The sequence below is a fragment of the Camelus bactrianus genome, chromosome 12 (genome assembly GCF_048773025.1).
Source record: "Camelus bactrianus isolate YW-2024 breed Bactrian camel chromosome 12, ASM4877302v1, whole genome shotgun sequence".
In the NCBI taxonomy this organism is placed as follows: Eukaryota; Metazoa; Chordata; class Mammalia; order Artiodactyla; family Camelidae; genus Camelus; species Camelus bactrianus.
The window spans coordinates 59346231-59467808 of NC_133550.1; the positions used below are offsets into that span (position 1 = coordinate 59346231).

The 121578-nt window shown below is 48.5% G+C and overlaps 2 protein-coding genes across 8 annotated transcripts; both read left to right on the top strand.

Moving 5' to 3' along the window:
• Nucleotides 1–28171: 28171 nt before the first annotated feature.
• Nucleotides 28172–56190, top strand: HMGXB4 (HMG-box containing 4). 4 transcript variants are annotated; one of them, XM_045509834.2, is made up of 13 exons: nucleotides 28221–28261; nucleotides 32811–32909; nucleotides 33254–33358; nucleotides 33552–33700; nucleotides 34060–34138; nucleotides 34246–34360; nucleotides 34919–35874; nucleotides 46358–46439; nucleotides 47363–47427; nucleotides 48258–48363; nucleotides 49283–49452; nucleotides 53488–53610; nucleotides 54082–56190. In XM_045509834.2, the coding sequence occupies exons 7-13, from the start codon at nucleotides 34987–34989 to the stop codon at nucleotides 54124–54126; spliced, it is 1479 nt and encodes a 492-aa protein (XP_045365790.1). In that variant the 5' UTR covers nucleotides 28221–28261; nucleotides 32811–32909; nucleotides 33254–33358; nucleotides 33552–33700; nucleotides 34060–34138; nucleotides 34246–34360; nucleotides 34919–34986; the 3' UTR covers nucleotides 54127–56190. The 4 variants fall into 4 exon arrangements, with proteins under 4 accessions (XP_010944397.1, XP_010944407.1, XP_010944416.1 ...); XM_010946095.3 differs by lacking the exons at nucleotides 33254–33358; nucleotides 34246–34360 and having other exon boundaries at nucleotides 28172–28261; XM_010946105.3 differs by lacking the exons at nucleotides 32811–32909; nucleotides 33254–33358 and having other exon boundaries at nucleotides 28173–28261.
• Nucleotides 56191–59157: 2967 nt separating this feature from the next.
• Nucleotides 59158–98538, top strand: TOM1 (target of myb1 membrane trafficking protein). 4 transcript variants are annotated; one of them, XM_010946062.3, is made up of 16 exons: nucleotides 59158–59332; nucleotides 76537–76621; nucleotides 79894–79972; nucleotides 81021–81170; nucleotides 81454–81588; nucleotides 81699–81845; nucleotides 84266–84382; nucleotides 86626–86759; nucleotides 87828–87861; nucleotides 88229–88322; nucleotides 89046–89166; nucleotides 92664–92739; nucleotides 95024–95077; nucleotides 96452–96511; nucleotides 97488–97527; nucleotides 97608–98538. In XM_010946062.3, the coding sequence occupies exons 1-16, from the start codon at nucleotides 59281–59283 to the stop codon at nucleotides 97760–97762; spliced, it is 1533 nt and encodes a 510-aa protein (XP_010944364.2). In that variant the 5' UTR covers nucleotides 59158–59280; the 3' UTR covers nucleotides 97763–98538. The 4 variants fall into 4 exon arrangements, with proteins under 4 accessions (XP_010944364.2, XP_010944378.2, XP_074231553.1 ...); XM_010946069.3 differs by lacking the exon at nucleotides 95024–95077 and having other exon boundaries at nucleotides 59161–59332; XM_010946076.3 differs by lacking the exons at nucleotides 95024–95077; nucleotides 96452–96511 and having other exon boundaries at nucleotides 59159–59332.
• The last annotated feature ends 23040 nt before the right edge of the window (nucleotides 98539–121578 follow it).

A 121578-nucleotide genomic window follows, 5' to 3' on the forward strand; every position in this document is an offset into this window, starting at 1 on the left:
TTAACCTGAGAGGCCACTGAAGCCATAATTTCAGCTTTTGTCAATTCAGGGGGAATCAGTGGAAGGGCAGCCTAATCTAAGATATTTTCCTTCCAAGACTGGTGGGGGAAGAGGTGAAGGGCAGGGCGGTAGGCAGAAGGGTGACTGTCGATTATATTCGAGATTATCTTTGAAATAAGTTATAAAGTGTCATATGGAAAACGGTCCTTTAAATGGAGCCCAGTGCTCCTTCCCGTGGCGGGTTTTTCTCCCCTCCATCTGTGAGAAGTGTTCTCGCCCTGCTGTCTCTCCTCCTCGCACTTCTGAGCAGCGTGCAGGCACATTTTGGAGGAGCCAAGAATTAAATCAAAATTACATTTCTCTCACTGTCTCTTGGACAAGTGAAACGGTTCACTTTCATTGGCTCCTAGAGGCTCAGGGGGCCAAGGCAGGGTTAATAATAATAATACTGTGTATTCATAGACTGCTGTGCGGCATCCTGCAGTAGCCCGTATCATTAACTGGTAACTGAGCTCTCAGCCCTAAGACATGGGCTGGAATGAAGCCCCAGAGGCTATTAAGAACCAAAATATGTATCTAAAAATGGCTAGATCCAAAGGTTAGTGCTGTGTAAGAGCAGCCAGCATTTCCTCAGCCCCCACCCTCCAGGCAAGCCCTTCCTCCTGTCTGAAGATCTCAGTGCCTTCACCCCTAAAATGGGCTTGACAAGGGGAAAGATAGTTAGGGATGCTTTCTGCTGCTGGTAACAGGACATCTGGCTAACACAAACAAACAAGGGGCTGCCAGAATCTATTCGTTAGCTCAATGATGTCAGGGCAGTGTCTCTGCGAGTCTCTTGTCCTTTCCCTCATGGTTATAAAACGGCTGCTACAGCTCCAGGCATGGTGCCCATATTCCAGGCAGGATGAAAGGCAGAGGAGAATAAAGACAACTCTACCTATCCCTTTTACCAGTAAAGCAAAAGCTTTCTCAGAAGCCCCACCTTGCCCTCAGCAAATTTCCACTTATATCTCATTGGCTAAAATAGGATCACATTAAAACACCTAGCTAGTCAGTACTAGTCAGTACTGTCGACTGGCTAAGCGAGGGAGAAAATGTTAGGAGTGAGTTCTGGCTTAGCTGGCTAGCAGTGGGGAGTAGTGGAAAGAGCACTGACTCAGGAGTGCTCTTCTACCATCTGGGTCTGTGGTCTCAGTTTCCTTGCCTGTAAAATGGGAAGCATTGAACCAGATGATCTAGAGCCCTGACACTGAGTCAGTTTATGACTTCTACAGAAGCACCTGAGGCTGACACACAAAGAGGCAACAGACTATAATCCCCTGCTCCTTACTCTAAGCTGGAATAAAGGAATTACAGCCATGGCGTAATCAGAGGGACTGGAGGGTCAGGGCTCCTGTGTTCCCTTTCCTTGTTCATGCTGCCAACTTCCTAAGGGTTTGAGTGTGCCCAGTATAGAGTCTTCCAATCAAAAGTCATGTAACCTGGGGGGAGGGTATAGCTCAGTGATAGAGCGCATGCCCAGCATGCATGAGGTCCTGGGTTCAATCCCCAGTACCTCCATTATAAACAAACAAACAAACAAACAAACAAACAAACCTAACTACCCACCCTCAAAAGAAAGTCATGTAACCTGAAATAATAGCAATAATAATAACGTCAAACATTGAATGAAACTTCACTATGCACTGGACACTATGCTAAGAGCTTCACCTGCATTATCTTATCAAATTCTATCAATCCCATAATGCAGATGTTATTGATATACCCATTCAATAGATGAGTAAACTGAGGCTCCAAGTCACATCCTTGCCTAACATCACACAGCTATGGAGTGGAGGAATTGGGGTTCAGACCCAGGGAGTTGCACCGAGAGCCCAGGTTCTTAACACAACCTAACATTTATCTTCCACCCATCTATTATCCTGTTTATCCTTGTTCCTATGGCAACCCTATGGGGGATGAATTGTCCGCATCTTCTACAAATAAGAAAAGTGAGTCTCTGAGACGTTACATGATGGACCTAGAGTGACCAGCTGTTCCCAACATTAAGTGCTGGAGGTCAAATAGGACCAGAGCATCAGCCCTGAGCCACATTCTCGCCACGATGCCATGCTGTGTGGGAGTGTGTCCCGTCCAGAGGCTCAGGAGGCTCCTTGCCTTTGGATCTGTCCTATGTAAGCCCTGCCAGAAAGCCAATTAACGCTGACTCTGCTTGGCCAGGAATTTGCAAACTCCTGCTAATTCTGGAATTTGCATTATTGGTAATAGCCCAGGGAGGCGCATCCTTAGCGGGTTCGCTCCCCTGGGGGAAACCAAGGGCATTGGAAGAGCTGTGTTGTGACCCGAGGATGACTAACACCACAGCTTAACCTCCACCTCGGCCTGCCTTTCCTGGGGCTCAGGGTGGGTGGTGATGGGGTATGGGGAGGGAGACTTCGAGCCCCACAGCCCTCTACTCTGACTCTCAGCTCCTACAGGAGCAGATGGCAAATCAGATGCCTTCCCAGAAGACAAAACCCCAGCACGCTGGTCTGAGGGATTCTGGAGTCCTGACACTTTGGGCCACAATTTACAACTATGCCAAACACAGTGGCCCTGTCAGCCTCCCCTTAAATCCCATAGCAGACCCACATCCCAGCCATATTCAGCTCCGAGGCGGAGGGGTTGGGGGCACGTCTTGTGAGGGTGCAGTATCATGGGGATGCCTTCAGGAGTCAAGAGGAAGCTCAGGAGCCCTGCTGCTCCATGTCAACACCTCCACCTTCTTCAGTTCACACATCCCCTTTACTACGGCAAGAGGGGACCCCAGAACAAGGTGGGATCCTGGTAGGACTCCTACCTCCCTCTCCTTGGCCCAATACTCACCACCTCAAGATTGCCAACTGCCTAGAGACCCCCACAGGGCCATTCGCATCATGGCCTTTATCTCCACTTGCATCCGTCCTCGAGCAGCCCAGGACCCCAGGGGCACCCTCATCCTCTGGACGCACCCTCATTCGGTTCCACAAGAGAGGCGCCACTACCCCAAGAGCCCCCTCCCCTGCTTTTTTTTCCCACAGCCTTCATCCCCATCTGAAATTCTCTCTGTTTCATTTACTGATTTGTCCATCTTCTGCCTCCTACATCGTGAAGGTAAGCTCCGCGCGGGCAGGGGTATCACCGCCTTAGCCCCCGTATCTTGAAGGGTCCTGATACACGGTCAGACCCCAACAGATAGTGTCAAGCAAATGAGTAAGGGTGAACAAGCACAGGAAGGGATGCCTAACGAAAAGGAGCTCACAGAAGCGTGTTTTACATCACAAGAACTGAGGGCCAAATCGCTTGCGGGTGGGGTAAATCGGCAGCTTTATGACATAAGGGACCCAGCTGGTTTCTCTGTGGTTCTGCTGGCTTTTCCATCATGCTTACAAAACAGCTGCCCCAGCTCAGAGCATCACATCTTCATGCAACAACGTCCGAAGTCAGGAAGGAGCAAGTGTCCACCCTCTGCCCCTTTTTAAGGATGAAGGACAATGTCCCCCAGCAGCCTCACTGGGCAATTTGCATCACCTGACTATGCCTCAACCTATCACTAGCCAGGAGAACAGGATGCCTGTTTACAGTTTGCACCAATCAGCATTCAGTGCCCTCTCCCAGCTGGCGAGGAGCCCATGGAGAACCTGGGCACTCCTTACCTGAACGAAGCCTGAATGCTGTAAGAAGAAAGGAGGTGGGATGGAAATGACTATCGTGAAGGCTGTGCTCGGCGTCTGCCATGGATGCTTCAAATTTTAAATGTAATTTTCCTCCTTAATTATGATTTGCGCACGGGCAGCACACTTCATCGTCCCCCAGTGCTTTACTGCCTCTCAGTCTGCTTTACCCCTCACAAAGCCCTCAGGATGCAGGCATGGCAGATGGTGTTGGCAGTTTACAGAGTAGAAAACCGACAGGTAAAGAAACTAACATCTCCAAGTTGTGGCAAAACCAGAACTGAGTGCCACGGGAGTCTGACACCCAAGTCAAGAAGGCTCTTTCCATGGTGTCACGGTGTCTTCCGGACGAGGGTTACATTATATGGAAAGCTCCTTTCTTTGGGAGAACCTCCAATCAATCAATCAATCAATCAATCAATGTCTCTCTCTCTTCCATATATGTATATGCATATGTGTAATATCATTACTTTCATTCCATGTAGCCCCTGTAAAACCGAGTGTTTTATAGACCCAGTGTTACATATGACTCAGGAATATGTTCCAAACCAATAATCTCTACACTATGGATATTTTTTCTTTTGAAAAGCAACTTAAATCCTTACTTTAAGCGTCTCACAAAACTTCTAAAGAGGGAAAGTCTATTTGTAATGCAACAAATATCTCACAACTCCCCTTTCCTCAACTCGCTCAGTAACTCCCATGGATCTTCCCCCAAAATGCTCTCCTCTCTTTTTCCAAACTGCCCCAAACTCTTTTCCCAGTCTCAGTCCATTTTGACTCTTACTTTCTTCCATCTTCTCACACCTCTCAGACGTTATTCTCCTGGCTTCGAACTGTATCTCTCTGCACTTCCTTCTGTTTCCAACATTAATCATCCCAGCCAGCCTGAGTGTTTCTGCCCTGACCCACTACCTCAGCCCTGCACAAGGGCCCAGGAATCAGCCTGACAAAGACAGAACCCCCTCGGCAGCCCGGGGAGGGAGGAGGATGTGCCGGCTCACCTGGTACTATTCCCTGCTCCCCTCTCCACTGTCCCAGTCACAGGTCAGAAGTTCAAAGAGCTTCTGACACCAGTACCACCTCTAGGAGCACCTGGGGAAGAAAGACATGGTGAACAAGAAAACAATCTTCCCCCGTATTCATGGTGCCTTTTCATGACCTAAAAAGCAGTTTCCCTTTAGACTGGCTCATCCAATCCCTACAGCAAGCCTTCAAGGTGACTGTTACGCTCATCCCCATTTTCCAGATGAGGAAATTAAGAATCAGAGAAATAGAGTAGTTTGCCAAAGGACAGAGCCAGAAGGAGATCTAGAAGGTTGTGGCACAGGGCTATTGCATGAATGAATGTGGGCTTGGATGCACGGATAGATGGATGAGTGGATGGTAAGTGAATGGCTCCAAGGCTCACATGTGTTTCACCACATCCCATTGACCCCAAGACAAATGCTGCTTCTGGAAACTTCTACAAAGATCTCTCCTCCGAATTTCCTTCTCACATCACTGCTATCCTTGCTGAGATGGCAGAACTGGACTGGAATTCCAGAAGCCATTCTAATGGGGCCCTAGATTCATTCAGTAGCCCCACAACCGGGTCCCACCCGGGCCCCGATCCCTAAAGCCCCCCTCTCCCCATGACAAAGGCCATTTAGCAACCCTGTTCTTGCTGTGGGTCAGACACAGAGTGAGGACTGAGCCTCAGCAAGATGGATTTAAGCACTTGCCACTCAAAGTGGAGTCCCCAGAGCAGCAGCATCGCCTGGAGATGATTAGAAGTGCAGAATCCCAGGCCCCACCCTAGATGGACTGAATCCAACTCTGCATTTTAACAAAATGCCAAGGGGACTCACAGGGGAGGCAGCAGTCCCAGGCCTTCTTTTAGGATACGGCTCCATGCTCTGGGCCTGACGGTTCCCTTGTGGCTCACCTCTGCAAGTACAGCTTTGCCTTGTTTCCAAGAGGGATTCCTACCTATATTCCACTTATGATAACTATATTCTTGCATTGGTCCCTGCAAATGAATGCTTTGCCTGCCAGGCAGGGGTTGAGGGGGTGGGTGGAGTGGTGCCTGCTTACCAGCCCAGGTCTCTGGGGCTCAGAGGCCCAGTCTAAAATCTTGCCATCTTATTAGAAGGGAAAGCATGTTCCTGTATGTCAGTAGATCATGGATAGACATGGAATTTAGAATTAGAAAGACCTGGGTTTGAATCCTGAATCCACTTTTAAGTTGGAATAAATCACAAACTCTTAGAGTCCTACCTGTGAAATGAAAGCAGACACCTCTATTGCAGGATTTTTATAAGGATTTCATGGATCACAAAAGAAAAAGCCACTAGCCCAAGATAGGTGCTCAATAAATGATAGTTCTGCTTTCCTGACCCTTCTGCAGATGGCTGTGTTAAACCTACAGGCAAACCTCCGTGGTCTGACACTGTGAATCACTAATTACTCCCCTAAATTTGCTAGGATGCTGTAGGCTACAGGTAATAGAAGGCCCAACCGAAAGTGACCAAGCTGATAAAGAATTCATTATCTCACATAACAAGAAATACAGAGAAGTCCAAGACTGGTAAATTCAGTGGTTCAACACCACCTTCAAGGACCCAAGTGCTTGCTTGCTTTCTGCTTTGCAATTTTCATCATGCCTTACAGGCCCAAGAAGGCTGCAACACTTCCAGGCATCACACATCATATCCAGCAAAAAAGAAGTATCATGTAATTTTTTTCAGCTTTTCTGAACAACAAGCAACAGGCTTCCATTCAGTTCCCTGGGCCAAGATTGGCTCATACACCTATGTCTGAACTATTCACCAATTTGACCAATCATGATCTCCTCACTGGAATAATGCAGTTCCTCTGAACAGGGAAATAAGGTAGGGGAAGCTATTGGCTCATTGATCAACAGTATCTGCTATAGACCTGCTTCCCGGTGTGGGCCTTCCTCCTACTGCCTGGTGCAGTGAAACACCACCCAAGCTGATGGCCACACTCCCAAAATCCCCATTCTGCCCATAGCTCTGGTTCTCAAGTGCCCCTGCTCCTGGGAATCTCTTGGAGAATTATTTTTTAAATCCTGATGCCCGGGTCTCCATCCCAGAGATTCTGATATTAATTGATCCAGGGTGAGGCCTGAGCCTGGTGATTATTTAAATCTCCTAAGACAAGCTAATGTCTTGAAAACCACTTGTTTATTTCAGTGGTTCTCAACCATTAAGATGCATAAGAATCATCCCCAGGGTTTCTGATTGAGCAGGGCTGGCATGGAGCCGGAAGGTTTGCATTTCTAAAAGTTCCCAAGGGATGCCAAGGGGGCTGATCCAGGGACCACACTTAGAACTCCTGGTCAGGATTAGTGTTTTTTGAACTTCATTGTGCATAGAAATCACTGGGAGAACCTGTTAAAAGGTAGATGCAGCTCCAGTAGGTCTGGAACAGGGCCCGGAGTCTGCATGTCCAACAAGAGCCCAGGTGATGCAGCCCAAACTACATAGCAGGGTCTAGAACAGGGATCAGCAAACTAGAATCCGTGGGCCAGACTCAGCTAACCGCCTGTTTTTGTAAATAAAGTTTTATTAGAACACCACCTTACTTGTTTAGTTACACACTGGCTATGGCTGTTTCTGCAGCAGCAGCAGAGTGGAGCGGTTGCAAGAGAGACCACATGGCTTGCAAAGCTGAAAAAATTTACTATCTGGTCTTTTACCAGAAAAGTTTGCGGACCCCTGGGTCTAGAATGATGGCTGGTTCTCAAACTTGGCTGTACATTGGAATCCACTGAAAAGTTTCAAAAGCTACCAAATCCTATTTCTGGAGATTTTAATGTAACTACGGTTCAGCCTGGGCCTCCAGGTTTTTACAAACTTCCCAAATGATTCTATCGTGCATTTGAGAAAGGCAGGTCTGCCAGACATCCTCCCAGCCCTGCAGCTGTGCCCTCACCCTCTGACATCCTTCACTTTAGCTGGACTCTACTCCGGGAGAACCAAGCTTCTGCTTTTATCAGCTGCCTTAGTTCAACAAGACAGCCAGCTGGGTCCTGAGCGGGGCCCCTCCCCAGGGGAGAATTTTAGAGGAGGTTCTGCTCCTTCAGATAGATCAGGTTTTGCACACTCATTTGCAATAAATAAACAGACAGTCCCACCCCTTCCTAGCTAAACTTCATTAAATTTACAGAAAAGTCTATCTTTGCCCCCAGCCCACTGAGAGAGTTGCCATTGTCAGAACTGAGTCACAACACAAAGACACACATCAGATGTGCTCCTGAAAACATGTGAATTGTCCTTCCTCGAAATAAGGAAAAGAAAGAGAATTATTGGTAACAGGAAGTGAGTTTTCAGGTTTTCATTTCCAAACTCAGTGTATATATGCCCTTGGCAACGGGCTCCAATTAACTCCCCAGGAGTCTGCTGTTCATAACACTTGCATAGTCCTTTAGAAAACCCCAGATTTAGAAGAAGAACTGTTTAAAAAAAAAAATCAAATGGGCACTGCTGACAAGGCAAAAAATAAAAACAACCCTGCTATGTCAGTCTACATTTGCTCAAACTCATAAAATATACAACATAGTGTTCACTATGGGCTTTGGGTGATTATGATGTATCAGCTTAGGTCCATCAATTGTCAGAAATTGTGGTGGAGGGAGGTTGATCACGGGGGAGGCTATGCATGTGTGGAGATGGGGTAAATGGGGAATCTCTGTACCTTCCCTCAGCTTTGCTGGGATCCTGAAACTGCTCTAGTAAGTCAATAAACAGTCCTGCCACTTCTCAACACAATCTGGAGCTGGAGGGCTTTGAGAGGTCATGGAGTGGGGGGCTTTTTTTTTTTTTTTTTGAGAGTTCCTTTGCCCCTCATCACAGTTGCCTTCTGGAAGATGTTTCCACCCCATCCAACCATAAGAGCCTCAGCCTTGGTGCTCCTGGCCACAGGTGACCAGCTCCAGAGGAAGCCCTGACCAGGCCAGTAGTAGGACTCCACCACCCTGGCCTCAGGGGACTGGCCTGGAGCTTGGCTTCTGACTCACACTGAGCCAGTCTGACCCCTTCCCTGGGGTACCTCAATCCCTCTCTGGTGGTGAAGGTGAGTGAGGAGAGTCACAATCCTATTTCCCAGCCTGGGGACAAAACCAGCTGGGAAGAATCAAGCCAACATCCAAGTAAGACCAAGATGGGGTGCGGAAGGAGCTTCTGCACCATTCCTCGGGAGGAGGGTACAGCTCAGTGGTAGAGCGCATGCTCAGCATGCACGAGGTCTTGGGTTCAATCCTCAGTACCTCCACTAAATAAATAAATACATAAATATATAAATAAATAAACCAAATCACCTCCCCCCCAAAAAAAGAGTTTAAAAAAAAGACCCCATTTCTGAAGTGGGTAAGGGTTTAGCTCAGTGGTAGAGCACATGCTTAGCAGTACCTCCATCTAAAAAATAAAAAATAAAATTAATAAATAAACCTAATTACTTACCCCACTCTTTCAAAAAAAGAAAGAAAAGAAAAAGCCCATTCCTACCATTCCTACTGTCCCCAAAGCACAACTATTCTCCTCCTCTCCACCGCCCCAGTCATCTGAGCCAAAACATCCCCTGCTTTGCTCAAACTAGGTTTAATTTGGTTTTGGTGACATGAAGCTGGCTACTGTAAGAAAAACGCTGCAAGGCAACACTTGTCTGAGAGGCGCTGCTGTGAACCCAGCTTCCTCAGCTGGACCCAAGGTGCAGCACCTCTTAGGTGGGGCTTGGAAGAAAAAAAATCAGGAATGTGAGGTTTTCTGCTTTGACACTGCAGGAAGAAAGGACGTGTAGAAGTTGTGTTTCTGCAGCACATTAGCTCCAAACCTCAGGGTCTTAAAACAAGCACTCTTCACACACAAGGTGTGATGGTGTCATACTACTGAGATGGACTGAGTCTTCGTTCCACTTCTTCACTCATTCTCTGTAATAGAAATGCACGCCCTTTGCCACGTGATTCACCAGTGCCTCCCACAAGCGTATATTTCCCCGACTCCACTGATGATGTTGATGACTTGTGGCCAATGAAATGTGAGCAGACTGAAGTGGGTGGAGACTGTAAATGTACCTGCATGGTTTGGCTTGGCTTCTTGTGCTCTGTCATTGTCCTGAGAAGAGGATGCCCTGGGTGGATGCTGGTTTCAGAATAGAGATGTGTGGAGCAGACCTGAACCTGGAGCCAAGCCCAACCCAGCCCAGAAGAAACCAGCAGAACCACAGCTGACCCACAGGACCATGACAGAGAAGCCAATGATCATTGCTGAATGCCAGTGATTTGGGGTTGTATGTTACTCAGCATTATTCTAGCAGGCACCTACCTGACTGATAGAGAAAGTACCTGATGTACTCACTATACAGTAGGCACTGTTAATCCTCGCAATAACCCTATGAAATAGATACCATCACCCCCCTTTTACAGCTAAGGCAACTGAAGCTCATAGACATTATTTCCTGACTTAACATCACAGATAATAAAAAAAAAAAAAACAGATTTTGATACCAACTGACTCATTACATTGTGATGCACAGTCCTCTTACAATGCATGTGCATTTTTTTCCATTTGAGTTAGAAAAAACATGTTAAAGGTCCCAGCCCTGAATCGCTGGATGCCTGTTATCCTCAGTTCCACTCCGAATCAGTACAGTGGTGGCTGCAGATATCAGTCAGAGGGAGAGAAAGTTCCTTCTAGCCCCTGCCAGGCTGAGGGAAGAGGCCTGATGTGCAGGTTCAATGTGTGGAAAAGGTCATACGAATCCCCTATTGGCGTGCAGTATTGCTCCAGCAGATAAGTGCTATTCCTGCCTAAGTGCTATTCCTCCCTCCTCCCTTGCTAATAAAACATCGGTTTCATTCGGTTTACCTCCTTGCCCAGCTCAGGAGGTAAACCATGACTGATTGGTCCAAATTAGTCGTGCAGCCTTATTTCCCTTTGCCAGGTACTAGGTCCAAGAATGGGCATTCAACCCAGTTCCAGGAAATAAGATGCTCAGGGAAGTCAACCAGATGCTTCTGGGAAAGCTCTTTCTCTCTGGTTAGGGAGACACCCTCTCCCTGACTATTTGGTCACAGCAGTGAGCATGGGATACTCGGAGCTGAGGCAACCATATCGCTATCACGATAAAAGACATTCCCCAACACACAAGAGTACTTAACAGAGAAGAAAGATAGGAAGATCTGGGTCCCTGATGACACCACTCAGTTGTTGAAAGCCTTGTAACTACCTAATTTCCTGTTAGGCAAACCATTAATCTCCTTATGCTTTAAGTCACTGGTAGTTGGGTTTCAATCAGTAGCAGCCAAACACATCTGTATTAGTTATCTATTGGCCACTTAGAACTTGGCCACTTAGAACAACAGGCATGACTATATACAACAGCCAAGACACGGAAACAACCTAACTGTCCATCAAAAGATGACTGGATAAAAAAGTTGTGGTATGTTTACACAATGGAATACTACTCAGCCATAAAAAAGAATAAAATAATGCCATTTGCAGCAACATGGATGAACCTAGAGATCACCGTTCTAGGTGAAGTAAACCAGAAAGAGAAAGAAAAATATCATATGATATCATTCACATGTGGAATCTAAGAAAAAGAGAAAAAGAGGACACTAATGAACTCACCTACAAAACAGAAACAGACTCGCAGACGTAGTAAACAATCTTATGGTTACCAGGGGAAAGGGGGTGGGAAGGGATAGATTTGGGAGTTTTGAGATTTGCAAATGTTAGCCACTATATATAAAAACAGATTTTTTAAAAAATTTCTTCTGTATAGCACAGGTATTCAGTATTGTACCATAGCCTTTAATGAAAAAGAATATGAAAATGAATATATGTATGTATATGCATGATTGGGACATTGTGCTGTGCACCAGAAACTGACACATTGTAACTGACTGTACTTTAATTAAAAATAAATAAATAAAAAAAATAAAACAACACGCATGAATTATCTCAGTTTCTAGAAGCCAGGGATCTGGGCACAACATTGTTGGGTCTTATGCTTCAGAGACCCTTAAGAGGCTGCAGACGAGGTGTCTGCTGGGCCTGGAGTCTCCTCTGAAAGGACTCTGGTTGTGACAGGACTTGGCTCCCTGCTGGCTGTGGGCTGGGAGCCACCCTCAGTTCCCTGCCACGTGGACCTCTCCAGAGGGCAGCTCACAACACAGCAGCCGGCCTCGTCAAAGCCAGCAAGAGAGAAAGTGCTGCGAGTCCAGCGGAAGTCAGCATCTTCCATAATCTAGTCACAGATGTCTGCAGCTTCACCATATTCAAGCAAGTCCTGATCCACTCACCTGGATCCTGAGTCAGACAACCCAACTGCTACAAAATACTTTTAAGGCCTTTGGGAAATTTTTAATGTAAACTATACATTAGATGATATGAAGAAAATAGTGTTCATTTTATTAGCTGTGCTAATAGCACTGTGATTCTTTATAAGAAAATGGCCATAATATTTTTGGTATATTGCATTAAATATAAAACTAGCAATATATAATAATAAACAATATAAACTATAATATAATATTTAAAATATAAATATAAATAATTTATATTATTTATATTGCTTTTATAAGCAATAACTATAAAAATTCTGTTCATTTTATTAGGTGTGCTAATAGCATTGTGATTCTACATAAGAAAATCACCATAATATTTTTGGTGTATTGCATTAAATAAAATATGTCATCAAAAAAAAAAGAAAATGGCCATTTTTTAGGAGTACATAACAAGGTATGATGGGATGAAATGCTATAGTGTCTTGGGTTTACTTTCAAGTATTTCAACTGGGAAAAATGAAAAAAAATGGATAGAGCAAATGTAGTAAAAACACTAATTATTGGTGAATATACTCACTGTACTGAATTCATTATATGCACTGATAGTCACTGTACTATATCTCAACTTTTGCATATGTTCAAGTTTTTTATAACTGTTTTTAAAAATCTGGCTACCCTTTTATGACCTCCGTGAAACTCCACGTTAAACACAGAAGACTGAGAGAAATTGTGCTGCGAACACAAGAAAAGACAATGACCGGATTGTCCTCGAAGCTCTGTTCCTGCCTCCCTCTCCGTCCTGCTGTCTTCCTACACATACGCTCTAACCCTGCCATCCCAAAACACACCTAGTTCCCCAAACAGACCATGCTCCTTCATGCCACCCCCTCTAAAAGATTCTGCATTTTCTATGCCTTTACCCAGTGGTTTCTTCCAACACCTTCCTCAACACCATCTATTCATCTGGTCTACCTCCACATGTCAGCTCAAGTGTCAGGTCATCAGTGAGGACTTCCCTGACCCCACCAGCTATGTAGAATGGACCCTCCCTCTCCGTAGTGCCCGTTGTGCCTTGTGCAATGATTATTACCGTATGTATCACAGTGTATTGGAATTATGTATCTTCATGTCTGATTTCCCCACCAGGCTGACAGCTTCTTGAGAAAAAAAGATTTCTCATACATCTCCATACCCAGTGATTAACACAGGGTTTGGCACATGGTTAAGTGTTAAATAAATGTTTGTTGAATAAATAAATGAATAATTGAATGAATGAATAAATGAATGAAAAGATCTATACACCTGATTTCAATCCACTGATCAGATAGAGATGAGATCTGGAAGAGCTTCAGTTTACCAAGTGATTTCCGCAACCCAGCCATGCCCCACCTTGCCATCTGAGTCTCCCTTGGTCTAAATATGAGATCATTGCAAAGGCAAATATTCCAGGACACTAGGACAAAGCACCAAGTGCCATTCCTTTATAGGGCTCACAAATAAGCACCAAAACCCATTCTTTAAGAGGAGCTGCAGAAATTGTCTCAGAATTGACTTGGAAAGGATGGCTTTGTTGGCAGCTACCATTCTGTACAGATAGCACTCAAAATAAGAGGGCTATGTCATAGGAAGGTGGATTTGGGCTCAATATTAAGGAAAGTTCCCCATTTTCTGAAGAAGTTCCCCATTTATTCAAAAGTCTACAATTATGTACCAAGCACCTACTGTTCCAGGTGCTGCATTACTACAAGGAACAGCATGGAAACGTAACTACCCTTGGAGATGATATTCTGGATAAGCCAAGGTGAAGTCTGGGTGATTCCAAGAATACTGAAGAATAGATCCTTTCAGTCTAGACCCCCAGACATTGGACCAGGTAATCTCTAAAATTCCTTCCAGATATAGGATCTGTTCTTCTTGTCCTGGCTCTTTCCCAGTTACCAATTTCATGAAGGACTAGTGGCTTCTAGGGTTCTTCTAGGGAGATTAGAGAAGAAACCAGATGTCAGCTATCAAAGAATGTAAACTTAATTATATCTCAACTAAGAGATGGAGGGAGAGAGGAGCAATGAAGAAGAGAAAGAAGGAAGAACCTTGGGGACAAGAACCCAGACAAGCAGTCTGAGCAACAGATCTGTAGGGCAAGGGCGGAAAAGGGACAGAAATTAAGGCCACTGGTGTCACGCAGGTGAGAGATGATAGGTAGGGTAGTGAATGAACACAGACCTGGAAAAAGCTGGGGGAAAAATATAAACTTAAGAAAGTAAGAACCATGTGCCTCTGGTCTACCACTATATTCAGAACTTGACACATAAGAGAGACTCAATACAAAACTGAATAAATAAATGAATAATGAAAGTGGGTGGGAGGGGATAAAAACAAGAGAGCCATTATAGCTGGGGGGATTGGGGTGAGAGGAGCACTATGTATCTGAGAGATATGAAGAGTACAAGAAATAAGAATAAAGGAGTTTAAGACGTTTTGCTGTGCCCTTTCACGTCAATTCGCTTTGTCACTTTCTCGAGAGGACTGCAATAAGAAATTAAATTGCCTGTTCAATTACTTTTGGATTCTGGTCTGACCATTCTTTGCCTGAGATTCCTGTTGAGAATAGACAAAAAGTGGCCTACAATTTAGATGAGTTATGATGTTTTCAACATCGTAGGAGACCATAACATTAGCCAATTGGCAATGATATCTTTGAGATGCCAGTCTTATGCAAAATGATAATTCCACAGAATTGGCTCGACATACTGCAACCTTAAAAGTCATTCCTGAGGTTCACTGGTCTACAACGACTTGCTGTCTGGTCCTGTTAGATTGTCCAAGTTTCCTTTTTGTGTTCTATTCATGCCACTGTTAAGGCAGGATGTACTGGATTAGGGAAGGACCGATGGGAAGATCTGTTGTGTGGTTTTGATTGGCAGTGACATGTACAGCATCTTGTGATACCAAAGGCCCCAATAGCTCACGCAGCCTGCGTTGTCCAGAGCAGCTGGAGTGGACGTCTTGGGTGGGTTTGCAACAGAAGTTAAGTGTGCTGCACACACCTGGCCTCTGATTTCTCCAGGGGGTCAGTGGGCCACTGGGTTGGGCGACCTCTCCACTAGTGGGCACCAAAAATACTCCTGCCCTTCCATCGTCCTCTTGCTGCTGAGATCCAAGTCCTGCTCCGTCATTCCACTAAGTGACCAGAACCTTTAACATTTTCTGTCACTTCAACACAAAATAGTACCTGAATTAATTCATACAAAAGTCCCAAGAGTTAGCCATAATTGACCTAATTGTGTAGATCCCACTAGAAAAGAGAGAAACATGATTCTTAGATCCCATTTTCCAACAACTCTGTTTTGGACTGTGTTCTCCAAAATATTTTTGTTGAAGTCCTAACACAAAATGTGACTGTATTTGGAGATGGGTACTTTAAGGAGGTCATTAAGGTTAAATTAGGTCATAAGGGTGGGGCCCTGACCCAATAGGACTGGCATCATAAGAAGAGGAAGAGACACCAAAGATTCTCTCTCTCTCTCTCTCTCAGCACCTGCACAGAGAAAAAGTCATGTGGGGATACAGCAAGAAGGCGGCCATCTGCAAGCCAGGAAGAGAGCCCTCATGAAGAAACCAAGTCAGCCGGAAGCTTGATCATTGACTTCTAGCTTCCAGACCCATGAAAAAATAGATGTCTGTTGTTCAGGCCACCAGCCTGTGGTCCATCGTTCTGGTAGCCAGAGCAAACTGACACCAGCACCTTCCTAATGTGACCCTCTGGATCTTTGCCCATCCCACCTGTCTGCACTTAGGACCCTTTCTTGGCTTAGGTGCACCAGCACCACTTAAATCTCTGAACAAGCATCACCGTCTCCATCAAAACATCCCTGACTCTCCTTACCTTGGCCCTGTACAGACATCAGTAATCATGACAGCAAAAACAGACATTTATTGAGCACTGACTGTATGTAACCAGGCACTCTGCTGTGCATGTGTCATTTAAACCTCCCGGCCACTCTTAGATAGGCACTATTTCCATCCACACTTTACAGGTGAGGAAACCAAGGTTGCCATAAGCACCTTGCCCAAAGAAGAAGCAGGGTCCAGATTCGAACCCTGGCTGGCAGTCTGACTCCAGAACCTGCAACCTTGCCCAATCTCATGGCACTGGAACACTTGATCACCTGACCTGACTGTCACTTAAATTCCCTCCTCCAACCATCTCCAGATTGTGAGTGCTGCAGGGGCTGGGTCCTTGTCAGACCCGTCTCTGCATCTCCGTGTCTCCAATGCCTAGCCCAACGCCTGGTGCATCTTGGACCTCACAAGGGCTTGAGGAGCAAATGAACAAATGATCGAACAAATGAATGAATGAATGCTTCAAACTCACACTGGTAGCCACCTGTCACAGTGATCAGAAAATCTGCAGTCCCTTTGACTGTGGTTATTAACAAAGAATCTCAGTGTGGGCTAATGAAAGTGACAGCATGTGCTGTCTGTCCACACAGCCTCCCTCTGTCTCCACGTTCTGTTCACGTCTTGGTGAACAGATAACTCACGCTGAGATTTACTTAAAAGGCATTTAACTCGACTCACACGTCTGCCTACCAAGCCTATTACTTGCAGTAATCTATTCCATGCATCACCATTTTGATTTCCAGCGCGGAGAGACGGTGCTGGGTTGGTAGGATTTTTTTTTCTCCCTTTCGCCAGTTGAGTTACTGTCTGCTTTTGTGGAATAAATTGCTATAAATTGAGTTACCCGCACTCTAAAATGGGGAAATATATTCTCGATGCTATATGGGCAGCTGACAACATTATGGAAATACACAAAGTGTGTGTCCAAGTTTATGCGAATGGTGATGAGTTGTGACGGATGTTGGGAGAAGGCCAGGGGTGTGTGGGGGATGGCGGTGGCCTCGGGCAGAGACAACAGTCTTCCTCCCACTGCAGCTGGGTTCAGCCTCTAGCAAGGGAGTTTTAGAGATGGAACGCCAGGAAGATGAGAGTTATGAGGATAAACAAGGGGGCAGATCACTGGAAAAAACCAACTTGGGAAATAAGATAAAACCAGCCTAGTAGGGACACTGCTGGCGCCCCACCCATACTCCCTTACATGGCTCTTACCTGTCCTGTGTACACATCTTGTAGCTTCTAGGTGCTTGCAAACTCTCTTCGGAAGCCTGCCCTTGGGCTACTGGAGTGGCTTTGCAACTCTGCAGCCCCCTGAAGGCAGCTCCTGGCCAACAATTGCCTGGTGTGACAGTATGAAAGACCAGCGACCTTGCTCTGGGTGAGGAAGTGCTCTGAGGTCTAATATCCCCTCCAGAGCTTCCCATGGAATCAGACTGATGAAGGGGCTTCACCCAAAGTCGCACTTTTGCTTGGCTTCTTTCCTTTGCCTGCCCTCCTTCCTCGACCTGCTTACAGGTTTCTCCTGGGAGCATCTCCTTAATGAACCATGTGGACACAAAAGTTTGTCTCAGAGTCTGCCTCTGGGAAAGGACACAGGGTTTGTAGTCAGGAGACCTCTACCAGTTGTGAGGGTCTGTGGGAGTGGATGGTGGGGAATCCGGAAGCTGATGGGCAGCAGTGCCCAGGGGAACAGAATGGGAGCTGAGGGCAGCAGGGGAAATCTCCAGAAAATCCATCTGGTCAGCTCCATCCACCAGGCCAAAGTTCAGGAAGGCAGATGATGACACTTGGAAGCAGATAAGAACTTTCCTGACTCCTTTTTCTCCTTCCCTCCACATCCCCCTAAACCGATGCTCCACAATCCAAAGGGGCCAAAAATAGCAACTCTCAGTAGAAAAAAGAGAAGGACCAACGGCCTCCCATTGCCAGAGCCCTGTCCGCACTTGGCCCCAGCTGGATGGAGGAGGGAGGCATCTTACCTTGAAAACACACTGAAATGCTGACTAATGGGTTGGACTGTACATTCCAATTTCTAAACCAAGGTCCTATTTCCTACCTTAAAGCTACCACAGGGGTTTCTCTTGCCTCTGCTGACCAGCGGAGCCATGCAGACCCCCCAGAGATTCCCCCCAGGACCAAGAATGGGATAGCTCTTCTCAAGCCAGGATTAGAGGGACAGGGGGAGACAGTAATAGAATAGCTTTTAGAATCATATCTCACAGGTCCTGAATGTTCAACACATCAGTACACATCTAATAGACATTCGCCATTGGTATTATTGTTACCGTTTGTACTGTAATTGAGTTGCTGGATATAATGGTTTCTCACGCCCCTAAGACAGACATGTCCATAGGAACACTCTGGCGAGAATGGAGGCAGAAAGACCAGTTCAGAGGCAGCTGCAGGGAGAGATGATGCCGCTGATGACGAGATTGGCTAACCAAAGCCATTTGTGTTCCCCTTACCCCTGCCTACCTCTATTGAAAAGCCTGGAAAGTGAAATATTCACCTCCCCAGATGCCCCTGCTGCTGGGGGAGTCATGGGACATGGTTCCAGCCAATGAGATGTAGGTGGAAGACCCCAGGGAGGGGTTTCCTTCCCAAATAAAAGGACAAAGGCTCTCAATGAGGAGTGATGGCCTGGAATGTGGAAGTGATGCTTGGAGAAGCAGCAGCTATCTTGTTACCATGAGAACCAATGCCAACACTAAGGATGGGGGAAGAGAAAAAGGAGGAGGAGCCAGAGTCCCTGATGACATCCTTGGGCTTCTGTTCCAATTCTGAACTACCTGCCCCAGACTTCTTTTTGCGCCCCCTCCTGGTTGAGAAGGTCCAATACATCCGTATGACAACCAGGTACTGAGCCCCAGACCCAGAGCCAGGTGCTTTGCGTAGCTGAGCTCATTTAGTACTCCCAACAACCTTACCGAGGAAGGTCTCACTGTCCCAACTGTACAGCTGAGGCACGTGAGGCTCACAGAAGCCACACAGTTCGCTTAGAATCATCCAGGAGATACACAGCAGAGTCCAAACTTAAACCCAGGAAGTCTGCCTGACTTTTAGGCTAATTTTATTTTTTTAATTGAATTATAGTCGATTTACAATGTGTTAATTTCTCATAGTGATTCATTTATACATATACATATTCCTTCTCATATTCTTTTTCATTATAGGCCATTACAAGGTATTGAATATAGTTCCCTGTGTTATACAGTAGGAACTTTTTGTTAGTCCTATTGGTAGTATCTGCAAATCCCAAACTCCCAATGTATCCCTCCCCACCGTCTTCCCCTACTGGTGACCATAAGTTAGTTTTCTATGTCTCTAAGTCTGTCTCAAGCTTTTCTGGCTTTTATAGCAATTACCGCTCTAACCAGACCTAAATTGGAGGAAATGTACATACTTCTAAGTGGGCCTGCAGTGACCCCTAGTGGAAGTGTTGAGGAATGCCTCAAAGAGCGCCAAACCTCTGACGGCTGCCGGCACAACGTAGAGTCGGGCAGGCCAATTTGGCCAACGGCTTCCCAGAAGTTTCTCATCAGCCCCACCCCCCAAACCCAGAGTTGTGTAATTATTCTTAGAGGCTCAGAGATCAGCGTCTAGATGTACAGGTACTTGCAGTTGGATTTGAGGTAAATAACTTTACCCTTCTGCGCTTCAGTTTCCTTGTCTGTAAATAGCTTCATGTGATTAAATTGTCTACTTCGGAGGGTGGTTCTAAGGATTAAGTAAGATGACTCACGCGTAAGTGCTTTATACAAAGGGCAGTTTGCTATGGACGTTACTTTTTAAGGAAAATGTACTGACATTGACGTAAAGTCTCCGCTTCTGAATCAGCTCTTCTGAAGACATCACCTTTACCAGGTCCACAAGAAGGGCCACCCAAAGCCTCAGTTACACGGTTCAGGGTAGAGGGGCGTGTGTCTACCTCATGCACAGCTCGGCAGACCCCAGAAGAGTGACGTGGGAGTTAGAGCACCCCCAGCATTGTCCTGTCTCATGGGTCATCACAGGCTTTAGAAAAAAAAACTCTGGGTGAACGAGTGATTGGAGAGGACCCCTATCCAGGTGTGAAATGGCTGAGGCTAAGGGAATCTTTGTTTTCTCAAAGTATATTTTGACATAACGTCAGATTTAGAAACAAGTTGCAGGAACAGTGCAAGGAATTCTCAGGTTCCCTTCATGCAAATTCCCTCCATGTGCACCTGTTCCACGTGTGCTTCATCCTTCTCTCTCTCTCGATAGGTGTGAGTGTACGTCGTCTTCTGAACCATCTGGTATAAGTGGCAGGCATGAGGCTCCCTTGTCCCCAAGTCTTCAGTGCATATTTCCAAAAAACAAGGACCTGCTCTTACATGATCATAGTTCAATTATGAAAATCGGGTGATTTACATACACGCAACAGTATTATCTACTCCATGAACCTTGTATCAGTTTCACCGATTGTCCCAGTAATGTCATCTGTGCAAAAGAAGATCCAGGATCATGCACTGGATTGGACTGTTAAGTCTTTTTAGTCCTGGTGAATCTGGGCCAGTTCCTCAAACTTGTGTGTGTGTGCATGTGTTTACATGCACGCTGCACAACACTGACTTTGTAAAGACTTTTTCTTTAGAGCTGTTTCAGGTTTACAACAAAATTGAAAGGGAGGTACATAGATTTCCTGTCTACTCCCTGGCATTGAGCTTTTTTTACGATTATGGTCTGGTAATATTGTAGAATGTCCTTCATTTGGGGTTTGTCTGATGTGTCCTCATTATTCAATTTGGGTTATGCATCTTTGGTAAAAAGAACAGACGAGTGATGTTTTTCTTCTCAGAGCCTCATATTGGAAAGCATGTGACATCAATTTGTCCCCTGCTGGTGATGTTAACTTTGATCCCCTGGCTAACGTGGCATCTGCCAGATTGCTCCACTGTAATGTTACAGGTTTTTCCTTTGTCATTAATAAGTATCTTGTCATGAGCTATTTTATTTATTATTGAACTGCAGTTGATTTACAATGTTGTGTTAGTTTCTGGTGTACAGCATAGTGATTGTTACACATACATGTATGTTCTTTTTCATATTCTTTATCATTATACGCTATTACAAGATACTGAAGTTATGTCCCTGTGCTATACAGTAAGATTTGGGATTTGTTTTTCTATTTTATGTATGGTAGTTTGCATCTGCAAATCCCAGACTCCTAATTTATCCCTCCCTCACTTTCTCCCTTGGTAACCACAAGTTTGTTTTCTATGTCTGTGAGTCTCCTTCTGTTTAGTAAACAAGTTCATTTGTGCCATTTTTTTTGGAGTCCACATATAAGTGATATCATATGATATTTGTCTTTCTCTATTTGACTTACTTCACTTGGTATGATAATCTGTAGGTCCATCCATATTGCTGCAAATGGCATTATTTCATTATTTTTTATGGCTGAGTAGTAGTCCATCATGTAAATATACCACAACTTCTTTATCTAGTCATCTGTCGATGGACATTTAGGTTGCTTCCGTGTCTTGGCTATTAGAAATAGTGCTGCTGTGAACACTGGGGTGCATGCGTCTTTTCAAATTAGAGTTTTCTCTGGACATATGCCCAGGAGTGGGATTGCTGGATCATATGGTAAGTTTATTTTTAGTTTTTTAAGAAATCGCCATACTGTTTTCCATAGTGGCTGTACCGATTTACATTCCCACAGATAGATACAATTTAAATGTTCAACGTGATTTAATGAATAATGAAAATTGAATAAAATTTGGTACACTGCCACCATAGAATACTACACAACTCAAAAAATAAATTACCTGGATGTACATGTGTCAACACAGATAGCAAAGACAAAATAGCAGCTTGGTTTTTTTTGTTTTTTGGTGGAAGGGGGAAATAATTAGATTTATTTATTTATTTTTAATGGAGGTACTGGGGATTGAACCCAGGACCTTATGCATGCTAAGCAGGCACTCTACCACTGAGCTATACTTACTCTTACCCTCTTTTTTACTCTCTTACTCTCTTTCTTTCTCTCTCTCTTCCTCCCAATCCAACTAGAGATTTATCCATTTTATTGATCTTCTCAAAGGATGACCTTTTGAAAACACCTTTTCTTTGGAGTAATTCTAGACTGACAGAAAACTTGCAAAGATAGTACAGAAAGTTCTCATACCCCCCACACACACACAGTTTCAGTTTCCCCTTATGTTATTCTCTCATATTACTCTCATATGTTTGTCAAATCTAAGAAGCCCACATTGATACGTTAACTATTAACGAAACTCTAGACTTTGTTTCTTCCAGGTTTTCTATTAATGAATGTCCTCAAGCCATTCCAGAATACTACTTTGAGTTTTGTTATGTTAGTGTCTTCTAGTCTGTGGCCGTTTTTCAGTCTTCCCTGGTTTTTCATGACCTGACAGTCTTGAGGAGTACTGGTCATGTATTTTGGAGAATGTCCCTCAATTTGGGTGTGTCTGACGTATTTTCCTGTGACTCGGCTGGGGTGACGGATCTGGGGGAAGAGTCCCACCAGGTGAAGTGTTCTTCTCGTCCTGTCATATCAGAGGTGACAGGCATCACACAGTTAAGGTGGTGTTTGTCAGGGCTCTACACTGACAGTTACTACCTTCTGTCTCCATACTATTCCCTTTGGAATTGAGTTGCTAAGTGTAGCCAACTCTCAAACAGAGAGTTGGGAGTTAGGCTCAACGTCATGGTGGGGTCGGGGTGTGTCTGCATATTCTATATGAGATTCTTGTACAATGCATATGTCTCTTCTCTCCCATTTATTTATCTATTTATTCAATCATTTATTCACATCACTATGGACTCATATACTTATTTTGCAGTTTGGGATCCAATACGGTATCATTTACTTTGGTGCTCAAATTGTTCCAGTCCGACTGCTGGGCGCTCTTTCAGGCTGACGGTTCCTGTGTCCTTTGACATGCCCTCTCCCCCACCTCCCTCTTTTTTAAACACTCTCCTGATTTCCTGGTTCTACAGACTATTCCACGCGTTTTCATATTTTCTCTTCCCCAGCCCTAGAATCAGTTTTCTAGTTTCATTTCTTTTTCTCTATTTTCCTTCTGCTTCTCATTTGAGTGATCTCTGCCCTTCCCTTTATTACTTCCTCTCTTCTGCTTATTTTGAGTTTAATGTGCTCTTTCCCCTCCTAATGTCTTAAGGTGAAAGTTAATGTCATTGATTCAAAACTGAGACCTGGCTTTTGCTGATAGATGTATTTTAGGGCTATAAATTTTCCCCTAAGCACTACTTTAGCTGCATGTCACAAATTTTGATATGTTTTGTTTTTATTTTGATTCAGTTCAAAATATTTTCTAATTTCTCTCTTTTTTTTTTTTCTGGACCTATGCATGATTTAGATGTCATTTCATCTCCAGATACCTGGGGACTTTCCAAGTATCTTTAGGTTACTGATTTTTAACTTAATTCCATTGTCATTAGAGAACATATTTTATATGACTTGAATCTTTTTAAAATGTATTAAAACTTTCTTTATGGCTTACTGTACGATCTATCTTGGTAAATGTTCCACGTGCCTTTGTAACACATGTATTGTTGCTGGGTGAAATGTTCTGTAAATGTCAATTAGGCCAATGAATATGTTCTAGTCTTTAGTGGCGTTACTGATTTTCTACCTACTTATTCTATCAGTTATTGAGAGAGGGTTGTTGAAACCTCTGATTACAATTGTGTTTGTCTGTTTGTCCTTTCAGTTCTACTAGCTTTTGCTTCATGTATTTTGAAGCTCTGTTACTGAATCATAAACACTTAAGATTGCTACGTCCTCGTAACAAATTGACCTACTTATCATTGTGAATCATCCCCCCTTTCTCTCTGGTAATATTCTTTACTCTGAAATCTACTTTGTCTAAAATAAATAAAGTCATCCCAGCTTTCTTCAGAATATGTCATAGTCTGCTCAGGCTACTGCTACAAAATACCGTAGACTGGCTGGCTGAAACAACAAACGTTTATTTTTCACAACTATGGAGGCTAAATGTCCAAGATCAAGGTGCTGGCAGATCCAGTGTCTGGTGAGAACACACTTTCTGATTTGCAGATGGCCATTTTCTCACTGTGTCCTCACACGGCAGAGAGCAGAAGAAAGGAAGGAAGCTCTCGCATGTCTCTTCTTACAAGAGCACTAATTCCATTCATGAAGGCCACACCTGCCTGCATGACCTTATTAACCTCCAAAGGTCCTACCTCCAAATACCATCCCACTGGGGATTCTGCATATGTTTTTATAAACCCACAAGCCATTGTGACTACTTTTGCTTTAAAAAGCCAGTTTTCACTAAAAGAGATTTCAAAGAAAAAAAGAAGCTTTCATATTTACACATAGTTACCACTCCCAATGCTGTTTATTCCTTTATGTAGATTCAGATTTCCAACTAGGATCATATGCCTTCCAACTGAAGGAATTCTTTTAACACTCTTGTGAAGGTCTACTGGTAATGAAATCTTTTAGCTTCTGAAAGTATTTCTATTTTAAATCTTTATATCAGTTATATTTTTATTTGAAAGGTATTTTTTGCTGAGTACAGAATTCTAGGTTGACTTTTTTTTTCTCAGGACATTATAGATGGTGCTCCACTGTCTTCTAGTTGGCACTGTTTCCAACAAGAAGTCTGATGTCATCTTTATCCATGCTCCTTTTCACGTAATATGTGTCTTGGGGTCCCAAAAATTACCCACATATTCAGAAATTTGTTGGAAGGACTCAGAAGATTCACCACACAGATGTACACATGGCTAAGATTAATTATAGCAACAATATAGTAAGGATGCTCGGTAGGGGTGCATAGTAAGGACACATAGGAGAAAAGTCACAGAAACAGCCTGGAGGAACCCATGTACAGACTTCCTTATGCTTTCTCTCCCATCAGTAGTCACACAGTGCACACTTCCCTTGCAGTAAAAATGACGGAATGTTGTGATGTTCCTGTCCAGAGAAGTCCAGTGGATGCTCAAAGTTCACATTAAGGGACTGGTCATGCCAACTCTGCCTAGCATGTACTAAAATTCCAGCTCCCAAAGGGAAAGCAGGTATTCATCATAGACTACACTGTTTGCACAAACAGCAGGGACAGTGAGCCTACCAGTTAGGAAAGGGTGGGAGCCCCCAAACTCCAACTTCACAGATACCAGCCAAGGGCCACAATTGCATGTGGGCTTTTCTGAGGATAGTAGTCGTAGGCCTGTAAGGTTAAGTCTTTTCTGCACAAAATGTCTTTTTCTATTTATGCCTTTAAGATTTTCTCTCTATCACTGATTTTAAGCAATTAGATAATGACATGCCTTGGTATCATTTTATGTCTGTGATTTTGGAAAATTTGGACATTTTTATACCAATATTTATTAAAAATTTTTATTTCTACTCTCTGTCCTCTTTCAGGGACTGAAATTACACTTACATTAAGCTTACATTTTTCCCACAGCTCACTGATATTCTTCATTTTTAATGAGGGGATCTTTTTCTCTCTCATTCATTCTGCATAGTGTCTCTCCCTACATCTTAAAGTTCATTTATCTTTTCAGTGTCTAATTGGCTATAAATCCCATCTACTACATTTTTCATCTCAGATATTGTAAATTTCATCTCTAGAAATTTTATTTAAGTCTCTCTTCCCCGATGTTTTTGACATCTTTATTGAAGTATAATTGACATACATTAAACTACACATATTTAAAGTGTGATATTTGATGAAGTTTTGACATATGTAAACATCAGTGAAAAATCATAATCAAGATAATAAAATAATACAGAGTGCACCCACAGATCACAATGGCTTCAAACTAGAAATCAATAACTGAAAGATAACAGAAAATTCTCCACACGCTTGAAAACTAAGCAACATACTTCTAAATAATCATTAAGTCAAAGAGGAAGTTTCAAAGAAATAAGCAACTACACTGACTGAAAATACAACATGTTAAAATTCATGGGGCACAGCTACAGTAGGGACATGAGGCAAATTTATAGCACTAAGTGCATACATTAGAAAGGAGGAATGTGGGTGACATCAGAAGTATGGCGAAGTGGAAAATCTACCCTTGTCTCATCCCTTCAGTCTATAAACAGTAAAACACTCACAACTCAACAAAGGTGCCCAACACAACAGGATGCCAGACAATTCCACACATTTGCATATCTAAAGGTGGGTGGACTGGAACACAATGAGGACATGGGGCCTGCGATACTGGCCCCCCGACCATGGCAGAAGCGCCCACAGTTTCAGAGAACCCAGTAACAGCAGGGAAGATGGCACATGTGACTCAAGCCAGCCTACCACACCAGTGCCCACGGCCACAGGTAACTGAGCAGCAGCAGCAGTGGGGCCTGGAACCCCATCCCTACAGCTGCTGGGGCATCCATGACCCCGGCCGTGACACTTGCTTGCTATCCACAGTGGCAGAGTCCATGAATCAAACAACAGTGGACAAGGTAGCGGCACCTGCACGAACCTGGCTCCCCCTCTGCACCACCCACCTCTGTCCACAGCAACAGAGCCTGCAACTCAGGGGATCCAGGACACAAAGGAAGAGCCCGCCATCCTGGTGATGACAGAGGATCTTGCAGAAGCAAAGGAGCAACAACCCAGTGGCACAAAAAGCGGCAACGAAGGAACAGAGCCACACCTCTACGGAGACGGTGGAGGCTGGAAAGTACCAGGCTCAAATATTACCAGAGGCTGCGCAGGTAATAGAAATTAAAAACGTGTGTGATAGCGCCACCTACCGGAAAACAAAACAAAGGACTCTAACTCCTAACCCTTTAATATCAAATGCAATGGTGAGCAGGATAGGGGTTGAGGAAATGATGCTAGCTTTTGTTTTTGTTTGGCTTTTTTTTTTTTTTTTGTCAGGGGGAGGTAATTAGGTTCATCTATTTATTTATTACTTTTGGTGGAGGTACCGGGGATTGAACCGGGGACCTCGTGCATGCTAGGCATGCACTCTACCACTGAGCTGTATCCTCCCTACCTTAGTTTTTTTTTTTATTATTATTGTTTGCGTTTACATTTGGGGGTTATACTCAACAACTCTCTCTCAAGTGTTTTTAACATCTCGGCACTTCACAGTTGTAATGCAGTGATTGAAAGAATCTGATCTCAGTGCAGAGGAAGAGAGAGAATAATACGGTGAAAACAGCACTGAACCAAGAGTCCTATAATCTGATTTCTAATCCTAATCTGATCACTGATTGACAGTATGGACTGAGACAAATCACTTTGCTCCTCTTGGTCTCAACTCGTAAGTCTGTAAAGTGAGCAGTATGACTATGTCATCTTCAAGCACCTGTCTGATTCTGGGATGGAAACCCTGATAGGACAGTTCTTAATCTTTGATGGGATTGAGACCCCAGAAAAATACACATGTACACAAACACATAATTTTGCCCAGAGTTTTACAGATTTCACAACTCTAGAAAGCATTCTATATCTCTAACCTCTCTGCTCTACAGAACCTAGGACACTCGCTTCTGCTTGGACTCCTCTTCTGACAGGGAGCTCACTATCTTACAACGTAGCTAAACATAACTGACCTGTGCTGGAAAAATTAATTCATCTTCATATTGAACTAAGATCTGCACACTGTAACTCATACCCACTGGTCTAAATTCTCCAGAGTAAAACAGAAAAACAAACAAAAAATTTCTCTCGTGTGTAGCATCTCTTCATTTCTCTGAAGGCTGTTTCTAACTACTAAATGCAATAATTTGGGGGGGGGGGATGAAGATGATTTGCCATACAAATTATTTTACAGTGCATTGTTATAAAGATATATTCTGCAACCTCACCCCAAATATGCCAAACACCCAAATGTAGATGCTAAACTCCAAACAGGCACCACTGCTATTAATCTGCATGATTAGGTTTTGCAAAGACAAGAATTAGTCTTTTAAAAAAATATCTTGAAGGACATAGCAGAGTCCTCTGGAAAGAGCACTTCATTAAGAATCAGGAGACCTGGGAATAGTATTCCGCTTCCCGCTCCAACTACCTGTGTATCTTTGGACAAGTTACTTAATCCCTCCCTCTGAGCCTGTTTCTCATCTGTAAAAAGTGACAAAACCTACCTCACAGGGATGTAGTGAGGACCAAATGATATCATGTTCCTCAGAGTTTCTGACCCAAGACCGGCACAGAGCAAAATTCTCAATACATACTCGTTCCGGAGCTCAGCAACTTCAGCGTTTCATTCGATGAGCTCGGCGCTCTGGCAACAGCGGGATTCCCCTTCCCGAGCGGAGTCTGCGCTCTGGGCTCGACTGAGGCTCCCTGGCCGCTCGCGCTTTTCTCTCCTTCTCCAAGATGGCGGCGGTCGGCGGCGCTGAGGCGGGATCCGGGCGAGAGGAGTGAAGGTAGCGGCGAGCCGAGCCCCCACGAGGCTGAGCTGGGCCCCCACCCCCAGGCGGCAGCGGCCCCGCCCCGCCGCCACCCGCCTCCTCGGGCCCGCGACACCGCTCCGAGGGCGCCCCGGGCCCGTCGCGGCCTAGCCCAGGGGCCGAGCCGGGGACTGGAGTAGCGGCCGCAGTCCGCCCCCGGGAAGGGGCTGGAGCGGGCCGAAGGAGGAAGGCGGGCGGGAGCTGTTCAAATGGAGAAGGCGGGAAAGCTGCGGGGCCGGGAGGGGGCGTGCGGCCGCCCCGGGGGCCTGCGGGCCGAGGCCGCCCCTCCCCCTGCCCGGGCCGTCTCCGCCCTCGGGGGCGCCGGAGCCGCCGGGACGCGGGAACCCGGGTCGGGGCCGCCGTGCGGCTCGGGAGCCGGGACGCGGGGTCCCCGGGCTGTCAAGGGGCGAGGGGGCCGGGGCGACAGGAGGGCTGGGGCGGCGGCCGGCAGGAGAGGACGCGAGGAGCTTTCTTCTTTTCCTCTTCGCACAGCGTTGTCGAACTAGCTGTTGCTGCAGAACTGCCGGGAGAATCCCTTAGGTTTGCCGTGGGGAGCCACAAAAATGGTGGTCCTGGGGGCTCTTTGTAGCAGTAACCCGGTGTGGTGTGTACTCTTTGCGCGCGACCCAGTTTGAACGTGCCTACCTAGCGGGATCTCGGTCCAGGCCCATTTCCCCCCATAGCTGTTACTGGTAGACTTCACTTTATATTGTATCACGCCAAAGAAGAAACATCTATCTCCCTGCTTCCTGATAGCTAAGCTGGTGGCTGATTATATTTCCCCATAGCAGAATAAATTAAAAAACTGAATCCAAAGTAGAGCCTGTTGATTGGACAAGGCTTGTCAAAATTTCTGCTGCTGGGTTTTTTTGGAAATGTGTGTTGTCAGCCAATCTGTGCGGTGGTCGTGGTTCCGCTTAATTGCACTACAATGAGAGGATTCAATCCCCATCCCAGGCTGTCGGGATCTCTGCAGTTTCCAGAGCTGGCAGGGGCTGTGAGTGCTGCATAGGTAGGTTCTTGGAGAAGGGAGTGGCAAGAATTCGGAGTCGCTGTGTGCTGAGATTGGAGGAAATCTCGACGAAAATGAGACCTCACCTACTAGTATCCTAGAAGTAACAGCAACAATTCAGAAACTGGCAGCAGCTGGACGTGCATCTTCCTTTTCCTGCACTGACTGGCACTTTGAGTTCGTGAGAGGAGGACTGGAAGAAGAGAACACGGAACCTTGAACAAGGCTCTCCTATTGGACTCGACCTGGATCTCAGGATTTCACTTACTGCCCGGTTTCCAGGCTTACTTTGTTTCTTCTTTTTCAATACACATTTACATTCTGGGATGAAGAAGTTTGTGAGTGATTGCTGGGGCTCAGATTACGTCAAAAATTCACCTTCCAAAACTTTTTTTTTTTCGCTATTTATAATTTGGATTTTCAAAATAACCAAAGTACTGCATCTGACGATTTTTGATTTCTCCCTGATTATTTTGATAATCCAGAAAGCAATGCCTGAACCTGACCCATATACTTATCTACAAGTGGAAGAGCAGCTCTGTCTCCCCTTTTTTATCTCCTGAAGAAAAATCCGAAAAGAGCCACTTAATAATTTGCACCTTTCAAAAGTACACTTTTTTTTATGATGGCATGTTTCTTACTTCCATAAACAACATTAAATAATGAACTATTACTTCTGTGGTCTTTTCTTAGCCCACTGAGAGGAACATAATTTTAAAATTATCCCTGCCTCTTGAAGTTGACAGCACTGAATTCTATCAACTCCGAAATGACGGAATTCAGGAGAATGAGTTTTAACACCTGTTCTACTTTTGCCAACATTTAATGTAATTATGGCCTCTGTCTTCTAATGTGAATATCAAACCTAATATTTTTCATTTTCATTAATCCTTGCAATCTGCTGCTTAACCCTGAACTCTGAATTTATCGTGGATAATATTCAAGACCTGGAAAGACTATCAGGGGAGTCATCTGATCTTATGTAAATGTTGCCTTAACTCTGCCTTTCTTCCATACTGTTGCTTGAGACTTCTTTATCTGGTTTCATCTTTCTTCTATGAGTCAGCAACCAAAACTGAGCCCTGGGCTGAAATAATATCCTGATTTTAAGGAACCTAGAAGTTCAGGGTCCATCAGTCTGCCCAAGCTGTGAATGAGATTGTGTTTAATTTTAGTTTTTTAAGCTCTTGTCTGTCCCAATTCTTTAGTGAATTGGACGTGCCTTCAGGCCCTGTTCTTTTTTTACCAAGGTTATTTAATCTTCTGATTTGTAAAACTCTCTTCAGTGTCTTTATGAATTCTAATTCTAATTTATAATTCTAATACATGTTGCTGACACCAGCACACGTTTTCTGTGCTGCTCTGTGCCTCTGAGGATCAGCTCCTTGTTTTCCGTTCCCTTTTACAATGTTTTTCATCCACTGGTTGTTTTTCACAGCAGTCGGTTATGAGACCATGAGCACTTTTTCATAGTCCAGTCAGTGACATCATTGTTTGCCTTCTCATACTGTCTTCAGAGGTACTTATTCCTATTCTGACTGTTAGCTGTTCAGCTCTGTTTTATGTTAGTTTTGATGTTACCAAAGGGAAGGCCTGGTTATAAGTCTCAGTCTCCATACAGAAGAGCATTTTCTTACTGACAACAAATTGATGGTCCCATTGATGATGTTGAATATTTAAGATATTTTTCCCCATTATTTCTCAAACGTTCTTTGCCAAAAGTCACGTTGGCATGGAAAACGTTTAACTTGAGGTCTCAAGTTGTGGTATTTCTTGGCGTTATCAGCCTGTGAAAATTAATGGGGTCCCTGTACTCTTCTAATAAACTCACTACTTTAGTACCAGTGACAGGATATACTATTTTCAGATGAGTGGGTATAATCCCCTATAGTGTTCCCCCTCCCTTAACCCGCCTTGGAGTTACACCCCTTGGGTGGAAAGGGGATGACAGTAATTTCTGTTTGAGACAGTTTAATGCCTACTGCTGGAACATGGAAACTGGCTGTGTCACATGTATCTCGCCTCCTCACATTTCTGCATGAGACCTGACCTTATAGCCCCTTGATTTCCTGTGAAAAGCCCTTTGAGTAAGCCATTCTCCAACTATCTGTAAAATAACCCAGTTCATTTCATGTCTTCACTTCACTCAAGCTTCTCTTACCTTGACCAAGACCATTCTTCATTCCACTTCTTAGGGAAGTGGAGAAATGCTTTTTTATGTTTCTTAATCTTCCCTGTAAATCATTCTTGGTAATATTTCTGTTTTCAACTCAGGCATATGTGTGCATTGTGTTTTATCTGACTTGTGCAATTAGACCTTTTTTCTTTGAGTTATTTTAAATGTGACTCTTACGACAGTTTCCTTTGTTAATTCATCTTTTCTTTCACAAAAGTTACGTACTTCAGTATTACCCATCCCTTCCTCGAGGTGTTGGCAATGTCTCATTGAAGTGTCTTTCAGCATTTCTAAACCCCATTATAGTGATGAAGGTAAAATAAAATTTCAGTAAATGAGCAGTCACATCAGCTTTTAAGCATGTCACTAACTGAATGAGGACATTTTCAATATATTTAGTATAGAATATTTAAATTTCCTGCAAAGACTTTTCCTGTAGGAATTGTGACATTTCCTGTCCTAAAAGTATTTGAAGAACTTTACCTTGGAGCGCAGTTTATGGCTTGTCATCCTCAAAGTCAAAATGGACATGTAAACTTGAATGCCGAAAAAGTAATTTTAACAATTTAAGGCAACATTTAGAACTTTTAAATGATAGTAATTCTTCAAATTAGTGAAATCTTAATGATAAAAATGCCATCACCAGTGGACAAAGGAAAATTCCTCCTTATTTTCTCCTATAACCTTTAAGAAAGGCTTAATAATGTTAAAAGCTGTCCTATGGCCAAGCAATATAAAAAGTATGCCTACTTTTACAGTTCCATGATTTTGAGCAAATTCAGATAGCCCAACCAAATGCAAACCAAAAGAATTATGCTCTAAAGATCTTTAATATCCCTGTAATGTACTCGTCATTTCTGTTTAAATTGTAATACAATAGATTTTAGCCCATCACCAATTCGGATGGTAGGTTTTTGTGGTCTCAAATGTGGGGTATAATCTGTCTTCCTCTGTATCCTGCTTTATCTGTGCATTTTGTAACCATGATTGAACCTATCCCTCTGACTTAATGTCAGTTCTTACCTGTCTCAGTGTTGTCAGTCCTGTTGGCATTTCAGAAATTCTCATTAATTTTGAAGTATTTTTTTTCTGTGGAAAGTATTTTATATACTCCCCTCCAACAACAGCTTTAATTCATGAATCAAATCAAATTAAGCCTAGTGCACTTCCTACACTTTCAGCCCCAGAATATTTACAGAGTCAGAGGTGACAAGACGCTCCTTTATCTCTTGCCGCCCTTCCCGTCTGCCCTTGGATCACTGCGCATTTCCATCTGGAAGGTTGCTTCTCCACAGTGATTTCGCATTACAGGAGGGTTTTCCTTCTTTGTTTCTCAGACCTGGTCCTGTAGACGGGAAGGCGCCTGGACACAGTGACACATTCTCAAAGGCCCTGCAGGACCGCCATGGCTTATGATGACTCCATGAAGAAAGAAGGTATGACCCCTTAACCTGAGAAGCATTCCAAAGGGGGTGTCCTCTTCAGCCCTTGCAGCCCGTGGACATAGAGACCAGGACTGGCCATCACAGCCTGGACTCCCAAGTGATGAGCCAGAGCGCTATTAAAACTCCACGTCATCCCCAAACTGGGCCCATGGAGACGAAAACCAGGACAGGGTTCCAACACAAGAGTCTGAAACATAAGTCTCTGTAGTGTATTGGGGTGAGCCCCTGCAGCACTCGTGGTCCTTGCCAGCTCCAGTGTGCAGGGCTCTGGGGACAGGAACCACACAGTGGACTCCCACAGAGCAGCACAGCACATGAATCCTTATTCTTTTCAGCCTTACCTCTGCAAGTCTGTGTCCACCTGCCAAATCACAACTAAGAAACCATGTCTGAGGATGCACCCTGGGCCTTTGCATAGCGTGGAAGCGTTGTTTCTTCAGGTTTGATTCTTATATTTGCAGCCAAGCCACCAAGACATACTCTTGTCCCCTTGGATCTAGCCCTGTATCCCAGTGGACTTATCGAGTAACGTTAATTTGAAAATGGAGGGACTGTTGCGTTACACATGTGGCGATTTGTTTGTTACTTACTTGACTCTATCATTTCCTTTCCAAATGAATCTGTGCTGCTCAGATTGCTTTGATGGTGATCACAGCTTTGAGGACATAGGGCTAGCTGCTGGCCGAAGCCAACGAGAAAAGAAACGCTCTTACAAAGATTTTTTAAGGGAAGAGGAAGAAATCGCTGCTCAGGTCAGGAATTCTTCCAAGAAGAAATTAAAGGTAAATGCTAAACATTTGAATTAGGAAAGTTTTAAACTATTTTGTATCGTATTTCCTAATATTTGAAGAAAGGAGTTTCTTTTAAAAATGTTTACAAAAAGACATAAACATTATTCACATCTATTTTTACCATTTCCTGTGTTTTACTTTATTTTCCAAAGTCAGAAGTCATCAAAAAACAAGATTGGTTCCAACTGAATCACTTTGCTGTACACCTGAAACTAGCACAGCATTGTAAATCAACTATACTTCCATAAAAATAAGTAATTTTTTGTAAAGAAAGCAACAGGATTGGTTCCAAACTGCCTTTGCCTCGTCATCTTATTCTTGGTCAACTCTTCTTCCTCTTTAATTTCCAGGATAGTGAACTTTACTTCTTGGGGACGGACACGCACAAGAAGAAGAGGAAGCACTCGTCTGATGATTACTACTATGGAGGTAAGGCTGGGAGAGGGCAGCAGGTGGGAGAGACACATCTCTGGTTCTTGGAGTCGGGGTAGGGGAGAGGGATCCAGATGTTGCTGACTCAGTGGCCTATTTAACAGGACAGTGGTTCTTGTTCTGAGTGCCGATAAACCAGTGTGAAGGAGGAGAGAGGTGGAGGGCTGGTATTTTGGAGGATTCAGCATAGAAGAACAGTCTTCATTTGTGATACACCAGGTACCAGGTTCCTTCTCCCCCCAATCACCCACTTATCTTGTGCCCATTGTTACCGAGCGTCCCTTTTGCCATATGTAGTCCTGGGCCCTCTGGCCTGCACCTGTGGGTTCTCAGTCCAGCACATCTCCACTGACAAGACCAGTTTTTCTTAGCTCTGTTATACACATAGCTGATGAGACTAACTCTTTCCTAGAATGGATTTGTCCTGAACACAGGAATAAATGATACTCTGTCTGCAGTGTAATCTAAATTGTAACTACTCGTAATCCCACAGCTATGGTCCATTCTTCGGGGTATGCTCTCTTTGGTTGCTTGCGAAGACTCAGTGAAGAGAAACAACATTAGTGGCAAGAACTGTCTCCAGGGTCAGAGGCAGAATCTACCAAGCCAAGAAGCACGTGGGCATCGTCTCTGAATGTTAGGAATCAGTCGAAGGGCCTCCCCTCAAACCATTCCTGTTAGCCTCCTCCTCATCTTACTTGGGTGCTTTTGGTGAGAGAGGAAACTGGTTGGAAGTTGCTCTGTCATGTGGACATCACTCCTCTTGATTATTTCTAGATATTTCGTCTTTGGAATCGTCACAGAAGAAAAAGAAAAAGTCCAGCCCGCAGTCTGCTGATACAGCCATGGACCTGTTGAAAGCTATCACTTCACCACTGGCAGCAGGCACCAAGCCCTCCAAAAAGACAGGAGAAAAATCCTCTAGTTCTTCAAGCCATTCAGAGAGTAAAAAGGAACACCACAGGAAGAAAGTAAGTGGAAGCGGTGGGGAACCATCCCTGGAGGATGGTGGTTCCCATAAATCCAAAAAAATGAAACCGCTCTATGTGAACACAGAGACTCTGACCCTTCGTGAGCCCGATGGCTTAAAGATGAAACTCATTCTTTCACCAAAAGAGAAGGGAAGCAGCTCGGTTGATGAGGAGTCTTTTCAGTACCCCTCTCAACAAGCGACTGTGAAAAAATCCTCTAAGAAGTCAGCTCGCGATGAGCAAGGTGCTTTACTCCTAGGACACGAGTTACAGAGCTTCCTGAAAACAGCCCGGAAGAAGCACAAATCCTCCTCAGACCCGCGTTCATCTCCCGGCCCTGAAGGCTGTGGGGCTGATGCCTCCCAGTTCCCAGAATCCCACAATGCTAACCTTGACCTTTCAGGGCTAGAACCTATTCTCGTGGAGTCAGACTCCTCCTCGGGTGGGGAGCTAGAGGCGGGGGAGTTAGTGATAGATGATTCTTACCGGGAAATCAAGAAGAAAAAGAAGTCAAAGAAGAGCAAAAAGAAGAAGGACAAGGAGAAGCATAAAGAGAAGCGACACTCCAAGTCCAAGAGAAGTTCAGGGCTTCCCGCCGCAGCCGTGGGAGAGGTCCCAGCACCACCTGGCCCTCCTCCCAGCACCCCGTACCCCGGAGCAGCAGCTCCTCCCCCACCACTTCCGGGCCTCCATGCAGATGGGCACAGTGAGAAAAAGAAGAAGAGAGAGGAGAAGGACAGAGAGCGCGAGAGAGGAGACAAGGTAAGGCATTTTTTTAAAGTATGATGCGTAGGAGGTGAAGCAGGCTTTTCCCCGACAGTAGTAAGTGGACTTGGAATTAAGCAGCTGAGGTGAACCGTCAGGGATGCAGCAAGGTAAATCTGCTGGAATGATGTCAAGTATGAAATGGACCAGTGGTACAAAAATAGGTGCCATCTTAATTATTCATGGGTTTTCTTGATAGAGTCGTTCTCCCACTGTGCCAAGCAGAGGTTTAGAAATACCAACGCTTATTCTGACCTGCCCTTAGAATTCACAGAAGGAGCCAAACCCAGTTTCTTTCACTCAGCAGCACAGTCTGCCTGGGCCAGTGTGCAAAGGTATCCTGTGAGTTCATCTTGAGAAACAGATTTTCAAAATTAGGAGAATAATGAGCGAGTTAACAGAATAAACTAACGGCTTTTCACTAACCGATGTTGGCTACTTTCTGGTATTTTTAGTGTCAAAGATGTGTTCTCCCACTATTTGAGCGCTTCCTGTTTGGCAGGCCCAGTGCTACCATTGGCGTTAAGAGGTGGAAGGATGAGCAGGATGTAGCCCTTGACCTCAGGGAGCTCACTGCTTGTAGAGGAGATAGGAATGAGAACTTAGCCCCCAAGATTTGATTTCTTTCTCACAACTCAAGAAATTTTCTAGCAGTTGTACTTTCCGGGCTCATGACTATGTCATTACAGGTTTCCTTTAAAAAATAAACTACCCGCCTCCCCGCCCCCCGATTATCAAAGTAATATACAATTTTTTTAGAAATTTAGAAATTCAGAATAGTAAGAAAGAAAAAAATCATAGTTTTGCCACCTAAGGACAACCATTTTCTTCCTTTGTAGTTCTGCAAAGTGAAAATGTTACATAAAGTCTGAAAAAAAAGCAACTAAGAAAGAGAAAATCAAATATATTAAGAATATGGGATTAGCAATTTCATTTCAGTCTAAAATTTGACGTGCAAGTTATTTTCCCCACTAGTAAGACAGCCTTTTAAGAAAGTAAAAAAAAAGCCTCCCAAGCTAAGAATCAACATAAGCATAACATAACTGGCTGGTCACATACTGGGTCAGGTTTTATTCATTTGTTTATTTGAAAACTGTTTCATGAAATAGTACGTATCCTGTGTAAGAATGGGTGTATTCTGAGAACCTCCATTCTAGTGATATATGAGAATGCCGTAAACTAATCTTACAGCGCTCAGTGTGAGGGGGCAGGATGGTCAGGGATAGCTCAGAGAAGAAAAAGGATTTCAGCAGAAGGGGGCACGTGGAGGCAGAGAGATGGTCAGGAAGCAGCGTAGCAAAACAGCTGAACCCTCGTCCTTTGTTTCCAGCCGTCTGATCAGTATTTCTGCCTGGATGCCTTGGGTACTTCAGACCCTTGTGTCACTAACTCAGCTCATCATCCAGACTCCAAACCTGCATCTCCTCCTCCATCTCCTTCTGTAATCCCCATGTCCTGCCAGCCAACCCAAACTCAAAACCACATGCTTATCATTTTTCTCAGTACTTCATTATGAAATTTTTCAAACAAAAAGCATTGAAAGAATTGTACAGTGAACACCATATGCCACCCATTGAGATTCTACAGTTCATATTTTGCTGTTTGCTTTATCATTCATCTTTCCATCAATCCATCTTACCTTTGTTAATGTATCTTAAAGTAAGTTGTAGGCATCATAAACTTCATCTCTCTACTTCAGCTTGCATATTATTAACTTAAACTCAACATTTGTTTTCAGAGCTTTTTTTAGGTAAAATTCACACATGGTAAAATGCACAAATGTTGAGTGTACCATTTGATGAGTTTTGGTAAGTTCACACACCTGTGTGACGAAATCTCCATGAAGATACAGATATTATCCTCATTCCAGATACCCAGAGGTATTTCTCATACCCCTTCCCAGTCAGTCCTCACCCTTACAGCCAACTGCTGTTCTAATTTTGTTTTCCAAACTTAAGGTTCACTTTTACATTTCCCTCTTCCCTGCCCAGCCCCCAGTACTTCCACTCAGGTGTTGAACCTGATATTCGTCCTCCTTAATAACTTCCACATCTTTATGCCCTCTCTCACCACTGCCTCATCCCTCTCTGTACTTAATGTAATACATGGCTCCCTTTCCATTTCTTCCCCCACACGGTGAGTCTTACACTGATGCCAGAATAAACCTAAGTACCACTTGGATGACAACAGGCATCTGTTCAACATCCTCAGTGGATCCTTACTCCTTTATGTTCGACCATAAGACCCAAGAGGACCGGGATGAGAAGTGATGGAGCCCAGAGCGGCCTCTTGTAGCAGACACACAAGGGCCCTGGGTGGGAGGAGGGGCCCTGTGCTGGAGGGGAAACCAGAGAGGGCTTAGTGTCACGGAAGCAAGGGACAGACCGTTTCAAGAATAGATTGGTCTCATGCCTGAGAAGACAGGAGTTCAAGTGTAGTGGGGAGAATGGAAGCCAGGTGTCTGACAGAGTTCACACTAGAGTGAGAAGCGAAGGCAGTGGGGGGATCTTTCACTGGAGAGTTTTGACTGATACAAAGAAGGGAAGTTGCACTGTCTCCCTGGTGAACAGTGGCACTTTCAGTGTTGAGTTGTGTTTTGGGAGTGGTTTTTTGGATGTTTAAAATTTGTTTGCCTGTTTGTTTCTTTGTGGTTGAATCCTGCTTTCTAGGAGGAGTAGAGAAGTCAGATGGTAATGTCTTGAAGCTTCATTCCCCCTTTAAGATCATCCCTTTGAAGTTGGGGTTTTGGTTTATACTGGAGGAGCAGGCTGTGGTAACATTTCAAAAGACACCTTGCTTTGGGTTTTAGTAAATCAGTAAAAGCCGATTCACTGCTGCTCAAATAAGAGCTGTGATGTTGCCACTTCAGAGGCACACCTTCATTTACCTGTGTGTTTCCAGAATGTTCTCATTTCCTCCAAGCAAACGAAGGCTGGCCTGGTGGCCTGGTGCCTGGCACACTCAGACATTACTGTTAATCTACTAATAAACTAAATTCTGAGATAAAACTAGACTTGTCCTGGTATTATGTAGATTCTCTCTGGTAAAACTGAGGTTGAGTAACAATAGCAGTCAGTGGTTCCGGTTAGTCAGTGCCATCTTTTGAGAGCCTGTTGTGTGCCAGGCTTTCCTGGGCACTTGTGCACACAGAGCGGTCATGACTGACAGGAATTGGTAGCCCCCTTTGATGGAGGAAGCAGCTGGAAAGAAAGGACGTGAATTTTAATAGAGGCCTTTAACCCCGAGCCTGGACTCTTTCCACTATCACGCATGCCTCTCCAAACCTGTAAAAGAGGGTTACCCAGCCCCGTAACGCACCCTTAGTGAAGCTAATAGGAGGTTCTAGGTTAAGGGAAACTGATAGGGTGTCCTGGAGTCAGCGATTTGGCCTATTGAGACATAAAGATGTTGTAACGAAGTGGCTGAAAGCTTGGACCCGGGTACAGCAGACTTGGGTTCTTGGTCTCTTTGCTACTTACTAGCTTTGTTCCCTTGAGGTTGCTTCCTCACTTCCCTGCTCACTTGTGAAATGGGGTTACTTAAACTGACCTAGGTGTACGTGTGACATGCTTAGCCCACGGCCTGGCTCAGCAGATAGCTGCTGTTGCAATGACTTGCTTTCATCCCGAGCTCTTTGGAAGCATAAAATATACTTGAAAATATCTTTTTAAAACTTTTTTTTTCAACCACTCATTTCACATATTAGACCAAGCAAGGAGACTATGCTTTTATGGTTTCATTTCTGTTTTCTTTTGCCTTTTAATATTAACATCCACCTTTTAGGAAGCAAACTCTGCAGTTACCACCTGTTTGGAAAACAGTTAAAAACCAAAGAGAAAACAGGGTGTCTGAGGAGCAAAAGCAGATGCTATAGAGTGAATTTCCTCTAGCTCGTGGAGCACTTCATGGGCACTGGGGGAAGGAACGTTGGCTGGAGACGAGCCCCTGGACCACTCTGACCCTGATCTTTTCTTCATAGCATAGTGAACTAGCACCCAGCCTGCTTCACATAGAAGAGTGTTGTGAAAATCAGCCAAGGTAATCCAAGTGAACGTGTGCACTGCCCTTTACACATACAGCTCTGGGGCTCTGCTGTGCATTCAGTACATATTTATTCTGCACTTTGTGCCAGGCACTCGCCAGGTGCTATGGATACAAAGATGAATAAGACCCAGTGTCAGCTCTCAAAGAGCTCAGGGTGTAGTAAGCGAGGTTGGGAAGTGTCCAGCATGTTGAACGTCAGCAGAGACGTGTGCAGAATGCTGAGGAAGGCCTCTGAGTGTCAGAGAAGGTTTCAGGGGAGATACCACCTGAATTGAATCTTAAGGCCAAATAGGAGTTATCGGGTGGAAAGGAGGAGCAGGCATTTCAGTCAGGGAGTGAAAAGTGCATGTGAGGGCAGGCACTGAGATACAAGGGGCATAGGATGTTCAGAATTCCCCAGGACGTTAGCAGAAGGTTCAAAGTAATGGGTGGAAGACAGGAAGAGTTGCTGCCCTCTAGGAGAGGGCAGTAGAGTAATGGTCAGTAAATTACAAGAATAACAGCGAAATGTATGGAGTTGTTCATAGGTTCTAAGCACCACACTAAGTTTTTTATCTATGGTATATCGGTGAATTTTCACAAGCACCCCATCATGTGTAGGTCTTACTATCGCCATTTCACAGAAATAAGCTCCAAGAAGTGAAATTACCTGCCCCGGAACACACACCTGATTAGTGGCAGAAGAGAAATTTAAGCCCAGGTTTTTCTGGTTGCAGGATCCATGCTCTTTCCACCATACAGAAGGAATGTTTAAATTCTATGCAGTGGTATATTATGAGAGAGAGCAGAAATAGTTTTCCATTCAGAATAGTTAAAATAAAAGCTTTGGTGTGGAAACTTTGCTTCTCTGGCACCCTGTCCTTTAGCCAGATCAGATTTGGGGATTTCAGTCAAGTTAGTTCAGAAGAGCATCAGATGGTGGCCCTGCCACTCCCTCAGCAAATGACTGGATCTCAGTTTCTCATCTGTAAAATGTCAATAATGATGGAATGTACCTCGTAGGTTTGTTAGGAGGCTTAAATGAGTTTCTACAGGTAAAACCTAGGTGAGAGCGTCTCCTACATGGTATTCATGTCAGTGAAGAGACTGGGTTCCTGTCATCAGCAGAAGAAAGCCAAGTTCTATTTTTAAGTTTCATAAATTATATTTTGCCTTAACCCTGAGATGTTTTATCCTTTAAAGTATGTTATTAAACTGGGGTCATAGATGCACTTGAAGAGGCATTTTCATCAGACTTTCTCAGAGTTCTGTGATCTAAAGGAATTAAGTGTGACTGCTTTATAAAAAGCAGTAAGAAATTGCTCTTAATATAGATCTTGATATTGTGACATATGTCATCAAACATTTAAAAGGAGGTTCTGGCTATAAAATTACAACCTTGTGAGTTACACTTAAGTGGATTTGTTGCCAGTCATTTGCTGCTAATAATAAAGTATCCAAGTTTTTGAAATATTAACATTTTGTTAAAGGAGAGCCCAGATTAGATCTAAATGTAACCCCTGTGATTCACTTGACATAATGTATGTTTTCTCATTCTTGCCTTAGAAAGTCTAGGGTAGAATTACTGGTCTTGCATTTAGAATCATGTGGAAAAGTTTTGTATGTCTAGAGATCAGCCATTATTTGTGTTATTTCTAACTATTAATTTAGAAAAATGCCTATGCTCTGGAAAAAATTAAACCGTTAGGCTTGAATTCCAAACTTTGGGTCCGTAGGCTGGAGTTGCATCTTAGAGCATGATGGGTAGGTTCTAAGGTCAGCACAGACAATGAAAACTGTTCGAGTTTCCCTTGAAAATCTCTTAAGGCGGCTGCATGATGAAGGCCAACAGATTCTCAGTCCAGCAGAAAGTCAGCCCAGTGCAGCCGGGTTTTTCTCTCTTCGGCACCAGATTAAGTCATTGGCATATGTTAAGGAGCCATAGTTTTATTTTATTTTTTAAGTTGTGTCAGCTACCAACATGAGAATCACACTGGGGTAGTGAGTTGCACACACTGAGGGAGGCATCCAGGAACTGTCTGGGGAAGGCAGATTTATACTCTGTCTCACTCAATCCAAGGAATAGGTTCTTAGAGCAGAATCACCCAGACTCGTCAGTCCTTACCTCCCTCTCTCTCTCATGGCCAAATATAAAACTGACATGAGCTCATGTATTTGTAGTGCCACTTTGTTTTATCTTGGGCCCAATAAAGGGGGATTTGGAAGGATTACAGCACTTAGAGCATTTGGGGATATGAAGCTGCTACTAAATTAATAAAGGAAATGCAGCCCCTAGAACTCACTTCTGTTGCATCTCTGAACAGGACTGGCTCCACCAGGAGAATACCGAAAATAGGACCTTTACTATGTAAATGGCATGTTTAAAGCAAAGGCCTTGCTGCTGTGGTTTGTTGTTTTGGGGGGGAGGGGTTGTTTGTTTTTGTCTGATTTAGGTCAAATAATTTCACCCCATTAGCCTTCACCAGAATTGCTATTTTTTTAAAAAAATCTTGTATTGGCTTCTTGGAAGCCACAGCTTCTATTTTGAAAAATAGAGAGGGAATAGAAAAGAATTCATAGCAGTTTTCTACTGTGGTGTAACAAATTACCACAAATTCAGCAGTTTAAGAAGACCTGCATTTATTATCTCGCAGTTCTATAGATCAAGCCCAGATAGGGCTCAGCCAGTTTCTCTGCTCCATCTCATGAGACTGAATCCAGGTGTTGGCTAGAACTGGTTTCTCATCTGAGCTGCAGGCCCTTGTCCAGGTTGTTGGCAACATTCAGTTCCTTGGAGCTGTAGGACTCATAGCAACTCATCTTCGGGTCCAAGGCCAGCAGGAGAGTGTCTGCTGCTGGGTCTTACCTCTTTTAAGGGCTCACTGGATAAGGTCAGGCCCACTCCAGATAATCTCCCTTTTGATTCGCTCAGATTCAACTCAATCGAGGACCTTTATTACATCTGCAGAGTCCCTTTTGCCATATAACATAACATAACACGATCACGGGAGCAACAGCCCCTCAGATTCACCAGTCCTGCTCATGTCCAGGGGCGGGTCTGTGAACACCAGGGACGGAAATCTTGGGCACCATCTTGGAATTCCGCCTACCACAGAGATAACGTTACTCAGTACCTACTGCAGTACCAAATACTGGCTAGTTCCCACCTTTTTATCCAACTTTTACTTGTAGGGAAACTAAAGCTCAGGGAAATAAAGCAGCTGGGGTAGCTAGTAAGTAGTGCGGTGGATTTTCACTTAGCTCTGTTGGCCTCCAAGGCCCAGGCTCTTTCTGTTTTGCCACATTATCTCCAATAAATCCTTTCCCTTCTCCCGCCCTTTCCATATATTTGCTTTTCTGCATCCCCACTGTCTTGGCTGTGGGCCTTCACCATCCCTCCCAGGCACTCCTGCAGCAGCCCCCGATTGGGCTTCCTGCCCCCACTCCTGCTCTTCCCAGGGCATTCTCCAGGGTCCTGAAGTGCATCCTGACCACGTGGCTTCTGGAAGCTTAAAGTACTTGAATCACTTCTTTCCAGCAGAGCCCATAGTCTTTTTTTTTTTTAAATTGATGTATACTCAGTTACAATGTGTCAATTTCTGGTGTACAGTGTCAGTCATACAGATATTTGTTTTCATAATTCTTTTTCATTATAGGTTACTACAAGATATTGAATATAGTTCCCTGTGCTATACAGAAGAAATTTGTTTTTTATCTGTTTTTATATATAGTAGTTAATATTTTCAGATCTCGAACTCCCAATTTATCCCTTCTCACCCCCTTTTCCCCTGGTAACCGTAAGATTGTCTATTATGTCTGTGAGTCTGTATCTGTTTTGTGGATGAGTTCATTAGTGTCTTCTTTTTTCTTTTTTTACATTAGAGTCCATGCTCTTTAATACAGGTTACAAGGCATCCACCTCTAAGCGCTTCCTACTTCGCTGACATCATCTCTTACCCCTTCGATGAGTGTTACCACGTGTTGTTCCCTCTGCCCAGAACACCCTTAACTGTTCTTCACCTGGCTAAGTCTACGCAGCTTTTGGGTTTAGATTAAATACCGCTTGACTGCCTAATTAGCTAAAGCACTTCTATTACATGTTCTGTAACACCCAGTACTTCCCCTACAATGTTGTTGATTTTATTATGATGACATGTTTATCTGTCTTATCTCTTAGATTATGTGTCTGATCCTTGGCTGTTTTCCCTACGTCTGACACATAGTGGATGCTTAGCAAATATGTATTAATAAATGAATGGCAGAGGACTTTGATAGGTTACTTTTTTTCTGTTTCCCTTATAGTCTCCTTCATTTTAGTCTGCTTTTCCTTCTTGGTCATTGAAATACTTTTAATACCATATGTCAGAACAGCTATCCACTTCTCAGGTGTTCTATTCAGGATCATATAATTAGTATAAGGTGAAGCTGAGAAAAGATGGTAGGCCTTTAAACTTTAAATGTCATATGTTTTCCAGTATTTTATGCTGCTTGACAGCCTTAGAATAAGATCTGGGCTTCAAAAGCTCATCCTCTTAACTACCACTGTACCCAGGACAGGTACTCAATAAATACTCGTGTATTTTCTACGTAATTGAATAAAGTCCCTTATAAGAGATATGAGAGGACCCTCTCTTCAGTATGTGGATTTGGATCTAATTTATTGAATGAGAGTCATGATTAATTTTGTAAAGGTAGTCCTAATTTTATATTATAGCTATAGATTGCCTTGTGGAATAGAGAGCATTAACCTTTCACAGTATTATAGCATGTTTGAGAAAACATTGTTAAAATTCCTTGCAAGTTTTATAATATGGCCAAGTCAGGTCAATGGATAAGCTGCTTTAAAAAGATTAGTCTAAAATTTTTGAAGCTAAATTTATAACAAACATGCCATGATTTTTATATCCAAAGAAGGGCTGTCTCTCATTCAAAGCAGCTACTTGGGAAGGTGTTTCAGGAATGTTTCCACTCTTCAAAAATGGTTTTAGAATTCCTTTTGGAATTAAAGTCAGAGCCATCACACAAGTGTTTTTTTGTTTTGTTTTGTCATAAGTTTTGGCTAGTCTTTGGCCTTTGACAGTAGTTTTTTTTATGAAGACATTAAGAACTAAGGTGAACGAAGTGTGTCATCAGGCTTAATTTAAAACAAGCTGCAACTCTAGTCATGAGACAGGACTGTGTTGTTTGTTGGTTTGTTTGGGTCATAAAATACGACTCTTAAGGTGAACAGAAGTTCCCAGTAGCTTTTAAAGCCCTAAACGTTCCTGTCATTATAATAACTGCAGGACCAGAAAGTACTCTCTTGGGAGGAGATAGAGGACTCACCATATTTTGATACTTACAGATGAGGGTTTCAGGAAAGCCGTACTGAAAACGTCAAAGGTTAAAAGGGATCATCTTTTTAAATAGGAACCTTTTCTGTAAGGAAGCAACGTATTTGTTTTCTTTGGCCCCTAACACGTAGCCCTAGAAGTCAGGCTTCCTGGGCTGCAGCCATTCTGGTGTTATGGCTGGCGTAGTTGTGGGACTCAGGCAAGTCACTATTTTTCAGAGTTTCCTTTTTCTCATCCTCAGGATGAGAGGTTTGGACAGATGCCATCTAATGCACCTTTTCAGGTGGGAATACTTCTCGAGTTTTTTTCCTCAGTCTATAGATAACTGTAAAATGGAATGTATAGTAATAGAGAATGTAATCTATTGTTTTATATATCCCTTGCTGAACTGGCTTTAAAAGCATATTTTGTTTTTGTTCCTCAAAAAACATGTGTTGCTTTTGGAGTTGTCATAATGCAGTGAAGAATAAACATAATTCAAGTAGTACCAAGCAGCTTGTTGAGCGAAAGAGGTTCATCTTACACTGACTACCAAAGAATTGTTCTCGGTTATTTATCTGCTTCTCACCTAGGACCACAAGTATGTGAATAGTAAAATAATGATAAACTACAAGCGACAGTAAAAGCAGGATCTGGAAAATTATAAGATTAGAAATCAAAACCAGAGGAACGATATGAACATAAATTTGGCTCTTGGCTTCCTGGCCTCAAAGTAAGGGGAAATTATGTGGTTCTTACTTTCAAAGAAGGCAAAAAATACACACCCCAGAAGAAGTAAAGATTTTCTTAGCACTTAACTCTAAAAGAAATTCATAACATGAGATTGTATGTGGGAAGAATGGAGGACTTTACAAATAATTATCAAGTAAGTGCAACAACCTGAAAAATCTAAAAATAATTTAGCATGTGATTTTTACCTTCTAAGACTAAAACTGATACTCATCTCTGAGCCATAAGAAACATGGATTAAAAATTAATTTTCCTGTTTAGGAGAGCCGGTTAGTCGTTCAGAACAGTCTTGATGGAAAAGTGTAGGTAACTTTTCTGTTTTGTTCCATAAATGCAAGGTTACTCAACTTGTGTTCTCATGAAGTTTTGTCCTGTTCTATTTTTATGTGGACTAGCCAAAAAAGAAGAACATGTCGGCCTATCAGGTGTTCTGTAAAGAGTATCGTGTAACCATTGTGGCTGACCACCCAGGCATAGGTAAGAACATTTCTCATCTTTAGCTTTTTTACTTTCCATTTGTATCTCTGAAGCAGTGCAGTTAATTCAGTCGGTCAACAGGCATATTCTTCCCATAGTATGAAAAGAACACAAATCTCATTTCTCTCCTCAGTTGTGCAAGTCCCTTTAGATTTTGTCTTAGTTTACCCCGTCCGTAAAGCACAGTGCTAAACATGCAGTTGTTTATTTCCAAGATTTTACAGTTGACCTTTTGCTTAAACTGCCCTTGGGTTTGAAGTTAGAGTGAGATGGCATGTTATATTGTTTATGTTTGTCTCTGTGTTAGAAGTTACTGAGGTGAGAGCTACAATTCAAACTGTAGACACATCACTTAAGCTCTACAAACCTCAGTTGCCTAACGGGTGAGCTAGCTTCTCAACCTCACCAGAGCTGTTGTGTAGCACAGATGAAGCCCCGTAAAAGCCACGAATATACTTTGTAAAGTGTGACCTTGCCGTACACGTGGAAGGACAGCATTACACATCTGGAAGATCGCTTCTGAGCTGCTCTAGGGGAATTCTTTATTTCTGAGCTCTCAGAAATTTGGTCAAAATCTAACATCTTTATCAAATTCTGCATAACATGTTTTCTTTAACCTAAGTTGATAAGCCCTGTTTCGTGGGATCAATTAAAAGATACCAGAAAGATGCTTAAGGAATAAATCCTTAGAGAGTAGATGTGTGAGAATTTGAGTCTTGTCTCATGACCACCAAAACAGCCCCTTCCTTCTAGAAAAGAATCAAGAAAAGTGATGGGGTTTGGTTGGTTTTCTAACAGAATCTTGTGCTATTTAAATCTGATCTTCAAACCGTTTTACCAATGTTTGCTCTAATCAATCTTCTGTGTTGTTTATGGTTAAACTTTTACTGTATCCAGTTATATTTTTTACTCTTTTATGCCAGATTTTGGGGAGCTTAGTAAAAAACTGGCTGAGGTGTGGAAGCAGTTGCCAGAAAAGGACAAACTGGTAAGTATACTTGTACAGACATGTTTTTGCTTTGTGCCTTCCAAAATGTATAATTCTATAGACTGTCCCAAACAACACTGAAAATAGTGGAAAAAAGTAAAATCGGTGGGAAATGGTTTAGCAGAGGGCAGTGAACTGGTTGGTGCCAGTTCACTCTAGGTGAGGATTTAGCTGCAGGGAGGCTGTCTTTTCTAAACTGATCTAATTTTCTCCTAGCAACCTTACATTGAGCCAATAATAGAAACACAGGACAGTGTTTACCTGGTAGGTAGATTCCAGGTCATCATCCTCATCAACCAGTATCCCTTACTATCAAGAAGCTATTAAGAATGAATAAACAGTCATATCTGAATTATTCACAGTCATTTTCCAATTAGATGACATGAAGATGCTCTAGGAATTAGAATTACCTCCTTGCTTTAAGATACAGCTCATCTGGATGAAACAGCTATTATGTGTTTCACCCAGGTAGATTAGTTCCTGTTTTCGTGTCATCGTTGTACTGTTGGTGTTGCCCACGTGCAGGTTGGACATTAGACTGAGGCAGATGTTTCCTCTCTGATTTTACATTTCGACCCTTAGAGTGATCTCAGACTGGGTGCTGCCATCTGACCTTCAGCACGGAGGGATGTTCAGCTAAGATATTACTGTCTTCGCTGTCTGAAGCCTGTTCAATGACCCTCCAGCTTCAGAGTTAACGCCAACCCTCTGTCTGCTCCCCTCCACTCTCCTTCTTGTCTTCATCCTCCTCTTCCAAGACTGCTTTCCCTTTTACTTTTTTTTTTTTTTTTTGCCCTTTGTAATGTATTTTTGCCCTGATCTGATTGCAGATTTGGAAGCAAAAAGCTCAGTATCTGCAACACAAACAGAACAAAGCAGAAGCTACAACTGTGAAAAGAAAAGCCTCCAGCTCAGAAGGTTCCATGAAAGTGAAAGGTAGTGACCACACCCTCTCTGGTTTTCCTGCTTTTCCCTCGAAAACTGTGACTTCTGCTCCCTTACTAGTAAACTGGGAGAGCAGCCTGTGTTAGAAGCAGATCTTGATATGTAGGTATTGTTACGGAAACGACACACCAGTCAAGAAACAAGCACCACTCTGAGGGTTGGAGTACTCAGATGTATTACGCCGGCGGGCTCAGAGGGGCTTCTGCTCCGAAGATCTGAGCACCTCCAAGACGTGCGCATGAGGTTTTATAGGGTAAAGTACAAGCTTGGGGTATTTGGCCAATAGGCATGGAACAGCTTTAGCAGCATTATCATCATAAAAGTGGAGGCAGGGAGGCAGCAAACCAACATTCCAAAGCCAGATATGTGTCTTTGAAAATCCAGCTGGCTAGCAAAAAACATAAACAGCAAACCAACACTGATAAACTTAGATTTACAAGTTAGTCCAGCAGAACTCAGATCAGTATTCCAATACTTAGACTTGTGAGTTATCTTGTTAGCCCAGCCCAGCCTCTCCTTCACATTCCTAGACCTGTGAGTTATCTTGTTAGACCAGCCCAGCTTTTCCTTCACAGTATTATTACTGAATATTAAAATTTGCCCCCCAAATTTAGAAAATGTAAATCAGAAGTTAGCAAAGCTTTCTGTCAAGGGCCAGAGAGTAAATATTTTAGGTCTGAGGGCCATATGCATTCTCTGTCATGTATTACTCTTTGTTTTTCCTACAACCATTTAAAAATCTAAAATCCATCTTAGCTCACAGGCCAAGCACAAGCAGTCACGAACCAGATTTGGCCCGCAGTCCATAGTTTTGTTAATGCCTGGTAGAGATCATAAAAGGGGAAAGTTAGGAAGAACATTTTTGTGGTGTTGGAGGCCGTAGGCAAGCTTTATTTGTCTCTGTTCTCAGCTTCCTCTGCAGGAATACTGTCACCCCAAAAGAAATCTCCACCCACCACCATGCTGTTACCCGCCTCGCCAGCCAAAGCCCCTGAGACAGAGCCCATCGATGTGGCTGCTCATCTCCAGTTGCTGGGAGAGTCCCTGAGCCTCATTGGACACCGCCTGCAGGAAACTGAGGTGAGGACGAGCGGCACGACTCCAGCTGCCAATACAATTTGAATCCATTTACTCACATACGTTGATTGAGCAACTACTGTGTGCTGGATTATGCCAGGTGCTCAGGATACAGTGATAAAGAAGATAGATGGTAATAGAGACGTCTGGAGATTCGGCATCTACCTACTGGCTCTCCAAGGTTATGCTAATACTGTCCTACTGAAACAATGGCACAGAAGGAAGTTAGAATACTCTGTAACTTTTTCCCCCCAGTTTTATTGAGATATAATTGACATATAGTCCTGTCATTCATTTTTATTTTTTAAAAATGCAATGGAAAAAATGAGTCCACATCCCATGGATGCTTTGATCATTTTTACTGCAAATTCATTTTGAATTTTTCTGTGCATTTCCAACAGGGTTTTGAATAGGCAGATTAGGTTGTACAGGGGATGAAGAGTTCCTCTACAGCTTTGAAAATAGGCAGCAAGGGAAAGGTTAAGGTTCTCAAGCTCCTCATTACTCTGCACTTGAATTACATAGTGCTAGTACCCTAAGGAGATCTTTGTCCTTTTAAGCTTTAATTTCAAAATCACTTATCCTACAAAGCTGTCGTGTTCCATTGCCATTACTATATTCAGTTTCTAATCATGTTGCCCCTGGGCTCACTCAGTATGTAGTATTTCAGTTTTCCACTGGGTCCTAATAAGATATTTCAGAAAAGAAATCAGTCTAAGCTACTGAAGCCATTTTTCAGCTGAGAAATCAGTGTAGGAATATGAAACTATTCACTTGCTTCTATATGGAAGCTGAATTATTATTCATCAAACAAAATACCAGGGAGTGGGTACAGCTCAGTGGTAGATCACATGCTTAGGATGTACCAGGTCCTGGGTTCAATCCCCAGTACCTCCGTTAAAAATAAAGACGTAAATAAGTCAGTCAGTCAGTCAGTCAGTCAGTCAAATTACCTGCACCCCCAAAAAGATAAATAAATAAAAATAAAAACAAAATTCCAAAGGCCACAAGAAACGAAGCTTTGTCTAAGTTCTTTGACTAGTTTCTAAAAATTCAGTAAGTGTCAAAACAACTACTTTCTTGTAAGCTCAAGTATTTGAGTAGATATAAATATTTCCTGAATAAAATATTCAGGAATCCTTATCTATTTTTCATATTTAGACATTCTTATGTTTCCTAAAAACGTTAAAATTAAGAATGATTTGTTTTGTTCACCTTCCATATTCCAGATTTCTCCCTGACATTTCTATTCAGTTCAGCAAAGATTTGTTAGGTACTTAGGCATTATTTCAAAAATTGAGGGGAGCAGAAAATCTGAATAGCTTCCCGATAATTTCCTATCATCAGGAAACTTACAGACTAATTGGAAATAAAGAATAGATACATAATTAGCAAAAAAAAGAAGGCAGCTTCTGTGAGCAGTTGCTATAGAAAAGTTACATATATATATATTGACCAGAAAAGGGAAAGAATATTACAGAATCTCTAGTCCACTCTTTTTTTAACGTAACAGTCTTATTGAGGTATAATTCATACACCATAAAGTTTACCTTTTAAAATGTAGAATTTCGTGGCTTTTAGTATAGTCACAGATCGGTGGCTCCATTACTACTGTCTAATTCAACGTCATTTTCCTTACCCCCAAAAGAAACCCCCTACTGTGTGTCAGCAGTAACTCCCCATTCTCCCCCTACTCCACTTTTCCCAGGCTTTAATCATTCACATAGATCTTCACAATTTTGCAATTTCCACATACCACTTACACTGTTATTTACATTACATTTTTAATTAAATAAATATATCCATGCTTTCACAATGATATCCTCAATATCACGAGTGTGATATTCTAATCAAAATTGATGTATATCAAATAATTAACGTTCACCTCTATGCCACCTAGAAGCAGTAAACGTGCTATGCTTTAAGGAACACTGATTTATACAGTTTCCTCATTTAAAGATTAAATACCTGAAGCCTAATGAAATTAAGTGACTATTATTCCAAGTTTATGCAACTACCTGTGACAGAGCCCAGCTTGCCTCACTTCTAAGGCCGCCCTCGTTCTGTTGTTCATGGCACCTGAAGCAGTCAGAGCAAGGTTCAAGAGAGCTAGGGGAGTCAGGAGAGGCTTTGTGGAAGGAAAGTGGTGTTCCAGCTGGACCTGAAAGAGTGAGCAGGATTTCATATCATGGAGATACTGGAGAGAGAGGTTTTAAACCAAGAAAACAGCATATATCTGTTTCTCAGCCTTGCATGCAGAGATGGGTGAAGAGGCCTCCATCCCCACTTTAACCAGACCTTTTAGCTGTTTTTTGGGGTTCCACTTTAGGTTTTATTTCATGCTAAAATGATGAAAAACTAGAACATGCAATGCACAAGATGGGGGAAGGCTAAATATTAAGGGTATAGTCCAAATTAAAGAGGAAAGTGACTATTCAGAAACCGCAGAGAATTTTTGAGTAGGGAGGAATGATCAGAGCTCTCATTTGGTTTTCTCTGAGAATATCATCTATTTTAGATCGGGAGTGAAAAGAGACCAGAATTGGGGGAAAATTATAACAATAATCTAGTCTAGACATGACAAAGACTTTATTTTAATGCAGCAGATATTTACTGAGAGCTTACTCTATGTGGAACACCAGGAATTATTGGGAGGTTATAAAAAAAAGAATAGGACTTGGTTCCTGCCCTCAGGTTGCTTATAATCCATTGGGAGAGTCAGGCATAAAATATTAGCTATAATTCTCTGCAGAGCAAAAGTAATGGGATATCTAATTGCTATCTTTCAATGAATGCTCACTCAGCCATTCAGCGTGCTGTACATGGATTCTTTCTTTCAATTCACATTGCAACTCTGTGAAGCAGAATTTGTATTCCCTTATTTTATAGAAGGGAAAACAGAGAGGTTAGGGAACATTCTCTGGAGTTTAGCCTCTCTGTGCTGAAACACTGCCTTGAGTTTGGTGGCATGACCTCAGGGTCCATGCTCTTAACCCTTTGCTCTACTGCCTGCCTTGGAAGGAGGGGGAGACACTGGACAAGGAGGGTGAGGGAAGGAAGAATCAGTGGCGGGAAGGCCTTGAGACTGGGCAGTCGCGTGAATGGTGGTGACTAGCAGAGGAAGGGATGCTAGGAGGAAGGGTAGGGTATCTCTCTTTACAGCATGTTGAGACTGAGAAATAACCAAAATGAAAGACCTAGCAGGCAGCCAGAAATACAGTTTTGGAGATGGTGGTGTTGGTAATAATAGTCATTGTTCCTGATACTTTATCATCTCACTTAATCCCCTCCGTGCTGCAGACGCTGTTAGTACTGTTTTACAGGCACAACACAGGAAGCAGCGTGCCCCTTTCAGTGTGTGGGGCAGCCAGGTTCTGGACCAGCAGTATTGAGCTCATTCTCTGAAGGACTCAGCTCTGCTGCCTCCCGAGGTGACAGGTCCTCATCGTATTTCTAGTCAAAGCAGATTATACAAGAGCTGGGGAGCAGTGTTTGCAGCAAGCAGTCTCATTTCTTATCTCTTTGAATCACAGAGATATAGACAATGTGAATTGTATGATTTGTCAAATGTTAAAAAAAGAAAAGTACCATCAGCTGTCAGAAAGTGGCGTCATCAGCTATACGTGGAGAATGTATGTGTCTATATTGGATGTTAATGTGCAGGGCTGTAGAATTCTCAGCCATCACACTTGAGCTAATATAAGAAAAATACTTTTGCATACGTGGTCTCTGCAAATCTCAGCAGCTCTCCAGAGTAGATAAGGCATTTTTTACTATTTTTAAGTATAGATTTTTTTTTTAACTCTTCTTAAATGACTAACCCAAGGTCACACAGAGGGTAAGATGGGTTAGGAATATAGAAAGGAAACCTGGGAATGTATTGAGTTATCAAAGCAGATCCCTTCCAAAACCACTGCAAGTTTCACAGAACTGCCTGAGACTTAAAGAACCATGTGAGGAAGTCACCCAGAACCTGGAGGAGCAGCAGGAGTGTGATCCGAGTTACAACCTCCTCTCATCTAACGCTGTCCCTTTCAGGGCATGGTGGCTGTGTCTGGCAGTCTGTCCGTGCTTCTGGACTCCATCATCTGTGCGCTTGGCCCCTTGGCGTGTCTGACCACACAGCTACCTGAGTTGAATGGCTGTCCCAAACAGGTTTTGGTGAGTTTTCCTTGTTTCCTTGGATTTTGGGGGCCAGACCTCCAGGGAGCCAGAGAGGCCCTGCCTTAATGAGTTCTATCAGGCGCAAGCTCATAAAGCTTCCTGGATGTAGCACTGCCTTCAGCTGTCAGCCCGTGGAACATGGGCTTTCAGTGAAACAGAAAGCGTGCCATGTCCTAAGACATCTCTCCTTTGGAGAGAAGCGTTCTAGCCTTTAAGGTACTTCAATCCTGTGTTTCCTGTTTGCTTTTCTACAAAGCACAGGAGTCTTCTGCCTCTATTTTACTAGGATTAACTGGAGAAGTCAGCAAACAAGCTCCTAGCATAAAGACAACAGGAGACTATCTTCATCTCCCCCCGTTTCCTCTAACTCTAGTCTTTCTTTCCATCTCCCTCCCCTGAACAATGAAATATGTCTCAGAGAACTAAGGAAAAGTCCTCTTCACTGAACCTTTTTCCCTTGTTTTGCAGTCAAACACACTAGACAACATTGCTTACATCATGCCTGGACTCTGACCATAAAGCCTCCTGGGACAGAAACCTTATCCCCCCCCATTGCTGGTTTGTGTATATATGACTGTTCCAGATCCTTTCGCTGGCCTCTGGGTATAGGTTTTAAATTTTTATATATATGCATATACATATATATATATATAAAATGTACAATATATACATAAGACTGTAACTACTTTGCTTTTAATAATTTTATGAAATGGCAAAGGTTTAGCCAAGAGGAAAACCTTGGCATGAATATGGGCTTGGGATTCTTACTTCTCCTGTGGTGGATAAATCTGCCTTAAAAATCAATGTAACTTGGGGCCTGGGGGCTTGTTCTGGATGCCAAGTGCATCTCGTTATGGACAGCTAAAATGTGATTTTTTTCCAAACTCAGTTGTACCTCCAGACCCATCACTGACCATTTGCCTTACCTGTCTTAACAGTCTGAAGTGTGATGGGAAAGATTATGGGAAGATGTCAGTTAACTGAAAGTACAAAGCTTTTCAACTTGAGGTGACCTAGGTGGGAGGTGATAAAATCGTGCCCATCTTAAAGCTATTGCAATGGTTTAAGTGAACTTAGTAGGGGGTTCATTCCAATTCCTGCTCTACCAGTGTCCACGTCTTAGTTCATTATAATCATTGGTACCATTGGCAGCCTCAGTAGGGGCCAAGGAGTTCTGTGAGCCCTGGCGAGGGTAAAGCTGTCAGTGCCAGCAGCTGAACGGCCTATACTGTGAGCTGACCCGGGATACTTGGTCTGCAGGACCAAGAGCTGGTACCTCCCTTGGCAGCGTCAGCTTCACTCACGGTTCTGTGGCTGAGTTGTTTGGTGGTTGTAGAAGGTGCACTTTGCCCAGCCTGATTCCTGGGTTCTTCTCATTGGCTCCCCTGCTGGGCAGATAGAGTGTTCTGCATTCCACACGAAAACGAATTGCAAAAAAAAACGTACTCTATTCTCGTGTAGGTTTATTTATGTGCGCGTGTGAATGTGTTTTAATTATGTGTATTTAACTCTTTAAACTCTCTTAGATTTTAATTTATCCTGTAAATTTCTGTATATATAATTTAAAAACAAGAGCCTCCACCAGCAACAGCATGTGGAAGATAACAGATTTTCATTTCTTCCTTTCTTCCTTCCTCTGGTCCCCTCTGAAAACTCCAAATCATTTACACGTTAAGGTATTTGTGCCTCACAAAGGAATCATTATGTTGGGATTCTAATCCTTTCTGATTCAATAATGTCAAGAAAGTAAAATAAAAAGGAATGTTACCATTCCCAGCTGCCCTCATTTCCAAAGAACCAAACTTTTGCTTCCCAGTTCCAAAGAAGACAGTTGAGTGCTTCAGGGTTGTTTTTAAATTTGGTGTGTGATTCCACGTCAGAACCAAGCTCTGAGATCGCTGTGCTTTCTTCCCTTGGCCTGGACGGAGCACTGCAGCATCAAAGTAGATCTCTGAGGGCAGTGCAGCCAGCCTGCATCCTATTTAATTCTTTCCTTCCTTCCCACCAGTGTGGTCACAAGGCTGTGTTTCTTAAAGGTATTCTGGGTACTGAATGCCTTTCTCACCTCAGAGCAATTTTGAAATTTAATTGAGGAAACAGGAATGTTTGGGAACCAAAATCAAGAAGAGCAGAAATCTTGGCTTGAGTTCATGTGTTAGAATCTGTACCAGGCCTCATCTGCACACATGTCAGTTTCCTGTTCAACACAGGGTATCAAGGAAGGGCCTTGAAGACATAGGTTAGTACAGAAAGAATTCAACCCTACCATTGTCATTTTACACATTAATGAAATCCTGATGAGGAACTGCTTTCTGTTTGTTTGTTTTCCTTTAAAATCCAACCCTATTGTATTTGTATTTAAAATTTGTACACATTTGTATAATAATCTGTTCCTTGTGGCATTTGGTACTATTAGAGGAAAAACTTTGGATTCAGACCTTCTTGCAGTTTTTATATCATTGTTTTATTTTGTTTTTTAAATAAATTCTAGCGGTTTGATCCAAATCCCATTACAGTTGTATAAAGAAATAAAATTTTGTACTTATATTATTAAAAATCACATTTTTAATGTTTGTAGTCGAGTCTCAGCTATCTTTTCCCTGTTGCTAACCAAAGTTGCTATGAAATTTTAAACCTGTTTTTCACACTGTATCCTACCATAATTTTCTTTTAAAAAAAAATCAACCTGGAATAGAGGTCAAGTTTCTGATCATAGCCATCTTCCTAACAAGCATCTTGCTCTGTTTCTATTAACTTTTACATTGTGGATTCTCTCATCTTTTCTCTTTCAAACCCAGTTGCTTTGGTAAGTGTAACTCTATACATTGGCAAGTGAAATTGTATGTACGTTACAGTGTTGGCCTAACTCAAGAAATACCTACCAGTCTTGTATAAAAGTTGCATCTGTATCATGCTAAATCATGTGTTTCAGTACTGTCCTGACTTAGTGATAGTGGATTGGATAAGTCACTTAATCTTTATAGGCATCTGAAGTCCTATCTGTAAAATAGTGTTAATGTCACTTCCCTGTCTCCAAGCTTGCAACTAGCCAGCCTGACATTTAGCAATAATTGTGAACATTTAATATATGAGATTGGACTTTTCAAGGTAAAAATTTCAGTGCAAACACAAGGTGTTAATAGTCATAAATAGTGAAATAGTATGATTGATTGAAAGGTTCACTTACGGAGAAGCAGCAAGAAAGAGACTGCCATATTGCTGAATGACTAGAGTGATTTGCGTATTTTATCTCAGTTAATCCTCCCAAAAGCCTTATGAGTATTATCCCCCTTAATAAATGAGGAGACTGATGCAGAAAGGACTTTCCCTAAGTTTATACAGCTAGTAAATGGCAGAACCAGAATGAGCACACTGGTACAGCTGAACCCAAAGCCAAGGCTCTCCTCTCCCATAAGCCACTTTCACAGTTAAATTGTGTATGTAATTCATCAAAATCCTTCTCCATTATCTGCAGTCCTTAGCACATGTGATTGTAGTAAAACTGTCTGAGACCTTCCCATTGTCCTTCTGTCCTAGCTGCATTTTACTACACAGACCTCACTTTTCTTGTTGCACTATTTTCATTAAACTTTAAAGGCAAAATACCTTGATTTTTGTCTAAAAATACTTAAAGGATATAATAGATTACCTTACATTTATACAATATGTAAATCTCAGGGGACTTAAACATTGACATTGCTAAAACATTTAAAAGGAAAATCAAATTAAAACAGACTTTTTACTATGAGTTTGTTCCTTGTTAGCAAACACTTTTAAAACATAATTTTGTACTACACTTAATGTTTGCCATTTAGCTTCCTATCTATTGTGTTGATAAAATCCACACACTTCCATTTCTAATAGCTATACAGCATTCTGTTTGCATGGAGTTAATATAATTTGACTCCCTTTTTGGGGGTATATGGGTTGATTCTGCTTTTTTACCATGAAGAATAAAACTTGCGACTGCTTTATTCTCAACAGTAAAGCCAAGATGTACCCATAATCACTTTAAACCGAAATGATGCAAGAAGGCAAGAACTTCTGGTAAATCACAACCCAACATGGAGATGTTAAAGGCTCTTAATGGAAGAATCCAAAGGAAATTCATGCTAAATATATTCCATACAAGCAATATGCTTAAATGAAGAAAAACATGGAAGGTCCCTGACATGAAGTTCCTCTTAAATGTACACTCCCCCTTTATACTCCAAATGCCATTACCAAAAGGTAGATTGATTTAAATTTTCATGTGTCATTGTGCTAGACAACAGTGAATGAAAGAGACAGAGTATCCCAGCTTTCATGGAACATCTAGACTAGTGGGGGATGGGCATTTATTAACAGGTCTCATAAGCATTATTAAAACACTTCAAAGCAGAGGCGTATGTGACCTCCATTAAGTTTGTATGTTGTACAGTAAAGATGTCAGCCCCTATGGTTGCTCAGATTAACCTACAGGAGTGTGATTAAATTCTAATTCAGGTTTTCTATCATCCTAATTTTGTGCAGTTTACTAACCTTTCATATTCAAAATTCACAAATATGCTCAATACTAAAGCACCCTGCAGTAGCCCAAACTACCAAAGCAGTGGTTATTGTATCTGTTGGAGTTCATGTCATTAGAAGCAAAAAAACATAACCAATAGATCTGACATCTAATGACTAGGTAACGTAGCTGAAACCTGGCACACAGGAAGACAAGAAGATATTAGAATTACAAAGCTGGGGAAAGACTTTGAGATTCTTAATTTTTAGCTTGGAGTCCACACCTGTACCTCAGGGACCCCAGAAACTCCCCGAGGTCGAATTGTATCTCTGCCTTTGTTCTTCAGAAAGGCTCTGTTGCTTCCTAACAATTTCTCAAAGGAGCCTGTGACCTTAGAAAAGAGATTGGGTCCTTGATCTAATTCCAGAATCCAGAGAAAATGGAAGCTGGCTTTTTGAATTACACAGTAAACGAAGGGCAGAGAATGGCAGGAAGCACTTGTGGTATCTGTTTTCTGCCACCCTGGGCTCTACCCCGGCCCCAGCTACAATTCGCTGAGTTGGCTCTCAGTGTCAAGGTGTCGCAAATCCCTGGCCCTTGCCTCCTATTTGGGGTAAAGAAATTTAGGCTGCAAGCAGGATATATCTTGCAGCCGGGAGAACTTAACCTCAAAGAGAAGAGTCCTGTCTGGGCAGGGAGACAGGCCAGAGAGGCTGTCAACCACAAGGGTGGGTGTGTATCACAGGGAGGTCCTAGGGGGCTAAGACTAACAGAGATGTAGTCTGAGCTTGCTAGGTAACCTACCCAAGACGTTTCCCTGGTCTGAGACTGGTTTTCCGGGTGTGTAGAGATCAAAAGACCACGCCCCTAAACCAGTTTTTTAAAGACGGGGGAGTGGCTTAGCGAGACCCACGCCCCCAGGTCCGCAGTCACCCTACGTCGTGCGTGACGTCCACCGACGCAGAGCAAGCCGCAGTGAGGTCATCGCCCTCCTCCACCGGGAGCCGACCCTCTACGTCGGGGGCGGGGCCTGAGGCCGAGCTCCAGACTCCCTCCGCCCCGCCCCAGCTGCTCCTCCTCGAGGACCGTCCGGCGCGTCACGTGAAGAGTCGGCGGCGCTGGCGGTTGCCGTCAGCTGATTCCCCGGCTTGGTGGCAGTGGCAGCGGCAGCGGCGGCGATGGACTTTCTCCTGGGGAACCCCTTCAGCTCTCCAGTGGGACAGCGCATCGGTGAGTCCCCAGGGCCCCGTGCAGCCCCAACGCAGGGCTTCTCGCCCGGCCGCGGCCCCCCGGGGCGCCTTCAGGTCCCCAGTCACACACCGGAGCGAGGCTGGAAGGGGAACGAGGCTGGCGTGCCTCTCCCCCACTTGGCCCCGCCCATCCTCCCGCCTACTTTGATTGACAAGAGTAGCGGCCCATTAGGAAGCCTCAGTTTGTGGTGGATGCCTACTGCAGCCAATAAATAGAGAAGGCGGGTCCCGGCGGCTGCGGCTCAGCCAATGTGCGGCTGCTGGGGTCGCGAGTCCAGGGAGAAAGTTTTGGGGGTTAAAGGGACTGCGTGGTTTTGCAATCCTTGGACCCCTCGGCCGTTTCCCTCGTCGCTTCCCTAGCCTGGGTCGCGCCGCCTGGGCTCTCGCCTCGTCTCCTTACTGGCTCGCCGGGCGCTCCGGACACGGATATCTGAGAAGGGCTGGAAGTCCATTCTCCCAGGACCAGGAGACCAGGGCTTTGCGTCTGGGAAGGGGGGCAGGGAGTCCTGCCTCCCTCAGGCCCGGGCTATACGCTGGAGAACCCGCTCGACGAAGAGGCCAGGCCTTCGAAACCAAAGCCCCAGGGCGTGCCTGCCTTGGCTGCCCTCACCAACCGGCATCAGGTGGACCGCGTAGAGTCGCAGACCCTGAGCAGGAAGTGAGCTTAGAAACCACCTGATTCGGCCTCCCGTATTTCTCAGTAGATGGAACGGCCAAGCACTCTGGCCGAAACACAGGCCTGCTCAGAGCCCAGGTCTCCTGACTCTTATGCCCCCATGTTGACAGGAAACTTAATAGGTTCTGTGACGTTGCTCTCTGTACGGAGGTTTCCTCACCTGTGATTAGGGGATAATAATGGTCCCTACCTCCCTGGGGCTGTTGTGAAGGTTAAACTCGTTAATAAGTGTAAAAGTACTTAGAAGTGCCTGGCACATGGCCAATGCTATATAAAAGGAAGTGGTACTATTTGTCATCATTGTAACTGAGATCCCACTAAGTGAGTGTCGGGAATTCCTGGAAATGGCCGGACAGTCCGTCTCATAGGCACTCATTCCTGCCCACCAGTGCAGAGAGGACCCACAGGTCATGGCCCAAACAGCTAACACTTCTTCAGGACAGCCTGGGTGTGCCTGCTTGCATGAAGAAGCCACAGGCAGTACTGTGAAACTCCTCATCTTTTTGATGGTTTTTAGCCTTAAGTCCGCCTGGGAAAATTGGATCTTTTAGACAAGACATTCTTTCCATTCTTACTGTCTTGGAAGCCAAACCTTACTTAAGTCTGTTGACCCAGCTCTGTGTTGAAATCGCCCACGTAACCGTTTGTGGCTCTTCTGAGGTTTTGTAATCAAAGCTCTTCAAGAAGGAGCTGGCAGTAGAGAATTTACACACCAGCAAGATCCTGGACCAGAGAGGGGAAGCTGCCCTCTCAGGACCACTGCTCCGCACACACCCCCAACCCCGTGTACATACACACACACACACCCAGTGAGTCGTTGTTTGGAAGCTGAAAAGAGAAGGCAGCTCTTTTCTCATCTTCATTTCTCCAACTGCAGATACCACTGCTTTCATCACAAGCCAAGTCTGAGGCTTCCTACTTTAAAAAAAAAAAAAAAAGCAATCACATATTCCTCAGACTTTTCTAGAAAAGCTCATCTAGATTCCGGGATTTAGATGGCCAAACAAAAGAGCTTCTCTTCTTACCCTGAAAGGTTGCCTGTCTTGGACAAGAAATACCCAGTCTAAAGAGCGTGCTGCTAACTCATAATACCTGAGAGCACAGACCAAGTTTTACAGCGGGAATGGACCCGTCCTTACCCTGGGGCTTTTCCAACCCAGGGCTCTTATCAGAATCCCCTGGAAGACTTGTTAAAGCAGCGAAGGCTGGGCCTCACCCCCAGAGCTAGTGACCCTGTTGGTCTGAGGTAGCCCCTGGATTGGAAACCACACGCTGAAAACCTCTGCTCTTAGCCCATCCTCTTCGTTTACCCGGGAAACTGAGGCCCAGAGACGAGGAGGGGGAGACTGTGACTCACCTAAGCCCCCAGTGAATCAATAGGAAAGCCCAGAGCTCCTGAAATTTGAACCAAAGCTGGAGAGACTTCAAAAGTAGAACTAAATGAAGAATGTCTGCCATTTGAGTTAATGTCTTCAGTATTCTCTCTCTTTTTTTTTTAAGATGAAGAGGTGGCAACAGCACTGATTGGCTGTGATTACTAATGACCTTTTGTATTAGCTGCTTATATTTCTGTAAGCTGCAGGGGTGAAGTAATCTCTTCTCAAGCCTGCCGACTCCATCCCCTCGTTGAGAGTAGAGCCTGGTACTCTCACCTCAGAACTGGCAGCTCTGAGCACAGTGGGTCCTAATGGTATTAATCAGGGGTGAGTGTCACTCAACTCATGAAGTCTCTGTCCCCCTATATGCACCCTTGGTGCTTGCTGCTCCTTCTGCCTGCTCCTGTGTGCATCCTTCAAAGCCCCAGGCATCGTCACCTCCTCCCTGAGGCCTTCTCTGACTCCTTCAGACCCAGCCGTTGCCTATGTACCTTCCCATCACCCTTGCTCCACAGGCTCCCTCACATGGGCCCTGAGCCTCTGCTTCCTCCTGGGTGGAATGGAGGTTATAACAGCACCCACCTCTTAGGACGGTTGTGGAGTAAAGTGAGATGCTCCCTGGAGCATGTTGTGAGTGTGCAGGAAACATCATCATTTGTATTATTTCCACCATCATCACACTAGTAAAGCACCACCCCCTCCTGTTAGTAGTTGTGCAAGCGTCTCCCCTGCTAGACTGAATTTCTTACGGGCAGGTGCTGTACCTTACTGAGCCAGACGCTCAGCGCTTAGCCTGGTGCCTGGCACACAGTAGGAGGGAAGAAAGGAGAAAAGGAAAATAACAGTTTGTGAGCAAACGCCAAATGCCAGGTGCCGCCATGCTGGTATCCCAAGTATTAATGTTCCTGGCCCTGTCGTCAAGCCCAAGTTCTTGTGCCCGACGCACAGGGAGTCTAAACAAACCACAACCTTAGAGTTTGGAGCAGAGAAAGGTTTATTGCAAGGCTGCTCATGCTCAAAAGACCCAAACTCCCTGATGGTTTTCAAGGAAGAGTTTTTAAAGGCAAAAATTTAGGGGGAGGGCTGCAGGGTTTGTAACTTTCTTCTGATTGGCTGATGGGGCGGTAACAGGGTGATGTTCCAGGAATCTCAGTCATCAGCCTTCGGGTTCCAGCCAGTCTGGGCTCCACGTGCTTGTGCTCAGCCTGAAGTCACCATCCTCCACCTGGGTGGGGGCCCAGCTCCTGCAGAAGAACTCGGAGAGCTGTGTCAGACTGTGGTACAGGGACAGGAGGAGGAGCTGGGACCCTGCTTTATTGCCGCACGGTTGTTTCCTGACTGCTTTTCCCTTTTTTCCGCATGCCCTCATTCCCTAGTTAGTGACTGTATGAATCTGCCCTTTGGAACTCAGGGAAGGTCTAGGAGGCTGAAGCCTTTTTCCTACACACAAGAAACTGGGGGCACAGAAAGGCTTTTGTAACTGGGAGGGCCCCACAGGGTCCTGCTCTGTTTGAGTCCCCTCTTTTCTTTAATACTCTTCTATCTTTTTTTTTTTTTTTTTTTGGTTGGGGGAGGTAGTTAGGTTTATTTAATTCTTAGAGGAGGTGCTGGGGATTGAACCCAGAACCCCATGCGTGCTAAGCACGCGCTCTACCACTTGAGCCATACCCTCCCCCAGTACTCTTCAATCTTGAGGGGAACAGGTACGGGACAAGGAAGGGGATAGAGTTCTGGATAGAAACTCGGCAGAGTAACCTAGTTTTAGGGGGACACGGTTTCAGCCCTGCAAGGTTTTGTACTTTTTTCATATCACTAAAATTTAAGTCTGAAGGAAGGTATCACTTCTTAAGGTTTCTCAGCTTAATAGAGTCAAGACCCAGACCCAGGTCTCTCTGGCTGCAGAGCCCTGGTCTTGTCCTGCACCCTCATCACACTGCACCTGGCTGCTCGATGCTTATTTGGAATTTGCAGTAGCCCAGCCCTCCAACATCCACAATTATTGTTCGACCCACAACTAGCTTTTCTGATTATGATGCATATCTGGGTCTGTGCACATTTCCAGGTCACTCATCTGTCGACTGAAGAAAAATGCACAATCTATCAATTGAAAATTATATTTTATCCAGGGACCTTACCGAGGACTGTAACCCGGGGTAGCAGCCTCTCAGATAGCTCTGAGGGACTGTTCCAAAGACTTAAGGAAGAGCCAAGATACATGGGGGAAAAACCTGTAGTCAAACATGAAAAGATTACTGCTAACCACAAAAAAAAAAGACATCTCAAGTTAATGATTTTAGTGCTTTTCTCTGTACAGGAAGATGTAAGAGTCTGGGCTTATTGAAATCATTCCGTTGATATGCATCTTAACTACCTAGAGCCAGTATCTTTTTTTTTCCATCCTGAATTCCCCTCAGGGTGCACTGTGTGGAGGCTGGGGGGCTGCAGTGGCTGAGGGCTTGATGGTCTGTTTACTGGAAGAGCAATGACATGTTTTGTCCACACACCCTCAGCTATTAGTGGGAGATTCTCCCAAGGGCAGCAGTCTGTGGCTGAAAGGATCCCAGATAATGAGCACTAGCTGGAATTGACCCAGCCCTCTTCTTCCAAGGATTTTAAAACCTTTCCCAGGTATTCTGTGAGGACAGATCTTACTGTTATAGAGGGATGACAGAAGGCAACCCAAGAACCCCATTTTCCATTTCCGACTGTTGGCTCACCCCTGGCGCTTTGAGCTGCAGACACAACTGACTCTTGAAAGCAGGTTGCCAACAGGAGAGACTGTAAATACGGGCAGCGGGGGACCAGCCCCCCGGTAGTTGGGGTGGTGTTAGCCGGATGTGATGGGAGAAGAGCTCAGAGCTGAGACTGAGCCCTGGGGTGGACAGGGGAGGTGGAAGGTCAGGGAGAGTCGCCCTTAGCTCCGCAAAAGCCAAGCCAGGGGAGCCACCGGAAGGCATCACGGATGAGAGACCACAGGCATTAGCAGGAGGAGAACACCTGGGCCCTCTGAGGTGCCATTTTGGAAACCAAACTGGACGCTCAAGCAGTGATGTCAAGGGGTCTCCAGGCTGGGAGGCGGGAGAACTGGGTCCATTTCCAGTTCTGCTAACTGTGCCACAGCCCCTTTCTGTAACGATGAGGAGCAACTGAGGGGACAGGGGAAGACAAAAGAGGGTTGATACTAGAGGGAAGAAAGAGACTGACAGCCGTTGTGGAGGGATGACAGAACTGACCACCGGCCCAGGGGCAGGGGCAGGAGTGACGTTACACGGAGGGAGCCCAGTGCCAGCACAGACCTCACGCTGGGACTGGCTGCCTCCTTTGGTAGTGAGCTCCCCACCCCTGGAGGTGTGAAGGCAGAGGTCAGAGGGAAGGGAGGCTGCAAAGAGGATTCCTGAATGGTTGGCAGGGTTGACTAGACCAGGATTTGCAAACTTTTCCTGTAAAGGGCCAGATAGTGAATATTTTTAGTTTGGGGGGGCCATGAGAGTGGCAAGCAGGCAGACGGTAAGCAGTGCAAGGGCCCGGCTGTGTTCCTGTCAAGCTTTATTTATGGACACTGAAATTTGAATTTTGTGTGGTTTTCACATGTCGTGAAATGTTCTTCTTCTTTGGATTTTTTTTCAACTATTTAAAAATGTAAAGACCGTGCTTAGCTTGTAGGCCATATCAAAGCAGACTGCATTTGGACGTTATAGTTTGCTGACCTCTGAGCCAGAGGCAGAATGATGGAGGGCATTGTTCTTCAAAGTGGGGTCCCAGAGCACCCCCAGCAGAGATGCTTGAAGATACTCCAGCTCTGGACCACGTGCGTCAGAATCTCTGCCACTTCCTACTCTGTGCCCCAGGGAGCCCTCACGTCTTGAAGCTCTGGTGCTGGTTCCAGGTTAGAACTCAAATCTCTGTCTTGAGAATAACAGGGACTAATGTCTAGAAAATGCTTCATGTCAGCTGGCTGCATAGCACATAGTAAGGCGTCCGGGATGAGCTCCTGAGTCAGACCAGGTGGTCTGAGTCCTAGTTTATCCTTCCCTGCTTTGTTACCTGGCACAAGTTACTTGACCTCTCTGTTCTCCAGTTTCCTGTCTATAAAATAAGGGTAGTAATGGCATGTATCAGTTGGGATTGCTGCGTTGCTGTGTTGGGAGACTGTTGTGTTGCCACATTATGAAGCATTTGGCCCAATGCCTGCCAGACGGCAGTTATCCATCGTTGTTAGCTGTTGTGATTTTTCCTCAGTGTTATCATCATTGTTAGGGCATAGTCTCAATTTGTGACAGAGCCAAGGTGCCCACCCAGGGCTCTGGCTCCAGTGCAGCCTCTGTCTGGTCTTGGTGTCGCTGGGAGTGAGCAGTTGCTGGCTGGCTGGGTGGCAGCCACATTCACAGATGCGTCAGGTTTCAGGCTGTGGGGTGGAGCCACTTCTCACTTGGGAATTAAAGCCTTTGCCTGACCCTACAGCTGGAGCTGGTGAATAGGTTTTGTTCCCTCACTGAGCTCAAAGAAATAAGAGTAAAGTCCCGGATTTCCGCCCTTTTGGTTTTAGGGAAAAAACAAAAACAAAAACCCTCAGTGTCTTCTGATTAGCTTGGGGCCATCACCCCATGAAAAGCAGGGGGATTCAGGACAAGTTAACTCTTTACCTCCTTACCAAGGAGGTCTCAGTCTAGGCTAGCGCTTTCCAGGCTTCTGCCCTGCATGTACCACCTTTAGTTTTATTTTCGCAATGTTTTCCTCTCGTTGGCTCACCTTTTTAAATTTCAGTTTATCCTGTAATTACATTCCGAAATCATGGCTTTGATGAGCTGGTTCGTGTTTCTCCCTTCCACTCTACATTAAATACGCAACTCTAAAAACGTCTTTACGTTGGCCCATGAGCTCACCTAACGCTTTCCCAGGTGGTACATTTTGGCCACTCGGACATAAGCAGTCTGAATAGGTCCGAACTTAGACTCTGCATCAGAAGATCTGTGTTCAAGTGCCAGCTCCTCCCCTTCCCAGCCTTGTCCCCCAGGCAAGTGACAAAACCTCCCAGGGGCTCTTGCCTCCACGGACATGGGAAACTTGGCAATCAGTCGAGCACCGAAGAGTGCCGTGGAGACCAAACATCTGTGCAAGACCCATGGGGAGGACCTGGGCTTTGCTATTGATGGGGAGGGGCAAGAAGGGAAGGAGGGAGCCAGAGAGAAGAGGAGGGAAGAGCCAGCCAGACCGCATGCAGCTGAGACTAGGAAAATTGAAGGACAGACAGAGGCGTCCCCTGTTCTCCTGGAACTTGTTTGCATTGATCGAGGATAAACCCTTGGGGTGTTTAACTTTATGTGTCCAGTTGGCCAGGCCATGGTACCCAGGTATTAAGCCAAACATTATTTTGGATGTTTCTGTGAAGGTACTTTTTAGGTGAAATTAACATTTAAGTCAGAATTTGAGAAAAGCGATTACCCAGTGTGGGGAGGGGGCTCACCCAATCAGTTGAAGGCATTAATAGAAGAAAGACGGGCCTCTCCAGAAGAGGGAATTCTGCCAGCAGACAACCTCTGGACTTGAGCCATATGTGTTCTCCGAGTCTTCAGCCGGCTGGCCTGCCCTGCAGATTTTGAACTTGCCAAGCCTCCATAGTAGCATAAGCAATTCCTTAAATCTCGTGATAGATAAATAGAAAGATAGATAGATGTGTCAGTAACATCTTTGAATAGGTCAGAGCTTAGACTCTGCATCAGAAGATCAGGGTTCAAGTGCCAGCTCCTCTCCTTCCCAGCTTTTTCTTCCCCCAGCTCACAAATGTTGGGGGAAGAAAAAGAGAATGTCATACACACCTTGGGCAGCCACTTCAAGCCTCTGCTGTCACAGCCCTGCTCCTTCTTACCTGGATATTTTTTTAAAACCCTCCTTCATCTAGGGAATAGGGCTGTAGCTCCATGGTAAAGTGTGTACTTAGCATGCATGAGGTCCTGGGTTCAATCCCCAATACCTCCATTTTTAAAAAATAATGATAGTAGTAATAATTTTTAAAACTACCACTTTTCCCATCCATGAAATAGACATCAATACTCACTGAAGCATTATCGAATACCTACATGATCAAAATTAATTAAATTTTCTCTCTGCTAAATTATTATCTTTCTTAAATTCATGTAGAAATATAAGTAGCAAGTAAAACTTTTAAAGAAAAAAAATTTTTAAAGCCCTCCTTCATCTGACTGAAATTTTCTTCAGTTAGGTGCTATAATTAGTTACATCAACTTTAAAATTGGGGGTTGCAGAAGTTATGCCTTCTGTAAGGTATTTTAGAGTTCCTCTGCGGTTACAAAATGGCAGGGGAGAGGCAGCCAGGGTTTTGAGGAAGGATGGCTTAGCCACTCAGGAAACTGATGGAACTTTCCATGCTGGTTCTGGAAAGAGCTGTTCATTTGGAAAGTAGGCTTCAAGACAGTTTGCTAACTGGAAAGAAAAAAAAATGGCTTCTGCATGTATGTGATTTAAAAATCTATTTTATGGGAAGGAATGCTTGAAGTTTTCAAACAATGAGTTTGGGGTTGATATTTTTATAGTTGGCAGTGTTTGTGTTGGTGCTGGCTGTTGGGCTCAGTGGGACACAGAGCTCATGACGTGCATCCTCCCATTTCTTCCTCACACAGCCCTGGAAGGTGAGCGCTTTAGTTATTTCTGTTCTGCAGGAGAGGAACTATGGCACAGAGAGGTTAAGGAATTCTCTCAGGGTCACACAGCTAGTGAGTACTCAAGTCAGGACTTAAACTAGGATTTGTCTGTGTCCAGATCCCACCCTTTTAACTTTTCCACCTCATTGCTTCCCCTTAGAATCGAAAGGGACCTGCCAGGTTTCCTTTGAGGAAAATGTCTGGGTCCAGGGTCCATCTAGGGACAAGCTTGTTCATCATAGTTCCTTCTGTCCTCCTCGCAGACACACATCTTTAGCATATTGGTTGCCTCCTGCTGCTTATCCCTGACCTGACAGAAAGCACAGGTGAAGCCATCCTGTTATCAGGAGAACACAACCTTCCCCAGGAGCCACTGGGAAGAGAATTCCACTTGTGTCTCAGTGGCCAGAACTGAGTCACAGGGCCTCTTCCGGCTACAGGGAAGCCAAGAAAAGCTAAACAGTGTGGGCTGGTGGAGAGCTGTCTTTCACAACCACAGACTGCTACAGTCTGCTTCAGCCAGAAGAGTTAATAAATACCTAATGTAGTCACAGGGTGAGTTAACACGAATACCACATCCAGCGTGGGCAGGTGAGTGAGTTCGCACACTGCGTTTCCAGGAGGACAGCACAGCTGGCCTGTGTCCCAAGGGGATCGATGGGAGTGGTGAAGGCTCCAGAGGTCACGGCCAGGGTGGAGTGGTCATAGGAACTGAGGAAGGTAGCATGGAGGTGAGATTAAGGAGGGACTTGACACTTAAAAAAAAATTGGTCATAGGACTGCTGAATGGAAGAAAAATTAGGGTTTCTACGCAACCGCTCCTTAGGGATCAATAAAAGCCAAAGGGTGGGAATATTTATTTAAATTAACGTGCTCTAGGATTTATTGTCTTCATGCATTTGGTGTCATTCCTCATTCAGTCATTCATCAAACCCGTACTGCAGGTTTATCTCAGACCGGGTCCTGTCTGGAGTAGAGAATTCAGTGACTCATGAGCCTTAATCTCCACCCTGGCATTCACAGCCTAATGGGAGAGACAGAGAATAGAGAAATAAATACCAAGGAGTTATTTTAACAACTCCACTAAACAGAGCTTATAGTTGTGGCCTGCACAAAATGCTGTCACAGGGAGACTTGACCTTGGGCTGGGCTCAGGAGCATGGGTCACAGGAGGGAGACGGCGAGGAGCATGTTGGTGGAAGGTCAGGCTCTCTCACAAGCACAGAGGCCTGAGGGAGTAGAACGGTGGGGGCGAGGGGTGGGGGGGATCCTGGCAGAAGGCACTTGGTGGGAAGAGGAAGTAGGAAGAAGGCCGGGTCTCCAAGCCACATCCTGCCACCAGGCTTTGGGATACGTTGGCTGCAAGTGACAGATGGGAGACCAGCCAACACAGCCGGGCCTGCCCCATGCGCTGGGCTCACCTGGCAAGAAGTCTGAAGGTCGGCGGTTTCAGGGTTGCTGTGACAGCTCAGCAATGCCTTTCGACACAAGGCTCTTTCTTTCTCTGTCCTGAACGTGCTGGCATTGTGTCCTGAGCGTGTAGCCTCCTGCACTCAAGCTCCCAGCACCAATTTCCCACGCTGACTCCTAGAAGACAGGAAGGAAGGAGACGGGGAGAAAAGGCTCCCCCTCCCCACTGCTGCCCTGCAGACACCCCGTGCTCCCCAGGGGTCAGGGCTGGGCGCTGGGTTGGGGCCACTGCTTTGGTCGGGGACGAGGCTGTGGGGCAGCCTAGGGGTTGTCTGTGCCTGATTCCCTCTGTCTGGCTTTGAGGAGTGGTCTGCCGGGCCATAGGCATTGTTCCCCTCTGGATCCTCAGCCTCCCTTGGGGTCCTGGATCTTTCCCAGCCTCAGCACTGCCTTTTCTCCCTCCTTCAGGTCTCTTCTCCCCAGTCCTTTAGACTAACCCTCTAGCCCCTCTCCTCCCCGTCATCCCTTATGGTTCATCACTGCACCATTCACTCTGCACATGCCCTTCCCCCGCCAGGAGCATCCCTGCTCATCTTCCCCAGCCTGGCAGCTCATGCTCTGTGCTCAGCTCAGATGGCACCTCCTCACTGGAAACTTCCCGGGTCCCCCTGTCGGGGCTCACCCCCTGCTCTCGGCCCCCCCCCCCCAGTGCCCTGGACTGACCTCAGTCACATCACTTGTCATTTTGCACTAAAAATGTCTGTCCAGTTCCTCTCCCTGACTGCTGTGAGACCCCCTCAAGGGCAGGGACTCTGTTCTTCATCTTTGTCTCTCTCGCACCTGGCACCTGGCGCCGGGCTGGACAAACAGTTGCTCAGACAGGGTGGTGGGAGGGCAGAGGGGTGGGTGGGAGAGACTGGGTGGGCAGGAAGGGGGCATCTGGAGGCAGCTAGAGGAGAGGGCAGATGGGATGAAGGGGCACTGGGCAGGGGATGGAGGCAGGTGGTGGGGAGGGAGGGGCGGGGAACAGAGATAGGTGTTACTTAGAGCAAATTCCAAACAGCTTATCATTTCACTGATGAATATTTCAGTGTGTCTCTTAAAGGTATGGAATAGGATTTTTATTTAAAAACACACAACCAAGCCATAATCACAAGGCCACTGCACACTTTTAAAGTATGCAGATGTTGTTTTTTCAAGCCTGAAAAACAGTAAAGACTAAAAGGAAAGCTCCCCAAAGGTTCGCTGTGGTTCCTTTGGGTGATACTGGTAGGTGGCTTTCATACTGGAAAGACGGCATTCCGTGAGTGTGGTCTAAAGAGAAGATGGCTGTGGGTGCCCTGGCTGGGGTACCGGCCAGAGGAGGAGGATCTCAAAAGAAGGCCTGTGGCAGCCACCCAGAGCTGACGCGTCGTGTCACTGCTTGCTTTATTGTAGCAGCTGACTGCCGTTCTCTCCCTGTCACCCAGGTAGGTGAGCCCTGGTCACAGTTGAGGTGGGCCTAGGGCTGCTACTGAACTTGGCCTTTAAGACAGATCCTTACTATTTACAAACCATATTTTATTGAATCTAGAAAGAGAAAAACTGCCAGCTGAGCTCTGACAGGTCATTGTTTGGAAGAAACATCCCAGCATCAGAGGGAGGGGCTCAAGAATGAAAAGGGAGCTTAGGGTCAGTGAAACACGAGGAATGGTACCCAGGGTGGGGTAGGGACAAGTACTCAGCCCTCAGCTGGAGCGGCAAGGTGGCCTGGAGGCTCAGTCAGTCCTTCCACAAACATTGGACAAACCTCTACTCTGTCCCTCCAGAGGGCAGGCCCTGGTGAGAAATCTGTCCCCAGGAAGCAGGTGAGGGGTGGAGCAGAGTGCCAGCACACCAGACTAGAGGCCCACCAGGCCTGGCTTTGCATCCCCACTCCTGCACTTATGGGTGTGGGCATCAGCTGTCCCCACACGTGGTGGGAACTGCAGGGCGGTGACAAAAGCTGAGGTACGCAGAGGGTCTAGCATAGGCTGACATTCCGTGAATGCTGGTCACTGCGTCACTGTTACCTATGATGACACTGCCGGGTGCAGGGTGAGGGCTGACACGGTTTGCCCAGTTGGAGGCAACACTGCAGGGCTGGCACTAGGCGGGTAGGGCCTTAAAAGTCTTCCCCATGAGCACATCCAAATCTCACACCCCTCATACTGTCTCAGCACTTGCTCTTTTCTCCCGGGGCGTTTTTGCCTTTGTGGTGTCCTGTAGTCCTACACTGGACTGTAGGCTTCCTGAAGGCAGGACCTGGTCAGTTTTGCTCATTGATGTCTCCCGGGGCCTGGGTGACACGTGTTGAGAATGTTTCGGAGGAATTGAACTTAGTGGTTAAGAGTACAGATTGGGGAACTAGACCACTTTGGGTTCAAATCCCTGAAACATACAAGCTGTGTGATGATGGGCAAGCCACTGACCTCTCTGTGCCCCTCAGTTTTTCCGTCCTCCACCTTAGGGGCTGGGTGAGGGCTGACTGAGCTGGTGTGAAGTGCCGAGCCCCGTGCTTGGTGCGAACTGAGAGCCCGGTGAGTCAGGGACGTGGTGGTCATCTCGCAGTCGCCTGTGAAGCGGTGCCTGCCTGCAGGGAAGCAAAGCGTCCCAGGCAGAAGCCCAGGCGCGTGGAAGAACAAGGCCCGCAGGGGGAGGGAGGTGAGCACAGCTGATCGGGGCTGAGCTCAGCCCCCAGCGTCCCTCTCAGGCACTGGCGGGGGTCATGGACAATATTTAGGCAGAGAAAAGCACTGGCTGGATTTATGTTGGAAGAGGAACATGTGGAGGTGATGGTCCAGGCCTGGAGGAAGCAGCAGGGCCTGAATCACCAGAGCTGTCGCCGTGCTGATGGAGTCAGGGCAACTGAGACACAGAGTCGAGTAGCTGGAACCCTCAGGACTTGGTGACTGATCATGCAGAGTGGTGGGGAGATGGCTCTAGGCTGCTGCCCTCCGGACTGACCTGGGCAGGAGGTGGTCGATGCGGCTCGCATCCATCATCTGACCGTAGGGGTCCCCTGAGCACCTGCAGAGATGGCCTCCTGCAAAGGAGGGCTTCCCCTCTGGCCGAGAGGCTGGCCAGATATTCAGGGTCCCCCAAGGACGAAGAGGCTGACACCAGGGCCTGGAGCTGGAAGGCCACTCTCCAGCCACTCTCTCCTGCTCTCGGCCCAAGTCACAGTCATGGTACTTAGCAGTTACCCATCACTGCTCTTTATCTGACACTGTATATGTGACATCAGGCTGCAAAGTCCCAAGGCCTGTGAGGGAGGCAGTCTTCCCCTGGTTTCATGGATGAGGAACCAAGACTCAGAGGCTCGGATCCTTGTCCATGGTCTCTGAGTTCAGAGGTGGGGCCAGACTCACTCACTCCAAAGCTATGCCTCTGCCCAGCCTGGCTGTGCCTACCCCAGCCCCACACCAAGAAGACAGACAGACGGGCGCCCAGCAAACCCATCCGCCGCCTGCCAGCCCTGGATGACAGCAAGCAGTTTGCAGGGCCTGGCTTCTCAGGAGCTGGAGGCAAGGACAGAGCTGTCACAGGGCCCGCAAAAGTTATCGCCAGCAGCCCAGAGCTCGAGAAGTCAGCTGTCATTCTTTTGGAACTGGTAACCATTGTCAGGGTTTTTATTCCCTCTTCTTAAAATAGCCAGCTGAGTTCCTTTTGTGGTTAAAAACAAAAACAAAACACATACCCCCGGATTCCTGTGGGTTTAAATTTCTGCCCTTAATGGAGCACCCTACCCCTTGGATGCCTTTATTAAGGAAGTCTCAGAACGCTCCCCAGACCCGCAGGGAGGGGCCCGGGCGCACCTCTTCTGCTGGGATTTCTCAGACAGCTCTCTTCTCTCTCCTACCTCTTCCTTCGTTTCCTCTCCCCCTTCCTGTTTAGAATGACAGAAGCTCCCTCTTTTCCCCCACTCCTGCCAAAAAAGCTCCATTCTCTGAATGGCTCCACCTACGGCCGGCACACAGGACTAAAGAACTTGCCAGCTGTGCTCAGGCTGGCATCAGACTAGCGCTCCCGGGGTCCTTATGCATCCACGTTGTTTCCTTGGGATGGCTTTCCTCTTACTTACCAGTCTCCCCGCTGCCCCCTTAACAGCCGCTTGCCTTTCCAAAGTAACCATGACCCCTTCTAAAACCTTGACACTCTCTCTCCCAAGAGAAGAGAGGTGCCCATCGCTTTCCAGCGGTCACTGGGGGGATTATAAGGGGATCTGATGAGGGAACCTCGGAGAGGCCTGCTGGTGGGGCCAGGGGTCCAGGAGGGGGCAGGTGGCCTGAGTGGTTCAGGAGGACCCTTCTGGGACAGCAGAGCTCCCTGATTCCTGATTAGGGACGGGGCAGTGGCATCAGTGACCACCCCTCCCTTACTACCGCGTGACCTCTCCGTGCCTCAGTGTCCTCACTCGTTACATGAGGACAACAGTGTACACCTTACAGGTGTGAGGATTGAATCACCTTCTTTATATAAACAGCTCGTGGTGCTTGGCGTTACCTAGTCTATAACTTGGGAAGTTAAAATATTACCGCTGTGGAAGGGCCTGCAGGCCCGGCTTGGGGGCTCGGGAGGCCTCGCAGGGTTTGGGCACAGAAGGGATGTTGCCACTTTCAAGTTTCAGGAAGTTCACTCCGAGTCAGCATGGAGGATGGATAGGGGAGCGAGGCAGAAGGAGCTGAGGCTGTGGCTGACGAGGGAGGGGATGTGGCCTGGCTGGGGCAGTGGCAGAGGGCAGGGCAGGAGGGGAACAGGGAGAATGGAGTGAGTGTCAGGAGCTGGAATTGGCAGGACTTGGACTCGGGGGCCCAGGAGAGGTAGTCAGGAGTCAGGTTGATTAGTCTTTCTGGCCCGTGTGACCGTTGGTCACCAGGACCTGGCTTCTGAAGGAGGAGCAGTTCTGTGTCGTTGATGAGCCAGTGTTCCCCTAGACCCTCCACAGTAGGACATGGCCCCCTGCACTTGGAGGGACCCTTGTCCAGCTCTCTTTGGTTCTGCTCACGTGATTCAGGAGGTGTATGAGTGCCCAGGGGTTGGGGGGTGTGACACAGAGAAGCCGCACCCAGGACGTAACTGTGGGCTGAGCGAGTCCATCTTGCAAACCCTTCTAGAGGGAGCCCCCCCTCATCCCCTCCCGCAGCCATCACCAAGGGAGCAAAGCAGCCCTCCCTGTTGCTGGGTCCCCACTGGGTTGCCTCCGCTGCCTGGCGTGTGTCCTGGGCCACCCTGGCATCCATCTGACCGCAGGACCCAAGGGGGACCCAGGGTGGAACTGAAGTCAGGCCAACTTCAAAGGCAAGGTCACAGGAGCTACCACTTTAGGGAGCTGACTGTGCCGGACTAGCCCAGGTGCTGCTTGACAGGATGAGTCTCCCTGCCTGGCTAGAAGAGTGCCCTGCCCAGTCACGGACTCTGCCCTCTCTGTCCTGCTGGGTCTGGCTCAGAGCTCCACCTCTTTAAAGGGGCTTCAGAGGGCAGGGACCATGTCTGTCCACATCGCATCTCCAGGGCCTAGAGCAGGCCTAGCACAACAGTAGCTGTGTGACACATGAGGGGTCACCAGCCTCCCGGATGTCAGCCGTCCCCATGAACAGGGTGAAGAGAGAGCCTCCCTTGCACCGTCACGTGGAATCACACTCCCCACGTGTCTGGTCCACGGGGCTCCAGGGAAAGGACACACAGCTGACAGCGCTGTGCCAGCAGGTGCACTGAGGCCACAGGTGTGTGAGTTCCCCACCCGTGGGGCCAGGGTCTGAAGCCCAGGACACAGCTGTGATGGAGGGGACTTGGATAGTGCCCTGCATCAGGACCCCAAGGGTCTCACTCCTGAGCCCTAAATGCGAGTCAGGTCCTGTCTTGTCACACAGTTCCACCAACGGTAAAAATGCACGCATTTGCCTGACTTACGTGCAGGGTAACTAATGTGTGGGACAGAATGTTGCCCGAGAAAAGCAGGGTACGAAATAATCTCTGTGCGCCCTGCTGGAATTCGTTTTAAAGTCAAGTCTGCGTAAGGAATGACTCTAGAAGGTGCAGAGATAAGGGAAGACGGACGGAGTGAATGTAGGGACAGCCCTGTGATTTTAAAGACCGTTTCTGAATGTCCTCACGTGTTCTGTTCCGTGTTCACCACTCACCCACCACCTCTCACACTGGAGCACATAGAAGGTGGCCAGTGGGTCCCTACACTGAGCGGACCTTCAACAAAGGGTCACCGACCGTGGCCTTGACAGGGCTCAAGAGTCTCGTAGCTGACCCCTGGCCGGGAGACCTCACCCTAAGAATTGGCTCAGCCTGAACTCAATAGAGATGACGGCTGCCCAGCATTGTGAATGTACTAAATGCCACTGAACGTATGCTTCATAATGATTAATTTTCTGTTGTGTGACTTTCACCTCAGCTAAAAAAAACCCACCACCACTTACTGAGCACCTGTTTTCTGTCTGCAGAAAGGCTGGCTCGAAGGGGAAGGCCACGGCCAGATCTCCCATCGGCAACAAGTCAGGATTTAAACTACCCCATGTCCTTTGCCTCATAGGTGGGGAATGTCTCCGGGAGATTTGAGAGAAACGGGTTGTAGAGGGGCCTCTAGGAAGGGGAGCTGAGGGCAGGGGAGGCAGGTAGGTTTACTCTCCGTTCTATGCCTCTGTGGAACTTCGAACATTTTGAACCATGTGAACGTCAGAAGATAATAAAAGTCAAGAAGGAACATTTACTTATAAATACAAAACAAAAACTGTCTCTGTATTGTCATGTCAAAAACAAGCTCTCTGAGGCCAGGCCCCTGAATTCTTATCCCCACTCATCCGATTGGTACACTGAGCTGTGGCTTCCTCTCCTGCCTCCAGTAGCCACCGTAAGAATTAAGTGACAAAATGGGACGATGAAGGTAACACTGTTTGCACAGCACCTGGCCCATCTTGGGTACCCAGAAAGCATCCATCATCCTCCCCAGCTCCCTCTCCTCCACCTTGCTCTCTGAGTTTTGTCCATCTGGGACCGCCACACACCCTGGTGACCTGTGGTTTCTCCTCCTCAGAGAAAGCTACCGATGGCTCCCTGCAGAGCGAGGACTGGGCGCTCAACATGGAGATCTGTGACATCATCAACGAGACTGAGGAAGGGTGAGGACCTCGAGGGAGAGGCTGGGGTGCAAGGCTGGGGAGGGGGCCCACTGCAACATGGCTTAAACACTTTGGAACTGTGATGCAGTCTGATCATCTCATGATGATGAGAGATGCCCAGTGTGCAGCCGTCCAGCTGGCTCACGGGGGCCACCAGCCCACACAGCCTCTCACGGCAGCAGCGTAGCCAACCAGCTCTCCCTAGGATGTCACCTGAGTGGCATCTTGTAGGACAAGGCCAGCGGGCAACTCTTAGAATCAGGAGGTGACCCCAGCCCCATTCTGCATGCTGCAGACTGGAATGTGCCTCAGGGACTCCTAGCTTTCCCAGTGAGCAGAAACAGACTTTGTTTCCTTAAGGTTTGAAACCAGCCAGGAGGGTCGGGGATCACAGGGAAGGCAGTGGAGGGCAGGCAGAACTGAGAGCTGATCCCAGCCTTTGCCAAGCATTTCTGGCGCATGGGGCATGGCATCCTGCTCGGGGTCAGGGAGCCTGCCAAGGCCTGGGGAGGTGGGGGAATGTTGTAGTCCTGGCTCCTGGTCTCTGACTAGTGTCACTGACCAGCGCTGTGACCTTGGGCAAATCACTTTACCTCCCCGGGTCTTTGTCCTCAAAGGCAAAGCTCCTTTCAGTCCTTCCAGCAATCTGTCCAAGGCCCTGCGGGGAGCAGAGAAGGGGTTCAGGGTCACTGTCCTTCTCAGGAAAAACCAAGGAAGGCTTGGGAGGTGGGTGACGACCACAGCCAGCGAGAGGAACAATCAGATGAGGCCTCTGTTCTGGAAGAATCAGGATCAGCATTTGGGGCGGGACCCCAGTTCTCCCCGTGCCTTTCACTGGGACTGTCCAGTGGCCCTGCAAGGGCTCCTCAGCCATGAGGTGCTTTGTTTGTGGAGGGAGCAGTGGGGAACACCCCAGTCAGAGCATTAGGAGGCTGTGGGCGTCTGAGGCCCACGGTCAAGGCCAATCAGGAGAGTGAGTGGCTGCCGGCACCTTCCAGTGTCCCCAGTGATGTGCCGTGGGCTTGCCAAGGCACTGGTGGGGGACACGTTCTCCTAAGAGTGGGAGTGGAAGAAGTGGGCAGGTGGCAGGGCCACCAAGAGAGAAGACTGAGGCAGAAAACCTCACAAAGCCTCTGGAAAGGCCTGGGGGCTTCATGAACGTTGGGACTGAAAGTCACTGCTGTGGCCTGGGAGAAGCCAGTCCCCACCTCCTAGTCCCCAGGTTAGATTTGCTCAGATGCGTGCTGTTGATTTGAGCACCTCCTGTGCCCCAGGCTTTGCCTGAGGCCCTGGGGACCCAGTGGGGAGGCCAGCAGGCGTGACCCTTGACCTCATCAAGCTTGTCTGCTCCTGCCTTGGGCTGTGGCCTCCTTGTCATGCACTTTGTGCTCCTGGCAGAGTACTAGATACACAGTAGGCCCACAGCAGTGGCACACAAGCCAGAACTTCTGATCGCAAGGCCGTGCCCTTTCTCTGGGCCACTCTGCGAGAAGTGGAAACAAGTCCCTTCAGAGAGCTGACGTGGCCGCAGGTGAGCCAGGAACAGAAACCAGCTTCCCTGAGATGGAGCCCAGAGGGCCAGGGGCCGCCCCAGGGCATTGGGTTGAAAGCTGCCCTCACACGTCTGGGGCCCACCCCGTCAGGCGCCTTGGTCCCTCGCCCGTGTGTCATCTCCATCACAGCCACCCGACTCGGGTCTGTTCCCAGAAAGCCTTGCCTGCCACCTTCACTCGTGTTGGGGGGCCCACATTAGGGCTCCTGACTCTCTTGACTCGCCCTTGATGGATTTGGCCCTGACAGACAGACAGGCACCCAGCAGATGGCAGGACAGGCCTCACCTGCCACCTACCAGACCAGAGTGTGTTGCTTGAGCCCCTGCGGCGTGCTGGGCTCCAGGGAGGCACAGCAGCAGAGGACACCGCCCGCGGACAGAGGACATCCTTCCTCGCGGGGCAGCCCTGAGGGCCGTGCACCCAGAGATGGAGGACTAGGGAGGTGTTGTGGGTGGGGTGGATGTTAGCCGGGCTTTCACTTGGCAGGCGTGGAAACTGGGGGCCACAGAGGCTTTTTGGCCAGAGTGGTCGGGGCAACGTGGATTTCCCCTGTGCGGGGCTGAGGGGCGGGGTGCAGCGATGAGGCGTGGGGGCGGCAGTGTGGTTACAGATGGGACAGACTGCCCCCCCAGCCAAGGCTGGCAGGGCTGCGCGCGCACGCGCGCGCACGCACACACACACACACACACACACACACACACACCCCCTGTGGCCTTGAGGCCTCCCTCCACCTTCCCCTACACTCCCTGACCTCCTTTCAGTTCCTGCCCTCTACACACACACACACAGACACACACACACACACACATACACACACCCTGTGACCTTGAGGCCTCCCTCCACCTTCCCCTACACTCCCTGACCTCCTTTCAGTTCCTGCCCTCTCCCCCTCCCCTCCACCTCCACGGGCCCTGGTCCAGCCTCCTTCCTGCCACTACCTGAACCACTTCCCCCACTCCCTGCAGCTGATCCATCCCATCCTTCACGCTCAGCTGCACTGCCACCTCCTCAGAGAGACTTCCCTGCCCACCCCACCCCACCACACACACACACACACACACACACACACACACACACACACACACACACACACACACTTGCTCTTACCTCAGGACCTGCTTGTTCCCTCCCTTAGGTGGGTCTTCCAGGAACATGTGATCCTTAGAAGCAGGGCCCCGTGGTCTTGTTCACCAGTGTGTCCCAGCACCCAGCCTGGTACCACCACATGTCGTACCTCGTCAGGCTGGAGCAGAAGCAAAGATGGGGAGGGGAACTGGCCACGATGGAGCATGAGAACACTGCCTACTTGTTGGTTCTTAAACTTTAATACGCATGTAAATCCTCTGTGGGCATGGTAAACATGCAGATTCTCTGCAAGTTTGGTTCAGGGGGTCTAGGGTGGGGGTCTGGGGTTCTGCATTTTTAATACCCACGCCTTCCCCCAGAGGGATTCTGGTGCAAGGTGTCCAGACACTAGGCACTGAGAGTCCCTGCCAAGCAGTCATGATCTCCTGAGAGGACTTTGGTGGGGCTGGAAGATTCTGATGTGATTAGAACCTGAATACACAAAGCAGATGGGACCCAAGGAGACAGGCAGATAAGAGCCGCTCCATTCTCCAGTGCCTCCTGCCTCCTGATCTCAAGCAGGAAGGCAGCCTCCTGTGTTGGACAAGGAAGTTCCATGCCTCAGCCCCTCCTTCCTTTTGTCCTTCTGCCCAGTCCCAAAGATGCCTGCCGAGCAGTGAAGAAGAGAATCGTGGGGAATAAGAACTTCCACGAGGTGATGTTGGCTCTCACGGTGAGTGCCCCGTCCCTCCGTCCATGGCGGGACCGCAGTCCACCTGGGGGCCTCCCCGTGCCCAGCAGGACCCCAGCCACTCTGGGGCTCCTCTTCCAAGGGCTGGGAAGGCAACATCTGCAGGCAGTGCTGTTCAGCAGTCTACACTGCTGGCTAACCTGGAGTGGCAAGAGAGGCTATTTGGAGAAGTTTTATCTAACCTCCTGGCATGGGGAGCAGACACACTGAGGCCCACATCCCTCCAGAACCCATCACAGAGCGCCTGGGCAGAGGACCTGCCAGGTGGCACAGAAGCTCAGTGCGCCCAGGCCTCTTGGGGGCAGGGAGCCTAGCAGGCCGAGTTGGTTACTGAATGGCACTTGGACAGCCTGAAAAATGAACATGAAGCAAATGCCAGAGGCTGAGGACAGTCCTTGCCACAATGGGATGGGACAGGCATGAGCGGGCAGCCTGGCGGTCAGGGTGGGTTTGGCTGGGGAGTGGGGACAGAAGCATGCTGCCCCAGCCTCCCCCACGGCAACATTTATGTCCAGGTGAGTCCGCTAAACTGAGAAGCGAAGGCAGCTTCTCCCAGGAAGTAGAGACAGGAGTGGGGACAGGAGAAGGGACAGGACTGGGGACCAGGAGTAGCGACAGGAGAGGGGACAGGAGTGAGGCAGGAGAGGGGACAGGAGTCAGGACAGGAGAGGGGACCAGAGGAGAAGGGAAGTTGAGTGCCTTTTTCCTGAGTCACAGTGTTACCATTTGGCCTGGAGAGCCACCTCCCTTCTAGACTGTGTTCAGCTCAGAGACAGCATCAGGACAGGATTCTGTGGGCCCTGCAGCCACTCAGCAAGGGGCCTCCAGCCAACACTCCATCCTCTGCCGCCTCAGCCCCACCCCCCCAGTCACCCAGCCCCTGAATCCTCCCCGAATCCTCCCCACTTCTCTGGGTTCTGGTCTCTTGCTTCGGGAAGCCATGTACTCTGCTGGGCCTCCCTACGCCGGGACAAAAGTGGAGTACGAGAGTGGGGGTCCTGGGTGCTCACGGGTGCCACACGGCCCCCAGGTCTTGGAAACTTGCGTCAAGAACTGTGGGCACCGCTTCCATGTGCTGGTGGCCAGCCAGGACTTCGTGGAGGGCGTACTGGTGAGGACCATCCTGCCCAAGAACAACCCGCCCACCATCGTGCACGACAAGGTGCTCAACCTCATCCAGGTGAGCGTGGGCGGGCGGGCGGGCCGAGGCCGGAGCTGGGCCAGGGAGGAGGGTGCCCCTGCCACCACTGCTCTCTGTCTGCTTCAGTCTCTCATCGGGGCTATCTTGCTTGTCTGCTGATGGACTTCTGAGCGGGGGAAGCCTTATCAACTGAGGGCTTTGCAGTGGAGGGGCTGTCTGGGAGATGCAGCCGAAGGACCAGCTCCCTGGGGATTGGGGAGGCAGGCTCACAGGGTAGTCAGTGAGCTGTGGTTACTGGCCATGTCCCCTTGTCCCCTCTCAGTCCTGGGCTGACGCGTTCCGCAGCTCCCCCGACTTGACAGGTGTGGTCGCCGTCTATGAGGACCTGCGGAGGAAGGGCCTGGAGTTCCCCATGACCGACCTGGACATGCTGTCGCCCATCCACACACCCCAGAGGGTGAGGAGCACTGAGCAGGGGTGGTGGGAGTGATCACCTCGGGGTTCCGAAGCTGCTTCCTGGTGGCCCCTGACCTACCAGCCTCTCTGATTCAGCTTTTTGCCCTCTAGACCGTGTTCAGCTCAGAGACACCATCAGGACAGAATTCTGTGGGCACCGACACTAGTCATCGAGGGGACTCCAGCCAACACACCGCTCCTCTGCCTGCCTCAGTCCTGCTCCCCAGCGACACACCTATAGTGCCGACCCCTGAGCAGGTGAACGAGCCTGGGTCACAGCCACGTGGGTCAGGACCCTGGCCTCCCCAGACAGCAGGGAGAGGCCCCTGTCAGTTTGGAAATTCCTCCCCCCCCAGTCCTCACAGCAGACCCTCAGGACACATAACATCCTTCCTATTTGGAAGATGAAGCTCAGAGAAATCAGTTCACTTGCCTAGAGCCACACAGCTCAGCAGAGAGAGCTGGGATTCAAGCTCAAGTCTGTCTGACTCCTTTCAGTCTCTGCCATGCACCTGGGCTATTCTCCAGACTGCACCCTCTGTGGAGCCTTGTGGGCAGCCCCAGGGGGGGAAGTGCCCTGCAGGCGGCCCCTCCACCACAGCAGCTCCATTCTTGCTGAAGTTACGTGGGCTCACGTAAGATTTCATTTGAACAGAGGTTCTAACTAAAAACAGTTCTAAAATATCTACATGAAAACTTTTTTTTAAACTCTTGCTTTGCACCAAGATGCTTCCCACGAAGCCCCTCAGAAGAAGGTCTGAGCCATAGAGTAAGATCCTGGAGGCCAGGCCTGGGGTGGGTTTTCCTGCCCCGTGAGGAGCTTTGAAAGACCACCCTCCTCCGACCTGGCAGCCGGCCCTGTGCCGCTGCAGCCTGCACCGAGATGCGCGCCCTGCCCGCGGGCCTCGAGCAGTTTGCAGTGAGCCGTCTCTGCTGTCCCAGAGGGACGTCCCCAGCCGTGACCAGTGTTCCTGGGTGCTCAGTCACTTTAGACACGCCGTGGGGGTGCGGGTTGAGGCCTGCACACTGTGGGGATGCCCACTTTTGAGGTGTCTTACTAACTTCCACGGTATTGTTTGGTCCTTTAAACAAATAAACTTACCAACGGCCTTTCACACGCTAACCTATTTAAAGAGAAACCTCTGTCCTTTGACATCTTATAGCAAGTTATAAAATCAACCCCCAGAGTTACAAATATTACCAGAAAAGTTTTCCTAACTGGACCAGTAATTAAAAGTGCATTAAAATTTGTAAAATCACCCTGTGATCCAAAATTGATCTAACCTGCTTATAATTTTTAACCAATTTGCCTGAAGTCTACAGTCTTTGTGGATTAAGACTCTGATTATGTCTAGTGGAAGGATGTTCTTGCTAAACAAGACTGAGTCGTCTTTGTTTAATTTCAGAGTCCCCTTTTGTCTCCTGGGACACGTTAAGGACCACAGTGGTGTATCTCCCAGACGCTGTTGTAATTAGGTCCCATCTGACCTGGACACGCTGGGTTTGCCATGAATAGTTTTTCCACTCGCTTATACCTGGACTGTTCGTTAAACAGGCAAATGTACCAGATGTTTTACAGGTTTGGAAGGTGCTGGCAAATCATAGCAGATGGGCTCCCTGTGTCTGCAGACCCATCATCTGTAAAGGCTGGGTAGTGATACCTGCCCCATAAGACCGTGGCCAGGGTTAAGTAGCAACATACATTAGGTGATCAAAATGGCACCTGCGGGGGTAGAGCTCGGTGGTAGAGCGCATGCTTGGTGTGCACGTGGTCCTGGGTTCAACCCCTAGTGCCTCTGTTAAGGGGAAAACAAACAAAATGGCAACTGCTGTCACAGGCGTCATGAATTTAGATGGTGACACTCGTAGTCTGAAATCAACTAGGTCACCCAACTTAGAATGCACCAGCAGTTCCGAAAATGTAAGCCGCCAAATCCTAGGGCCGTGAGAGAGTCCATGATCAAAGGGTTCTCTAGTCAGATCAGTTCGGGGAGCGTCCATCCTGGCCCCTTCCTGGAAGTTCACTGTGCATACGTTCAGGAGGACACTGAACACCCTGCAGAGCCCAGAGTGTGAGATACTGCACCTGGAGCCTCTCACCGCCTCACCTGAGAGCAGAGACTGCGACTTGATTGACAACCTTTCCCCAAGCCAAGCCATCAGGTTTCTGATGATTGAAAACCTGCTCACATCCCTTTGACAAGTGCTAGATCTGAGATTCATACTCAGGGTGGGGGCAGCGCTGGGCCCCCATGCCTGGAAGAGTCTGGGCCACCAAAGCAGACCTGGAGCAAGACAGAATCCTGTCCTCCTAGGAGAGAAGCAGGCCTCCTCCTCTCGGGGGAACCACCCTCTAGGGCCTCGTTAGGCGCCAATGGAGCCCGGGAGATGCTGGAGCCCTCCAGCTGTGCTCGGGCTGCATCCACCCTCAGCTTCTTTCCTCCTGGCCTCTCCCTGCACCAAGAGGCCCAGTTTGGAGATGGTCACGGTTGGTAGCACCTCTGTAAGGGTCTGTGGGGGTCAGGGCAAGCCCAGCACAGACCTCTCAGCGCAGGGCTGTGGCTGGGAGCCTAGAGCAGGTGCTGGCAGGTCGGGCTGGTGGTACCGGGCTCTGCCCCTGCGAGCGGCAGCGGCTCCGGACCCCAGCCTCACTTAACAGAACCAACGGTGTGTTCCAGATCGGGAAGCTGCGCAGCGAGCTCGAGCTGGTGAGCGGGAACGTGCGGGTGATGTCCGAGATGCTGACAGAGCTGGTGCCCACCCAGGCGGAGCCTGCGGACCTGGAGCTGCTCCAGGTGAGCCCAGGTGTCAGCTGCCCACCCCTACAACACTGCAGCCTCCATAGCTGAGTCCCAGCCCCTGGGTCACAGGGAAGGTGGTGAAACAGGGGCTTTGGGCTCTGTCAGATTGGAATTCAGGGCTCTGCTGCTTTGTGGTTTGAGCAGACTAGCCCTCCTATCTCCATTTCCTCACCTGTGAGTTTGCTTTGATGATACGAGTTTGCCTTGAGAATTAAGTAAGACTGTGCATGTAAAACACCCTCCCTGTGCCTGGGAGAGCAGCTGCCAATAAAACAGTCCCAAGGGAAAGCTGGAAGGTGAGGTTTCCACCTTTCGGAATACAAAGGTTGGCTGGCAGGTTCAAGAGCACGGCTGGTCTGGGGAGCCAAGGCAGGTGGGGTCTGCGGGCTGGTGCTCCCGTGTGTCACATGATGTTCCCACGGTCCCATCCCGACCTGGGGCTGCTGGAGCAGAAGCGGCTGTGTGTGGGGAAAGGCCCCCTCCCTATGGAGGTCAGTTCATAGAGATGCCAAGAAAGCTGGGGCCTCCCGAGGCCCCCAAGTCATCTGAACCTGTGAGGGGATAGAGTGCTTGGTGTGATGGTCTCGTTTTGTGTCTTTCCTGCTGGGCCTCACACTCCTGGCAGGCAGGGCTGTATCGCACTCTTCTCTGTCCCTGGGACCATCTGAGCTGACCCGGTTTTCTGCTCAGGGGTCCTTACCTCACGGCAGGGAGCAAAGTCGGAGTCTCAGAGTTGAGTGAACACACAGACGTGAAGAATGGATGACAGAAGCTTGAGTGAGTTGGGGAGCAGCAGGATTGCTGCAGCACAGTTCAGTTTCGAGTGTCCTAAGCCACAGCCATGCAGGTGTGAGCGATTTCGGGGACTCAGAGGGCTGGCTGGCAGGCAGGGGTGACACAGGGACAGCTGACATGCATTGAGTGCATCCTGTGTGCCAGGCTGTGATGTGGACATGTGATATGCATTCACTCACTTAATCCTCACCTCCTCCGCCACCCGCCCCATGAGGGTGGGTACTCATTATCCCCATGTCCCAGGCCAGGAAACTGACGCAGAGAGGCCATGTGATGTGCCCAGAGTCACAGGGCTGGTCAGCAGCAGAGCTGAGATTTGAACCCCGGGCCCTGCTCTTGAGAGGGTCAGGCAAGGGACTGGGGCAAAGCCGCGGTGTGCTTGGTCGTGGGGGGAGGAGGTGGCGGCCCCCGGGGTGCTGGGAGTCTCTCAGGCCTGCCCTGCCCCGTGCTCAAGGCAGGTGAGGGTCAGAGGGCCTGACCTAAGAGGCGGTGGGCGGCAGGGGCTGAAAAGAACCAACATCAGTGCTGGGACAGTGCCTGGTCTTCAGGATGCCAGAAGAAAAGTATTGGTGTGTGGCCGTGGTCAGTAGTGCCTGACGACCGTCATTTGGGACCCAGGCACCTGTCCCCCTGCTGGCGGGCCCCTGAGGGAGGAAACACTCAGTCCTGCAGGTGAAAAACCTACAGTGCTGAGGCTTCTATTATTTTACTTTTTTTCCCAAACAAGTTTAAATACATAATTCTAACTGATTAAAAGTCAGTCAGTGACTAAATACAACGTGGGACCCTGGAAGGAGGGGTGGGGGGGGACATTAGTGGAAAAACTGGCGAAACCTGAATAAGTCTGTAGTTAGTTAATAGCATTGTGTCCGGATTGATGTCTTGGTTTTGACAAATGCCAAACTAAGGAGAAGCTGAGTGAAGGGTTTACAGAAACCCTGTGCTATTTTATCTTGGCAACGTTACTGTAAAGTTAAAATTATTCCAAAATAAAAAGTATTTTAAAAATAGAATTATGAGGCAAAAATTCAACGTCGGGGGCGTGGATAGCAGTTGGAGTTGTCCGGTTCATTTTCTCTGCTTTGGTCACATGACACCTCAAGGCACCCAGAGGAGCGGCAGGTGTCCTGCTGGCCACCTTGCAGTCTCGATGTTTCCAGGAGGCAGAGGTGGCGGCAGGAGCTTCATTCTGGAGTCCGCACAGAGCCAAGTCAAAGCAGCAGCATGTCTCAGTGTTGGTTGCCTCCTCTGTGCTAAACGCCAGTGTAGAGCACTTAGAAGTGAGACCAGTGCTCGGCTATAGATCCCCAAAAGCTGTGCACCTGAAGTCCAGTTTGGAAACGTCTCCATCCCCAAGGTGCGCCCAGGACAGGACACGTCCATTAGAGGTGGCCTCGCTCTGGGTCCAGTGGCCATGGTTGTCACACTTCCTTCCCCGGCAGGAGCTCAACCGGACGTGCCGGGCCATGCAGCAGCGGGTGCTGGAGCTCATCCCCCGAGTCGCCAACGAGCAGCTGACCGAGGAGCTGCTCATCGTCAACGACAACCTCAACAACGTGTTCCTGCGCCACGAGCGGTAGCCCCACTGCCTGCCCCGCCCCAGGCCAGCCCCCCGCTTCTCCCTTCCCTTTGTCCCTGTTCACAGCAGCTCACCTTTCATCTGCCTCTCAGACACCAGGCTGGCCACCCAGCACACGTGCCCGCAGCCGTCTCCATCCAGCCTGAGCAGAACTGCCCAGCCCTCCACCCACCTCGCCTCTCCACCAGAGCTGGCCCTGCCACCTGTGTCCCCACATCCAGCCCCAGGGGGTGGCAACAGTGGTGGCTGAGGATGTGGGCCCGCAGCCAAACAGGCCTGATCTGTCCCTGCTCACCCACCCCTGCTGCCTGGCTCTGGGGCCTCAGACAAAGGACTTAATTAGGACTCTTTGATTGCAAGCTATACAAAGTGTTTCTGGCTAATTTAAGCAGAAAAAAAATTCATTAGGAGAATAGCCTGTTTTGAATGGATCACTTTCAGAATCCAAAGAAGAGTAAAACGCTCGGGCCTCCCAACAGGACAGGAACCACAGATCTCAGGTTCCACTGTCACCCCCTTAGTAGCAGACAGGAGACTGAAGTTCAAAAGTGATGTAGTTTACCCAAGGTCCCACAGTAAGGGCCAGGACAGGAACAGATCCCAGACCGAGGTCTTCCCAGTCCCCCCCCAGCCCCCGGACCTGTCCAGGGCGGTTTAAGTGGCTCCGTAAAGCAGTGTAAGAGGCGTGTGTCTTCCTTGCACCACTGTAGAGAGGCACTCACACTCACACACGTGTACGTTACCGAACAGCAGTACCTGCCTTTGCACGTGCACCCCCGTTTCCTTTTCCAGTCTAGTCTGTTCCTGTTGTTTGTTTAATGCCAGCCGTGACTACGGTGACCAGATAATTGATCATCTAACTGGGACACTTACAAGTGAAAGAGGACACTGCTAATACTTCCCTGGGGACAGCAGATATAAACTGGATCTGTCCAGGGCAAAGCAGGCTCCTCTTTGTGACCTACTTTGTTGGTTTTGAGACCTGCAGTGGGAAAAGCTCTGGCCAGGGTGTGCTGAGGGGCCGCTCAGTCTATCTCCTTGACTCGAGTCTTTTCTGTCTCGCAGGTTTGAACGGTTCCGAACTGGCCAGGCCGCTAAGGTAAGAGGCTTCTTCTCTGTGACTCAGCCCTGCCCGTGTTGATGGAAAGGAGGGCTGTGCTTAGCTCCCTCCCTAGGTATCCTGGCCAGGATGTGCCTCTTATCCAGGTTCTCAGAGAAGGCTCCTTCCGACTTTTTTTATGTCACTGTCCCTTTAGGGTAAATAAGATTCTATCACCAGCTGATGCCCCTGGGTCTTCCCAACCTCCCAGGGGGTCCAGCTGAGCTACAGGCCAAGGGGAGGAAGGGAAGCTCCCCCACTCGCTGGCTGGCGGGCCGACAGATCCTCAGGCAAAGGTGTGCTTCCGGGCAGAAGGGAATGAGGCTGCAGGTCGGGAGGATGATGGGGGCCTCTCCCCTCCCCCCAGGCCCCGAGCGAGGCCGAGGCAGCAGCTGACCTGATCGACATGGGCCCTGACCCAGCAGCCACCGGCAGCCTCTCATCCCAGCTGGCAGGAATGAGTAAGTGCAGCATGAGGGGTCCTGGCCAAGGGTATGCCACGTCCCGCGGGCACCCCTGCAGTTCCGGGAGTGCCCCCCAGTTACACAGGTGGACCTGGGGCTTCAGCAGCAGAATGTCGACCCAGACCCCACCTCACAGGGTCCGCAGCTGAATCTTGCTGCAGGATTGAGCAGCCAAGACAAAACGCGGGGACCCTCCCTTGCAGCCCCACAACTCCTGGGCCCCCTCGGATCTCGGAAATCCAACTGTTCCGTGATTGCCCCCCGACGCTGCCTTCTCCGTGCCCCGAATCATCTGGGTGACGTGGGCACGCCTCTGGAACATTCTGGGCCCCTTTCCTGCTCTGTAACTGGGGCAGGGATGGGCCCTGCTCACAGGATGCTGTGAGGCCTGTGTAAGCTTACGCGAGAACCAGGCTTAGACCAGCCAGGCCCACGTGCACTCCTGGAACAAGTTCGCCCTCGTCGGCACCGTCACTGTGATTAGTACTGTCTGCCTGCTCCACGCCCAGCCTCAGAGGTAGTTAAGAGAGAGGAAGTGACGTGCCCACTGCCCCTCAGCCAGCAAGTGGCCTGTGCTATCCATACGCCCCGCCCTGTCCCTCCCTCCACCCATACTGCTTCTCCAGAACCATCCCGGGCCTGGCAGGGAGCAGCTCGGCCACGGCTCAGTGCCCATGGGTAGCCGGGCAGACCCTTCAGGTGGCCTTTCTGTCCCTGCAGACCTGGGCTCCAGCAGCGTGAGGGCCGGCCTGCAGTCTCTGGAGGCCTCCGGCCGACTGGAAGATGAGTTTGACATGTTTGCGCTGACGCGGGGCAGCTCGCTGGCTGACCAACGCAAAGAGTGAGTGGCCGGGCCTCACCCTGGGCCCCTGCACTTTGGGTGGCTCCTGTCAGGGGAGGGCCTCTCTTCAGGTCCCTGAGCCCGGTTGTTGGTGGGCACCCCCACCCCTGCGCGCGCTTCCTCAGGATGGCAGAGTACCTCCCCCTGAGTGAGTCCTGTGTGGCCCGGGGAGCCCTGTGCTCTAGGGATGGGTCAGGAAAGGGACACTTGTAGGTTGATGACCAGAATCTTGCAGAATCTGATCAGATGAGGGAACTGAGACACTGAGAGGCTGGGTCCCAGGTCAGGCAGCTAATATTTGGCAACACTAGGTAGGGAACCCAGGGCTATCTGGTTCCAAAACACAGTCTCCCGCCCAGCCCAGCCCCCCAGCGCTGCACACCAAGCCCTCGGGGGCCGGCCCAGTCGTTTCTGCTGTTCCACAGCTGGCCTGAATTTCCAGGGAAGTCCTTGTCGCCCCGCTCAAGCCTGCCTGCTCTGCCTTGGAGCTGGGGTTCTGTCCTTACCTGGGGACTGTCCATTTTCAGGGGGTTGCTTTCAGCAGCCCAGGTATGTGGCCGAGTGTCCACCAGGGCTGGCTTCATACCAGCCAGTCACGGGAAGTAGTTCACTTGAGGTTGTCATCAGCCCTTTGCTTATAAACCCCAGGGCAACCAGGATGTACAGCCAAGGAAAGTTCCGGATTAAGGGACCTTCCCAGCACAGATTCCCTGGCTCCTGGTCATTCTGTTCTGGTGTCTTTGGGAACTGTTGATGAGCCTCCAAAGGGTCCAGGGATACCCTCTCCGCACTGGCCAGTCCAGGTCAAACCTGACAGGCTGTGGCCAGCCTGGGTCCGTAGGGCCTCTCCCTGCCCTGCCCAGTGGCCCAGCCAGCCCTGCACTGTCAGCCGCATCTCTAGTCTGGGACACAGTCTGTGCTCCCAAGCCCAGGTGCTCTGGGACCAGCGGCTCAGGTTGCCACGGAGTTAGGGGCACAGGGAGGCTGCTGTGTGGATGGAGGCTAATGAGCCTGGTGGGACTGGCAGCTGGGAGGACAGCCCACCTGAGAGCACCTGGCCAGGCTCACCAGCCTGGCTGAGGTTTGCTGCCGCCACCATCACTCCTCTGGGGAGTGGGGCCCTGAGGGCCAGAGAAAAGCACGCCCTGAGCTTGTCCTCCAGGGACCGCAGCCTCACGGGGAGAGTCGCGTGCTCACAGACCACGGCTGTGCAGTGCTAGGTGCTGTCCTGGACTGGTGTACCAGGCACTGCGGACAGGGAGGAGGTGCACGGAGCTCTGCAGAGGACGCTCAGAGCCTGACACGCAGTGTAGAGGTCAAGATGGCCATTTCAGGCCATTGAACAGCATGTGCAAAGGGTCAGAGTCAGGGGAGAGCGTGAGACGCTGCGGCCAGGGAAGATGTCCCGCAAGGCCAGCACATGCTGTCTCAGGTCATCGGTCCTCCTGCAGGCCCTCGCTGGGGGGTGGTTTCCACCCCAGCGGAAAGCGCCCTGTGGGGACAAGACTGTGCCTGAGCTTCAAGTCCCTCTTTGCTTTGCTAGCTAGTTTGGGTGTCCGCCTCTCACACTTCAGCTGGATCTTCTAGCCCTGGTCACCTGGCTGGCCTTTGGTCCCCCAACCTTCCCCTGTCTCCTGGGGCTCTTGAATCCTCCAAGGCCTCTTCTGCCTACCAGGTGCCTGGCTCATGCCCCGCTCAACCTGTGCTGACCACATCTGACACAGTCACAGCGTCTCCAGCTGACCAGGCTCTTCCACTTGGGATGCCAGGGGAGCCATGGGGGTGTCTGAGTGAGCCAGAGTTAGGGACGCCTTAGCCAGGCTTGGCCGGCAGCAAGGAAGCTCTTCCTTGACTTCTTCCATGCTCCACTTGCTCCCCAGTGCCACTGTGTCTTCTCCAGGCACTGACAAGGGTCACCTCAGGTGGCCCCGGGTCCAGTCCCCACCCACCAGCCTCACCAGGACCTCCTTCCTCCTCTAGCCCCGTGTGCCTCGTGTGGGCTCCACTGCTGGAGGTACGGCCCCCGGGGACAGCTGAACTTCAGAGAGAGAGAGAAAAGCAGAGGTGGTGAGGAGCAGTTAGGAAGGAACACGTGGTTCTTTTGAGGGAAAGGCAGCATGGTTTCTGTAAGTTCCTGGGGCTGGAGGTGCTTCATCCCGCCTTTTCCCACCACGCGCCTTTGGGTGCAGGGACAGCAGCACGGCTGCCTCCATCCTGGAGTAAGCGGCCATCCCGGGTCAGGACTCTCAGGATGCTCAGGTTTTGGTATCACCTCCTCCTCGCCAGCTCTGCTTGCCTCCATTAGCCAGAGAAACTAAGCTGCTCTCCCAAAGGGCGTGAGCACCCCGCCCACCGCCCCGGCTTTCAGGTTGGCCCCTGCCCGCTTGTATTACACACGAGCAGTGTGACCTGGGGTGGACTAGCTGATGACGCTGCTCTCCTGGCTAACCCCACGACCTCTGTGGGAGCACAGGGCAGCTCTCCAGAAAGGCTGCCTGGGAGTTTGGGGGTTTAATTCAAGAGGCCCCTTTAAGTGCCAGTCAGCCTGATTCCCAGAAGGGCAGATTGGCGTTGTGAGAGTTAAACATGCTATGGTCCTGGTTCCTGAAACGTGGAGCTGGACCAGCCCTGGGACCTGCCCGACCTGGAGGAAGGTCCCTCGGAGATCTTCCGCTAACCGTGCAGGGCTTGTCCTTTGTGGCTGGAATCCTGTGCCTCTCGTCTTCGCCTCAAAGCTGGACTGGCCCAGTGTCACCTCCTCTCATCCGGCAGCTCAGGATGAGAGTAATGGTTCTTTCCAAGCACCAGGGCTGTGTCCCCAGCGCCTCCCCTGGATGTCCCCTCTGTAGCTGCCAGAGAGACACGCAGCCCCCTCATTAGCACAGGTTTTCCTCCTGCTCCCCCGAGACTTCGCCTCAAACCCAGCAGATGCCTTCCCTGGCCTCATCTGCCTGGAAGCTGCAGTGTCAGCCCTGCCTCGTCTCCCCCCAGAGGACACTGAGAACCCCTTCCCCCAGCAGACTGCATAGCAGGATGGATTCCCCATTCAGCTGCAACCTCACACAGAACCACAGGTTCTGAAAGTATGAAATGGGAGCAGCTCAGGAAAGCATTTAGGTGTGAATTCTCCGTGAGCTTGGGGTCACTGGCACTGTGTCATCCCTGGGTTTGGCCAGATCCAGCGATAGGAGGTTGGTGGTCTTGTAGACCCCTACACCCTCCCACAACTTCTGCAGCCTTACTCTGCCCGTCACACAGGTCACGTGTCTGACCCCAGTTTCCAGGGGCAGGAAATGAGACCCTCTCCACCATCCCAGGCAGGCCTGTGGAGTTGGCACCCTCTCTGGGGCCAGGCCTCCCCCGCCCAGGCACGTCCCAAGCCCCCACAGGCTGTGAGTCTGACTCATCCTGGCCCACCCCCTCCATCCTCACGTCAGCTGGCACGCCTGGGCTGGCACAAGTGGCACATAATGGCCATGGTGGCCTCTGTGTTTCAGGGTGAAATACGAAGCCCCCCAAGCAACAGATGGCCTGGCTGGAGCCCTGGATGCCCGGCAGCAGAGCACTGGAGCGGTAAGCAGAGGGGCCCTGCTGCTCCCTGGGGCCTGTCCAGAAGGAAGGCCAGGGGATGCTTGCCCACCAGCCCCGCAGGTGCTTATAGTGATGCCCACCGTGGTTTACAATAGGACGTGTGAGAGGGCGGATGGGAGGCGCCAGGTGCAGGCTTGGAGCTCAGTCAGTATTCGGCCTCACTGCCTCTCCAGACACCTGTTATCTGCAGGAGTGTGGACAGAACGGGACAGGAGAGCAGACCCTAAAGCCACGGTGAGGCATGAGAGGGCAACATCTTTGTTCCATTTAACTACCTGACTGTTTTTGAGAGACAGCCATGAGCTCCCTCTGCGGGTGACCCCTCCCCTTCAGCAAGAGCTCCAAGTACAGTTCTTGTACCTTTGAATTTGCTCCTGGATGCCTTTCGTGAGAATTTCTGTCCCAAGAAGTGGGCAGAGCAGCTCCTTGGGAGGTGGTTAGAAGCTGCAGGACCTGGGGTTTGGTGAGGCAGGGGCAGTGGAGAAGGCGGCAGAGGACAGGGTTGATGACAGCACAGGGCTTCAGAGGCTGAGGTGGGACTGGGTGGTGGGAGATGAAGCCTGAGGAAGGGCAGGTGGGAGGACTGGGCTTTATCTTGTGTGGGGTGGGAGCCTTGGGCAGTTTTGAGCAGAGAGGGACGTTTATCTGGCTTCCGTTTTAGAAGGACCCAGTGTGGAAGCCGGGAGAGCAGTTTGGAGGCTGCGGAAGCCTCCCGGCTGCGGGATGTGGAAAGGAAGGAGGGAGGTGTGGGAAGGATTCACAGTGGCTCCCCAAAGGCATCCCCAGCACCCCAGGAGTCATTCCCAAGTCAGGGCAGGGCCAGACCTGGAACACTGTGGAGGCAGGACCAGCGAGGGACTCAGGTGCCTCCCGCATCCTTGTGTGACCTGCCACCACTTCTGCCCCGGGTCTCAGAGTCCGTTCATTTTTCTCTGTAAGCGGTCATTTCTCAAGCTGGTGCTGGTGCTCCATGCCTGGCCTGTGCTAAGCACTCTCCACCCCCGGCTCTCTGAGCCATCACACAAACCCTTAGGGTGGCCCCTTTTACGGATGAGAAAATTGAGTCCCAGAGTGGGGTTATATGAGACCACAGAGGTAACATCCTTGGAACAGTGCCTGGCGCATGAGAAGTATCTACCCTTCATAGCACTGAAGCACTGAGATGTGGTTTTGCCCACTTACAGAGAACGCTGGGCCTTAGAATTGAGGTCGTTTGCCCACAGTCTCTCAGCTGTTGTCTGGCCGGCTCCAAAGCTAGTGATGATGATGGGAACCCCAGGTGGCCTGCCATGCTCTGAGGAGCAGAGGGGCGCCCCTGCTCAGCCCTTCTTTCCCAAGGGCCATCATTCTGGCTCCAGGAGTCCAGATGAATCCAGACACTCTGGAAACCCACTGGAAGCACTTCCCTCCCAAGCCGCCCAGCTGCTCCCAGGCAGAGGCTGACTCCGCATCCCAGCCCTCCCTGTGACAGATGAGGGCGCTGAGCCCAGGACCGGTGTCACTTGCCCAGGCACACACAGCACTAGGATGCAGGTCGCCTGGCTCCTGCGCCAGCCCGCAGTTAGCCCCCGGGAGGAAATACACACACCTCTGCTTGTAGAAAGGCAGAAGCTGATAAGTTATCACTTGTTCATCTCTGATAACTTGATAGATTTAAGCGACTTCCACCAGATCAGAATATGGCTTCCTTAAAACCACGTGGTAAACACCTGCTCCCAAGATGCTTACGTCTGGCTGGGTGGTCAGGCTTTCCCCCACTCAGCTGTCAGAATGTGATTCCAGGCAGCAAAGTACAGAATGGATTCAAGTGCCAGCTCTGTGGGCAGCCAGGGTTTGCCCCCTAGGACCCCAGGGTCTTGTGCTGGTCTGTCCAGGGTCGGGTAGGCGATCACAGGGTAAAGGGTTGGAAGTCAGGACTCTAGGCTCCCTCTACAATCAGTCTGCTCTGGGGTCCTCGGGATCTCCCGTTTGCCCATCAAGACACATGAGGGGACCGTGGACAGCAGTGTTCCTAAACCTGGGTGCCTATCAAAACCCCTGGCTAATGGCTGCCTACCCACCATCCTGGGATTGCTCGGGCCCACCCCTCACCCCAGGATGCAGGGGTGAGAAGGGGAGAGAAGCTTGCCATCCAGCACTCTGGAGTCCCCACAGGAAGACACCCTCTGCTGCTTCCCGTCACTCCAGCGGTCAGCACCCCCTGCACGTGCACATGCACTCACACACAGGCTCCCCGCCACCCTCAGTGTGACCCTCTCTCACCCAGATGGGAGGCAGCAGTGAGAAGAGCCTCAGTGACTGGATGGTGAGACAAGGCATGGTGAGGAGCGGCCAGGCCACCCCTGCAGGGGTCCCACCCAAGCGGTGCTGCTCGTTAGAACCAGAGGAGAGTGGGGGCCTGCCGAGCCCAGCCCAGTGCTCAGCGCAGCCCACTCCCTCGACTCTTAACTTCCACGACCCCTCGGTGCTGCCTCGGAAGCAGGGCCCGAGCCGCCCCTCTGGCAGCTGGGAGGTGACGGGGGCTCGCCTGGTTCTGGGCCGAGGGCCAGCAGAGGGAGCTGGGGTGGGCATCCCAGAGAACTCGCTGCCGCTGCTGCTGCTGCTGCTGCTGGAAAGTCAGCTCCCGCTGCCCACTGGGGCCTGGGCGCTGAGCACAGAGCTTGGGGGCTGACCTGGCTTTGACTAGAGAAAGACGCCCTCTCCCTCCATTTCCCAAAGTAGCTACGCGGTAATCGCACTTCCTGCGCATCTGCGCTGTGCCAGGTGCTGGGCTGAGCTCTTCGTCCCCTCGTCCCGTTTAACCCTCACAGCCACCTGGACAGCAGGTACTGTCATCCTCTCTTAACGGTGAGCGAAGTGGGGGTCAAAGGAGCTAAGTAACCCGCACTGAGTCTCAGGGGCCCAGCCACTTCCAGCGTCTCTGTCCCCAGAGTCTGCTCAAAACCCCCAACTGGATTCTCCCAGTGAAGATACATTTTGAGTAGGAAACGCCCGGTCCCCAACTCAGCCCCAGTCGGACCCTCAGCCCCCAGCCCCTGTGCACGTGGAAGCCTCTGTGGCAGAGCCCGTGTCTTTGCGGCCCAGCATGAAATGTCCCCATGGGTAGCCAGCCACAGTTCCTTTGGAGCCAAAGGCCTGACCTCATCTAGTCATCTCAGCACCTCCCTGTGCTCTGGCCCCCCTACACCCCCTTGAACCATGAATTCTGAGTCCACGGAGGTGTGGGGGACAACCCAACATCCCTTGCCCCAACCCAATGGCTGGCTGCTCCTTGAGCTTTGCACATCCCTCCATCAGATGCTCTTGCGCACCTGTGCTCAGTCCTGGCCCTGGGCCTGCGCACGAAGCCCCGCCCCACAGCCCGCAGGGAGCCAGGGGTCCATTGTCTCCTCGAGGCCCTGCTCCAGCTGTTGGGCGCCCCGTCCCTGGCCCCTGCTCAGCCTGCTGGCCCCGAATCCCCCTTGCCCACAGACTGGCACCGTGGGTAGAGCTGTGGGTCCCAGGCATCTAGGCAGGAGCCATCTTGGAGGGGCTGCTGGGGCCCCGGCCCCCAGCAGAGGGCAGGGCAGGTCTAAGTGGCCCCATCACAGAAGTGAGGAGGCTCAGGGGTGGGCGACTGCCTGGGGCCACAGCTGGTGGATGGCTGGTCATCCAGTGCACTGCCTCCCCGCCTCACCCCCGCCCGTCCCTCCAGATCCCCGTCACCCAGGCCTGCCTCATGGAGGACATCGAGCAGTGGCTGTCCACTGACGTGGTGAGTCAGGGGCTCCTCACCCACAGACCCATGGCTTCCATTTTTCTCATGAGGAAGTGACTGGTTGTGGGGGCAGGGTGAGCAGCTGGTGAAGGGAGAGCATTAACGTGGGCCACAGCAGCAGCTGGGAGCATTCCATCCCCTGCCGCCCGCCCCCGACCCCTCGCAGCTGCTGGAGCCTCCCCTTCCCCAAGCCGGCTACCACCCGAGGGCCCACTATGGGCAGGACAGGTGGGCCAAGCGCAGCCGGGAACAGGACAGCACAGAGCTCAGCACCTGCGGTAACTCAGGGAGCCACGCTCAGAGGGATGCACTCCGCAGCCGCAGGGCACAGATTGGGAGACTGACAGGCAGCCGCCAGGGCTGCTGCGCCCCAAGGAAGGTGCGCAACGCCCCACAGTCCCCAGTGAGTGCCCTGCCGCCCCTGGTGAGTGGCCAGGGCAGAGTCAGCCTGAGCTCCCCATCCAGGGCTCCTTCCCCAGCATCCACCACCACCACCTCCCTGCTCTGGGCACAAAGGACCAAGTGCCTGGGCACTTCCAGGACCAGAGGCTGCCTTCTGCAGGTGGTCAAGACCGTGTTTCTGCCCAAGGTCAGGAGAGGGTCCGTCTGTCTTGTCCGGTGGATGGAGGTTACCCCCTCATCAGCCCCCAGCTTGATTGTACAGGGCCTCAGTCTGGGGCATCAGCCTTTGCATCATGGGGTGAGTTAGTCCGTCCCTCTAGACACTGGAAGGAGAGGAAGTAGCGTTCATGGAGGGCCCCCTGGGCACCACACTTTGCTTGGCACTCAGCAAACAGTTGTCCGTTTTAGCTTCCCATCAGCCCTGTGAGTTTCACTAAACGGAAAACCGGGCTCAGAGAATCAGGCAACACCAAGGCCGTGGGGTTCAGGAAGGGGTGGGGCCCAGGTCTGGATCATTCTGGACCTGCCCCGCAGTGCCTGCTGCTAACCTCACCGCCTTCTGTGTTCTCAGGGGAATGATGCGGAGGAGTCCAAGGGTGTCACCAGTGAAGGTAGGAGACCCTGGTCCTGCCCACCCCCTCCCCTGCTCCAGCCTCGGAGCTCGCCCCCAGCCTCCCTCTCGTTCCTCTAGAATTTGACAAGTTCCTGGAGGAACGGGCCAAAGTGGCCGATCGTCTGCCCAACCTCTCCAGCCCCTCGGCCGAAGGTCCCCCGGGCCCCCCTCCTGGCACCGCCCCTCGAAAGAAGACCCAGGAGAAAGACGACGACATGCTGTTTGCCTTATGAGCGTGGGGCCTGGCGCCCTGCTCCCCAAGCCCTTGCTGCTCCCACACCTCACCTGTGGTGGGGCCTCTCCCTCCCTCGGTGTTCAGGCTGCTTTGGGGATGGCTTGTATGCGCTGCTCTCCCCCTTGAGGTTGGGCCATACCTGGGGATGTGGAGGCAGCCGGCTGAATGGGGGGCGGGGGAAGGCAGGGCAATTCTATGTTGGGATCCTGGACGCTCCTGCCTCCCTCCCTCACCCCCAGCCGAGCACTACAACTTTGCTGAGAACCAGGAGGCCCCGGCACAGACAGGCTGGCTGCTTAGTTGCCCCAGCGTGACTCCCCTTGTGTCCTGGGTGATCCTTTCCCTGGACCTACCCCCAGAGGAGCCCTCTTGAGAGCCCACACTGCCAGTCGAGGCCTGGCTGGAGGCTGGAGACAGCAGAAGCTTCCGTCCCAGCCTCGGGTCCATTCCCCGGCCCCTGGCTTGGAGCCCAAAGGCTTTGGCCAGCTGTTGAGGGAAGAGTATGTGGTCCTCTGCTGAGCGCACACTGTCCAGGTATGAAGCTGCACGTGGTTGGGGGAGACCTCACCATCCCAGGCCGCAAGAGGAGGCTTCTGGGGATGCCTGGAGCACCTGTGGCCCCCACGACCTCCTCCACTGCCTTTCCCTCCGTCCGTCCTCTGTTCCACCCCGGTGGGCTCCACCGGGCATGGGGCCTACCTACCTGTTGGTTGATCCTCTTGTACTGGGAGAGGTGCCTTTTGTATCCCCAATTAAAGGTAGAGAACCACCCTGCTAGCGGTGTCATTCAGTCTCCAGGTGGAAGTGACTTCTCGGCCTCACCACAGGCAGGGACTGCCCTGGGCTGGGCTGGGGGCCGTCCACGAGACAGGCACCTGCAGACGGTGCAGGTGCAGCCCAGCCACACTTCACACCAGCTGCAGGCAGGTGCGGCCCCCTCACCTCACAACACAGGAGTTGCCTGCCAAGAGGCCCTGTGGCTCTCCATGAGTGGCGTGTCTGCATCCTCAGGGCTCCTCACTGCTGTCCCCACTCAGGCCAGCTCCTGCCTGGCAACAGTAGCACACGATCACGAGGGAGGGAGGGCATGTGCACAGGGTTGGCGTGGTGGGGCAGGGAGCCTGCAGAGAGGATGCCGGCCATCCTGTCTAAGGCCCAGGGGCCAGGCATCATACCAGGCTCTACATGGGCTCGTGGAGTCATCACAGCCCTGGGCAAAGCAAAGTTGCTTCTTGTTTTACAGAGGCCGACTCTGTGACTCAGTGACTCAGTGGGTCACGTGAGCCGTGCCAGGTGCAGCTGTTTATCACGTGCTGGACACTTCCTCACACATCAGTGCATTGTCCCCATTTTCCTGATGACAGCACAGAGGCTTAGCTGGATGACTGGGCACACAGCTCAAGGAGCTGGGTCACAGGTCAGGCACAGGTGTCAGTTTTTGTCTCCACGGCAGCTCAGGAGCCCCAGGCCTTGGCATACCCTCCCTTTCCCGGTCTGGACTCCACACCAGGCTCCCCAAGGACCACTGCTTGAGGCATATTGGAGCCTCTGGGCCCAGCATGCGGTGAAAAAAGGGAAGGGGGCTGGTATGGGGCTGGAGCGGTTGACCTGCCTGAAAGGTTGGCCTGTGGAGGAGAGCGGAAGTCGAAATGCCTGGGTCCGGGGACCCTGGGTGGCCGGAGTGGGGCCCCGTCTGCTCTGAGCCGCCACCAGCTCCCGCCAGCAGGGGGCGGGCTGCACCTGTGTTCTGAGGCGCGGCGTGGAGCCGGGCACATGGGAGACCAGGGCCAGCCAGCCCTCCAGGTGAAGCTGGGGCAAGGAAAGCAGCCTGGGGGCAGGTACAATGGGACCGTGGGCTTGTCCGTCCCCTAGGCAGGGAGGAGGGGGCTCGCCATCTAGGCATGCAGAGGAACCAGGCCTGAACCTCACAGCTGACTCATTTCCCCAACCTAAACCACCTTCTCTCCTCTCTTTCCCCCCTGTGGGGGCAGCTATATTGCTCACTTCTGGGCAGCCAGCCATCAGCCTGGTCTGACAGCTCCTTAGGAGATGGAGGTGCCCTGGGTCCTCACACCAAGCTACGCTGGTCCAAACTCAAGGTTACCGCCTACGTCCTGCACAAATTAGCTGTGTGTTTACCCAGGTAACGGGAAGGCTCTGCTTTTAACAAGGTATTAAGCGTCTCCTGGACGTGGTCCAGCCTTGCCTGGTTACTCGGCAGTGACCCCCGTGCCGAGGTGGTGGAGCCGTGCCAGCCCTGCCCGAGGCCGCCCTTACTCAGAGCTGGGAATAAGCCAGAGTTCATGTGTCATGCTGTCACGCGGCCACTTCTGCTCCCTGCCTCCACTCAGGTGCCAGTGCTTCCTCCAGATTCTCCTGCTTTAGGCCACGCAGAGGTGGTCGCGTGCTGGGGACTTGGGCCCAACTCCCCAGGCTGTTTCATCTTGCTGGCCCGGCCACCTCCTCCCGACAGCACTCAGGACAGCAGATCTCTTCCAGAGGCCCCTTCCTTGGCTGCTCCTGTCCGGCCGTCAGCAACAACCTACCAGACCAGCAGCGTCTGGGGCAGCAAGCTTAATTTCGTACTCAACTCCAGATGTCAAATGAAGGCCTCTAAAGCACCTAGGTTTCATGACCGTCTTTTTCATAATAGACACCTTTTCAGCTGGTTCATGCCGAAAAGGGTGCCTATTAAGAGGTTGGCAGCATCTGGCAGTCAGATCAGAGGACTGTGGTGATAAGAGATGGGTTACGCCCCCACTCCTGGCTTGGCTGCACTACTGCTGCTCGTGTGTGCACACGCACAAACGGTGGGGTAAGCTGTCCTGGTGAACTCGGACAGGTGTCCCTCCAGGCATCTGTCCCAGGGCTGACCTGGGCCCCTGGGAGACTGGGGGCCCTCTCCCCTCCCCTGCAGCCCCCAAGCTCTCCCAGGTCTCCCCCTCCATCCCCACCACATCCTACTGGGCTCCTGCTGTGTGCCCTACTCCACACTCACAACAGCCGTTGGGGTCAGCGGTTTTGACCACTGCTTGCAGGGAGGGAACTGAGGTTGGGGGAAGCCAGGACTTGACCAGTCACAGACTAAGTAATGGAAGGGCGTGACCCACTCCTCTCAACACTGTTGCCTCCCCTCTCTGCCCACCTCCCTCGTTCTCTCCACCAGGCACCATGAAACTGGGGTTCCCTGCGGGGAGTGGTGATTTTGCAAGGATCCAAGCTCAAAAGCCCAGGGAACCTTCAGCAGGTGACTCCAGGGCCTCAAGGCCTGTTCATGGCTAAAGTTGCCAAGTTGTCTATTCTTTTCTGTGCATGGGTATCCCCTAAACGCCGACTGCATGCCAGGCGTGCATCGAGGTGCTGAGAACACAGAGGAGAACATGCCAGGCCTGGTGGGTCACATGGGTAGGAAGGGGCAGTAAAAACAAGTGTAAGTTCACCTGCTCTGACATGAAGGAAAGGGGAACTGATGCTGAGGGATGGGAGCTGGGAGGTCAGGGAGGGCCTCTGATGAGGGCCCAGGGCGAGTGAGGTGCAGCAGACGCAAAGAGCCCAGCAGGAAGGGGGCCCATGAAGGTGTCTGGCTTCCCCGCTGGAGGTGGCAGCACTGGGCCGCCCCACTCTAAGGGCCCCTTCTCTGGAGAGAAGGCAGCTGGGGCCCGAGCGCGCAAGGAAGCGCTGGCAGGAGCCACCAGCGCTGGCCAGTCTGGGTTTCCTGGCACCAGGCGGTATCTGAGGCCGCAGGCCCTGGGCCAATCATTCCACAGCACCAGGAAGTTGAGCAGCCCCACATAAACAAGGACCAGCTGCAGGCAGGGACCTTGGGCTGCGGCCTCCAACGGGATTAACAAGGCGCCAGTGGCTCCTGCCCGGCCCAGCTGCCTTGGAGATGGCGCTTTGCCGGGGTGCAGGGAGGTTGAGTGGAGCCAGGCAGGTGGGCAGGGCGGGGGCGCCTAGGAGGCAGTCCCTGGAGCCTGGAGGAAGCGCTAACCAGAGCCGCCTGGAAGCCTCTTCATAGGGCCTCTACCTTCTCCACTCCTTCCTGGTTTCCTTGACCCACCAGACCCCACCCCACAATCCCAGCCTCTCCAACTCGGTGCCACCCACTGAGCTGTGTGACCTTAGGCAAATTACTTAACCTCTCTTCACCTCGATTCTCTCACCTGTAAATAAGCTAATAGCAGGCACCGCCTCACTGGGTTGTTTGAGGGTTAACTGAGACGAGCAGGAGCACATCTGTCAAGAAAATACATAAACATGTTGTCACGGATCGTACCCCCTCCATCCAGAGGGGCCTCTGCTCCAGACACCCAGCCAGGAGCTCTGCCCCTCTGATTCGCCGGTAATTTCAGAGGCCCCAGTTCAGCCTCCAGTATTGCCTTCCCAGCTTTCGAAGGCGCTTGCTGCCTCCAAGACAACATCAGTTCCGCTGGCAGGGCCCTTGCCCGCCTCTTTTGGGCCTGAGCTTCTGCCCGAGTGACTCTGGCTCAGGTCAGTGTCCCACAGTGACCACAAGATGGCAGCAGCGCTGCATGTACCAGGGCCAATGGGGTTATGCCAGGGTGGGGTCCACCGCCGCCAGGGTGGGGTCCACCGCCACCAAGTTGACACACTGCAGGGCCAGCAAACAGAGCTCTGGGTGGGCAACAGGGAGCCCTGCCCCTTGGAGCCCCCTGAAGCTATGAGTGTCTCCTACAAAGCACAGGGTGTGCCCATTCCCCTGGGCCTGCTCTGTGGACACAGAGTTCAGATCCATGCGCAGGTGTGCTCCTACCTTGCTGGGGTCTCGGCATCCCTGGATGGACCACCAGAGCCTCTGCTCAGACCCACCCAGCGTAGGCTTCAACACCCCACTCTGGGCCACTGCAGCCCAGCCCCACCGCAAGGCTGCTGCCTGCCTTGCCTGGTCCCATCTATTGGCTTTGGACCAATTTTTCAGGACAGGAGTGGAAGAAAAGAGGAGGTTTCACTTTAAGAAGGATGGTCAGAGTAAGCCTCTGTGAAGTGACGTCTGAGTCTCGTTTTCCCTGCAAACCACCCAAATGTTTGTACAAATCTGCTCTTTGCAACTCCAAACCACTCCAGCCTACCTCTTACAACAGAAAGCACCACAAAAATCCTTGGCCAGTGTATCAGAGTTCTAGGGTCATCATGACAGGGTACCACAGACTGGGGGCTTAAATAACAAAAATGTGTTGTCTCATTTCTGGGGACTGGAGGCCAAGATGCCAGCAGGTCGGTGGTCCTGAGGCCTCTCTCCATGGCTGGCAGGTGCTGTCTTCTCCCTGTGTCTTCACATGGTTCTCTGTGTGTGTCTGGGTCCTAATCTCCTCTTCTTCTAAGGACACCAGCCCACCCTAATGACCTCATTTTACTTTAATAACCTCTTTAAAAACCCTATCTCCAAATACAGTCACATTCTGAGGTCTTAGAGGTTAGGACTTCAACAACGAAGTTGAGGGAGACACAATTCAGTCCATAATGGTCAGACACGCTGATTCCCTCTGGCCCCACCACCATTCTTCCAGGGCACGCCTGCTCTGCTGTGGACCCTGTCCCAGGACATCATCGTCCCTGACCCTTACAGCCTCCACAGAGGGGAGATCACATGTAACACCCACCTCCACTCCCCTGGCCTTTCCCCTGGTAGGGGTATGAGGGTGGTTTGACCTATCCTTGGACCAACCTGGCCTTGGGAGCCCAGGAAGGACCAGCCATTAGGGCCAGGAGCAGAGTAAAGCAAGAAGAAGGTGGAGGAAGGGAGACCACAGGCACCCGGACCCCAGGCTAGGGGCCTTCCTGGTCCCTACTGCTCCCTAACTATGTTTTAGAGCAGATCCAAGGCAGGGAGCTGATAGGGTTCACTTCTGCCCACCCTGGGGTAGTGGGACAAGGCTGAAGGGGCAGCGGCCCCATCTTCTCCCCTTGCCTGTGACTCCAGACTCCTGTGCCCTCTCCCTGCCCCGGCCCTCTGCCAGCCTCCACTCCTCTCCCTGACAGTTCAGGCTGGCTCCGTACTGAGGCTGCACCTCCAGTCTTGGCCGACAGAGGGAAGAAATCCACACTGATGGGTCCCCAGATCCCCAGCAGGTCAGGGTCACAGCTGGCTGGGCCACCATGGTGTCACAGACTGGACGACAGCCACCCAGGGAAGGGAGGGGGCCCGCCTCCTCAGGTGTGCCGCCTCCTCACCCAAAGAGGGGGCCCCAGCCCACCCTGAGAGTTCAGAGAGGCCAATGCAGGGGCCCCACTGGCCTGGCGAGGGCTGGGGGGGCCCAAGTACTGGCTGGGAGTCAGCAGACAAAGCCACTGGCCACTGATTTATGATTGGATTTGGGGCAAGCCCTTTCCTCTCCCTGGGCCTCAGTGTCCTCGCTGTTAACCAAGGAGATTAAATTAAGTGACCCTGAGGCTTCTTTCTTCTCTGCTGTTCTGCTGTCTCAACCCCCACGTTCCACAACCCTCCCTCTGGGAAAGAAAAAAAAAAGAGAGAAATGTGAGGCAAGAAATCCTAATGATAGAGATGGAGACATGGGGCCCTAGGGGCATTCTCCCTCACAAGGACCCACAGGAGCAGCAAACACCTGGAGGCCAGGTCAGAGGACAGGTGAGGGGGCCGCTGAGCGACAGGGCCCTGGGCGGCCTGGGAGAGCATGCGGGCTGCCTGCTGGGGAGCTGGCGGTCTAGGGGCAGGAAGGAAGGGAAACCCAAGCTGGAAACATCCTTGCACTCACGCCCCCGTCCCCGCCCCAGCCCAGCCCCAGGATAGCCCCTGGGAAAAGGAGATGCGGGTGGTCCAGGAAGAGAGCCAGGGGCTGCCTGTGCACCTGCCCTCGGGCTGCACTGGGGGCTCGACCCAGCCCTGCTGCTCCTGAGATGGAAAGAAAAGGATCTCCGTTTTATGAAGGAGAGAAGTGTGGCTCAGAAAAGTCAGTTGCTCTATCCGAGGTCACACAGCTAGAAAGTGGACAGGCCTCACTGAGTCAGTCCTCTTTTTCTAGGAAACACCGGGGGCTATGCCTAGGGCTGCTGTGGGGCTAGTATGTGTGTGCCAGGGTGGCTGGGCAGGGTCCCTTTTCCCCCCCGCCCAGAGTGCTGCAGAAACTTGGCCAAAGCCACTTAGCAAATCTGTGGCAGAACCAGGTCTCCCACAGAACCTGCCCAGCAGGAAGCGGGGAGCAGACAGCAGCTGGGAGTCCCTCCGTGGAAACACTTCCCCCGCCCTCCACGCACCAGGGGCTCCCACAGAATGTTAAACTTCAGAGACCAGCTGGCCCCCAGGTTGTAAACCATCTCTCACTAAAGACCTCCTTTATTGTGGCTTCCCCAGGACTTGGATTTGCCAGTTTTTTTGTTGGTCTGGGTTTTGTCTACAAATGCTGTGCATCATAATCAGACTGCCTCGCATACCGGGGCCGCTTCTCATTCCAGCCAGAAATGCCCTAGCCACTTGTCCTTGGGAACCAACCACACAGCCTGTTTGTCCAGCCCTGCTGGGTCCACCCACTGTTTGGGGTAGCCCGCCTCCCCTACAGCCCGCACGAAGGGGGCAGGAGCTGAGGACAGCTGTGCACACCACCACACAGCCTGTTTTCTTTAATAATTAAAGCAGATATACAGTGTATGTTTAATAGGCCACAAACAGGCTGTTTTAGTTAGTTAGCATGAAATTCAAGTTAACTCCTAGATAAGCCAGAATGACTTCCCCAGACCTCAATACATGAACATTTCTTTTATCAAAAGTAAAAGGAAGTTAGCAAAACTGTCAGGGGTGTCACAAAGGCCGCAAGCGGGAGGCCGGGTCCCATCAAAGGCAGCAGTCAGAGAAAATGAACAGACGTCACAGTGAGGTTTGTGACATGTGACTCGGGGTCTGCAAGCTTGGAGGGGAGCTGGGAGAGCGGAATTGCAGAGGGAACCGAATCCTACAGTTCTAATGCCCCCTGGAGGTGGGAGGGTATCCCAGAGACAAGGGAAGGAGAGGAGAAGAACGAAGGGGTGACCAGGGGAAGGGTTGGGGGCAGATCCAGAGAGGAACTGTTGGGCTGGGGGAGGGGAGAGAGCAGTGTATCCCCCGAAGTTCTGGAAGAACAGACCTAAGATGCCATGCACCCGAGGTCCTTCTGTTCTGCTCACAAGTATTTGTCAAGAGGAGGGTTTTGTGGAAATGGAGAAGGGGTGTGGTTTCACCTCTGAGTCAGCACAGTGCCCAGCAGAAACCACTCAGGAAGAAGCCAGAGCGGTAGGGGAAGTGGTGAGAGCATCAGTGTGCAGGGATCCCCGAAACTCTGGAGGACTTTGGACTTTTACTGGATGTGAAGTTAGGGGATTAAAGCAGCAACTCTGCCTTCCTCCCAATGTCGCCCTCACACGCAGCTAGAATACATTTCAAGAGGCGAATCTGACTGTGTTTTACAACACTCGCACCCCAAACCCCAACACACACACCAAAAACCTTTTGCTTGCTCTTAAAGGCCCACTTCCTAGCCTGGCCTCCAAGGCCCCTGGGGTCCCCATCCTGCCACGCTCTTTAGATTCTCTGCACTCTAGACATGCAGGCTGGCTTTCTCACCTTGGAAGTTTCCCACCCTGACCACAGGGCCTTTGTACATGCCGTTCCCTCTAGAACTGCCCCAACCCCCATTTAACTCACTCACCTTTCAGGGCCCGGCTCAGATGAGCCACTCCTGAATTTCTGACCAAGTCATCTATCCATCTTGGAATTTACCTCGGTGATGACACTGGTAAAGAGAAATGGGATTACCACAAGACAGCTCAGGGACCACGCCTCAGAGCAATCATGACTCATGGGTACATCTTCCCTGAGTACGTTTCCGTTTGAATCCAGAACAAACTGGGGAGGGCAAATCTGTTTCTAAGGGGGAGGTGGGGATGGCTGTTGAGTAAACAACCAGCCACGTCCACCTTGTTACCGTACACTGCACCCTCTTGCAGGGGTGGAGGGGCTATCACATATTCCAGAAGGTGAGGGCACGGGCAGCACCATGAGCGAACTGGCCATGTCTGTGGGCTGGACCCAGACTGGCCTGAAGAGATCGTGGCCTGTGTGATGTATGAAGGAGCCTTGTTATTGGACAGCTTGTTTTTAATACCAGTAAACTGCGGTTCCAATCGTGTCCCCTGGGGCACACAAAAAAGCCCACACAGCAAAATCTCCCACCTCAGTTAGCAACAGGTCAAGCCTTTTGTCTCATCCTCCAGCAGAAACCTGGGAAATACCAGCACAGGGTCACAGTCCAGTCGCGCCATCTGCTAATCCTTGTACCTCACACCCAGTCTTTGCTTGCTCACCTCCAGTGACAGGACACTTACCATCTCCCGGAGAAGCCCCCAAAACTGACCCATTCATTAAGCCACAAAATCTAACGGGGATATTGTTCGATGGGGACAGAGTTTCAGTTTGGGATGATGAAAAAGTTCTGGAGATGGATGATGGTGACCATCAACAATATGAAAGTACTTAATGCCACTAAAAGGCACACTTAAAAATGGTTAAAATGGTAAATTTTATGTCACGTGTGTTTTATCACAATAAAAAAAAACAGTGCATTGCCTCTGGGCTTCACAAGTTTTTTATGCAAATAAGCTTTATTTTTAAAATTTACAATGCTGTATTTGTTTCTGGTGTACAGCATAGTAATTCAGTCATACATATATATATTCTTTTTCATATTGTTTTTCATGATAGGTTATTACAAGCTATTGACTATAGTTCCCTGTGCTGTACAGTAGAACCTTGTTGTTTATTCTGTACATAGTAGTTTGTGGCATGAACTTCACAATTTATAAGCTGTGAAGCTTTGAGTCCTTTTTCTTTTTCTTTTTTTAACATTTTTTATTGATTTATAATCATTTTACAATGTTGTATCAAATTCCAGTGTTCAGCACAATTTTTCAGTTATACATGAACACACATACATTCATTGTCACATTCTCTTTTGCTGTGAGCCATCACAAGATCCTGTATGTATTTTCCTGTGCTACACAGGACAATCTTGTTTATCTAGTCTACATTTTGAAATCCCAGTCCCTTCCCACCCTTTGTCCCCCTGGCAACCACAAGTTTGTATTCTATGTCTATGAGTCTATTTCTGTTTCATATATATGCTTTGTTTTTTTGTTTTTGTTTTTGTTTTTAGAATTCACATATGAGTGATCTCATATGGTATTTTTCTTTCTCTTTCTGGCTTACTTCACTTAGAATGACATTCTCCAGGAGCATCCATGTTGCTGCAAATGGCATTGTTGTCAGTGTTTATGGCTGAGTAGTATTTCATTGTATAAATATACCACCACTTCTTTATCCAGTCATCTGTTGATGGACATTTAGCCTGTTTCCATGTCTTGGCTATTGTAAATAGTGCTGCTATGAACATTGGGGTGCAGGTGTCATCCTGAAATAGGGTTCCTTCTGGATATAAGCCCAGGAGCGGAATTTCTGGGTCATATGGGAAGTCTATTCCTAGTCTTTTGAGGAATCTCCATACAGTTTTCCATAGCGGCTGCACCAAACTGCATTCCCACCAGCAGTGAAGGAGGGTTCCCCTTTCTCCACAGCCTCTCCAGCATTTGTCATTTGTGGATTTTTGAATGATGGCCATTCTGACTGGTGTGAGGTGATACCTCATGGTAGTTTTGATTTTCATTTCTCTGATAATTAGTGATATTGAGCATTTTTTCATGTGCCTATTGATCATTTGTACGTCTTCCTTGGAGAATTGCTTGTTTATGTCTTCTGCCCATTTTTGGATTGAGTTGTTTGGTTGTTTCTTATTGAGTCGTATGAGCTGCTTATATATTCTGGAGATCAAGCCTTTGTTGGTTTCATTTGCAAAGATTTTCTCCCATTCTGTAGGCTGTCGTTTTGTTTTATTTATGGTTTCCTTTGCTGTGCAGAAGCTTGTAAGTTTAATTAGGTCCCATTTGTTTATTCTTGCTTTTATTTCTATTGCTTGGGTAGACTGCCCTAGGAGAACATTTTTGAGATGTATGTCAGATAATGTTTTGCCTACATTTTCCTCTAGGAGGTTTATTGTATCTTGTCTTATGTTTAAGTCTTTGATCCATTTTGAGTTTATTTTTTGTGTGTGGTGTAAGGGAGTGTTCTAGCTCCATTATTTTACATGCTGCTGTCCAGTTTTCCCAACACCATTTGCTGAAGAGACTGTCTTTATTCCATTGTATATTCTTGCCTCCATTGTCGAAGATTAGTTGACCAAAGGTTTGTGCGTTCATCCTTTTTCTTTTTCTAATTCAAGTATAGTCAGTTTACAATGTTGTGTCAATTTCTGGTGTACAGCACAATGCTTCAGTCATATAGGAACATACGTATATTCGTTTTAATATTATTTTTCACCATAAGTTACTACAAGATATTGAATATAGTTCCCTGTGCTGTACAGTATGAACTTGTTGTTTAAGCTTTGAGTACTTTTTAAGTAATCTTTTTTAAGGTTACTTGAAAAAAAACAATCTCATTGATAGTTAAGGCAAACTCTTAGGCCCACCCCACCCTCTTTAATCCTGGTTTGTTTTCTTTCAGTCTTGTCCCCCAAGCTGAGTCGTCTGGGCTCAGTATTTCCAGCTCCAAGTCCTGCCTCTGCCCCTGCAAGGGCTAGAGTCACTGTGACCCTCCCCTGCTATGAGCCTACTGTGTGCTAGGCTCTGAGGATGAACCAAGGAATAAGCCAAACAACATTGTAAATTGATTATCTTCAATTTAAAAAAAAAAGTCAGAGCCCTTGTCCTCCCAGACACACAGAGAACAAGCAGATTTTTATTTATTTTTGCAAAAACCTACAGGGCTCCAGTCTCCATGAAACCTAGCCCTGCTAGGTTTAAACTCCTGAGGGGCTGGTCCATGATCATCCTTCCCTGAAGACCTCACCTGGGCAGAATGATGACAAAAGCACAGGATGACACTGGCCTCCAAGCGCTCGGCACATGGAATGTTTGTGGGGTGCAGCCTGTGGCCTCCTGAGGATGTTGGCTGACACAGCGCAGTGTGGACATGCGCCCAAAGACAGGAGGCAAGAATTGCCATCTCTGGAATCTCCTCCCTGATCTCCTCCAGGAATCACAGGTCCACCAGTCAGAGAACTGGATGGAGAGCAGAAGGGGATGGAAAACCCTTCACTAACCAGGAGGGTTTACACTAGCAGCTCGCTGGTAGAGGGGTTTTTTTTTCTTCTTCTTCTTCTCTCTCTCTCTTTTTTTTAAATTGCAGTATAGTTGATTTACAATGTTGTGTTAGTTTCTGGTGCACAGCAGAGTGATTCAGTTATACATATATATTCTTTTTCATTTTTTTTTCCTTGTAGGTTATTACAAGCTATTGGATATAGAAGGATTTTTTGTCGATTGCTTTTATTGCCAACGTGTGAAAAAATGTGAAACTTCTCATTTCTTTTTTAAAAATAAATAAATAAAAGAGGATGTCTTGCATGGCAAAAGTTGGCTGGATTTGAGTTCCAAATGCCCCCAAGGACCGGGCATGTGGGCCCCCACTGGCCACGGTCCCTCCCCTGTAGCTTCCCTCCCTCCCTCCCACTGCCTGCCGGGCCACTGGAGGCCTCCGAGTTCAGGATTTCTGATCTACTCCATCATCTCTGCATCACAGAGGAGTCTGATGAGGCCCAAAGGGAGAGTGACTTTCCCAGAATTAATTCATCTGGACCAGAAAGAATCTCCGGGGGACCACCCCATGCCCATGCCAGTCCTCCAAAGAACCTCCAGAGTAGGAGCAGCAAGGTGGGCTTGCCTGTGTGGGGAGGGGAGCAGGTGTTCACGGGGAAACCTGAGAGATGGCCGGTCGGCCGCCCCTCCAACCACAGACATGCCCCTCTCCAGGGGACATGGACAAATGAGATGTGGTCCTCACCCCTAGCAACAATCCCTGTCTCCCCTGGTCTAATCCTGACTCCATCTCTCCTCACCAGATCTGTGAGCCCTGGTTCTTCATCTGTAAAATGGAGGTCCTCACTGTGGCAGGCAGAACTGAGGTCCCCTCCCCTGGTGTATTTAGGACACCACAGGTGTGCCAGTTGAAAGGCACTCGGGGAGGAGCGTGGGGAGGAAGTGGGCCGGCAAGGGTGCAAAGATGATGCAGAAATGAGGCAGCCACCACTAGGAAAGGGACTTGGGAAAGAGCAGTGATGGTTAAGTAGACACTGGTCAGGGTGGTCCAGGTGATGTGGAGCTAGTAAGCAACCCCTACTCTTGGCCACTCCACTCTTTTATTTTATTTTTTAATTTTATTAAGATACAATCATTATGTTGTGGAAAAATGTGTTACAGCTCAGTTGTGACAGCAACCTGGAACCGAGCAAGAGACCAAGCAGCAATCGGAGAGTCAGAGAACTCAGGTTTATCACACCAAGAAGAGTTAACACTTCAAGCTCTGGACCCTGGCTGTAGGTTTACACAGGCTTTTATAGGCTGCCAGTTTTACACTTTGCAACATCATATGCAAATAAAGTACAACAGAAGTTGACCAACCAAGAACAAGCCTTGCAGAAATAGACCAATCAGGAGTGAGCTCCATGCAAATGAAGTACTACAAATAGACCAATCAGAAGTTAGGGAAGTGGACCAATCAGAAGTGAGAGTAATAACCAATCAGAAGTGAAGGAAATAACCAATCAGAAGTGAGCTCAGGGAACCAATAGAATTCTAGGTGTAAGTTAGCTGTTTTAGAGGCAAAAAGTGAGATAGAGCCTCTGGGCCAGGGAACCAGACGGTGCTAAGAGGAGAGTAGTGGCCCTGTGTAGGGGTCCTGCGGGTCTTTTTATGGGGCTTCCTGCCTCAACCATACAAGTTAGTATTAGTTTAAGGTGTACAATGTGGTGTCTCATATATGTATATATTGTAAAACAATAATCACAGTAAGTTTAGTTAACATCCATCACCGGATGTAGTTACAAATTTTTTTCCTTATGATGAGAATTTTTAGGCTCTACTCTCTTAGCAACTTTCAAATAAACAATACTGTTAACTTCAGACATATGGTGTCCATGACGTCCCAGAAAAGTGTTCTTTCTTGTGTGCACCTGTGTCCATGGAGGGCTGGCAGACATGGGCACTTAGGGACCCAGGCAGTTGGAGAAGGCACCATCTCAAACACTGTCCATCCCAAACCAGAGGAAAGAGTTTTGGAGGGTCTCATGTTGGTCGAGGAGCGCTCAGGCCTGAAAGGTGACGGGAAACACTTCCACCCTCAAGTGGCTGGCCATGACTCATTACACAGCCTCCCTCAGGCAGTCAGGAAAAGTGCAACCCTATCGTTGACCAGGGAGGCATAGGGAATGAACCCCCGCCAAGGGGCTCTAGGGGAAGGTCATTACTCCAAGCAATAAAATAATTACCTTTTATTGAGCAATTACAACGAGCCAGGCACAGTGTTAAATATTTGACGTGGATAATTTCATTTCACACAAGCTTGGAGGTAGGCACTATTATTATCCCCATATTACAGATAAAAAAATCAACGTCCAGAGACATCAAAAGACTCAGTCATGAATCAATTGCCACAGACTGGGTGTCAATACACATTTATTCTCATGCTTCTGAAGGCTGGAAGTGCAAGTGTGGGCAGGACTGGTTTCTGGTGAGGCCTCTCTCCTTGGCTCGAATCCCGTATTACTAATGGGTTTCAAAGCTAGGTCTAGAAATGTTTAAGCACCAGGTTTTATAAGGAAGGAACAGCATCATTTATCCTGTTTCCTTTTGTTTAGTAAGCGTCTCCCAAATGACACAAAGGCGCTTTTCCTGTCCCACATAATCAGTCCTAAGCCTGACAAAGGCAAATTAAAAATCTGGTAATAAAATGCAGCTAAATTCTGCCACCAACCAGCTGGGTCTTTGTTTCCTTTATTATGTTAGCAGGAGGTTTAACATGACTATATAATATTCTTGCCAAAAATGTTTAGCTAGAATCTAATCATGGGAAAAAAGACAAATCTAGAACACGAGACATTTTCAAGGTTGACTGCCCTGACTCTTAAAAAGAATTTTCTGTGAGGGGGCTGAGTACAGCTCAGTGGTAGAGCGCATGCTTAGCATGCACGAGGTCCTAGGTTCAATCCCCAGTACCTCCATTAAAATTTTAAAAATTGAATACATTAAAAAAAAAAAAAGGAATTCTTCACAAGTTAATGTCACAAAAGACACCATAAAGACATGACAACCAAAAGGAAGTTGTGGACCTTGACCGAGTTATGGGGGAGAGTGTGTGTCTTCTAAAGAGCTGTTTTGGGGATCAGTGGGGAAACGGAACGTGGCCTGACCTTTAGTGATGATGATGTTGTGAACCTTTGCTCTCACAGTGGAAGGGTCATGATGCCTGCAACCTACTCTCAATCGGTCCTGGAAAAAAAAACCAGCCATATCTCATTTAATTGCATTTGCAGACTCTGCATTTTTAACAAATTGAAGGTTTGTAGCCACCCTGTGTTATCAGATGGTAGTCAGTATTTTTTAGCAATAAAGTACTTTTAAATTCAGATTCAGACACTGTTTTTTTGGACATAGTGCTCTTGCACACTTAGACTATAGTGCAGTAGAAACAGAACTTTGATGTGACCCAGGAAACCCCAAAAGGCGTGTGACTCGCTTTACTGCGATCTTTGCTTTACTGCGGTGATGGTCTGGAACCGAACCCGCAGCATCTCTGAGGTCTGCCCCTAAAAGAGAAAAGGAAGAGGGGCCAGCTGTCTCCGGGGTGTGACCTCAGGGCGGGGTGGGGCGGGCTGCTGTTCACTGTGCAGTTCTGTTCAGCTTTTTGGAAGGTCTGAAATGCTTTCGAATAAAAGGGGAGGGAGGAGAGGAGAATGGAGTAGAGTTGGATGATTCAGAAGTTTCACAGCCCCTCTGAATTTTAGAGTTCGGGGACCCTGTGTTCATTTGCCGGGGATGCCAGAACCAAGTGCCAGACTGGGCCGTGTTTGAACTTCAGCTCCAGTCACATTATTTCTTTTCCCCAAGTTTCACACATTTGTTAATCAGTGTAAACCCCAACACAACACACCAACATGATTTCGCACATCTTGAGGGGAAACAGCTCCTGGTTAAGTGGAAAATTGTGCGGATGGCTTCTGGGAGAGCTTCATTCTAAGCGGCTTTATAGTGAAATGTTTCATGTACAAGTCTGCGCCCTCCTCAGTTGGCTGTCATCTACATTCACTGAGTAGAACCTGCATGGATCATGGGCACCCAGTTTTTTCCAGGGTTCTGGGTTTTTCTTCCTTCCCAACTGACATCCAGATAGAACAATGCCGAGTGCAAGACACACCACGCTGCTCCAGTACTTCCGGCTCCAATAAATGGATGTTTCTTAGCTTGACAGATGGTCTGGCGAGGTGTGGTTATGACCGAGTCCTCGAGTCTGGAAATTAAAAAACAAACCTGCAAGGCCAGGGACCAAGTAGCCTGCCTCTGTAAACAAGGTTGCATTCTGAGAAACTGGGGTTTAGGGTTTCAACGGCTGAATTCTGGGAGGACACAATTCTATCTATAACAGTCCCTAAGGCTTCCTTGAAATTCACCCCAAACTCCACCAGAGGCCCCAGATCAGGCTTTTCAGCTAATTCTGTTTCCATTTCTAGAAGAGCCCAAGGCCGAGCATGGACAGGAGAGCGGCAGGGAGGGAGGGAGAACACTCCCCCACCTTCAACACCACCCCTAAGCGTCTCTTCCCCTCCGTGCCACCCCCCACCGCATCCCCGTGCAACACAGACACACACAACACAGACACCCAGCTGCCCAGCCAACCGCTCAGGGGCAAAGTCCTGCCAAGTGACCTTTGCAAAAGTTCGTCCCTACCCTGGGGGCAACATTACTGGCCTCTTCCCGGTGCCCCAGAGTCCTTTCTCCTTTCCTTAGGAGGTGGATCCTGGCCCCTCGCTGTCTTCATTCTAGCCTCACAGGACACAGAGGTGGTCCTTCCTCTAGACTATCACTCAAACAAACTAAAGTACATCTCCCCTGTCCCCCCACCTCAGTGATAAAAGTCATATTTTACAACTATCTATAACTAGATAAAAGACTCCAGAAGCCTGAAAAATATTTTTATGCTTTAACCTACTAATTCTGCTCTTGGGTTTCTATCGAAACCCACAATCCAAGACTCAGGGAGCACCTTTTGCCTGAAGATGTTTGTTCTGTTTTTATTTACAGTGAGGGGTAACCCATTGCATGCTTTCCTGGCACTCCAACTTCTTGAACTATGTGTGAACACCCTGTCCTTTATTTTTCAAACCCAAAGCTCCAGCCCCCACCCCTCCCCAGGGCACCTCTTGTTGGGAAACCTCACAGTCCGGCAGGCCACCCCTTTCTCGCCCTCATTCTTCACATTTGAAACCTCCATCTCTCCTCTGGGAACCCATTCCCCAGATGTTGACTGAGGGTCTGGGGTGGCAGAGGAGAATTGCAGGGCACATAGCACAGGCAGCTCCTTAAAGAGCCCACAAGCCCAGCGGCCATTCACCACTTTCTCTCCCTAGACCTCAGTTCAGCAGCAGGGCTGCAGTCTTGACTTCCCTGGGCTGACTTTCCAGCTTCCGCTGAAGGACACCCCCCACCCCCATCTCCCAAGCCTCTCCCTCCTCACCCTTCTTCCTTCTGTTTCAACTTTTCCTTCCAGACTTTGTAGGGTAAGGGTGAGGCAGGCAAAGTATGTCCAAAATTCAAAAAGAGATGAATGATGCCCCTCCACTAGGATGTGAAATCCACGGCGGTTATTTTTGTTAGTTTTAAATACTCATCTTTCTCTTCTGACAGGGAAAAGAAAAGAAAAAGAAGACAACCCAAAGATTTAACATAGGGGCTGGCCACTTAGGATTTATTATACGTTGAATGAATACGTCCACTCAGTGATTTTTGTGCTGCCTTTGAAATGATGCTTACAAGCGACTTGTGAGAATTGGGGAAAATAGTTAAGTAAAGGGAAAAAAGGCACCAAACAGGCATGATCACAACATATAGAATTTGCACAGAAAAAGCAGTGAAGAAAGACATCTATTCTTAAACTGTGCTCATGTTGTCACTTTTTTTTTATATATACACTCCTTTGTGAGTGTGATATAGTGTATCATTTTTTTCAAATCCTAAAACAATGCTTAGAATATTAACACTGATTGCCTGCAAGTGTGAGATTACAGATTTAAATGTTGCAAATGGCCATGCAGTACTTTCGTAACTGGTGGGCAAAAACAGATTATTTTCAACGTTTAATTAAAACTCGAAGATGATGGTAGACCCATGGAATGTCACTAAGTAAAGGGAGCTTATTTTTATCCCTCAGTTTTAAGATGGGGACACAGAGGCCCCAGAGAGACAACCAGGTGTTTACTGAGTTGGGCAGAAGGAAACTGGCAGACCACTAGGTGATGCCAGCGACCTTTCTGGCTGCTCTGGCAGTCCCCACGCTGCTGGAGGCCGTGTGACTCCAGGTATCCAGTGAATGTCTGCCACTACTGGGCTCCCTTAATCCTCCCATCAGCTCTGCGGGGCTGGCGCGGGTGTCCAGGGACTGTCAGAGTTCAGAGAGGTGAAGTGGCAGGTTGGGGTCGGGGGAAGGGCCGGCAGGCTGTCCCCGTCCCGAGGACCGCCTGGGGCGCCCGCATGTGGGGTCAGCTCCGCCTACCCTGCTGAACAATCCTTTCCTGAGCACGTCCTGCTGAGTCACGGTCCCCAGCGGCTTTTTGCTGAGTCACGGTCCCGAGGTCTATTTTCGCTGAGTCACGGTTCCAGCTGCTCTCCGTTTAATCCCTTGGGTGCAAGTCCCGGCTGCCAAGCTGGCAGAGGCGGCGACTTCCTGGATTCCGCACGTCCCGGCTGACCGAGTCCAGCAAGGCCGGGCCGCCTCCCTCATGCCTCGTGCTGGTCCGCATCCCTGTTTTAGGGAGCTAATGTTTCTCAGCGGCCAGGCGCTGTGCTGGGGGCTTCACACTTTAGACTGCAGAGCCCAGTGGGGTGGGTGCAATGATCCCCTTTAAGAGATGGGGATCTAGTCAAAGGCGGGGTCCTCTGCGAAACAGCCGGCGTGGAGCATCCCAAAACGACTAGGTCAGGAAACAGGCTACTGAGAGCAAAGAAGCAGGGCAACCAACTGCAATGCAGCATCTGGGTTGGATCCTGGGCCGAGGGAAAGGGCTAGAAAGGACCTTTGGGGGCAACTGGTGAAATGTAAATATAGGGTTTATATAGTGGATTTGTATGAAATCCTGACAGTTTTGGTCAGGGTTTAGAGAGATGTGAGACTTACAATTAATGTCTTATTTACTTCTTTATGTTGATTAGCCTTTGATACATGTTCCTAATCAGAAACCCAAGTAAAGATTTTATTTTTAATGAAAGAAGAAAAGTTAAGTTTCCGGATGTTTATAACTGTACTGCAGGTTACAGGAGACTGTCCTCTAAATGTAATACATGCTAAATGAGACAGAAAACTTTTAAAAATAAATAAATATGTATATATATCAAAAAAGTATATACAAAATCAAGACAGAGAGGATGGATGATAAAAACAAATGTGACAAAAATGCTAACAACTGGTGAATCTAGGTAAAGATAAACAGGAATTCTCTGTACTGTTCCTACAATTTCTGGATATTTGGAATTATTCCAAAGGTTATTTTTTGAGAAAAAAAAAATAGGTGAGGAAGCTGATGCTCAAAACTCCCAACTGAGAGTAAGGTTTGTCAGATGTTAGTGACCCCACCCTACTCAGAACCTTCCAGAAACTTCTAAATAGGAAAAAGCCTGGGAGGCTGGGGGAATCGTGAAAGGGGAACGGGGTGCCACTCTTAGCTAGTGCTTACCACGGGCTTCCTCTGTGCCAGGACCAGCTCTGAACGTTTTACAGATATTAAACTGGTCTATTCATCCCATCCCCTTGAGCAGATGCTCCTCATCCTGTCAGACAAGGAAGTAAAAGCTTAGAGGGGATGAAGGGCACATGTGCTGTAAGTCATGAACCCCAGACCTGACGGCAGTCCTTTGGCTTAGAGGTCGTTGCTTTGACCAGCCTACGCTACCTAGAAGTGCCGTTTTCAGGTTGAACCAGGCCCCACCAGATCTTGTGGCCATAGTCAGGCTCCGAACAGGCGAAGCTGTACGGCAGTCTGAGCTCCCGAGCACTGGACCGCTGCCTGGTCTGGCCCTAGGACTTCAGTTCCTGGACCTGTGCTAGTGGAAGCTGGACAATGATGGAGGAAGATACTCTTTCTCCGCCCCTCACTGCCGCACGCCCGGGATCTCTAGACAGCTGACCAGTGTAGAACTTGAGCATGCTTTAGGGCCGTACACACCTGGCCTCAAGTCCCACATGAGCTCTGTGGCCCGTAGGCAGGAAATGTAACCCTGCTAAGCCTCATTCATTAAATATGCAGTGATTGCCTGCCTTGTGGCAGCTCTGGGCATACGAAGGTGACTCCCACACAGTCCTTGCTGCCTTCAAGGAGCTTATGGTCAGGGTGCGGGCAACTGGGGCACAGGGAGCTCAGTGGGGGGACCCCTAAGGTGGGGGGACCCCTAAGGTGAGGGGACCCCCAAGGTAAGGGGAAGGACTTCAGCAAAGTGTGGGCTGAGTCTGTCTTACAGCCTTCTTGAGATATTACTGACATACAATAAACTCTACATACTTAAAGTATACAAATTGATGAATTTAGACATCAGTATACCCTGAAAACATCTCTACAGTCAAGATAATGAATTTATTCATCACTCCCTAAACTTTCCTCATGCTTGTTTGTAATCCCCACCTCCAAAAAGGTAACCAACCACTGATATGATTCTCTTAGTTTGGATTGTCTGGAATTTTATATCTCTCTATATACATTTTATGTATAACGTATATAATTTTATATAAATGAAATTAAACAGCAAGAACTCTTTGGGGGAGGTCTGGCTTCTTTTACTCAGCATAATCATCTTTTTTGGGGGGTAATTAGGTTTATTTACTTTTATTGATTCATATGTTTATTTTTTTAATGGAGGTACTGGGGTTTGAACCCAGGACCTCGTGCATGCTAGGCGTATACCCTACCACTGAGCTATATCTCCCCCAGCATAGTCATGTTGAGATTCATTCATGTCATATGGATCAATGGCTCATTCCATTTTGTTGCTGAGTATGTAGTGTATGTTTATACCACAATTTGTTTATCCATTCACCTGCTGATGGACACACGGGTTGTTTCCAGTTTGAGGCTATTGCAAATAAACCACTGGGATCATTCGTGTACAAGTGTGGACATATACTTTCATTTCTGGTAGATAAACACCTAGGAGTGGAACTGCTGGGTTGTATGGCAGGTGTATGTTTAGCCTCTTAAGAAATTGCCAGACTGTTTTCCAAAGTGGTCGTAGTATAAGGGAGGGAAAAAAAACCCTTTTCCTCTACCCTCCTAGGTTCTCCAGCTGGGGGCCTGGAAATTAAACTGACATATTAACAAGAGAGAAGCAGAGTTTATTAACACATGCAGTGCACATCCACATGGGAGAAACCCAGTGCTGGGTAACTCAAATAAGTGGTTAGACCTGGGGCTTAGCTAACATCTTAATAGAACAACAAATATGTAGAGAGGTGACAAGATAAAGGAAAAGGGGTTTAGGCTTTTACGGCAGCGAACTGTGAGAGGGTAAATGTAGCGGGGGGGGGGGATAATGAAAGATAAGGGTTAATTTGGTAAGGTTTGTTATGCTGATTCCTCTGGGTACCATTTCTAGGCTAAGAGATGTTATCTCTCACTCTAGAATTTTCTAAGCCTGTTTTTAGGCAAATAAGGGGAAAAGAAGAGAGTATTTTCTGGCATTTGCTCTTTCTCATTTGTCTTAAGCTCAGAATGACACTTAAGCCAAAGTGGAATATTCTGGGCTGGCATATTCTGACCTCCTGCAGAACCGTGTTACAGGCTTACCAGCCATAAATGAGAGTTCTTATGGCTCCTCATTCTCAACAGCAGTGATTTTAGTCTTTAATTTTAGCCATTTGAATAGGTGCGTAGTGGCATCTCATCACGGTTTTAATCTGCACTTCCCTCATGACCTGTGAACTTGAATATCTTTTCATGTGCTTAGTTAGCACCCATGTGTCTTCTCTGGTGAATTATCTGTTCAAAATTTTCCCATTTTAAAAAATTCACTTAACACAACCTTGTAAAACAACTGTACTTCAATTTTTCAAAAAACCATTTAGATTTTTAAAAAAATTTTTAAATTTGCCTTCTTATTGAATTATATCAGCTCTTTACATATTCTAGAGACAAGTCCTTTGTTGGATATATTTTTGCAAATATTTTCTTTTAGTCTCTGACTTGCCTCTTCTGTGTGTGTATGTGGTCACAGTGTCTTTAAAGACGAAAAATTTTACGTTTTGATGAAGTCTCATTGGTGTTTTTTTTTTTTTTTCTTTAACATTTTGTGCTTTTTTTGTGGTTGTATTTGAGAAATCTTTGCCAAATCTAAGGTCAGTAAGATTTTCCTTTGTGGTGTATCCTATGTATTTTGTAGGTTTAGCTCTTTCCTCAAAGTCTAAAATCTATTTCTGGGCTGAGTCTTGAAAGGTGACTAGCCTAGCAAAGGGACAAAAGAGGGCATTCTAGGCAGGAGGGACGACATAAGCCAAGGCCCAAAGAGATGGGTGCCTCAGTAGTTCAGAGGGAGGTAGGTATTCTTAAGACTGGCACGCAGGGCGTGAGGGAGCAAGAGGGGTGCAATCCTCCCCCCGGGACATGGCCAGGGCTGAGGGCAGTGGGCCAGGAGCATCAGGCTAAAAACCTCGCACTTTCTCCCAAGGGCATTGTGGAGCTTCCATCCTCGTTGACCAGAGGAGTGATCACTGTCATGTCAACAAACTTATCAGCAAAATCACTGGCAGGAGGAGGAGTAGAAGAGATAAGGAGTGAAACAGTGTTCCATCAGGGCCAAGGCTCCCCTCTCCTCCTGCTCTTCTGTTGGGGTGAACCCTGCCCTCCCAGGAGGGTCATGATAACCAACCAGTATGAAATGCTGTTTCCTAGTGACTGTCCTACTGCTTTGGGGAGCGCTTTTATTACGAATGTTCATCTTTTGTCTGTTACACGTGGGGCAAACATTTTCTCCCATTCTGCCAGTGCAGTTTCAACCTCCCTTATGGGGTCTCTTGTCACCCAGAAAAGTTCAGTGTTTGGTAGTAGTCCAGACTGGGGATGGGGGTGGGGTGGGGTGGGGGGGTAGAGTGCGTGCTTGGCGTTCACGAGGTCTTGGGTCCAATCCCCAGTGTCTCCATTAGCCGGGTGAAATAAAAAATAAACAATAAACCTGACTGAGGATGGTTTTCATGATTTGGGCTTGTCTGCCTTGCTGAGAGGAAAGCCACGCTCCAGTGAGGCTGATCACCCCTGCGGCCCTCATCCTCAGCCCGCACTCCCCTTCCTGGGTCAAGGGCATGTCCTCTTGGGTCTGGGTGGGGTGTGGGTGCAGTCAGGACACCCTGAGTGACCCTGTCTACCTGGGATGCCCCCAGCTTGAGGACATCCATGTGGGGTCCCCGGATTCTCCTGGAATACCGGTCCAGCTGAGGCACGGGACTCCCCCTCCCCACCCCCTCCACCCTGTCCCCAGCCTCATTGGGGACCTTGCGTCTGTTTTTCACTGTTGGAGCCTCAGGAGCCAAAGCCCTGGCCCCTCCCTGCTGCTCAAACCACTTATGTTTTCCTGGCGGGGTGGGAGGGTGGCGCCTTCAGAATGCTGAGTCTTGGTTTCCACGTTCCCCACGTGCAGCTGCGTTTCTGCTGTGTCATGGTTGGGAGGGGG

Excerpts from the sequence above, each read along its gene's own strand:
- HMGXB4 (XM_010946095.3), top strand. The coding sequence starts at position 32,879 with ATGGCTTATGATGACTCCATGAAGAAAGAAG. Across the intron at positions 32,910-33,551 it reads TGACTCCATGAAGAAAGAAG|ATTGCTTTGATGGTGATCAC; the intron begins GTATGACCCCTT and ends TGTGCTGCTCAG. Across the intron at positions 48,364-49,282 it reads AGGTTCCATGAAAGTGAAAG|CTTCCTCTGCAGGAATACTG; the intron begins GTAGTGACCACA and ends CTCTGTTCTCAG.
- TOM1 (XM_010946062.3), top strand. The coding sequence starts at position 59,281 with ATGGACTTTCTCCTGGGGAACCCCTTCAGCTCTCCAGTGGGACAGCGC. Across the intron at positions 84,383-86,625 it reads CGGACCTGGAGCTGCTCCAG|GAGCTCAACCGGACGTGCCG; the intron begins GTGAGCCCAGGT and ends CTTCCCCGGCAG. Across the intron at positions 95,078-96,451 it reads GGATGGTGAGACAAGGCATG|ATCCCCGTCACCCAGGCCTG; the intron begins GTGAGGAGCGGC and ends CCGTCCCTCCAG.